This window comes from Nelumbo lutea, chromosome 1 (assembly GCF_056320005.1).
Source record: "Nelumbo lutea isolate HS-2025 chromosome 1, American lotus-T2T, whole genome shotgun sequence".
NCBI classification, from domain to species: Eukaryota; Viridiplantae; Streptophyta; class Magnoliopsida; order Proteales; family Nelumbonaceae; genus Nelumbo; species Nelumbo lutea.
This window is the reverse complement of record NC_142684.1, coordinates 192,086,501-192,200,031: the sequence shown is the minus strand read 5'-3', so window position 1 is coordinate 192,200,031 and position 113,531 is coordinate 192,086,501. Positions and strand designations below refer to the sequence as shown.

Here is a 113,531-nt window from a genome sequence, read left to right as displayed (position 1 = left end):
TTAATGTTGAACCAAAAGAATCCATGGAACAAATCTACATTAAATTAACAAAAAATAAAGAAAACCTAATAAGCCATAGAAAGCATAAAATGGTTTCTTTAAACTTATATATGAAGGGATAGGAAATCCATCACATGGACACCCAAGAATGCGGAATAAAGGGGGCGAATTTCAAAAATTTTTCTCTCCCTTTAATTGGAAATCGAATTCCCTATTTAGAAAATCATATTTTTCAATGATCATTCTTGAACCATAAACTGAACCAGATCTAAACCAAAATGAGGAGAGAGAGATACTATCTGATACAGAGAAACAATATCTCTCACTGTAGGTGTTCACGCCCAAGGTAGAAACCAAAATCTGCTCCCACTGAAGATGGCGCAGTGTAAGGTGGAGCAAAATCAACAGTGTCCTTCCTAAGAATCACCTGAACGGCTTGCGAATACAACTCCTACCAATCTTTTCTTCAAAAGATTGGAATCAAGATCCAATCTTGATTTCTCCCAAACAATGGAGATCGAAGTGCTATAGGCGGCGGCTGCAGGAAGGAGGCGGCTAGAGAGAATTTGCAGGGTGCAGAATTCTCTCCTCTGTGATCTCAGCTCTGAAGACAAGACTTGAGTCTATTGGGTGTTGTGTGTTGTTGGATGTCTAAAGGCTACCGCCCCCTCTTCCTTTTATAGACTTAAAGGGATCAGCTCCTAATCCCATTAGGAGTTGCTAACCCAAATCATATCTGGATTAGAAGTTCCTTTAAGATAAGGGATAATCCTTATCTTATCTGCAGATTAGATCAGCCAGCTCCTAATCTAATTAGGAACTTTCCAAATCTAAATCTCATTTAGATCTTGGACTCTCTGAGTGGATAGGGTGTGGGCCCAATCCTATCAGCTGATCTTATCTCAGAATTCGCCCCTTAAAGACTAATCAAATTAGCCCAGTTCGAAATGGGCTTAAGGCCCATTTAGGGTTATGTATTCATTAAGCCTTCCAAACTGCTGCCCAATTGGGCTTCCTTGTATGGCGTGGGACCAAAACATTGATCTACACACCAGCCACATGGGTTCAGCCCAGCCTTTGTTACAAGGCCTGGCCGAATACACTGTTATGGACACTACACCCCCTGAAACCCATCAGATGGGCTCTATGGGCCCAACACTTACCCTAAGTGGTCGCTGGGCCAAGCCACCTTGTAACACCCCGGGACTATGGGCAGATGCAAAATTAGCCCATCATGTATTATCCTCAATGGCCTTACACTTAACCTCTCAGCCCATAATGATCATACACTGCTCGACAAGAGAGGACCTCTCCCTCGGCTGCAAGGAACAGTGTTGCACTCTCTCAAGTATGGATCCCGGGAATTAAAACCTATTTGCAAACAATTTCGAAACCATAATATATATACTTTTATATCTCATATAAAATATATTTTGCAAAACAAATCTCAACGATTGAAATCGGCTGCCGGCAGTCTTGGTTTCCATCAGTGAGAGTGCATCCCCGATCATTACCTTTGTCCGACAAAGGGGCTGATCCTATCACTATGATCACCCACTCAAATGAATTCTCAGACTATCCCAACATACCCAGGTTTTGACCCCCGCTAAGGATCTCACTGATTAGTACATCAAAGACAGCCCAATCCGACACCCAGTGCAGTATCATAATCGAGTCTAGGGGTCGGGTGTAACTTTCCAGTTTTGCCCATCAATCCCCAAGGTCCAGGGCAATACTGAAAATCCGGTCCAGTTCAAAGATTCAATTAATCCTATACTGCATGCGCCTAGGGTCTCACCCTGGTAACTGAGACAAGCCACCCCAACCGACTTGGTGGCACCACAGTGTCAGCCTTGTCAGGATAGGTCTCCCCAGACCGACCCACTGGCTGTGAACATTCTAAACTAACACGAGTCTCATTAAGTGTCCAGTTTAAGGGTATCACACAGAAACATACCAAGGGAACATGAATCAAATATGCACTTTTATTCATTTACAATAAACTCATAAAGTACATCATTTTGATTGAAGCTAAGGGCATACAAAACTGTCTAACAATATATAAGAAGAAAATTAGTTTGCCCTATGTATTGATGAGTAAACTTGGATTTTGATATTAGTTTGGGTCAAAGGTAGGGTTCATATTTAGGTTGCCCTTTAACCCATCAGGGTTTTAATATTGCCTTGATATATTTTTAATGATTTCATTTAAATCATTTGAAAATAAATATGCACAAGTGCGAGAAATAAGAGTAAGAGGAGGCACGTGTTAACTCTATGGTAATCGGACTCCTCACCTCCTCTCTTTCCTTTTTCTATTATATAGTTATGTTGATTTTTTTTTAAAGTAGCAATGATATGGGTTGAGTTAGACCTAGTGTGGGTAGATTATGCCAAGGGTGGGCAATTAGTTGAAGGTGGATCCAACCCATATCCACATTCACCTGATTGCCGCACCCATATATTTATAAGGGAAAATTCCTAAACAGTACTCTAAAACTTGGGGGTTGTGTCAAGTTAGTCATCAAACTTCAAAACGTGCCATTGCAATGCCCTGAACTTTCAAATTGTGTCTAATAGGTCCCTATCGTTAGTTGACTATCAATCAATATTGTCACTTAACATCAAGTGCGCATTAAATAATTTAAAATGGCAAAATTACCCTTTATGATATTTTTGACCATTTTACCCATTTTGTCCGAGTGCTAAAAGAAGGAAAAGGGGAAGAAGGGTTATGAAACTAGACATGTGATCATCTGGTTGTAATTAATCATTGAATGGGAGAGCTTGAACAGGGGAGTGGGAGCTTCAATAGATATTGGTGTTCACTTTCATAACCCATTTTCTCCTTTCCTTCTTCTAACACTCAAACGAAATAGGTAAAATGGTCAAAAAAATATCATAAAGGGTAATTTTGTTATTTTGAAATTATTTAATATGCATTTGATGTCACATGAAGATATTGACTAATGATAGCAACCTATTAGACAAAATTTAAAAGTTCATAATACTGCAATGACACATTTTAAAGTCGAGAGACTAATTAACACAACCCTAAAGTTTAGGGTAATGTTCAAGATAAATTGGGTCAGCTTGATTCATTTGCAAGGAATGGAAAAAATTAAGCTATAACAATTAGGATGGAGTAATTGACTAGACTCTAGACCGAATATCGGCAGGCCCCACCGGTTATTGGCTACTTATATTTGATCAGGATTATTAGGAAAATAAAAACAAAAAAAGGAAACACCTCATGAATAAGGCAACCAGTGAATGGGAATATGGGATAAAATCATATAATCGATTCGATCAACACAGACCAAAATCTTGTTTAGACCTGTTCATGGGTCGGGTAGCCCGATGGCCTGGCCCGACCCGCACCCCGGTCGGGCTTGGTCATTTAATTAGGCCTGCAAGCCTGACCTCGGGCCTAACACAGTAAGCTTGACTGTGTTTCGGGCCGAGCTCGGGATTTGTCAAAAAAGCCCGGCCCGACCCGATTCAGCATTATATATTTTATAAAATATATAATATGTATTTATATATTATATAAAATATATAAATAATATAATATTTATTAAAATATATATTTTATAATTTAATATATATATATATATATATTATTCTTTTCTTTATAATCTCTCTCTCTCTATTCAACCACTAACAGTATGGGCTAAATTTTAGGCTTGGGCCTAGGCCCAGGCTTTGGGCTTTTTATTCAAGCCGGGCTCGGGCCCAAATTGTAGGCCCGATGGTCGGGTCGGGCTCGGGCTCGAGCCTTAAAAAATTCTGTTAATACAGAGTGAAAGCCTGGCCCGGCCCATGAACAGGTCTAATCTTGCTCGGTAAAAATACACAAACTTGAATATGGGTGATATCATGGGTTGAACCCGTTTTGCAAGTATATATAAGTATATATGTAGAAGAAAATAAATGGAATTAGAATTTTGCGTGGTGGTCTGGACGTGAAGCTGACCAAGGCAAGGCAAGGCAATGCAAGTATCGGCATTCTTATTTCCGGCGTTGCTCGGATCCGAACCAGTACTGATAATAGATCTATAGTTCGGACTTCCAAAACAACAATTGGAAATGGATTTGACCCGACCCATATGGTTAGAATCCTCATCCCAATTCCCAAATTCCAACCTTCCTTGTAAGTCGTAATCGTATGTGCTTCCACCCAAACAATCCCCAAAGGAAATGAAATATTAGGTCATGATATTTTGCCCTTTCGGACTATGACACGCAAGCACTGTTTTTGGAAAGTCAAATCAAGACGTATGAGAGTGAGAAAGAACGAAATCCGAAATCCAAAATCCAAATACAAGTCTACAGCTCCAACTTCTACTTCGTGCAACGTAGTTGAGTTGATCTCAACCACTTATTGCTTCAAATTCCTACTCCTACCGTAATTCGTAAATCTTTCACGGTTACAGTCTCTAAAGGGGTTATATATCAATAAAAGTAATACTTAAAAAAAAATTAACTTTTCAAAAATAATTTCAATTAAGAGTAAAAATACGTTCATCTTTTCCCTCTTGCAATGACTGGTGGAGCTTCTGATATAAAAAAACAGTGTCTGTGACTGTGAATCCATTCTTGTTATTAGCTTTCGTTTTCCCGCAATGAGGGGTCTGTCTCACCGTGACCGCCCATGGGCGTCAGATACGATTTCCGAGGAAACAACCAGTGGAGGATCATCTCCCCGGACGGATTATGACTCAGCGGAGGAGTTCCTCCAGGTGACGCTTGATCTCCAAGATGACGATACCATCATTCTCCGAAGCGTCGAACCCGCTACCGTCATTGATATCGATTTGGAAGTCTCCATCGGGAGTGAGACGGAGACGCCAGCATGATCGAGATCGCCCACGATTAGGCGTAGTTCTTCCAATCGGTTACGTCAGTTTTCTCAAGAGCCTGAGCTTAGGAGGTTCTCGTGGGGCCAACATGGCCGTGCGTCTCGGACGCCGTCTGCTTCTGCTTCGCCACCCTCTGCCTCCACCGCCCAGAATGGTGCCGGCACCTCCTCCGCTTTAGATTCGGTTTTGGCCGCTTGAGCTCTCCGGAAGCAACGAGTGCAGTTCGAACGATCTAAACCCGGTGCTGAAAGAGCTCTTCGAGGACTGAGATTCATTAGCAACAAAAGTAACCAAGGCGATGATAAGTGGAATGAAGCCGAGAACAACTTCAATGAACTTGCGCAGGACGGTCTACTCCACCTTCAGATTTTGCACAATATATGGGTCTTCTTCTTCTTCTTCTTCTTCTGTAATTCTGTTTTTCAAAAATTGTTTTCTCTTTTTGTGTTGTTTGAAAGAATGTGAGACTCTAGGGAATTTGCGTTGGAACTGTTCGATGCATTGAATAGGAGGAGACGGATTAAGACGGATAAGATCAGCAAAGAAGAACTTCACGAGTTCTGGTGTCAAATTACCGACGAGAGATTCGATTCTCGGCTCCAGATCTTTTCGACATGTGTGCATTCAAAAGAATTCAAATAGTTCTTTTATTATTTAGCCACGTGGAGGCAGAGGCGGCGGTGTTCGGCAGAGGAATGACCACTAGCGCCGCCGCCACCGCCTTCTTTTATTATTTAGCCACGTGGAGGAGATAGTCGGAGGCGTGGTCAAAGACGGCGGCGGGTGGCGGAATTGGTGAATAGATTGTAAGAGGGAGAAGATGAACAGTATTTTTTATTTTGATATTATTTTTGAGGAGGTAAATTTTTTTGAAAGTTTTTTAAAAATATTAGTTATATTGATATTAGGACCCTAAAATTGCCTTATCTCATATAACTGCTCTATATAATCCAAAACGTCTTCTTTTCTATCTAAGTCTTCATTCCAGAGTCTCCATTGATCAACCACAATATTATATCTTGTTGGCAGTTTTATCAATAAAATAATAATTTTTAATGTTAATTCTAGCAAAACACCAATGGTTGTCTTCTCCACTCTTTTTTTCATTTATTTAATTTTTTAATATTTTTATCAATTAAATAATATTTTTAAATATTTAAAATAATATATTTTTATTTTAAATTATTTTATTATCTTTTTTATTAAAATTAATATTTATTAGTTCATATTAATTTATTGATGCCTTTTTCAATTTATTTAACATATAAACTACAAAAATTAGACATTTACGATTGATTGTATATGTCATTCATAAAATGTATGTGAGATATATGAAATCAAAAAGTGTGGTGTGGATTGGTTCAGTCCACATAATCTATCCACAGTTGAGAACAACTATGAACTGTGGTGTGATGCAAATTGGTACTTGCCACAAGGTGTGGTGTGGACCAACCCACACCCTATAGAATACACCCTAATTTTCACACCTCGGAGAAAGTTACCAATGGTTGGATGGAACAAAATTGTCCTTTTTAATAATAGCTTTTTTTAGGCTAAAAGAGTCATTGTCTTATTTACCTGGAAAATAAAAGAACATAGGTAAGTGCATTTACTTGAGTAAATAACTTCCCGAAAAGCGGGGCCATACTATCTATAAAATTTAGCCTTAAAAACATAAAATATAACAAAAGTTAAAAAAAAGGAGACCTTTATAGATTACTAATTACAAATTTACACAATTCAGGTATTAATTGGTTCAGAATAGAAAAAAATGGTCCTAACCCAATTATAATGGGGAAAAAAATTCTCAACCAACCCAATATAATCATTTTATTTGAGGTTTTAATTGGTTTGGAATAGAAAAAGATGGTCTTGACCCAATAAAGGCTAAGGTGGCATTTAATAAATCTGAAATCTGAAAAGTTAAAAAGATAGTATTTGTCTCTAAAATTTGAAAATTAGCATAGATGCTTTTCTAATTTGTAGAGGTTTTGAATAGACAAGGTTGTCTGTGTTCAATCAACTCTTCAACATCTAAAATTGCTTGATTTTACTATTTACCCCCAGAACAAACTATTTGGTAATTTTAATTTCAATTAGCACTATTTCACACATTATCATCTAAGAAGTTGTTAAACAATAAATAATATTAAAAGAATTAAAATGTTGAAAATTTTAAAAATTAAAAATAAATTATTATAAATTAAACTAATATTGAAAATACTAATAAATTCCTTGAAGCAATTAAAAAGCATTTGATAATTAGCAAAATTATATAATATAAAGTAATAGTATTTAATAATTAATAAAAAATAAAATATTTAATAACTAACAAAATAACATAATAAAAAGTAATAACATATTTAATAATGAATAAAAATAAGATACTTAATCATTAATAAAATAAAATATTTAATCATTGTGTGGCTTGTGAGTTTGAAAGTGTTGACGTGGCTGAAGAGATAAGGTAGGACACGAATGCCGATTTGGTGTTGACGTGGCCAAGAAGATAGGGTGGCCACGTAAGTGCCACGTGGCGTCCAAAGCCAATTCAACCATAACCCAAGCAGATCTCATGTGAGAAACTTTGATAAAGTCATGTCCACTAGGGGAAGAAGTGGTACAGAGATTGTAAAATGAAAAGGTGAACATGAAGACAAAAACCTGAACAAAATGAACGTGAAGAAGAAAAACTATTGGAAAATAATAAAGAAGGCAGAATGGAACTTGTCGGTAATTGCTTTCCAAACCAGAACTTGCAGGAGTGTGATGTTGCAGAATTGTGAAACTAAGAAGTTGCAAAGAGAATGAGGGTTGAGTCGTGCCATTTGGTCACTCTCCTTAAAACCGCATTTTCCCCTACGGTGCAGCCGGGTGATTGCAAATCGGTCGCCAAGAAAAAACAACCCACAAGCCACTAGTAGACATGCACTCGCTTACTAGACCTCCGTGAACCATAGAGAATTGATGCTTAGATTGTTAGAGAAGATAGAGAAGAGAAGACTATCGAAAGTATTCTTGTGTGTAAATTAGGTCGACTAATACTCCTTTTATAGAATGTTCTCGATCACCCAAATGGACAATGCACCTGTTCGAAGAGACACAGAAAGGAAGAGACATGAAAAAGGAAAATAAAAAAATGTTCAAAGTTAAATTCAAAATTTAAAAATTGAATGATTAATTGATGCTTACACGTACATGTACATGCACCCACGTCCACGCCCACGCCTCAACCCAGCTCGGCTCGGCATGCGTGTGTGAAAAGCACCCCAACCCCCTCACATGCATGGGATATCTATAGTGCTTTCCTCCTATGGGTCCCTACCTATAGAGAGAGCAAAACTATAAATATACTCCACATCTACACCTTTCCCAAGCAATGTGGGACAAGGAGTCTTCCCATGCACTCAAGAGTGGGAAGAGGAAAAGACTGTTGAAATAATTTAGTTATTTGTGTTAGGGTCTGTTTGGATAGTTAAAGCATTTTTTATTTCTGTTATTTCTGTTATTATACTCATTTACAGTAGGGGCACAAGAGTCTTTTTCCTTCTTATTTCTGCCGCCCTATATAATATAATAAAAGCTGGTGCCGCCAACACTGTTCTATTGCTCTAAACTTTTTCTTCTTCCTTTCTTCCTTCTCCTTTCTCTCTTCTTTCCTTCTCTTCTCTACTTCATATTTCAATCGGATTTGTTGTCAAGATGATATTAGAGCAAGGCTGTTGAATCGGGGTGACCAATTTTTTCTCTTCAAGTTGTTGAATCTGGGCGGAACAGAGGACTGAATCTGGGCTGATCAAATCAGATCTGCAATTGGTACAACCCTAAAGTTTTTCATTCTTCTTTTATTTCTTTCCTTGGTCGTGTACCAAGTGGAGAGCAAATGAATCCAAACCACTGAATGTCGGCGGACTTTTGTGAGGATTATATCTTTTATTTGTTGGATCGTGTGATCCTATACCTATGAAAAGGTGACTGTAGGTTGTAGATGACCCGTTTTCTCTGCTCGTTAGCCTGATTTCATGTGTGTTAGGATCTCTCTTATTGATTAATGATGTGGTAGAACTTACACGTTATTGATTAATGTTGTGGTGAAAATCAGTCTCGTCATAGTTCTTCTTTGGAAGTTGGTGCTGTTTGTTTTTGTGCTCAGATTAAGTCCAAAACTGAATTATTGTGTGTGGAGCTTTTGTCGATATAAGGAGGGATCCTAAGTTGAGAGTTTAGATAAAAAAAAACTTATGCTTATCATGTCGTCTGAGAATTCTACTACTTTAGAGATTTCAGGGAGCCACAATGGAGTGAGTGGGGGAATGGATATGAGTTTCCCCATGGCTGTTATTCCCTTTGATGGTCTGAACTACTTTGAGTGGTTTAAGGGAATAAAACTCTACATCACTGGTAGGGGAAAATATGATACATCAATGGGAGAGTGAAGGAACCGAAGTATGGAAGTGTTGAATATGATAGGTGGAACTAAGAGAATAGTATGGTGATGTCATGGCTCTTGGTTTCCATGCTGCCACAGGTAAGGAATACTTTTATGTGGGCTAAAATTTTTTATGAGATATGGGAACAAGCAAATTCCACCTATTCAGAGCAGAGACATTATGCCAAGATATATCAACTGCAATTTGAATCCTCTATTTGCAAGCAGGGGGAGAGGAGTATCTCGATGTACTATTCTGATTTGACATCGACATGGAAAGAACTTGATCACTATCAGAATGTGAATTGGAAGTGTGATGAAGATGCAAAGGCGTATAAGTCACTTGCATCTCAACAATGGGTCTTTGCCTTCCTCCTAGGGCTGAATCCTTCATATGAGTTTATCAGGGTGTAGATCTTGGGTAGTAAAGAGTTGACATCAGTTCAGGAGGTGTATGCCTTAGTGCAGTCATAAAAGAGTAGAAGAAGTGTAATGAATTGTGTAGAGGGGGAGTCAGTTGCCCTAGTTGTCTAGGGAAATTCAGATACAAATGTTAGAGGTGCTTTTAAGAAAGGTGACTCTCAGAAAAGAACAGACGATAAGAGTAAACTCTGGTGCACTCACTGTCAGAAGACATGACACATGAGAGATACATGTTGGGATCTCCATGGAAAACCTAAATGGGTACAGGATTTGGGTAAGAAGTCAACACCTGATCAGGGCAAGTAACCAAGCCAGCAGAATTAGAAAAAGTATAACTCAGCTAATATGGCGTCGACAGAGACTAGTCCATTGGTAACTCAGGAGAGGCATCCCTGTTCTGACCCTAAGGAAGAAATTATCAACTCCTTTCGTGACCATTTGGTATTGTATGGTAGGACTCTCCGCCAGATGGATTCTAGTCCTACTCCCTCTACCTCTTTCGTGTCTACATCAGGTAACGCTGCCACTGCCTTCCATGTGTCATCTCATATCACTGATTCTCCTTGGGTTATTGACTCCAGAGCCTCAAACCACATGACCAGTGAGTCAAACTTATTTCAGACCTATAACCTTCTCTCTAGGAGAGATAAGGTGAGACTAGTTGATGGTTCTTTCTCAACCATAACTGGCCAAGGTACCATACATCTTCCACTCAGCCTTATCCTTTCTAATGTACTGCATGTTTCGAAATTACCTATAAATTTGCTGTCAATTAGTAGTATAACTCACTCCTTGAACTGTTCAGTCATTTTTTTTTCCATTTTCATGTGTGTTTCAGAATTTGGCCTCGGGGAAGACGATTGGTAGAGGGATCATGGTGGATGGTCTCTACGTGTTGGAGAATAAAGCTGGCCTTATGGCTATAGAGTTCATGAGTTTGTCAAGTGAGAGTCAAGCCTATTTATGGCATAGTCGTCTAGGTCATCTTTCTTTTGAGTCATTAAAAGTTATGTTCTCATAGTTGTTTGAGTCATTGTCAGTGAGTCAGTTACAGTGTCAGACATGTCGATTGATTAAACATTGTAGAAGTTCTTTACCTTGGAGAAATAAAAGATCTGAATTTCCATTTCATATTATTTATTCTGATGTTTGGGGCCCTGTTACTCTACCCCTTGAGGCTGGATATAAGTACTTCATTACATTGATTGATGATTATTCTAGATACATTTGGGTTTACCATATGCGATCTTGAGATGAAGTGCCAAAAATTGTGAAAGACTTTCAATGCATGGTATTCACTCAGTTCAAAACTGAAATCCATATCTTCCAGTTGGACAATGTGAAGGAATACTTCCATAGTAATCTCACGGAGTTTTTTGCTTCGAGTGGGTCATTTCAGCGAAGCTCTTGTGCCAGGACACCCCAACAAAATGGTGTTGCTGAACGAAAGAACCGTCACCTTCTCAAAGTAGCTCGTGGCTTATTAATTCATATGAATGTGCCAAAACGTTTTTGGATGGATGCAGTTTTGTGTGCTACATACATCATCAACTATATGCCATCTCGGTTACTAGAGTATAAGACCCCACATCAGCTTATGTTTCCTCGGGCTATTCCTTGTGTTTTCCTTGATTACCCTTTATCTCAAAAGGGGTATCATTAGTATGATCCTACCTCTCGCAAGTACTATGTCTCCATTGATGTATCCTTCTTTGAGAATCAACATTTCTTTTCGGTTTTTCCTTAGAGGGAGAGTAGGGTTGAGGAGAAACAGGCGGTTCAAACTCAACTACCTCCTTTACCCAATCCTCCTCCATTCTGGGTTTTTCATCGTCTTCATAAAAGCCAACAGAGTTCAAGAGCCGTGGAACCTGACACTATGCAACCAACATCATCGGATTTGCTAGAGGCAGATCCGTCTCATCAGCTAGGTACACTTGCTCCTATTGATATGCATGTTCCTCTCAATGTTGATTCACCTGTCATTAATGATCTTGATATTCCTATTGCTAAGAGAAAGTGTGCTAGATCTTGTACCACTAATCGTCCTATCTATAATTTTGTTTCCTATAATCACATTTCACCTTCATTCCGTGCATTCTTCTCTTCTATGGACAATATCCCCATTCCTAAGAATGTGGCAGAAGCTTTATCTAAACCTGAATGGACAGATACAATGCAGAAAGAAATTGATGCATTACACAAAAATGGCACTTGGGAGTTGGTGGACCTTCCTGAAGGGAAGGAACTAGTGGGTTGCAAGTGGGTGTTCACAATGAAACACAAGGCTGATGGAACTGTTGAAAGGTACAAGACTAGACTGGTAGCAAGAGGTTTTACACAAGTATATGGAGTGGACTATGCAAAGACTTTTGCTCCAGTAGCCAAGATGAAATCTATCAGGATCTTTCTTTCATTGGCAACAAATCTTGACTGGGAACTTTACCAATTGGACATCAAAAATGCTTTCTTGAATTGTGACTTGGAAGAGGAAATGTACATGACCCAACCTCTAGGTTTCTATGCCAAAGGCAGTGAACAAAAGGTGTGCAGGTTAAAAAAATCTTTATATGGGTTGAAACAATCACCTCAGGCTTGGTTTAATAAGTTCCATTTAGCAGTTCAACAGATGGGGTTCAAACAATGCCAGTTAGATCCCACTCTATTTGTGAAAAGAGGTGAAGGAAAAATTGCAACTCTTATTGTGTATGTGGATGACATAGTGATTACAGAAGATTGAGAGGCTGAAATACGGAGACTAAAAAAATTATTAGCCACTCAATTTGAGGTGAAAGATTTAGGCCCCTTACGTTATTTCTTTGGAATTGAAGTTGCCTGCTCTCACAATGGCATCTTTATTTCCCAACGGAAATATGTACTAAATCTACTAAAAGATACAAGCAAGTTGGGGGTAAAACCAATTGACTCACCAATTGAATCTAATCATTAGTTGGGAGACAATTAAAGAGAGTTTTTGAAATATGTGAAGAAGTTCCAAAGACTCGTAAGGAGACTCTTATATTTGTCTATGACCAGGCCTGATATTGCTTATGCAGTGGGTGTCCTTAGTCAGTTCATGCACAATCCTAGGACAACTCACTTTGAAGCTGCAGAGAGGATCCTTAGATACCTCAAGAAATTTCCTATAGCTGGTTTATTGTTCCATAAACATGGTCACGTAAAGGTGGAAGTATATACTGATGCTGATTGGGCCAGAGCAGTCAATGACCGAAAGTCTACCAGTGGGTATTATGCCTTTGTAGGAGGAAATCTGGTTACAAAACAAATTGTGGTGGTTAGATCTAGTGCTGAAGCAGAATATAGAGCGATGCCTCATGGGGTTGCTGAAATCACGTGGATAAGAAATCTATTAGGTGAACTAGGTTTTGTAGTAAGCAATCCTATGTCACTCTACTGTGATAATAAAGTTGCCATCAATATTGCTACTAATCCAGTCCTACATGATAGGACGAAACACATTGAAGTGGACAAGCATTTTATTAGAGAGAAACTTGTAAATGGAGAAGTTTGTACTCCATATGTCAGCTCAAAAGAACAACTTGCGGATATCTTCACCTCTTCATCATGTATGACACAACGATTTGTGTGACAAGTTGGGCATAATTGACATCTATGCTCCAACTTGAGGGGGAGTGTTGAAATAATTTAGTTATTTGTGTTAGGGTCTGTTTTGATAGTTAAAGCATTTATATTTCTATTTTTTTCCGTTATTTCTGTTTTTGTACTCACTTACAACAGGGGCACAAGAGTCTCTTCCCTTCTTATTTCTATTGCCCTATATAATATAATAAAAGTTGGCACCGCCAACACTATTCTATTGCTCCAAACTTTTTCTTCTTCCTTTATTCTTTCTCCTTTCTCTCTTCTTTCCTTTTCTACTCTACTTCCTCATTTTTCAATCGGATTTATTGTCAAGAAAGACAAAACTTAAAAACAAGAAAGGGAGGAAAGAGATTCTTGAAAATTTGAATCTCCCTCAAACAATCCCCCACAAAATTCAAAATTACAAGAAGATCGAACAATTTAAGCATCATGTGAGAAAAGTATTCATGGTGATGTCTTTTGGATTTTAATAAACACTTAGGTATGACAGGCTATGTTACAGAGTACGTGTGGAGTCAGACTCCTTTAACCTTTCCTCTTTGTCGTATCTAGCTAACCTACCAACAAATTCAACTCACTAATTCTTTAGTGGTTCTTTTGTTTTAGAACATTTTGGCATTGTTCCCCTCTAGGAATCAGGAGTGCTTTAGAGAGTAAGCCCTAGATCTCTCTTAGAAGTGGCCACACTTCACACTATTCTTAACTAATTAAGAGCCTCATGCTCAACCTTCTCAAATTACAATGAGCACTATCTTACCTCGACATCTAAAATGGAACACAAAATGATAGTGCTTTTCTAAGCCATCTAGCAATTCGTTTTTACCCATTCAACTCAATTCTATGGATCTCCTTTCATATAGGTTGGGTGTCCATCACTAATGACTTATGTAATGGGATTTAGCCCCATTCCTACCAATGCCTCATAAACCACCTTAGAAGTTTGTTGTTTGGTTAACAAATCTGCAAGGTTCTTTTCAGACCTTATAAAATCCAGAGCAATTGAATCTTCATTGATGTATTGTCTTACCAGGTTATGCTTTAAGCGGATGTGCCTTCTTTTACTGTTGTAAGTCTAGTTCTTGGCTCTGGCTATTGTTTCTTGGCTATCACAATGAAGAGATATAGACAAAACTGACCGTGGCCAAAGTGGTATATCTGCCAATAAATTCCTTAGCCACTCTGCCTCGAACCCCGCCAATTCTAGTGCAATAAATTCAGCCTCTATTATTGAACTTGTATTACATGACTGCGTTATCAATTTCCATGATACTACTACTCCACCTAGGGTAAGCACATATCCATTGGTGGAAGTACTATCCTTTGAATCTAAAATCCAATTTGCATCAATAAGGCCTTTTAAAATAGAAGGAAAACCTGAATAGTGTAAACCAAAATTTATAGTTCTTTTTAAGTTTATTAATAATCTTATTAGGGCTTCCCAATGTTCATTTTCGGGATTATGAGTATGCTGACTTAATTTTTCCACAACTATAGTTATGTTTGGTCTTATGCAGTTTATTAAATAAGACACAAATCCAATTATACTTGCATACTCCTTTTGTGAAACAAGCTCTCCTGCATGTTTCTTTAAGTGAATTCTATAGTCAAGAGGTGTTTTAACCGATTTATAGTCATAGTGTCCAAATTTTCTAATAATACTCTCTACATAGTGAAATTTTGTTTCCTTGTTGTTTATGGATTTTAATCCCTAAGATTACATTGGCCTCACACAAGTACTTGATATCAAATTTGGACATTAGAAATTGTTTTGTTTCTTTTTCCAACTCTAAACTTGTTCCCATTATTAGCATATCATCAACGTATAAACAAATCATAACTCCTTTATCATCTACAAACTTGTTATTATCCATTAGTTACTATATATTATCAAAATTTTTATGCCATTGTTTGGGAGCTTGTTTTAAGCTATATAGAAACTTAATTAATTTACAAACTTTATTTTCTTCTATTGGCATATAAAGCGTTCAGGTTGCTTAATGTATATTTATTCATCTAATTCCCCATTTAGAAAAACCGTTTTTACATTCATTTGATGAACTATTAGTTTGTAAATGGATGTTATAGCAAATAAGACTCTAATTATAGTTAACCTTGAAACCGAGGAGTAAGTGTCAAAGAAATCTACATCTTTCTTTTGTCTGAACCCTTTAGCATCTAGTCTGGCTTTGAATTTATCTATTGTACCGTTTGGCTTTAATTTTTTCTTAAAAATCCATTTGCAATCCAATGCCTTAGTTATAAGTGGGAGGTTTACAAGTTCCCAAGTGTGGTTAGTGATTAAAGAGTCTATTTCACTTTTTATGGATTCTTTTTAAAATACGACATCAGGTGAGGTTACGGTTTCCTAATAGGTTACTGGGTCCTTGTTTACTAGAAATGTGAACATTCTGTCACCCAAGTTTGTTTCTTTTCTTGGTCTTTTACTTCTCCTTAAGTCTGGTTCTTGATTCCTAGAATCGGTGTTATCTTGACTAAGTGAAGTACTAATTCCTTGAGCACTCAATTTTTCTTGGTTTCTGTTTTGGATTTGAGAGGGTTCCCTATTTATTGTTTCCTTTCTCCATGGAAAGATGTGTTTAAAGAACTCAGTATCTCAGGACTATTATTGTGTTGTTTTCTACAACATTATCAATTGTTTTAATTACAAGGAACTGATAAGATGCATTGTTTTGTGCATATCCAATGAATACACAATCACAGGTTTTCGGTCCTAATTTCTTTTTTTTATGTTTAGGTATTTCAACATTTTCTAAGCCCCAAACTTTTAGGTAGTTCAAACTAGGTTTTCTGTTATGCTAAAGTTCAAAAGGTATTTGTCCTTTCTTCTTGGGTGGTACTCTATTATATGGGTGACAAGTCGTTAGGATTGCTTCCCCCAAGTTCAAAGGTGCACCTGAATTAATTAGCATAGCATTCATAATTTCTTTTAATGTTCTGTTAAGTCTTTCTACTACTTCATTAGATTCAGGTTGATAAGGGGATGTAGTTTCATATATGATTCTGTTTTCTTCAAAGAATTTTCTAATGGTTTCTCCATCATATTCAATTCATCTATTTATTCTAAGTTTTTTATTTTTTTTCTTAATTGATTTTTTTCTATTTCAGTTTTATAGTTTATAAAAGCTTGATCAGTCTCATCTTTTGATCTAAGTAGAACTACTTTTGCATACCTAGAAAAGTCATTTGTAAATGTATATAGTATATTTTCCCTCCTCTAACTTCATGATATTTAAGGTCTCATAGAGTACTGTGTACAAGTTGTAATAATTCAGTTTCTCATTGTGCACTTTTATAAGATTTCTTAGTAAAATTTGCTTCTACACATACTTGGCATTCGCAAAATTAATAGGAGCATTCAAACTCCTAATTTACATAACCGTTTTAAATAAGGAGCACTACAATGTCTTAATCTAGCATGCCAAATATCAAAAGATTCAACAATATAAGCAGCAGAAGAAGCATTCTTATTCACAATAACATAAGAAATATTCAATACAAATAGCCCACCAGCATTGTATCTTTTTCCAATAAATACATTATCTTTTGTTAACACAACCTTGTCTGCTTCAAACGTGAGCTTCAGTTCCATTTTGTTGAGGAATGTTCTCGATACCAAGTTTTGTCGAATCTCTAGCACATGTAGCACATCATTCAGCATTAGAATTTTTCCTAAAATCAATTTCAGGAACACCTTTCCTTTTTCAATGACCTTCGAAGTTTGTGAGTTTCCTATGAAGACTTGCTCTCCCTCAAACTGAGTTGTATACTCACAGAAGGAGTTGCAGTCCCCACATATGTACTTACTAGCACTAGTGTCTAGTACCCACTCCTTCGGCTTATCAACTAAGTTTACTTCAATTACATTGGCTGCGATAACATCCTTAGTCAAGTTGACTTTTGGTTTCCTAGAGTCTTCTTGGTATCGACAATCCTTCTTGTAATTCTTGGGTTTTCCACATACATAGCAATTTCTTTTCTTTTGTTGCTTCTTTAATTTCTGATAAATTTTCACATTAAAATTCTTTTTGAATTTTGAAGTATTTTCCTCAACCAGATTAGTTTTGAAAAACTGATCCTCATGTTTCTTTCTATTCTTTTCTTATATTTTAATTTAGACCACTACTTAGTCCAAAGTAGTTCCTTCCTCTTATGCTTCATACTAGTCTTGAAATCATTTCATGTTTGTGAAAATTTCTCAATGAGAGAACCGACAATGAATTCATCTGGCAGTGTCATGCCTTCCTTTATTAATTCCCCCATAAGCACCTGAAACTCATCTATTTGGGCAGACACACCCAAGTATTTTTTTATGATGCAATGGAAGAAGCTGGCAATTACATATTTTTTATTTCCAACATTTTTCAGAGCATACTTATTGTCCAATGCATTTCAAATTTCATAAGCGAAGTTATAGGAGGAATAAACACTATACAGTTCATTGGACAGGCAGTTGAGGATATGGTTGGTGCAGAGGTGGTCGGTTGTAATCCAGTGTTCTGCAACAACAGAACGAGCTGGTTCCTCTATGTTTAATGGGCTCGGTTCAGTCAAAGCAAATGCTACCCCTAACTGTTCTAAGGAAAACAAAATGTGTTGTCTCCAATGCTTGTAGTTGGTTCCATTGAAAGGTTCAATCTTAGAGAAAGCGGGAACTATTGACAGTATCCGATTCCTCATGAAGGGGTTAACAGAGATAGGTTCCATAAATGCGGTTTTAAGATTGTTAGAAAATAATAAAAAAGGCGGAATGTAACTCATCAGTAATCACTTTCCAAACCGGAACTTGTAGGAGTGTGATGTTGTAGAATTGCGAAACTGAGAAGTTGCAGAGAGAAGGAGGGCTGAGTCTTGCCACTTGGTCACTCCTTAAAACTGCATTTCCCCTACGGTGCAGCTTGGTGATTACAAATTGGTTACCAAGATAAAACATCCAATAGGCCACTGGTAGATGTGCACTCGCTTAGTAGACCTCTGCGAACCACAGAGAATTGATGCTTAGATTGTTAGAGAAGACTGTCGAAAGTATTTTTGTGTGTAAACAAGGTCGACCAACACTCCTTTTATAGAGTGTTCTCAGTCACCCAAATGGACACAGAGGTGTCCTTTCGGACAAAGACCTCTTCAGAACAGTGCACCTGTTCGAAGAGACACAGAACGGAAGAGACACGAAAAATGAAAAGAAAAAATGTTCAAAGTTAAATTCAAAATTTAAAAGTCAAATGATTAATTGGTGCATACACACACCCACGTCCACACCTTAACCCGACCTGGCTCGACTCGGCACGCGCGTGTGAAAAGCACCCCAACCCCCCTCACATGCATGGAAAATCTATAGTGCTTTCCTCCTATGGGTCCCTACCTATAGAGAGAGCAAAACAATAGATATACTCCACCTCTACACCTTTCCCAAGCAATGTGGGTCAAGGAGTCTTCCCATGCACTCAAGAGTGGGAAGAGGAAAAGACAAAACTTAAAAACAAGAGAGGGAGGAGAGAGATTCTTGAAATTTTGAATCTCCCTCCAACAAAAACAATGAAGATAACTGTGAACATAGGAAAAATGCCCCCGACAGTTCACTTCATGGCCAAAAAGATGGAGCTGCCACCCATTAGAAATCAATAATGGGGAGTGGTGGGTCTCCCGAAATTGCGCTTCAGTAAAACATTTTGGAATTGGTAGTGACTCCATACCATCCGACCAAGATAAGGCTACTCTGGGTAAGTTGAGAGAGAGAGAGAGAAGGGGTTAGGCGCCCCTCTCTCTTGTTCGTGTGAATGTCAGTTTCCCTCTTTGTTTGGCATCTTGAATTGGAGTTGAGAACCCGTGTACTCTAGCAACTTGGAAGGATGTAAATACTTCTTTCTGCCTTCCCAAACCAGCCCCGTTTTGGACGTAGGGACCTAAACAAAAGGGTGAGAAACCCCACTCCTTTTCTATCAGGAACACTACTTTCGGACTCAGTTTGCCGATTTCAAAGGTTGAAAATTAAATCAATCCCCTCCAAATTTCCAAAACACATACTAGTTCTCAAACTCACAAAAACACGACTAGAAAGAAAAGACAAAACGAATGCAAGAAAAAAGAGAAACAAAACTAATAATAGAAGCTGAACTAAAACAAGAGCATCTAACAAATGTGTGAAACTCAAATCTAAACAACTAAGTATGAAGTAAGCATATTACCTCAATGTAGCCTCACATCAAACCGACGATGCTGCTCTCAGAACCAGTAGAGCTAGTGAACTTGAATGTAAGGGTTAGAAATGGTCTTTTGGTGCTATGGGAACCTCAACTCGGTAGTGATAGAGGGGTGAGTGGAAGACATCAATGGCAACTCTACAATCTGGTGGAGATTGAAGAAGGTCGAATGGAGAAAACCTTCTAGATAGCATCGTCTGCTTGAACCACCCTCTCTCTCTCTCTCTCTCTCTCTCTCTCTCTCTCTTTCTCTCTGTTATAGACCCTTTCTCAAATTTATTGTCATCTCTCTCAATCTCTCTTCTTTAAATCGAACCGGAGATCCCACCTTCCTTGAAGCTTCTTTAACCCGACCCTTTTCTCATTCGATAACCCTTTATGTTTTTCTTCTCTTACTCGAGCTCTCTCTCCAACCCTCAAAGCCCTCTCTCTCTCTCTTTCTCTTTTTCTATCAAAAAACCCCTCCCCTATTATGCCCAACCTCTCTCTCTTAAACTCTCAGTTCGACCTCTCTCTCTCTCTCTCTCTCTCTCTTTCTCTCTCTTTCTAACTCTCAGTTCGGTAGCTCCTCAAAAGGAAAACACCGAGAGAGCTCCCCCTTCCAAAATCCTCTCCTCCGACCCCTTTTTCCTCTCAAGACCCTTTTATAATGTGAAGGAGGGGTTTTTCGAAATTTCTCAAAATGAATGAGGGGTTCTAGTGGGTAAGTTAGGATTTGGAGGGGCATCCTCCCAGGTTAGGGTTTTAGGGGTAAAAAAGGGTAATTTGGGGAAAGAAGGGAAACATAGTAATCTTTGGGGTTTTATTGGGGTTGCTTTGGCAATATGGGATTTTTACGGGGTAGGCTTGGAGTGGTGTTTGGGCAATTCTGGTGATTTGGGTTTCGAGGGCAAAAATGGTAATTTGGGATCCAAAGGGGTAGAGGCTTAGAAGGGTATTTAGGAAATTTGAGGAATGAAGGGCATTTTGGTATTTTTGGAAACTTGGGGTAATTTGGGAATTAAGTCAAGGGATATTTTGGTTAAGGGTATTTTAGGAATTTGGTCAAGGGGTTATTTGGGGAATTTGGTGTGAGGGTAATTCTTGTAATTTGGTTAAGGGTATTTTGGGCATAAGGGGTATTTTGGGAATTAGGTTAGGGGTAAATTAAAAATTGGTCCAAGGGGTAATTCGGGTAACTTGGTCAAGGGTATTTGGTCATTTTGGAAGGAGGGGCATTTTGGGAATTAGGTCACGGGTAATTTGGGAATTGGTCAAAGGGGTAATTCAGGTAACCTGGTCAAGGGTATTTTGATCATTTTATAAGGAGGGGGTATTTTGGGAATTTAGGTAAGGGAATTTTGGTAACTTTTGGAAGAAGGGGTATTTTTGGGAATTTAGGGTATAAGGTGGGGTTCATAATGGTTTAATCGGTGTTCGAGGGTGAGTTGGGGATTCAGACAAAGGACTGAGCAAAAATCGGGTGCTAACAATAACCAAAACAAAAAACGGGTGGAAATCGTTTTGCAAGGATAGGAAGTTGATGGAGGGTGATTTGACCCGACCTCCTGAGAAGGTGACACGTGGACGTGACTCAACACAAGCGACAACTCAGCATAACAACCTGACTGCGACTAAGTAATGAGCTCGCAGGACAGCTCACTACATTACAACTCGCCACAGAATGAGCTCGCTACAGCGCGAGCTCGAGGACCCCCGATGTACTGAAAGGGAATACTCCAAGACAAGTCTATCCCAGCTTGCGATCTAGGATAACTGGCTCGCTCCAATAATTAGGCAGGAGAATTGTCCCAAAGGCAACCTCAGGTGGAATAACCTCGAAGTACCTCTAGGAGCTCGCTATAAGGCAGCTTGTAATAGGATAGCTCGCGCTACAAGGTAGCTCGCTACTAAGCGACGTGACATTTTCAGGAAGCTTCCATCTGACAAGACCGTACTCGTCAGACTGCTTCACGTCTCTTGACTGACAACGCAGTCCCTGCCAGCCCGGTAGAATGCACCCACGTCTCTCGACAGGTGGTGGCATGTCTATCTTTTCCGAGACGTGTCCATCCAATTGGGTAGTACTTTGCAATGGTTACCTGTGCAGCCCTGGCAAATAACGGTTGCGACAGAGGTCCAGTGGCGGTTACGCCTGATTTGACAAGAACACCCATACTTAAGAGCCCCATGATCGAAGGGAAAAAAGGGATCTTGAGTTAATCTCGAACTTTCATTGATCTAACACTACCTGCACTCTTAGCTCTCTTTGCATTTCTTACCGCTCTCTCAAGTGTTCTAAGTTAAGCATCGGAGTATTCCCACCGAGCAAGTACCCCGGGAATCCTTCACCATCTTCTTCTCAGGTACCGTCCATCGCCAGTTAGGAGCCAGTCGACTGCCAGCTAGGAGTGCCTGGATTGCGCTGTATCATTTGGTGTCGTCTGTGGGAACGCTTCAAAAAGCCTTCCTCTAATCTTTGCAACTCTCTCTAAGAGCTTAGCATTCATGGCTTCCTCTAGTAATGCCGGATGTGGTGCTGACCAGAACGCTTCAGGGGAGCAACCCCAGCTCCCAACTATCTGCATGAACAGTTCACCGTCCCCCTCTCTGTGGACGGAGTTCCTTGCTTGAACGTTCCTCACACAGTGGCACTTGTGAACGCTCCACTCCTTGTCGCGGTTGGAGCAACCTTCATTGAACCTTCTATTGTTCCCCTAGTGAACAACCAAAACCAATTGGAGGACCTAGTACAGTGCATGCGAGCTATGCAAGCTCAAATGCAATAGTTCTAGCAATTTTGACTCTACCAACAGCAAGTGCTGCCTCAAGTTTCTCAGTACCAGTACCAACAACAGTTTCCTTCATTGCCTCAGGCCTAGCATCCACTTCCCCCTCGGCATCCAGCCTCGAAGCAAGCCAAGCCCTCCCACTGGAGCGAACATCCTCGCCGGGGTGAGGCCTCTCAAACCCAGAATCCTTCCAAAAGCCAAGCCTCGTCCCATGGCAGGAAGGAAAGGCCAGTCACCCCCACCTTGCAACTTGCAGGCAGGTCGGGGGCCTCCTAGCTGGTCAGGTTCGCATCACCTCAACACTCTCAGTTTGAGCTCCCGCTCGCAGAAAACCAGTTCATGGTCCTAGCCGCAGATTACAAGCAGGGCCCTTCGGTTCATAGCTATCATCAGCAGTCTGAGCCCATCGAGATTGGTAATACTGAAGCAAGTAGCACCAACGCCGAGTTGACGGAGCAGTAGCGGAGGCGCCGACGAGCTCGCCGAACTACTACTCGTGTCTTGCCCGAGCTTAGGGGTAAGGAGGAGGTAAACTCAAATGAAGTAAAAGCTACTCCTCTCCTTTCAGTTCCTTCCCCTTTGTCGCCAAAACTTCTTGTTGTCCCCATGCCAAAGGACTTCAAGCTCCCTCCACTGGATAAGTATGGTGGATCCTTTGATCCGAATGATCATGTTGATGCCTTCCAGTCCCAGATGCACCTGGCAAGAGCCAGTGAATCCTGTGTGCGTGTGGCCTTCTCCACCACCTTCAAAGGAGTGACCCACACATGGTACCGAAATCTCGTGCAAGTCTTCACCTCCCATTTTGTCACCAGCAAGAGATGCTCAAGAACTCAAGAAAGCCTCCTTGGCATAGTTCCGAAGGAAGGGGAGTCCATCCGGAGTTACATCAAGCAGTTCAATGACGCTTGTTTACAAATACCCGATCTAGACCCTGAAGTTCATCTCACTGCGGCCAAGCGAGGCATTACCCATAAAGAATTCAAGTGGCACGTGGTTGTCAATCAACCCAAGATTGTGACCGAGTTCCTCAAACTCGCAGATCGGTTTATAGGGACGGAGGAAGAGATCAACCAGAAGGGCGAGCAGGCCCTCGAGAAAAGGAAAACAGAAACAAAGCCTCCAACTCAGGGCGATAGCAAGAAGAAGAAGGACCAAGCTTGGGGGGCAAGGCCGAATCAGTCTTTCTGAGCTCCAGCAGCAAAAAGGGCAGACTAAACGCCCCTGAACGCGAAGCGGGCCGAAATCCTTATGGCAATCAAGGATGCCCCGTATGTGAAGTGGCCACCTCAGCTGAAGGTCGATCCTAGTGTAAGGAATAAAAATTTGTATTGTAGTTTCCACAAAAACCACGATCATAGCACCGAAAATTGAAAAAACCTCTGTGATGAGATAGAGGAGCTCATCCGTCGCAGATACTTGAAAATTTTTGTACAAAATAATAATAAAGCATGTGGGCAGGGGGATCAGAATAGAGATGCTCCCAAATCTAGCAGGCAGGCTAAGAAACCGTAGAGGCAACCCCCGAAGGAGAGACCAGTTCAGGGGACCATCCACGTAATTGTCGGAGGTTCGATTGTCGCGGGCTGTACCACAACTGCAGCTCGGACATTAGCTCGCAAGGCTGCCAGGGAAGAACAAAACCCACCGAAGCGGCCAAGGATGGGAGACCCGATCTTCTTCACGGCGGACGACGTGCGCGGGGTCCCCTACACCGATGATGACGCGCTCGTTATAAAGATAAAGATCAATGACTTTGAAGTTAGGTGTGTCCTTGTCGACTTCGGTAGCTTGGCGGATATCCTCTTCAAAACAGCATTCGACCAGCTCCAACTCCAAGAAAGCGACCTGAAGCTCGTGAACACTCCCCTGGTAGGCTTCAACGGAGAGGAAGTCAGGCCCCTGGGAAGGATTACAGTACCTATGGAAGTCGGCACTTGGCCTAGCATTGTGAGGCTCAACCACGACTTCTTAGTGGTCGTAACCCCCTCCTCGTACAATGTCATAGTAGGTCGGCCGATCACCCATGCCTTACGAGCTGTGGCCTCCACTTACTATTTGGCCATGAAGTTCCCCATGGACTTCGGAATCGGGATTGCGCGAGGTGACCAGCTTGAGTCTCGTAAGTGCTACGTCACCGCCCTTAAAGGGAAAGCCAAGGTGGTCGACAACCTCAAGCTGGAGCGACCTACGGAGCAGTGCGAGGAGCGAGCTGCACCCACAGAACAGACTGTCTCAATTTCGGCATCGACGGAGGATCTAGCTCGGACACTTTAGATCGGTGCTTCCATAGAGGAGCCCCTGCGATCTCAATTGGTATGCTTCTTACTTGAAAGTTTAGATGTTTTTGCATGGTTTGTGACAGAGATGCCTGTCATAGACCCCAGCATCATAACTCATAAGCTTGATATTGATCCTGTAGTTAGGCCCGTTAGATAGAAGAAACACAACTTAGCCCCAGAACAATGGAGGGCAATCGATGAGGAGGTCGAGAAGCTCTTCACAGTCAATTTTATCAGGGAAGTCCATTACCTGAGCTAGGTGACCAACCTCGTTCTGGCTAATGGTAAATGGCGCATGTGCGTCGACTACACCGACCTGAACCGAGCTTGCCCAAAGGACTACTTCCCACTCCCCAGGATCGACCGTCTGGTGGACGCGACCTCAGGGCATGAGTTGCTGAGTTTTCTAGATGCCTATTCGGGTTACAACCAGATCAGGATGGACCCAGCCGATGAAGAAAAGACTGCCTTCATAACCGAGCTCAGCCTGTATTGTTACACGGTCATGCCCTTCGGGTTGAAAAATTCTAGGGCAACCTTTTTGAAACTTGTAAATAAATTATTTGAGCCATTGATTGGTAGAAAAATAGAATGCTATGTAGACGACATGATCGTCAAAACCCCATTTTCTCATGATTTAATACAAGACTTGCATTCAATTTTTGAAATTCTGCGTAGATTTAACATGAAATTGAACTCGAATAAGTGTGTCTTGGGTGTCACATCGGGGAAATATCTGGGGTACATCGTTAACCGGTGTGGCATTGAAGCAAACCCAGACAAAATAAAGGCCATCCTAGACATGAAACCACCCCAAAAACTGAAGGAGGTTCAGAGGCTGAATGGCCGAATAGCTTCTCAGAGCCGCATCATGTTCAAGTCGGTAGACCGCTGCCTGCCTTTCTTTAAAGCAATCAAAAGCAAAGGGTTTGAATGGACCGAAGATTGCCAGCTCGTGTTTGATGTGCTCAAAAAGTACCTCGCTAGTATACCGATCTTAACCTGGCCCGGGGAGGGCGATGTTTTAGAGTTGTACCTCTCGGCAAGTGACGAGGTGGTTAGCTTGGTACTAATAAAAGAGGAAGATCGGGTCCAACGACCTATCTACTATGTTAGTAAAGTATTGTAGGGAGCAGAGACGAGATATCCAGAGATAGAAAAGCTGGCCTATGCACTAGTCATTGTAGCCCGAAATCTCCGTCCATACTTCCAAGCTCACACTGTCATCGTCCTCACCAACAAACCTTTGAGTCAAGTTCTACTCAAGCCCGAAGTCTCCGGTAGACTAACGAAGTGGGCCGTTGATCTCAGCGAGTACGATCTCCAATACAAGCCACGAACTGCTATCAAGGCCCAAGCCTTAGTAGACTTCGTCGCAGAATGCACTTTCGGCTCCGAAGTCCCCAATTCGATCGAGCACGAGGCCCCCAGCTCGAGCGAGCCCGAAATTCCCAGGCCGGTTAAGCTCAAGCACCGTGAGCTAGCAACCAGTGCGACATCTCTCCCAATTAGGCCAAGCGCGAACTAGGATGAGGAGCCTTGAGTCCTTCACGTAGATGGCTCCTCAAAACTGGAGTATGCACTATGCTTCGAGTTTGCGGCATCCAACAATGAAGCGGAGTACGAGATGTTAATAGCTGGGCTAGCTTTAGCCAAAGAAGTGAAAGCCAAGCATATCGTTATCTGCAACGATTCCTAGCTCGTGGTCAATCAAGTCGCACGCGATTATGAAGCTCGCAAACCAACTATGATTGCCTACTTAGCCAAAGTAAGAGAGGCTCTACTCAACTTTCAGTCACACTTCATCAAGCAAATCCCGAGGTCAGAGAATGCTGAGGCCGACGCCCTGTCCCGGTTAGCCAGCACCAATGATAACACCATGAGAACCGTGTACATAGAGAACCTGCCTCGGCCTAGCATTCTCGGGGGGGGGGGGCAGAGGAAGTCGCTCCTGTCGTTCAAGCAAAGTTGAGCTGGATTGATCCGCTCGCGAGCTTCCTACTACACGGGACCCTCCCTACAGATCGCAATGCCGCTATAAGGGTAGAGCGTTAGGCGGTCAAATACGTCATGATAGATGAATGGCTGTACCGAAGATCTTACACGCTCCCCTACCTGCGCTGCTTGCGACCTTTCAAAGTCAAGCTAGTGCTCCGCGACACTCATGAGGGCCTATGCGGCAAACACTTGGGGGGCAGGGCCCTCACCCAAAAAGCACTACGACAGGGGTACTACTAGCCAACAATGAAAACAGATGGTATCGAGCTCGTCAGAAAGTGTGACAAGTGCCAGAAGCATGCCAATATCCACCATCAGCTCGGTGCCGACCTCAAGTATCTCACCAGTTCGTGGCCTTTTGCACAATGGGGGATCGATATACTTGGACCGTTTCCACCAGCGACAGGCCAGAGGAGGTTCTCAGTAGTAGCAGTTGAACCTCTTGTAAAAATCACAGCTCGAAACATACATAACTTCTTTTGGAAAAATATAGTGTGCCGCTTCGGGTTACCTCGAGTACTGATTTCTGATAACAGTAAGCAGTTCGAGGGCAGTAAATTCCAGAATTGGTGTTGAGACATGGGAATTTGACAAAACTTTACTTCAGTCGCACACCTCAAGCAAATGGTCAAGTGGAAATCACAAATAGAGCTATCCTCCGCGGACTGAAGGCACGGTTAGATCGAGCTAAAGGACTATGGGTAGACGAGCTACCCAGTGTTCTATGGGCTTATCGGACCACAATGAAGACCTCTACATGCGAGACTCCCTTCAACCTCACCTATGGTACTGAAGCAGTCATCCCAGCTGAGATCAAGGTTCCCTCGCTACGACTAGAAGCGTATGACGACAAGGCAAATGAAGACGAGCTACTCACCAACCTCGACCTGCTTGACGAAGTACGAGACCTCGCATATATTAGGACCGCAGCTTACCAACAGAGAGTAGCTCAGTACTATAACGCCAGGGTCAAGAAGCGGAACCTCCGCGTCGACGACCTGGTCCTTCGCAAAGTGATGGTGCTTGAGCCCGGTGTCGGTAAACTCGGGCCAAATTGGGAAGGACCCTACAGAGTAAAGTGAGTGCTTAGGGAAGAAACATACGAGCTCGAAACCCTAGAAGGGAAACAAGTACCTCGGGCATAGAATATTGTTAACTTAAGGCAATACTACCTGTGAACAACTGAGTAGACCATGAGTCACTCCCAAAGCCTAAGGGCCAAAATGCCAAGCTACTAAGTAGACCATGAGTCGCTCCCCTAGCCTAAGGGCTAAAATGCCGAGCTAACGAAGACCTTGGCACTGTATAAAACATACCCGTTTCATCGGAAAATGCCAAGTATTAGTACCGGAGGCGCAGTCAACTCGAGTGAGAATCCTATGAAGCGTAGCTCGTCTTGGTATACTAGTTAAACCCGATAAGGGAAGAACAGTTCGGGCATACATGGTAACCACTTCGGGGTATACTATAAAACTACCTCAAGTACCAAGGATCAGCTCGAGGTAACAACTACTGAAAGATCCTACTTCGGGTATGTAGCTCTAACAGCTCGAGTGATGAAGTCGCTTTGGCAAAAAGTAAAGAGCACACAATACTTAGCAAAAAAAAGATAAAACATTTCATTACTAATTTCTATAAACAAAAAACCGGGCTTAATAGCCTGAGAAAAGTTGAACAGAAAACAAATAAAAAGTAGGGCCCAACCGCCCAAGAGAGTTCATAAAAAAAAGAGATATTTAAAACCGGGTTCTAACACTCGGGAACCACCAGAATCCATTCAAAAAAAGAAAACAGAAGAGCAGCAACCGGCCTCAGGGATCCGCCGCCTCCATATCCTCATCATCCTTTGGAGAGTCGGGCTCCTCCTCTTGCGCTAGGTCCGTCGTCTCTGGATCCAGACCCTTCATTGTTATGCCGTCGAGGCTGAGCCCGGAGAACTTCTTTCGGACCAGCCAGCAGCAGAGTTTAAATCCAGAACAGTAGGAGCTCGAGCCGTACTCCGCCTGGAGGTCGTGGTACTCTTGGGAGTCCTTGAAGTCCCACACTGCCTTAGCTCGCTCAGCCTCCACCGTGGTGTCGAAGTTCTGAGTCCAATCCTGAAGCGTGGACTCTAAGTCCTGGATCTACTGGTGAAGAAGCTCCCTCTCCGCTGCCACCCTTGATGACTCCTCCCGGTAGCGAGCGCTCTCCTCAGATAGCCGGACGATCTGTGCTTCCTGGTCCTGGACGAACAATTCCTGGGCCTCGCTCCCCTTTCGAGCCTAAAGGACTTCACCCCGGGCCCGATCGAGCTCGCCCTAGAGCTTCTGCGCGGTTGACCTCTCAACGAGAGCATAGTCAGAGTGAATGTTGGTCTAGAGGGCCATGGTTTAGAGAGCTTCTGCACAGTTGACCTTTGGCGCATTTTTTGGCATTCGAAAAGTCCATAAATCCCCTGACTTCCACGTGTGTATTTAATGCAATCAATCAATCAAGTTTGAATTTCGGGTCAAATCCACCTGTCACACTCCATGAACTTCTCGCACTAGAGTAGAATCCTTAGCTCGAGGAGTGGGGGGTAATTGATGGAGGGTGATATGACCCGACCTCCTGAGAAGGTGACACGTGGACGTGACTCAACACAAGTGACAACTCAGCATAACAGCTTGGCTGCGACTAAGTAACGAGCTCGTAGGACATCTCGCTACATTATAGCTCGCCACAGGATGAGCTTGCTACAACGCGAGCTCGAGGACCCCCGATGTACTGAAAGGGAATACTCCAAGACAAGTCTATCCCAACTCGCGAGTCAGGATAACCAGCTCGCTCCAATACTTAGGCAGGAGAACTGCCCCAAAGGCAACCTCAGGCGGAATCACCTCGAAGTACCTTTAGGAGCTTGCTACAAGGCAGCTCGTAATAGGATAGCTCGCTACAAGGCAGCTCGTAATAGGATAGCTCGCTACAAGGCAGTTTGCTACTAAGCGACGTGACGTTTTCAGGAAGCTTCTATCTGACAAGACCGTACTTGTCAGACTGCACTAAGCAACGCGACGTTTTCAGGAAGCTTCTATCTGACAAGCTCGCTACGACGCAATCCCTACTAGCCTGACAGACTGCACCCATGTCTCTTGACAGTTGGTGGCATGTCCGTCTTTTCCGGGACGTGTCATTCATCCGATTGGGTAGTACTCTACAACGGTTACCTGCGCAGCCCTGGCAAATAATGACTGCGATAGAAGTCGTGTCATTCATCCGGGGCATGTCATTCATCGAAGGGAAAAAAGGGATCTTGAGTTAATCTCGAACTTTCATTGATCTAACGCTACCTGCACTCTTAGCTCTCTTTGCATTCCTTACCGCTCTCTCAAATGTTCTAAATTAAAGCATCGGAGTATTCCCACCAGGCAAATCCCCCGAGAATCCTTCACCACTTTTTCTCAGGTGCCGTCCATCGCTAGTTAGGAATTAGTCGACTGCCAAATAGGAGTGCCCGGATTACAATGCATCAGAAGTTTTTTCCAAGTTAAAAATTTCGTTTCATATCAGCCGATATATATAATATCGATGGGTCATCAATACGCGAAATGTAAGGAGTTTCAGGTTACGACCTGTTTCAGGGGGTAATTAGGCCTTTAACTAAACCCATGAACATATTTTGAAAAAGAAAAACTAAAGAAAATATAAAAGAGTGCTGATAGAATGTCCGATACACCCAATTTGGCATATCAGACTATATCGAAACTCTGAACCGACTTTATTTTCTTCTTCAAATTTCAATGAAGGGTGAAAGTCATTTTCAATAAAATAATTTGATTTCATCAAATGTTCTTCTTCTTCTTATCGCTTGGATCTTGATTTTTTACAAGTGATGCTACAACAAGAGTATTCTACAACATCAAGATGCACTTTGCATCGAGTTAAGCAACGAATTAGAATAGGTAGATGGAAACCACATTTAAACTACCCATGTGCTTATGTGGATTAGATTCGATGGTGATTCCTTAAGCCTCCGTTTGGTTTGCGGAAAGATTTGAGTGAAATGGGATGAGATTTGAAAGTCTACAAATTTAATTTTCTATTGTTCGGTTTTATTGGGATGGGAAAGTGTATAAGGGACTGAAGTATTAGAGAGAATCGACTGTTCATTCTCCTCGCTGTTCGAACCAGAGGAGCGGCGGCGACGATCTCTCTCCTCTCCGATCTCTCATTCTCTCTCCCTCTCTCCCTCTCTCCCTCCATTCTTTCTTTTATTTTCTATTTCTCCTTCCTCATCCGACTTCCTGCCACATTCGTTGTTGTTGCAACTCTTTATTTCCTGATCGCTGCCGCTGCAACTCTTAGCAGCGGTGGCCTTATCCCATTCATCGTTAGCCTCACCTGTACAGAGAAGATCGTTAGCCTCACCCATTGGCAAAGATCTCTCTGGTTATTACGAGTTGGAAGTAGGGAACCAAACAAAATGCTGGTCGGGGTCGTAGGTGCAGCAGCGTCACCACCAGCAATACCTTGCTTTGTTGCTTCTACCACCCTGAAAAAGAACCACAAGCTCATCAACTGGGGTGTCCTCGTGCCCACCAAGCAACAGCTGAGGATATGGCAAGGCTCTGCAGTCCATATTGGAGGTGTAGGCCAAGCAGCATTCACGTCTCTTGGTTGTCATGGTGGTCCATCATCATCGTTTGCAATTTTTGCTTCGGATTCAAGACGACCACCTCAAGAAGAAGAGAGGAGGAGCGTGGGAGGACATGGTAAAAGGGCTCCAAGTGGCTCAGATGTGTTGTTCGCTTTGCAGAGGGCTGCGATGGCTCAAAGTCAAAAAGGGGAAAGGGCTGCATTTTGTATTTGCTAATCGGAGCTTGAAGGAGGGAAGGAGAGTCAACAGAGGACGAGGCATGCGGGAGGGAGGAGGAAGACGAGGAAGACGAGGAAGACGACGAAGGAGATGGAAACTATATGCGACCCTGAATCCATGGTTTTGGAATCTCCATCCCACTTTTTTTTTCATCCCATTCCCCTCTTTCTCTCAAAACAAATTCTCATCCCCATCCCACAAACCAAACGGAGCCTAAATGATTTAGATTTATAAAATTTCAGGCACCTTTTTCCTAGTAATAATGGTTATGAGAAAAATGTCTCCTGGGTTCTATATTGTAAACCTATTTGAATGCCAAGAAATTTCACGAATAGAAATTTAATTGAATTCCACCCCTTGGTTGAAGAACACTCTATTCCTACAAAACATTTGTTAATGGTATATGCTCATAACTGATTTTTTTCTCTTAATAACAATTAACAGAAAAATCTCTTCTGTTTCGTCAACATTGAACCCTGAAGATTGCAACGACGTCCCTGAAAAGGTGACATGGTTGAATCTTATTAAAAATGCACCACGTCCCACACCAAACTGAGTGCAGGAAATCCAGGTTCTTTAGGCTGACATTCTACCTGATTACGTGTCGACCTTTGGAATGCTCAGAAACTTTCAACGATATTGGCTTGTCGATAATTGTCGAAAGTTATCGGGTCAGATCCAATAAGCTTGATTAATGATAGGGTCAGATCTTTGAACCAAGCCTGTAGCCTGTTTATTTTCTTGTTGGTTCAGGAATGGTCTATGCAATTTGACCAACACCCTACCCATTTTAAAGGTCAAGTGGAGATCTCATCGAAGTTCGTTTTGGACTTGAAAATGTTTCCCATGCAAGACAAAGTGAATATGATCATTGACAAGAACAATTGGATATTTTTCACCTTTTTTTCTTGGCATAGGACCTTAAAAATAAAATTTCATTAAAGCCATTAATTGAGTCTACCCACACAACTAATCTTATTCGCTTTTACCTTACCAGAAATTTGAGGGTGGGGACTAGGGAGTCGAGAGAAAGAAAGGGAAAAGAAAGTATAAACCATTTATTTAATTGGTTTTCATACAACAATGAGTCTAAATTGTCTTTACAATTCACAAATCCCATTGTGGCATTGTCCACAAGAGAAAGGGAAAGTGCAGCACTTACAAGTATCAGCCCACAATTAAGTATGCAAGAGCACATTGTAAATGCCTCCCAAGGTCATCAATTGAGTTTTGGGGTGCAATTGTGTATTATTTGTTAATTGTTCACCAACCAAATACACAATAAAGTTCTGATGAAACCCCCATGCACTTCATTCAGATACTGGCAGCATGAAAGTGATTTCATCCAATAAAAACTGCAATTATCCCTTCTGAAACCTCTATCCCGAGTCTTCTGCTCTCATAAATGGCAAGACTATCTCACAAGAAAAAGAAAACTCAAAACAGGGAGATCAGATTTGGGGTCAGTAGAGGATACAAAAAGGAGAAATTTGCACTTACAGTTCATTTCCATGCTGATTCGCCATCATGAGCATAAATTTATAATCTTCCTTCTGCTTCATTCAAATGCAAGCCTCTGGGCACCAACTAATGAAGCGTATTGACCTTTCCTAGACAACAATTCAAAATGGGTGCCTAGTTCTGCAATCTTCCCATCTGAACAAAGAGCAATTTGATGTGCATTCTGGACAGTGCTTAACCTATGAGCAATCACCAATGTGGTTCTTCCTTTCATCAGATGGGTAAGAGCCTCCTGAACCAGGCGCTCACTAACTGTGTCTAAAGCACTTGTTGCCTGCAGCAGAGTAACATAAAATTTAACAATTTCAGAGAACACATGTAGACAGAGGAGATGTCTGAAAGCATACCTCATCAAGAATCAGAATAGGAGCATTCTTGAGCAGAGCCCTGGCAATGGCAATTCTCTGCAAATAGGAAGAGTGGAATACCTTATACAATTATTTCAAATCTCTTTTCACTGTTGTCAGGCATCCCTGAAACTTAGCTCTATTACCTGCCTCTGTCCACCACTCAACAGGCTTCCGCGTTCACCAACAAGAGTGTCATAACCCTTCAAGCCAAGCAAAAAAAAATGAGAAATTTTCTAAAAGGTACAACTGTATGATCCACCTGAAACATATTTCAAGGGTATCAAACCTGTGGAAGAGAAATTATGAATTCATGAGCATTTGCAGCTTTGGCCGCCTTAATCACATCATCTTTTGAGACATTATCATCTGGCAGCCCATATGCAATATTTTCTCCAACAGACATAGAGAACAGAACAGGTTCCTGCATCCATTGTTTAGGAGAGACAGCAATAACATGATTTTTTTTTTTTAAGCAGGTATACTCTTAAGGAGTAACTTCTACTGTATGCTCAAACTAAAATGGTAGTTTCAGAAGTGCAAAGAAGACAAAAATGGTATGCCACATGTTTATATTACAACTGTTTGAAGATGTACATAAGTACCTGGTTCACTATGGAGACAACTCGGGCCCATTCACTCTTATCGAAAGTTCTTACATCCTCACCTGCAACTGTTATGCGACCTCTTGTTGGCTAAAAATTCCAGGTAGTACATATTAGAATTCTATCAACTCTCAAGTCACCTGATGAGGAAAAAAGTGGATTTATATGGAAAAAGAAACTACACCTCATAGAAACGTGCCAGTAGCTGCACAATTGTACTTTTTCCTGCACCACTAGGACCAACTAGAGCTGTTATAGTTCCACATTTTAGCTTTAAATTAAGACCATTTAATATTTCCACATCGGGCCTCAAAGGATAAGAGAAGTACACATCTGTGAAAGAAATTGAGAGGTATTAGTTGGAAAACTGTGAGTAAATTAAGATCCCTGTATATTATCACAACATCCTAGGGAATCCTGGACTGACCAAAGAAAATACAATTGTGGCACCAAAGGCAAAGCAGTGCTAATTAGATACAATATTCAAAATATTAAACCAACTTTCTCACCCATATACACCAGGACTACAGAAAGAATGGTTAGAAGTTGCAAGTAAAAAATGAACATCACTGAAGCAGGTCAGTTTCCAGTTGTATCAAGACAGAGGTCAGTTGAGCTAGTTTAAAAAATCCATGGCCAAGTCCTTTGTTGGGTGAATCATCAACCAACAATGACTCAGCCAAGCCATGGCACCTTCAGGGAAAGGAGTTTTTTTTTTCTTTTTTGATAATTGAGAATTAATTTTATTAACCAAGAAGAATAAAGCTTTACAAGCATCCCTTGAAGAGGCACAAGATGCAGCCTCCCCTAAGCATTACAAGTGATCAGAAATAAAGATTACAAAGCTGCCCAAAATAACTGATCCCTAGAGGACCCCTGTTAGCAAGAAAATCAGCCAAGGCATTTGCCTCCCTACCTACCCACTGGAATCTACACATCATGTGTGTTGTTAAGCATTTCACTTTTTTTTTATGAGATCCCTATAACTCTAAACAACTGAGTCTGGATTTGACAACCAGCCCAGTGCCCACTATCGCTTTAGAATCCCCTTCAATTAGCAAGTTCTCCACTCCTAATTGTTTGGCAATCTGAATCCTTGTACTGCGGCCAACATCTCAGCTCTGGTGGAATCCCCTATCCCAACCGGGCCTGAAAAAAAAAAAAAAGAGATGATGTTGCCATTCTCATTCCTCAGGATTCCTCCTATGCCAGACAGTCCCGGATTACCTTGACTACTTCCATCAAAATTCGATTTAATAACCCCTTCCGATGGAGTTACATAGCCTGTTGCAGTTCTGTTTTTCCTAACTGAAGTGTGTGCAATTTGCAGCCCAATTTCTCCAGATATCATCAAAGGAGAAAGAGTTGAAAGAAACCAGGGATTTCGGCCAATGATTAGCCCTAGTTAAAAATTACCCACATTCTTTTCCTTCATTTTCCAGGATTAACAACATGGCCAAATCTTGAGTAAAGGAGAAATGACGAAAAAGATACATCCAAAAGGCATTCTTTAATCGTAATGCACCCAAAATGACATCCACACACACACACACACAAAAAAAAAAAAAAGAACGATAACAAAAATGTCATTACCCAACTCTGGCCTCAGCTATCTGGTGCCTTGGGAGGGGTAGACTGGATACAGTCCTAACCTTTGCCTTAAAAAAAAATTTGCACAAAGTGGCCGCTTTCAGGCTTGAACCCCATTAGAACACTTTCTGGCCCAAGATTTTACCATTATACCAAGTAATGATCCCCATAACCAAAAGAAAAACATAATGAGTAAGGAAGATTTGTTTTTTATTTCCTTCCACAAAAATAAAAAAAGGAAATTCAAAATTGAAATCTCAGACATTTAAAACTAGGTTTTAATACCTTCAAGACAAATGTCGCCAGACCAAGCTAGAGTACACCCACTATTAATTGATTTTAAAGCTGTCATGTAATGAGTATTTAGAGCTTGATTGTTCTCAGTGGAACCATTGGCATAGAATAATCGGAGATTGTCATCATCCACTTCATTTTTGTTGAGTTCTCTTTCTAAACCATAAGCAAGGGATTCATCAATTTCAGTCCCAGATAAAACAGAATTAATCCTCTCAATAGCAGCAAGACTGCCGCGAAGATCACCAAGTGTGTTAACAAATCCTTGAACCTGGACCACTTATTAGATCAGATAGTACACCATAGGATGGAAATGGTATGACCAAAATGCAGAATAACTTACAGCAAAAGTCAATGTGAAAGTGTATCCAATAAATGAAGCCACAGTTCCAACAGAAAGTTCACCCTGCAAGCAGAGAAGTCAAACATTTTAAACAATTATAATAGATTAGGTATGAGTAGCAAATATTAATTTAGCAACAGCAAAACCTGGACTATATGATCACACGGAACCATTTAAAGCCTTATAATCCTGCCTCGGGGAATGGAAACATGTTCAATGAATAGGTAAGATATGGTATATCAATGAAAAGAAGATAAGGTTAAGATAAGAACTTATCAATTAGAAGTGCTTACTGCCTTTACTTTGCTCCCTCCAAGACAGTACAGAGCCATCAAAGAAATATAAACAACTACTCTAGTCAGAGACTCATTAGAAGATTTGAAAGTTCCAAGCTTCATGCCACTGCTCTGGTAAGCACGAATCTGCAAGCACAAAATGGAACTTAATGGTTCCCAAGAATATTTGTACATCCACGACCTCTATAAAGAAACAAACCTTACCTGCTTACCAAACATTGACATTTGACGCTTTTCACCACCAAAAGATCTCACCTGCAGCAAATATCATTACTAGAGTTAATCGTAAAAATGTAGAAAAATACAGCTTTATCACCCAAGCCCAATAAGATATTTTCTCTGGTCTGATGACATATGCAAGTAACAGATATTCCTTGACAAAGGGAAATCATAAATCCACCAAAAGTAGAAAAAAACATTTAATTATAGAATTTTGAGAACTTACAGTACGGATGGCTGAAAAAGTTTCAGTTGCACAATCAGATATGGATGCTTGGGCCATCCCATATGCTTTGAATACAGGTACAGTTGAGCGCTTGTATACAGCTTATGTGTTTAAGGTATAGTTAAAATCAGCAGAAATTAAACATGAATAGTTGAACCAAGAGCAATTAATGTATTTCCAAAATTAAATAGCTATAGTCAACTTCATTGTTGAAAGAGAACAGGATCAATAAAAGGAGCACATACATTTAGCAATAGCCAACCCCAAACTTTGTGAAATTTATCAAATGGAAAAATAAACCATGACTTGCCAAGTAATTTTCACCCGAAACTTGTCCCTTGGATGGAGTGTATTGATGGGAATGCATGTGGCCCTGTATCACATGGAAGATACCTAGGACATTTAGACTTCATCATTATACAGTTAAAGTGATGGGCAATCCTTTTTTCCCAATCACTATCCTCGTACCTCTTAATTTATTGGAGTTTTTATTGTTTGATATCAAGTTATTAACCATTGGGATCATAGTTTTCATCAATTTATATCAAGTTGTTAACCATTGAGATCCTTTCTTTTCAACAAACAATAGCCCAAGATAAATGATCTTGGTTTGGACATGTGGCAAGAGTTCTTGTCCTGAAATGTGCCCCATGGGTTTAAGGTGTTGAAAATGCATGTGACCTTTAGGCTCCCAAATGAAGTGCCGCATAGAGAATCCCCAAGTTAGAGTTATATAAACAATAAAATAGCAAGGTGTGTTATACTAATACATTTTTTTTTATCAATAAGTTATACTAATACATGTATACATGCTATATGTACATGTATACACCAACTTATTAACACTACATGAAGCAATAGACACTTTACAACAATAATTTCAAAGAGAAAGAATTACCAACTAAAACAGACACAGAAAGCATCAGTAGTCCCAGAATTGGAGCAAGCTGGGGAGATAGTGCAAACAGTATGCATATGGTTCCCACAACCTGAAAGAATGAATCAACGGTCACATTACAAAATTTTAAACTGATGAGATCAAAAGACCGTGATAGAACAAATCTGAAACTCCTATAGATGATACAGTAGATGTGTTTCAGAACTCCTAACAGAAGTTAGTTGTCAACTAGCAACATAATTACGCAATATAAACGATGAGGTTTAGAAGACGTGAAACTCAGAAGTTAATATGAGAATAGTCAAGTTATTGATGAAAGATTTTTGTTTGTTAGCAGTAAGAAATATAAGCAGCACGACTTCTAATGACTAAGTATACAGTATCAATGTTCTAGGTCACTGCCACAAAAAGTTCAACTCATGTAAAAGATGTGCTTAAAAAGGCCCTTTTTTAATTGCAAATGTTTCCTTTCATCTAAACATACACAATTACAAGTGGATATCTTAGATCTTTTTGTCAAACACAAGAATAATGAAATATCCATGTTCACCAACGCAAGCAAATATATGTTGGGATTGTGTCTTATTTTACAACCACTAGATTAATTTTAATCTAACGGTTGGTGTGGTCCCTCTTTAGGTTGAAGAGGTTTTACATATAAAAGCTTTCTTTTGTATATAGGGTTAAGGCTTTTTGGAGAGAATGTGTGAGAGAAAAATACAGAGTGCTATTGGTGTGAGAGTGAGTTTTTTCTCTTGTTTTTGTTTTTCGGGTTGAGAGAAATGGGAGAACGGGTGTACAAGGGTTAAGGGTTGGTTCGGGCTGCAAGCCACAAGGTACTTGTATTGTTTCTCAGTTTCTTTCATAGTGAAGAACAGGTTTCATCTTTCCCGTGGACGTATGTGGTAAGGCCGAACCACGTAAATCTTTGTGTTCTTTGTGGTGCTTGTTTTTATTTGTCTTTGCTTGGACTTCATCATTTTTGTTGCTATTAGATTTCTCATGGTTTCTATTTCAAATACCTTGTAATTTTATATTGTGGGTGGTTGTTGTGAGGCCCCAACAAAGTGGTATCAGAGCTCCTAGGTTAGTGTTTACGAGGTGCTTGTAAAATTGCTTCAGAGATAATGACAACAAAAGGTATAGGTTCTCAGTTCCAGATTGAAAGGTTTTGATGGCAAAGGCAGTTTTACCCTATTGCAAAGAAGGGTACAGGATGTCTTGGCTCAACAAGGCTTGGCTAGAGCGTTGAAGGGAAAGGATGGGAAGCCAGAAGACATGAAGGATGCTGATTGGGAGGACATTGAGTCAAGGTGTGTTAGTACGATTCGATTGCTCCTGGCTGATAACGTTATGTTTAACGTAATGGAGGAAAATTCTGCATTGGATTTGTGGGATAAGCTGGAGAAGCTTTATTTGGGAAAAATCTTAACTACAAAGCTATATCTGAAGTAGCAATTGTACAAGCTGAAGATGGAAGAAGGTGGGCATCTCCTGGAACACTTAAAATGTGTTCAACAATATCTTGGATCAACTAGTGAAAGTTGATGTCAAGGTGGAGGAAAAAGACAAGGCCCTTTTGTTTCTTACCTCACTTCCTGATTTGTATGAAAACTTGGTGACAACATTGTTGTACGGGAAAGATACAGTGAAGTTAGAAGAAGTTATTGCATCTTTTCTATCCAATGAGGTTAGGAGGAAATCCAAGTATAGAGCGGGCAAGACTCTACATTGGTTACGCTAGGAACGGATCAAAAAGGAAGGTCGTCTGATAGGGGGTCTTAGAGTTGCAAGTCTAGATCCAAGGCTAGGGAAAAGGACAAGATAAAATGTTATAGATGCAAATAATTTGGTCACATTAAGAGAGATTGTCCTACACTAAAAAGGAGTGGGGATGAATCCGGAAGCGTGGCAATTGCATCTTATGATGATGGAGACGTTCTCACAGTTTCCGAAGGTATGTGCAATTTTTCTCCAAATGAGTGGGTTTTTGATTATGGATGTTCTATGCATATTTGCACTAGGAAGGAATATTTTGACACGTTCCAAGAGAGGAAGACAAGTGGTCTCCTTGGGTGATGGATCTACGTTTAACATCATAGGTGTTGGAACAATGAAAATCAAAATGTTTGATGGAGTGGTTTGCACTTTGGGTGGTGTGGCGTATGTCCCAAAAATGTGTAGGAATCTAATATCACTTAGCCGGTTAGAATCCAAGAGATGCAAGGTTTTTGTTGTAGGTGGAGCCATGAAAATCACACATGGCAATATGGTCCTAATGAAGGGAGAAAAGTGCAAGGATTTGTATCATCTAGTTGGGAGTATAGTGTTTCCCAAGACCTCGATGGGATATTAGAAACAGAATGCGCAAGGTAGTGTGGCCACATGGAGGGTCTCTTTTGCAAATAGAGTGGAGACGACAAGTGCTGCAAGTTTCCAAGGTATAGATGATGGTGAGAGGAAGATTCTTGTTGGAAGAGAAGAAGGACCGAGGTCCCTCTCTGAAATTAACTAGGATTGTTAGCTTGGGTACAATTACACATGTACATTGGCTGTTTTGTTTGAATCAGGTGGAGTCAGGGCCGAGTGGTTCATGTTATGTGTAGTTGGTGGTATTTTACAAGGCCAATGGAGGCTTGCGATATTTGCAAATAGTATATCTCTAAGGTGGTTGGAAAATAAGTCAAGGTGGAGATTGTTGGGATTGTGTTTTATTTTACAACCGTTGGATTAATTTTAATCTAACAGTTGGTGTGGTCCCTCTTTAAGTTAAAGAGGTTTTACATATAAAAGCTTTCTTTTGTATGTAGGGTTAAGGCTTTTTGGAGAGAAGATGTGAAAGAAAAATACAGAGTGCTCTTGATATGAAAGTGGGTTTTTTCTCTTGATTTTGTTCTTTGGATTGAGAGAAAAGGGAGAACGGGTGTACAAGGGATAAGGGTTGCTTCGAGCTGCAAGCCACAAGGTACTTGTATTGTTTCTCAATTTCTTTCATAGTGAATAACAGGTTTCGTCTCTCCCGTGGACGTAGGCAGTAAGACTGAACCACGTAAATCTTTGTGTTCTTTGTGGTGCTTGTTTTTATTTATCTTTGCTTGGATTTCATCATTTTTGCTGCTATTAGATTTTTCATGGTTGCTATTTCAAATACCTTGTGATTTTATACTGTGGGTGGTTGTTGTGAGACCCCAACAATATCAAGCAGAGGCAGCTGTAGGTAGGGGTGCAATCTAGTCAAGATGATCCAAACTTGTATATGTCTTGGCTCGGTTTGATTAAAACACTATTAAACTTTGAGTTTGATTAAATATTCAATGAGCTCAAGTTTGGCTCAAAAGCTCAAAAATGAATATATTTTTATATATTATACATATTATAATATAAAGTATATTATTATATGTATAGAATATAAAAATATAGTTTACATAAAAATTATTTTCGTAATATATTATAAAATATGTTTTATATTCTATAATATATGTATGTAAATGCTAATTGAGCTAGGCTCATGAGCTTTTGAGCTGAACCTTTTATTAGTCGAGCTTGAGTTCAAAACTAATTGAGCTTAGCTCAAGATTCGAACTCGAGCCTGCACTATTCGATTAGAGCTCAATTCGAATGCAACCCTAGCTGCAGCTTAGTCCTGTGACTTTTTTTTTTTAGAAAAAGAAGGTAAGGTATTGTATTCATTACTTCAAAACATATACCTGCCCTGCATAACAAGACATTGCACAGACCATCATCCTTTCTGTACATTTTCTATTCTGTATGCATAGATACAAATGGTGTATTGAAATAAAAAAAAAGGCTATACGCCCCGTTTCTGAAATAATTGTGAGCCCCTACCCATGAATACAATCTTCCCTATAAACCTTTCAATTTATTTTCTTCTGTGCTGTATTCATTTTCAAAAAGCTTTCTATTTCTCTGTCCATGATGTCCCGACCACTTGTGACAAGAACTAGGGTGAGAATCAATCAACAATCGAGGAAAATGGAGTATAACTCTACTGATAAAAACTAGTTTGAGAAACTCTTATTTTTCTTAAAACTATACTTATGATAGAACATCCGTACCCAAAGATTAGGCAAAACTGTTTTGAGAAGTTGCACTCTGTTGAAGTCCACAACCAGGCAGCATTTGTACGCATTTTTTTATAAGTAAAATAAAAATTTAATTAAAGATAAAGAAGTTACAAAATAGGGTGACAAATCATCACCCGAATACATAGACCAACTTCCAGAATAAAGAACAAGCTCCACTTACAAATCTGATAATCCAGGAACTCTCCTAAACTATTTCCAGAATCCTCCTTTCCTAGCTGACCGAATTCCGGAAGACTCAGCAACCATTCTAACACTGATCTGCCCTCAGCCGCGACCATCTTGTCCAGGCTGCAGGCTTTGTCTTCAAAAGTCCTACTGCTACTCTCCTTCCAAATGTTCCAGAAAATTGCAGATGGGATACAGTTCCATACCTCCTAACAAAATAAACTGCACCAGCTCGGCCCACTCTCCTCTATTTGACCCCCAAATCTCATTCTCTAACCTTAGATCGAAAGACTCCAACTTTGTATCTTGCAGTAGTACAACATCTGGGCTGTATTTTCTCAAAAGATTTTTAACCACTTCTCTCCTCTTCCTATCTCTCAATCCCGTCACACTCCATGATAAAAGATTCACTTTCCTCACCTCCCCTGCCCCCTCTAACAGCCCTTCTATTCCTCTTCCACCAAACCTACTAATCTCCTATCCCCCTCTTCCCCTCCTTCAGAAATTCCCCAGGCAACCATTTTCTCTAGCTCCTCCCTTTTAGACCTTTTGTACTGATCAATAGCCTTTTTCACCACATAAGTCAGCCATCTCTTATGCAATGACTTACTCCTTGGACCTAATTATAAATTTACAAAGTAGATCATTTTATCACATTATCTCAATACGTGAAGTTATTTTACTTTGGTTACTGATATGGGAATATCTATTTTTAACAAATGAGGCACATTCCTGGTGAAAAGTTAAAAGATACCCTTGTTTGTGGTGACAAATATTATAAGAGTACTTTTTGTTTTTAAAGCAAGTATTGCTTGACTAATGATTAGAGGTTTGCCACCTTTATCAAAATTGGAAAATGCCCAAATATCACATCTTTACTTGTAGTTGGCTCCAAAATAGCTTAAAAGAACACAAGGAAATGCAGATATTAAGTTCATACCTTGTATCGATCAAAAAACTCCACCTGCGGTAAGGGATAAAAAAGTCACATTTCAGAGCAACCAACTAAAATACTAGCATAAGAAAATGATTTTTTTATCAATCACAAGAAAATGATTTCTAGTTGCAGAAATGAAAGAAGTTTTTGATTGCCAGTAGCCAAGAATTTACTTAAGAAAGTAATGTTGTGGACCTATTATGCATGAAGTTTAGGCATCTTCTTTCTTCACCAAGTAAATAAGAATTGCTAAAAGAAGGAAAAGAAGTGTTTTTCTGCAGTAATTTTACTCAACAAAGGTATTTTAATACAATTCCTTGCTCCACAGGAAATCCAAGAAACTTGTAGCTGATTAAAGAAACAAAGGTTCTATTTCAACATCAAAATGGCTTCATAAAAATATCTAAACATAACAATATCATGATCTATGTTATACCTGTTATAGTGCAATAGGATGCTACTATGAATGTGCAATGTCTAAAACACTGTCCTTTAAGCAGAATTCTGCCTCCTCTGGATCAAGTCCAGTGCAGTACAGGAAAACTAGCATTCTGCTCTAGGATTCAACAGCCTTGGAAGGCGCTCAGTGACCATGCACTCGGAATACTGAGTTACACGAACAACAACAATCTTCAACTTGGCAATAAAAGCAGGTGTGTGATAAGAGAATGATGTGTGTGCAGTGACTGACTCGAGCATTGGTATAAACAGAAGCATTTCTACAAGTGAGAAAGGAGGTGACTCTTCTAAGAGAAACCATGGAAAGAAGAGATGCGAATTTTAGTTTGAAGTGGAAATGAAAAGTCGTTTGTTTTAAATTCAAAAAGTCATTTGGTTTGAAGTAAAAAGGAAAAGTCATAAATGGTTGAAATTTAAAATGACATGTCATAAAAGATATGTGGGCAAATAATCCACACCCACACCCGACCAGAAACAGCCCGGTTCGGAACATGTGTGTCATAAAGGATTCCCAATCATGAACCACCACCCAAGCCAAGAGAAGGCAAAGGCCAACTCCTAGTAAAAAGTTCAAAACTTTCCTGTAATTATCCCATGTGGGATTTAAGCAGAACACTAGGAAAGAAAAGTGCCTCAAAAGTGGAGGAAATTTTGAAATTTGGCTAAAACTCAAAATAGAGTTTGTGTTGGCATGAAAATACAAGAGTGGGTGTGTGCAATTAAGTGCAAAAGACAAAATTACCCTTACTAAACTTTTGAATCACACCTATTGTTGATTAACAAAACTACCGCAATACCTACTAGTGTATGTACATTGCACTTTTCATTTTAGTCTACTTTTATGTATAAACCTCAGGTTTGGAGACAAATTCAACCCCCCATGACTTGCCAATTGCCACCTATCCCTTGTTTTGAGCATCAGGACCTACTATTATATCATTCTTGCCTGGAGATTTGTCATACTAGATATAGAAGAGTGAAGAGTATAATTATCTCATGTTTACTGCATTTAATTAAAGGGTATAGAAATTCACCCACCTACCCACACACAAGCCATTTAGAAACGAAACATTTTTTTCATGATGACAAGTGGATAAGATTGTTCAAGTAATTATCTCATGTTTAGAAGAGTGAAGAGTATAATTATCTCATGTTTACTGCATTTAATTAAAGGGTATAGAAATTCACCCACCCACCCACCCACCCACAAGCCATTTAGAAAGGAAACATTTTTTTCATGATGACAAGTGGATAAGATTGTTCAAGTAATTTTAGGGCAAGTTGTGATTTCAATACACCCAAAATATTCAGATGTCTTTAGAAGTTTAGCTGTAGAGGATGATCCTCAAATGTTTCAAAAACCTGGATCATACGGTATTACTACCTTTGTTTTATTTTTGGTGGAAGTATCACTACTCACTACCAGGACACATAAATGCTTATCATTGTTGTTTTATAGTTTAATCTAGCCCGAGAACAAGTTTCTTTGAACCCCATTGTAAAATAGTATTACAATGAATAGTATGTGCTCATGCTATGTTTATTTAACCAAGTCTCAAAAACTTGTTTTTGTAAACCCCATTAGACAATATTACTACCATGAATGCCATGGGCCCATTCTTCTAACCTAGCATCTGGCATATGCATTTGCAAATGTTTAGTTACACTCTACTTTATCTAGCCGCAGAAGTTAGTATGTTACTAAATGTTATCAACGTCAACCAGTAGAAGTGATAAAGACCATTATCAAAACATTGACTAGCCAACAATTAGTCAATTGACTAATCAGTTAAGGGCTATATGCATGACTAACTAGTCAACCAATGCAAATGGTATGGTTTCCTAGGGCAACTAAGGATCAACTAGGTTGACTAACAACTACTTTGCCTGGTTGACTATAAATTTACTATTTTAAACTTTTAGTTGTGTGTGTTTATCTTTAGCTTTAAAATAGTATTGCAGAGCTCTTTAAATTGTTATGCACTTGAATTGCTTAAAGCATTTCTAATTGATAAGCAGGACCTACAAGGAAAGAGAAATGGCGGTGGGTTTCTTTTAAGTCTTTTTTCCTACCCGTAGTGTGCTAAGAGTTGCTATAACAAGGGGAGACATCAGATGCTTTTTTTTTCTTGAGAAAAGGTAATGTAATTTTATTAAACTCTAGAATGAGCAGAAGTACAATACCCCCGCCCTCTTCGCCCGCCCCCCCCCCCCCCCCCCCCCCAAGGCCCAAGGGCAGGAATCAGTCCCCCACAACCCGCCCCCCCATACAAAGTTACAATTCAAATAAGCTCCTTGCCCCTAGGCCAGAGGATTGAAGCCCTTTTGCAACCGAAACCCAAGATACCAGGCTGCCAAAAGAAAAAGCAATTAAAACATCCAAATCATTGGAGGCATTCTGGAACAACCGCCTATTTCTTTCAGACCAATGGGTGCTTATCACTGCAGCCATATACTAAATGTTCTATGCAATATCCTTTTTTATTATTATTATTTTTTGTTTTTATTTATTATTATTATTTTTTTTGGGGGGGGGGGGGTGAAAGACTTGCAGACTTCATTAACTAATATACAAGATTGCATCTTTATATTAAATTCGTACATATTATTGCCTATGAAGGCCAAAACGACTAGTCATTAACTCATCGAACTAACAAGACTGGAAAAAGATATATAGAAATTAGGATATCATCTGCACGGAGTGGAAGAGAGAATCGGTGGCAAGGCAACATGGCGAAGGAAAAAAATTCTTTTACAATTCTTCACAAAATAGAGAATTGGTTAAATACCTTCTGAATCAATATCCTTCTAAAAACCTGGGCTCTTAGGGCTGCCATCACCTTCTCCCAGATCATATTCATGTTTATAACGAAAATAATCGTGAAAATTGGCTCCATTATGTACAAAATTCCAACCTTGCTGAGCAATTCCCATAAGGGCTCTGGTCTTGCCCCTATAAGTACTTCAAAAAATCGCCCTGCAATACGTGGAGTACTAAAAATAAATAAAAGAAGCGTCATATAATCAGTGATTAGGGAAATATTTATATCACGTTTATGTAATTATCAAGATGAGATGCTGTTCTCTTTTGCAGATTTGTTACTTCCATGATTTGAGAATTTCTAGTGAATTGCTTTAACTGGAAAACAGGGAAACCGCACCGATAAGTATTTAATTCTCAACATCAAACCATGTCTTACCTGAAAATATAGGCATGGAAAGAGTGCAGGTCGTGCAACCCACGAGTGTAACAACTGAAACAAAAAGTCTTAACTTGTGCCGAAGCAATAGGCTCCAAATGACACCCCAGTTTATCGAGGTTGGTGATTGAGCAGTAATTACTGGATTCGAATCCTCAACCTTGGGATTTTCACCGCTAATATTCGGATCAAAAGCTGGAGCAGATACGTATGCAGCAGAGAGAATGCCGTTTAATCTTCTCTGGGTCCCAGAAAAATGTGGCGGGAAGAGCTTCAACGATTGTTGGGAAATGCTTAGAGGCCAGGGAAACAGTTCGGTTCTGGTGTTCCTCCGTGAATGGTATTTTGGGAGGTTGAAGCGACTGAGAGTAGGGAAATGAAGAGCTGCTGCAGACGCCATGGCTGCTTTTTTATGAACTTCTGGTAAGAGAAGCGGCTCCCGGCCTGAGTACAGTTACTGAGTTCATTTGTTTTGTTTCTTCCGAGCTTTTGGATGGGCTGAAAAGAGCGTGTTTTCCACTCCATCTTGTCGGAACGCCCTTCATAGCCACTAATAAGTCCGTTATCTGATTAAACAAAGGCAACTTGTATGATGCTGGAAGGTATGATACCGGAAAAAGTCTGACCAATCATAACCCTCCGTCAATCTTGATGATACCGGTTGATGGGCTATCAGTTTGTAAAGATATCGTGCTTTTTTGGTATCTTAGCCGTCCAATTCATAGAGTTATTGGAATTGGATCTACCATTTTTTGACCCACTAGGGAGTTGGGATCTCTTCCAACAAAGTTACCATGACATGGGAAAGGAAACCGGATCTGCTCCTCACACATCCTACCATGTATTGGGAACATCTCTGGTACTTATTAGTTATTATCACGGGAGATGTTCCCAATGCATGGTAGATGTGCCTGTGAGGTGCCCATTTGTGAGGAATAGATCCCACTTCATGGGAAAGATAGATATCTCGGAAAATCATAAATATGATAACCAATCAGGTGTTATTTATCAAAATTTATGAATGAATTTTGATTGATCAAAACTTTTTTCATATTATATCTTGTATCATAGATTTTTTTTGTCTATATATAATACTGAGTTCAGGTTTTCATTCATAGATTTTTTTTCGCCTTTCGGGATTTTATTCATATCTATTAAAGATTTTCCAGATATTCAATTTTTTCTTTCTATTTTTTATTTCTAAGATCCTAAATCGCTGGTTGTACTAGAGTTGGGGGTTTTATGGGTTTGCCCCATGAAGGAAACAATTTTAAGCCTTATGATTTGACCTCTTAAAAAAAAACCCTTGACATGTTTCAAATTATCAATTAATAAAATTAATTAATTATTGTAATTTTTTCATGCATTGCACGGGCCCTACTAGTTATATATAAGAGTGAGTTTGAATTTATTCCTCACATAATAATCCTTCGACATGAGTCCCGATGTACTGCAAGGAAAAGCTTTGCTTTCATAGCATTTATCTACACATCGGGAATATCTTCTATGCATTTATGTTAAATTCATCGGGAAATTAATGTTCTCAATATGTGGTGGGATTCTCATGGTTTAATGGTGTTTGTAGAATTTTTGCTTGTGGAGAATCCCAATGTCTCACACCCACCTCACAGCATGATGAAATTGCACATCAAATAATATTTTCCAAATTTGGATTTGCTCATCACAAAATCACTCCTCACAACATGCAGGTATGGGAAGTGTTACTAATGTAGACGTTGATGTGCTATGAGGTTGGTGTGAGGAGGGCGAGCAGATCTGAATTAATACCCCCATACTTATATATTTTCATTCATGGAAAGATGTTCCAAATGCACAGCTACAAAGTGATGTGAAGTGGGTGTGAGGCCCTTATATGAGAAGGAAATTTAGACTAAGACTGGGACCACCATACATGAGATATGCAACATTTTTTTGGTAGGGGATATGAATTCACCATAAACCATACCCTTAAGCAAGTTGGGATCTCCTGCCAACACAACACGTTCCACACATAATCTGACATAACACATCTCACCATGAGACTGGACCCACCATAAAACTAAGTCCTGCCATGTATCATGTATGAGATGTGTGGTGTTGAATAATGTTGGAAGGGTGTTGGAATATATTTTGTTGGAGAGGGCACTCAAGGTAAACACATAAAAACTCTTGAATTGAATGATGTCTTCTTTAGGGTCTATTTGGTTGATGTGAAAAATAATACAAATAAAATAAAATGAATTAAAAAAACAGTAAAAAAATCACAAATGGACTTCCACTCGATACTCAACTTTATTACAATTTATAAGGTTGGATTCAAGCCAATAATTGAACTATATAATTAAATTAGCTTGGCTCAACTTGGTCCAAACTTGATTAAACTCATTAGCTTCCCCGAACCAAGGTTTATTGAGCTCGAGCTTGATTTAGGCTGAACCAAATTGTGCTTTTTATAAGTAGAACTCAAATAACTCATACAAAGCTTAATTCATGTCCACCCAAATTACAAGTTCCACATAGTTTCCCCCCTTTTTGGACAACCAAATATAAAGTCAGGACAGTGGGCTACCATTTGAAATTAGAGAAATTTTTAATGATTAATTTTGCTTGATTTTTCTTGTAGGATGGAACAAGACCAGCTAAGAACAATCATCCGGTGTTAGGAAACATTGGCATTAAATTTGCTTATTTGGTTTACTAAGGAAAAAACATTTTGAGTGTATTTTATTAAGCTTTCTCTTAAAAAAAGCCATTTAATTTGGCCGATAGTAGTGAGCTTTTAACTTGTTTGGTGAATAGATTATCTACAAAATAAGTTAAATGAACTATATAATTAAATTAGGCATAATCAGAATTTTATAAATAACAAATACGGAAAAGTACGGATTTTCCCAATGCAGATTTCTAATTTACACTGTAGGGCTATAAACATTCAAATGGACCGATACCCACACTCTATGCACCCACGCCCGCTCGTGAATTGGCATCAATTCCGAGCTGACACCTATCCCGACCATACATTGAACCTATAAATTCTGACACTAGGGGTATTGGTCATTCTCCCTAATAAATATATGAAAAGGATTAATTTGTCTAATGCTTGGATTAAGAAAAAAACATTTTAGCAACATTAAACACAAAGCAAATCAGCAAAAAAAGGTCTTCCCCCTAAGCTATATCCCATACTTTATTAACTGGTTTCAAGGGAAAAAAAGAGTACTGAAAAAGTGTTGTGAGCTATGAGATCAATTCAATATCTCCACAAGTTTCCCCCCTTTTAGTGATCAAATGACTCAAGTTTTTTTCTTTTTTTAACACAATTAGGAAAATAGAACCTAAGGCTGCATTTGGAAATGATGTAAATGGAGTGTAAATCCTTGTTCAAGGTAAATTTGTACTTTCGTTCACTTTTGCCTGGGTTTGGCAATACTACATTTATGCATTGACAAATGACAGAAAACACATTTTCCAATGCATATTTACATTGATAACAAAATTTAAAAGTACATCTACAAAAAAAGCAAATTTGCATTCAAGTGGGCTTTTTGATAAAAAAAGGCATATGCTTTATTGGAATTCATGTTTGCATCCATTACAACTAAAAGTCTGTTTAGTAAGAAGGTAAATTTGTCGGTGCAAAACTAACTCAACTTTGCAATTTATATGAACCACTTTATACTCTACATATTTGCATTTACACTTATTTGCATAGTTTCAAAACGCAAACTAACGAATAAAGGCCCTACCCAAGAAACTCATAGTACAAATATAGAACAATGCCCAAGGAAAATGTGAACAACAATTTGATTGTAATGATTATCAATATGGGCTTTGAGAGGGAATTGGGCAATATGGTTGGTTTTGTTTTTGAAAATAAAAACATTTGCCACATCAACAAAATTATATTGTTTTTTATGTTGTACTAGTTTTTCTAAACAAAATAAACCATATATTTTGTTGAATACCCCTTTAGTGGGCCTTAAAAATAAAATCAACCCCTACATCAACAAAATTGTATTGGTTTTTGAATATCCCTTTGGGGCTGTTCAATAATATGGTTGGTTTTACTTTGAAAAACAAAAGTAACTGTTATAATTGAGAAACAATAACTTGCAAAATAGTTATTGAAAATGTTCATAATATTCTTATAAACTTTCTATGGATTTTCCCTTTTCCATGATTTCTTGAGAGTGTAACAACCTTACCCTTTATATTGAACAAGACTTTGTGTCCCTTCTGTCTCAATTTCTATTGGCATGGATCTCACCACCCCTAATTTTCTTGATGGATGGCCATTCCCAACCTTTTATAAACCATGTTAAGATTCACAAACTAGATTGATGTATTGACTTTATGTAAACATTATAATGTGTAACAAAATTTTATGAGTATCTTTTGTGTAGTATTGATTATAAAAATATATTTAAACTTTAAATTAAAAAAATGTTAATTTCATTAACTTATGCCAAATCCAGATGACTAGCCCAACCCACATAGAACTGGGATTATATCCATTCATGGGCCAAGTAGCCAAACAAACTTACTCACATATTTGAGCTCAAGCATATATATATATATTTTAAGGCCCACAAACTAGTTTGTGACAAATAGTGGTGTTGCTCTTTCATAAACAATGATAAAAATTAGGCATTGCAAATCATGCAAAATAATCCACTCTCTTCATGATTTCAAATGCACGAATCAAATAGAAACAAAACACTTATACCATGATACAAACACCCTGTTGGCATTTTGAACGATAACACACATAGATAGTATTTTATGGCCTATGAAGTGGTTATATTTTAAACAATGCAAATCCAAATAGTGTGTCATTTGACTTGTAGAAAAATATTGAGGCCTACTTTAAAATAATGATTGTCTTACAATAATACCTTATAAAATTTTGGAATGGTTGTGGTATTGATGTAATATATGCTAATGCCAAAGCAAATATTGGCATTACAGGTCAAATATAGGTCAACCGATGGTGTCATAATTAAATAATAAAAACTAAAAAGATAAATTCATAAAAATACATAATTTTTGTAGAAAACATTTGGACACATCTATACTATTATATGTTCATCATATTAAATGTAAAATAAGTATAATAAATAAGAAGTATTTTTATATGCATTGAAATATAAAAAGAGTTGTAACACATTATTACTATCACTATCGTATTTGTCTAAAATTGCCACATAAAAAAGCACATGAACATTTACTAGAAACTTAAACATACTACCACATTTCCGAGGTCAAATGTCTTTGTAGATCTCACCTTTGTGGTAGATGTCTCCTCCTTTTTTCCTAGTTCTCATTTTATTCAAAGTATTCTCATGATGGTTTTCACTTTACTCTAGATGGCCCTTTCCATGATTTGAACTAATATTTTATAACTTGAGATAGGAATGGAATTACTTTTACATTTGGGTGATATGCCAATGGTTCAACCATCTAGTCAATATGAATCAACATGATTTAACACCACACATCTCATACAATGTGGGTCCCACCTTTATGGTGAGTCTCATGGTGAGATGTATGGTGTTATATCATGTTGATAGGGTGTTGGAATGTGTTTTATTAGCATGAGATTCCAACTAGATTTGAATGTCAATTTTTATTTATTTCATCTAACCAATCCACAAAAAGTATGCTTATTTATTTATTTATTTTTTAATTTTCCTTTGATCAGTTTGATCCACCTTTGTGTTTATTGGAGGGTGGCAATAAGTTGATCTAAATGTAGGAGATGCGATTTCATGTTTGGTGCATTTAATTCGTAGAACTATATCTTTGGAACACTATTTTAAAGTGCTCCAAATTTAGGTGTGAAGCAGAGGTGTAAAAGGGCGTCACTCTTAAGAATCAATGACATTTCAAAGAGACAATACTTAATATAAAAAATATACTTTTTATATTTTTACAATTCAAAATATTGATGGTAAGCCATATAAAAAGAGTAAAAATGAAAAGACAATAGGGAAAACCAAGTTCTCTTAGTTTCTTTTGATTAGCTCAAGTGAGCCTATTCTTCTTCTTATAAATCCAAGATCCCAAGTTTGCTTATCTTTCTCATTCATCTTCTTAATGGATTTATTTTTTTATTGATTACATTTTTGCATAAATCAAATCAATTAAGTCATTACCTTTCTTTTAAATTGTTGGGTGACCATACAATTATATAAATGATTCATCATATATATGGTCGCATTTGTGATAACAATTTTGGCTATAAATAATTTTTAATAATCTTTTTTAGTTATAATTCATTCACCAAGCAATTGGATTACATCCCGTTTTTGAGTTATGCCTAATGGCGTATTGAGAGAGCCCGTGGGCCACTTGATTACAACAATGGGATGTATGAGCTATGATGAAATTCAACAATAGGGAACTATGTGAATAAACTCCTACAATCTTGAATCATTGAGTGGATTCTATATGGGGGCTTGAGGTCAGAAGAAAGAATTTGCATCACCTCTTAGCATCATTTTCAAATTGACCAACACTATCATGTTTCCTGCCTTCCATATAAATCATATAACAATGACACCTCTCACTAGCATTGGTAATGGGAAATCAATCCCACTTAAATCATCAATACATACTAATTTCGCTTCTTCATGGCAAAGTGCACAAACTGGATCAACCCGACTAGACCACTTGGATAATTCCATATAGAGAGGTAAAGCTCCCATATAGCACCTCCATAAGAACAATTTCACATGAGGGATGAATAGCTTAATTATCCAAAACTACTTCCATGATAAACTATTATACACCCAAAAAGAAGATTTGGACTCAACTTTGTTGAGACAGTATTTTGTACACAAAATTACATGTGTATTGGCCATGACCATGAGGGGTCAATGTCCAAGTCAACCTATCATCAGCTTGCAGTGGAAATCTAGTACTCTTAATGGAATTGAGGATCTTCAAGTCAACAAAATGTTCAAGTAAAGAAAGGTTCCAACAGTGGGAATCATGGTTAATTAATAAACTCATTCTACAACAATAAAGTAACCAATTTATGGGGTTTTTAATGAGCTGTCCAACTACCCAAGGATCTTTGAAGATATCAATATTCATTAGATACCAGCCATATTTACAATCAAGAAGACATGTCTAGAGAGGAGAATGAATGGGTTTATGTTGTTGGCACCAAAAAGATCTTTTTTTGTTCCAATAGTGGGAATCATGGTTAATTAATAAACTTATTCTACAACAATGAAGTAACCAATTTATGGGGTTTTCAATGAGCTGTCCAACTATCAAAGGATCTTTGAAGATATCAATATTCATTGGATACCAGCCATATTTGCAATCAAGAAGACATGTCTAGAAAGGAGAATGAGTGGGTTTATATTGTTGGCACCAAAAAGTTCTTAACTTTGAATTTTGAAACTTCTAATTTAAAAGGTTTATAATTGTTAGCTGAATAGTTATTATTTTATTTAGGGAGAATTGCAAATAGTACCTTGTACTTTGGACCTAGCCTCACTTTGGTCCTCAAACGTCAAAATGTGCAAATCTAGTACCTAAACTTAAAAAATGCGCCAGTTTAGTCCCTACTGCTAGCAATGTGCGAGTTATCTCTATCATGTGATGACATGTGTGACTTAAAACTTATGAAAATGTCAAAATTACCCTTTGACATTGTTCATCATCTTCCTCATTAGGAATCAAGATTGAACCAAAACAATAGATTGATTTTTGACAAATTACTTTTCTCTATTGGCTATTTGGGCATTTGGATGGTTGGTAAAGAAAATTAGATGACACCCAAAGGACATTTGTTTATTTTCACATGTCACTTAACAACAAGTAACACTTTTGTACTAAATTGGCATGCTTTGGAAGTTTAGGTATTGAATTGACATGTTTTGAAGTTTGGGGGCCAAAGTGAGATTAAACCCAAAGTACTTGGTACTAAAATGTAATTTTCCCTTTTATTTAATACTCAAAATAAAAAATCTAAAATTACCATTAATAAATTTCTATTTTATGCACATTTGAACTTTTATTATTTTAATATTTTAATTTAGTATATGATCGTTCAACTTATATTCTTATCATTTATGAAACTTAACTATTTTTTGTTAGGAAAAATGTATGATGCTCGAAGTATAATATCTAATTTTATCTCCTAAAATACATTCCAACACCCTTTTAATTTCTCTCTCTCTCTCTCTCAATATATATATATATATTATGGAATGGGTGCTTTCCCTATTCAGAAAATGGAATCTACTTATGCGAATAGATTTCACATCTTACGTGCAGATGTTTTGTACGTGTAAAACAGAGCATATAGAGAGACTTTCGGCCCTAACTTTCGTCCAAGGGCAAGGGTTAAGGAGCAGCCTTTGAGTCTGGGAAACGACCTTCGAGTTCGAGAAGAATGGCAACTTTCAAGGGAAGAATGGGAAAATGCCGACCTTCAAGGAAGGTGTCTTTTGCCCTCCAAGAGAGTCCAATGACCTTCAAGGGAGAAAGGGAGAATAGGAGAACGACAAGCTTCAAGTTTCCTTGTTGTTTCCGACGACCTTCAAGGAAGAAGGTCTCTTTATCCATGTTTTGCCATTCAAGGATGGCTCTGTTTTGCCATCCGAGGAAGAAATCCGATGACTCGAAGGAAAGCTACCTTGCATGATAAAATGAACGACGAAATCCGACAACCCAAGTAATGCATGCTGCCTCGTAGATCTCCCGTCACTTGTGCTGCCTTGTAGATCTCCCGTCATTGCTCGACTGGGGTTAATCCATCACTTGCCTACTACTGGGATTAATCTGTCTCTTTGTCAATGTTTCTAATAGCACTCGATTGTGTTTGATTGTTCCTCTTTGTCACTTGAATGCTCGATTGTGGCTAGATAGCACTCGACTGTGTTTGATTGTATCTCTTCATCACTTGCATGCTACCGTCACCTTGCATGCTCGATTGTGGCTAGATATAACAATAATTTCTAGCCATAATCATTTCTTCTCTTCGACATCCATAATCACTTCTTCTCTTGGGCAGATGTATTGTCATGTTGATCTTTATATATATATTGCTTCTTGTCACTTGGGTGTTCTTCTCGTTCTATTTTCTTTTGTTTTTTGTTCTTGCCTGGTGTTTGTATGTTTGTTCTTTTGCTTTATTTACTTCAAACCAAGTTTTTTTTTTGTACTGATATTGAACTATGTGTTGACTTGTTTATTTTTTTGTGCCAGGTTCTTTTTGTTGTTGCCTGGGTTCTTCTACCTTTTACTCCTGGTTCTTCTTGTTATTGCATCATTTTTATTTTCTACATTTTCATAGTTTTTAGAAAAGGGCTAGCTAGGGAGAATCCCCCAATCCATTTACTTTCTTCATTGGTGATTTGTGTTCACTAGTGGAAGATATTAATGTATATCTTCCATGTTATGTATATATGATAAAACTTGGCTACTAATTGTGAGGAGAAAAACAACTTGCACCATGACTTCAAGTCAATACGGGTGTGGAAAAATATCAAGGTAAGGTAGCTAAACAAAGAAATGCTGGGTTTGATAGAAAATGAAAGAGAAACCTTTAACAACTTTCTCTCCTCAATTTTCTACTACTCTATTATTTTAACCAAATAGAGCCTAAATGGCATATTTGGATTCTCATGCTCATCAACAACCTCAAACTAATAATTTTATCCCTGATTAACTGTGTAAACAGTATAAATCTAAGTGATAATAAAGTTTCCCTTTGGCCTTCTGTTACATATACTAATTTTTGTTTTATATTTTCCCTCATCCTCGTATCTTTTTTCTTTGATGAAATGCTTGATGAAAAAATTGATGATTATTGTATTTTCGCCAAAAGTCCTTAAAACTGCTGCTAGAGACTTTATCGACAGTCGACAAATTGCCACTAAAGCAACTGTTGCTAAAGCATTCTAGCAGCAGTTTTCGTGGCTGCCAGTATAAATTTTAAGCTGTTGCTAGAAGTCTTTTTAGCGGTAGTCGCGACTGCCACGAAAAGTATATATATATATATATATATATATATATATATATATATATATTTTTTTTTTCAAATAACCTTTTTTTCTAATTTTCTTCAAATTTCCTATTCTTTTCTCTGTATTCATTTAAATAGAAATAAAATACAAAAATAAATAAACATCAATTACAAATAAAATTTTAAAAAAAATCTCTATTCAAAATATTTGAATCACAAATACATAATCAGACTTGAATATTTCAATTACAAATAATGAACTACTCCACAAAACAACATCTTCATCTTCAGATTCCCAAAAGGCCCTTATAGAGTCTTCCAAACACCCACACCTTGAGTACATGTTAATCAATGAACTGAAGATGGATACTACCAAAGCATCTCCAGACTTAATAGCTTTAGCATGAATCTACTGCCCTTGTCTAAGTGTTGCCAATTCTGAACATGAACTGATAACACTGACAAAGATAATTTTGTCTGGCCTGAATCTTGCAATTTTCATAAGATTATATTGATCCATGGCTTCCTCGGAGCACCCATTTTGTGCCTTGCCAGCTATGAGGGTATTGTAGGCGACAACATTATGAACATGCATTCTCTTTATTACTCTTTCCCCTTCTTCCACAAATCCACATTTCATGTACATATGAGCCAGAGAACTCCCAACAACCAAATTGCCATCAAACCCAGACTTCATTATGTAGCAATGGATCTGCTTTCTAGGAATAAGTGCTTTCAGATCAGTGCAACCTCTAAGATTACTACCTAGAGTAAACTCATCAAGTCGAAATCCAATCTCATGCATTTGAGATAACAAACCCAATGCCTCTTTGTTGAATTCAAACTATGTAAGTCCAGTAATCATTGCATTCCATGTCGCGAGGTTTCTCTCAGGCATTTCTTCAAACAACTTCCAAGCAGTCTCCAAATCACCACTTTGTATAAACCCACTAATCAAAATGTTTGATGTCATGATGTTCTTCCTGGGCATCACATTGAATTTTTCAAATACTCCTTCAACATTCCATTGCAAGTAAGGTCTATGAATTCATCTCTAGACTTGGCAATACTTTTAGAAGTGTCTATGGACAAAAGTGACAAATTGTGATGCATGGACCTTTATTATGTTGGGAAAATAAGCAGAGGAATCTTAGTAAAGGCTTGCTCACGCACTTTATGAGCCTTCCCTGGTAGTCAAATATATTCAAGAGAATGTTGCAATTAAGGACCCTTCATCAAAATACTAAATTAAAACAAGGTTCACATCAAAAAGAAGAAGAAGAAGAAGAAGAGGATTCTTTCTTACTCACTCACATCCTTCATAAATAAAATTGGTCTTCCATCTATATAATCTACAAATCAATGGGGAAAATCGTAGATTAGAAATGTATATCATAAAATATTTTAAGTAAAATGATATATATTAACAGATTGATAGCATAAAAATTACCTAAACAAAATTATCAAGTGAGGTTTCATTCATGAGGTGGTAATGGAGTGTGTTTCAAAAGAATCAGGGGAAAAAAACTATGCAACATCTAAACATTATATAAATCAAAAAAAAAAAAAACAAAAGAGCAGTGATTATACAATATAATAATCACTTTTTTAGTAGATACTTGACCAAATTGATAGCTCCTAGAAACAGAAACATGACTATTATTGAGATAGAAATCACTCTATGCAATGCCATTTGTGAGATATATCAGTGCACTCTGTTGTCCAATGAACCATAATCAATGTTATCAATAAAAACAATAAAATAACACACTTACTAGTTTCATTAAATAATAGGTTGGAAGCATTGCAGATGCCCATGTCAACTCAACATCATTTTCTCAGAGGTTAGATCTTTGGCTTCCAAAGAGAGTATCTTATACCAATGGACCACTCAATAAGCCATTTCTGTATAGATAAGATGGCTAGGAAAGGAGTAGAGAAGGATGGGTTCCTCTAGGGGCAACACCCAAGGGGAAGGAAGATTATTTTGATCACCATGCTTTATTATTGACAATTCCATGTTTTTGCTAACCTCTAGTTTTAAGTTTCCAGTCTAGATTTGCCTCTGAGAATCTAGATAAACCTAGGTACATTCCCTATAATAATGAACTCCTTCAGTTTTGTTATTGATAAGAAACACTAATTAACATTGAAAAGAAGCACAACTTCTTCTTTAGGAGAGTAGACTAACATGAATTCAATTTCGAGATTCAGATTATTAATGTGGTAATTTAATACTATTTATGTCAAGTTTGAATACTAGGGTGGCATATATCACATTATTGATAATTCCATATTTTCAAAATTCAAAAGAGTTGACAAGTGGCAATATAAGCAGTGAGTTTCAAGTGAGTGGATATTCTGAGGATTTTCATCCTCAGCTCTGAAAGAACCTACTTGAGTTATCAGTAATCATAGACGACAACAACCCTCTGCTTTTAATTCCACCCCTTCTTCAAAATCATATTTTAATATAGACAGTGAAAGATCTTAAAAAATTCATCTCTTGACATGCTCAATGTTGTTTGAAAAGATTTCCATGCTTAAACATCTCTCCACCACCAATTATTTGTACTATAGTCTCATGAAAGGTTTCATATCCTAAAAAGAAAAATTCTTCTCTTTCTCTATATTATTCTTCTCAGCTTTGCTAATGTTAACAACGAACCTTATCCATATACAAATGGTTGCTCTGTTAGTGATGAAAAAAATAACATTAACAAAGTCATACCAACTCTGTAGTTACTAACAAATTTGACTACAGTCCAATTTCTAATCATAAATGACTTTCGGTAACCATACCAATAATTCTAAAGTCTTCACTCACATGGAAGTGATTGACTTTTGAGACATTTTGACACATGTAAGATGGGCATGATTATGTATCCTAATGTTTCTCTAGTGGTTCTCTTTTGTCAAATAAATAAATAAATAACGAGTTTAATAGTGAATTAATGGTCCATAATCACTTTCAAATGCCTATGGCCCACAATCAGACTCTTTAATTTTTAACCCTATCCTAGCCATCAAGTGGACATGATCCACAACCACTACTCAATCTTTCAGTTTGCATTTATGGTTGATGTAGGCCAGATATTTTTTTATAACAATCTCTTGCGCAGATAGAGTTGTGCTTACCACTAAACCTAGTTCTATCTAAAAGGGGATTATTTGCAATAGTCAATCAGCAACTTAATAAGACTAGAAAGCTTGAAAATGCATCTAGCAAACAAGGGAGCATGACTAGTTCCAAACCCACCCAAAGTCGAGGACGATAAAAAATTTTACAAGGAAAATGGCTGATATATGATTCCTAGATACTAAAACCGACATAGAAATGAGAAATAGGGAAATGACTCTTCATTTCCTAAAATCCAGATACCCATTTTATATGATTCTCAAACCAAAAAGGAGATTTTTGTACTGATTAACTATTAGACTATGTTTGAAACTTTGAATCATAGTAATCAACTATTATTTGACTTAAACTTCCTCAATAAACAAAAAAATAACATTAATGCTTTTTGCTTTCTATCTGCTTTCTAATCTAGTGACTAAGTTTCAGCCTATTGTTACCACACAAAAACTTCAATCATATTTGGATTTAACCACCTAGGTTCCCTATTACCACCAATCCAAATACCACAAACTTCAGTCTCATGAAGCTTGTGTCAAAATCAATGTTGCATGTACTCTCTTAAATGAATGAAGTGTCCATAGAGGACATGTGTCAAACTCAGACACTCCATGGATTATTGGAGAAAATTTCTATGACATTTTCTTTTTCTCCTTATTTGACATAGGTTAATAGTTAATTTATACAATGAATGTCATTTTTCCTACAATAATGTTAGAAAGTCCTTGTTTCTCTATCTTGGCTTGTCAGATTGTCGAGCATGCATTGTCTTGTTTCTTTTCCATATTTTTTTTATTAAACCTTCAACTTTATATTAGAAACACTAAACGCCTAACTATAGAGTTTAAGAATCCAGAAATGCATGTCACCTTAACTTGCCCTACACAAAAAGCACATTGAAACCTATGGTGCTTAGATACAAATGTGGATACAGGAAATAGGGATACAATTCTCCATTTCCAAAAAGTTCTAGACACAAAAATGAGTATATGTATCCCACATTATATGCTTATATCTTGTGTTTATATTTAGTTTTTGAAGCTAATTGTCTCTAACACTTATGTCTTGTCATATTTAATTAAATTTTTACCATGTGCATATATTTTTATAGAGGTATATATATCCAGGTGTCATATACATCAAGATATTTCTTTCCAATAAGAAATGCTAACATTTTGGATCCCTACACAAAAAACAATTGGATCATAATAAGAAATCTCTGGAACTAAATGTCTCTAACACTTATGTCTTGTCATATTTAATTAAATTTCTACCATATGCATATATTTTTATAGAGGTATATATATCCAAGTGTCATACACATCAAGATATTTCTTTCCAATAAGAAATGCTAACATTTTGGATCCCTACACAAAAAACAATTGGATCCCAATAAGAAATTTCTGGAACTAATGGGAAAGTAACAATGCTAACATAGTAAATCTCAAATGAATCATATCAGCCTAATTAGACTCCACCTACATACTTCTTGTGTTTGTAAATGTAGACTTTTAGGCAATGATCAAAGCAAAGTTAAGCTACCATATTCATTTTGGAGTTTGTGAGGCACTAGTATATAGGACTATTTGTTATGGCCAACAAGGTTATGTTACTCAGATTCGGTGAGGACATGGATGTATATGGTATTGGATACAAATATCATTTAAAGTTCAAGTATCTAATACGATGTGGCTCCCTTGTACAGATATCCAAGTATCATAGCAACAAATGCAAATTTTGCTTTAGAGCTTTTTTCTTTTACTTACAAAATGAAGGTATCTACAACTTAAGGAAAATTAAGAGTTGTTGTCTTGTAACCAATTTTAAGATCCAACTTAACCAATAACTATTCTATCAAGTTAGATTTTTTAGTTTTCACAGATCACTAAGATAGTATCAAGCTAAATTCAAAATTGTAGTTTAATGGTGGTCAAAACAAGCTATTTATGATTAGGTTCTATTGATCTCTAAATGATCTAGCTTCTAATTTATATTTCAAAAATAATCAAGTTTGATTAATAATAACTATTTTAAGGGCCTGATGAAGGCACATCTCTAGTCAGAGGGCAAAAGAAAACTATTTTTTTAATGGGTCTCAGCATGTCTTTGGGAACTCAATTCAGTGTGTGTTGCACTGTGACATTCATTGCTACCATTCATCAAAAACATAGAAGCAACAAAAGATCAAGTATTCAAGACAAGAACTTTCTAATTTCTTAGAAAGATAAAAAATGTTATATGAATGAGCATTGGTTTTTGCTTTTATACCCAAATTTTCACCTCTAAGAGAATCAAATTATGCTGAATTCATATTTTTTTCACCCCCAAACATATAAATTAGGGCTCTAAAAATAAAATAAAGATTGTCTTGATATATTATTTTTCTAGTCTAACAAACAAGGGGAAAATGGAACCAGACACCTAATTGGCACATGAGCAAAGCAAGCATGGTTGCATTAAATCTGTAGAAATAATCACCCAAGCAATATTGAATTAATTAAGTTGAAATTTTTGTTGGATAAGCAATTCAAAGTTTCAAACAATGACCAGTAAAAGAAATATAATGCGGCAATAAAAATAATGTCTTAAGAGATGAAGAAATTTGCAAAATAAAGTATATACCAGGGCAAAGACCAAGATAGAGCCAATAAGTAGAAGTTGATTTGTCCCTCCTTATAAAGCACTAAATGGGCGAGTCATGGGGCTCAGGCTATTCAAAGTTGAAGCAATGACAACAAAAAAGAAGAAGAAAAGTAGTAGAGAAAATAGAGAACAAAAGAATATTATCTGGAGAGAGAGAGAGGCGTAAAAACCTACTTTAATGAGATAGGGAAGATAATCTTTCCACATTGCTCAAGAGTCTTGAAATCTTTTTTACAATCTCTCTCCATGAACTACAAACAAACGCACAAACAATGACACTTCTCCTTGCAGGCCACAATGTCTAGTTATCCTCCACTCTCTGGATCACATCCATAAGTAACTCCGGAGGTAGGTTAGCCCATGGGCCCTGTTCAATCAAATCCGTTTGGAACTTGACACATTAGGGCTAATATGCAATATCTTGTGGCTACCCACATCCTTTCCTTCTCTTCCTCTCCTCGACTTGCATGAAATCCTTTCCCTCATCTCCTTTAGCTCCCGAACAAAGCTTTTGAACAACAGTATAACCAAATAGATTCTTCTTTCATTAATTATAAGATAATCTGACAAACAAAATGGAGAAAATAGAGGATTAGTGAGGTTAATCTGGGATGAAGAAAACAACCTTGTTTAGTTCCCAAAATAGGATAAACTAAACAGTTGGTGTTTTTTCATTTCGACTTACTTGGAGTATATGGTAAAAATGTTTTTATGTCTCAATCAAAATTTGATGGGCTCGAACTAAGCGGAGAAATCTAACTTCCCAGAAGAATCATTAAACCTATTACCATACTAAGAGAGAGGGAGAGAGAAAAGGAGAGAGACGAGAGAGAGAGAGAGAGAGAGGGTAGGAGAGGCATGGATATTTTTAGCGGGCGAGAGAGAGTGGGCTGCTGCTTAAAATCCATCTTTCTAGTGGCAATCACCATACAATCGGGTCGAAAACTACCACTAGAACTCTATTTTCTTGTAGTGCTTCTGTTTGCAAATAAGGACATAGACAACATGCATGGTTGTGGACTGTAAAACAAAAAAGTCTCCAACCTATTAATGACACTTGAATGGATTCCTCTTTGTATTTTCATATTTTTGTGTCCCATGCCATTTGTACAATCCAATTTTCCTATTAGTGTTATACCCCATTTTCTTTTTTTACTGGAACATTATTGAGGCCCATTGTAGTTATGGATGGTATTAAGAGTTTTTCTCATCTGTCAATAAAACATTAACTTGATGTTTGTTCCTAATGTAGCAATAGATTATTCCTTTGTATGATAGTTAATTAGATGTAGAAATAATATTGGTAACTTATCAATGGCTATATGAAAACTTCCCTGCGACTACTGAAGTAGATATAAGTTTTTAAAAGTAACAGTTGAAAAGCATTCTTTAATTGTTGATTAAAAAGGTTTTTTTTTTTTTTTTTATAATTTAAGGTACTTCTGATAGTTGTTAATATTAAATAGTAATAGCACCTCTGTTGAAGAGTTCATAGGTAAATATATTCGTTCAAATCTGTTATATGTCTTATGAAGCCATATAAGTACAACTAACTTTACAACATTGTGATATTGCTATAACTCTCTCCCATGCATGCGACAAGCTATAATTTGCTAATTTCCTATTTATGTAAAGGTATAGTGTCCATTCTCACTAATTGGAGTAAAGATACGATGTTTATTATCTCTACTTGGAATTGACACTTCTGTGCACATTAACATGGTTTTTCATTGAAGAGTCTCTAGAGTAAGAGTAATAAAACAGGCTACTAGTGTTTTTCATGTGTGGAACTTACTTTCAGAAGAATTATGTAATTTTCTTTTATATAAAGATAACTTTAGTAGCAACAATTTTCATACCTGACCAATAGAATAATTTTCTTGAAGAGAATCTTAGGAATACAAGCTTCAAGAAGTTTCATTGTCGAATAAGGATAACATGTGATAAGAAAAAGAGAAGAGGCCAATGTTTTGGAAGAAACCAAAAATAAGTAAATAGAACTCTTATCATAATGAATTTATGTGCTTGCATGTAATTTATATTAAATCTACTTATATATAAGTTGAGCCATTTTTGGTGAAAATACGAGCAATAATTTTCCAATTTAGTTCAAACATCATTTTCATTACTTCTCTATTGCATTTTTAGTGCCATATTGTGAACTTGATTGTAGGATTTTAGTTGTCTTAGATATTCTGTCTGTTGATGTTTTTCTATTGGGCATAAGCTTTGGAGATGTGTAAGAATTAGTTTTTGGGAGTTTCTATTTTCCATGAAATTGCTTTTCCACTTGGGACTTCGATGTAGTGTGCCCCACTGCCTGATAGTATCTGGTTATGATCAGACATGATCTGTCACTATGAGGCATTCATAAAATTCCTCTAAATTATGTTCAAGTAATGCCCATATAATAAAAAATTCTTGTAGTGGTCTATGTCTTGTATGCATAATCATTACACGAACAATGAGTCTAAAGCTAAATCATAAATTGGTACAAAATGGTTCCTGTGAATTGAATAAGATGGGTTCCAATTATCTTCTAAAATGAGTGAAATTCAGGCTTGTAAATTTTGCTAGATGAACAGAATATAAACAGATGACTATGAGACCAAAGAAACAATGTTGCAAGCGTCCGACTATTGAATAAGTTATAGGTGACCATCCAATAAAGGAGAGAAATAAAGAATATAAGCAGATGGATATAAAAAAAAAGAGAATAAACACATCAAACAGTTTACTATCCAATAAAGCAGAGAAACAAAGAATATAAGCAGATGAATATAAAGAAAGGTAATGAACACATCAAACAATTTATATCATTCCTTTCCCAACTTAGAGAAGTTACAAGTTCATCCCCATCTTAGGTAATCCCTAGACAAGACTTTCCCTTATAGCCCCACTTAGATCAGCTATTCAACTACTACCTAGGATTTGTGCCTGTCTCACTAAGATCCTGAAACTCCATGAGATTTCCCTGTTTCCCTCATCCAAGAGATTACTATTTGGCAATTCCAAAATGAGCCTAAGAAGTAAATAATGATCTACCAATTTATATAAAAGAGTATGGAGGTGGGAGGAAGTAGGGGAGGAACTAGGGGTTGGCCCCCCTATGGTTTGACAAAAATGTTAATGTGTGTTGTGGATAAGGTAGCTAAACAAAGAAATGTTGGGTTTGATAGAAAATGAAAGAGAAACCTTTTAACAACTTTCTCTCCTCAATTTCTTGCTACTCTCTATTATTTTAACCAAACAAAGCCTAAATGGCATATTTAGATTCTCATGCTCATCAACAACCTCAAACTACTAATTTTACCCATGATTAACTAACTGTGTAAACAATATAAATCAAAATGCTAATAAAGTTTCCCTTTGGCCTTCTGTTACATATACTATTTTTTTTTTATATTTTTCCTCATCCTTGTATCTTTTTTCTTTGATGAAATGCTTGATGGAAAAAAATGATGATTATTGTATTTTCTATTAGTAAATAAGGACATAGGAAACATTCATGGTTGTGGCCTGTAAAACAAAAAAGTCTCTAGCCTATTAATGACACTTGAATGGATTCCTCTTTGTATTTTCATATTTTTGTGTCCCATGCCATTTGTACAATCCAATTTTCCTATTACTATTATATCTCATTTTCTTTTTTACTAAAATATTATTGAATCATTTTTATTTTCTGCATCATACACCAAGCATGCAAAAAGACAAGAAATTAGTGCTTGCAAGTGTGTTATCAACATGCTAAAAACATGAAACAACACTATCATTAGTGTTCTCAGTGTTTCCACCATTAAAATATTGTTTGTTCAACAATTATAATAGGAGTTTCAAGGTCTAATAATGCATTGCTGCAGATTTCACTCCCTTCAGTAAATGAAACCCATTGTTTCTAGATTTGTGTTGTAAATTTCCCTTTGTTGAACAGGTCACAGATGAATATGAGAACAAAGAAACAATGCGGCAAGTGTCCTACTATTGTTATAGGTGATTATCCAATAAAGGAGAGAAACAAAGAATATAAGTAGATGGGTATAAAGAAAGAGAATAAGCACATCAAACAGTTTACTATCCAATAAAGGAGATAAACAAATAATATAAGCAGATGGATGTAAAGAAAGAGAATAAACACATCAAATAGTTTATACCATTTCTTTCCCAACTTAGAGAAGTTCCAAGTTCATCCCCTACTTTCACTAAGGTGTCAGCCAAAACATTTGTATTATTCCTAGGCACCCACTTGGATCAGCTATTCAACTATTGCCTAGGATTTGTGCCTGTCTTCACTAAGATCCTAAAACTCCATGAGATTTCCCTGTTTCCCTCATCCAAGAGATTACTATTTGGCAATTCCAAATTAAGCCTAAAGTGTGCGTGCGAGGTCAATCATTGTTTACACACGTGATACCCTATCCCAATGTATGACTTTACCCTTCTTTCTCTCTCGGCCTGGATTCTTTTCCTACCTCTCTCACCCTGTCTCTCTTCTAGAAACTCCCCTCTCTCTCTCTACTTAACTTATCGCAAGGGAACTCTAACACTAACCTCTTCCATCCCTCTCACCAGACTCCTAATGGCCCCAGCTTACCGTTAACCTTTCTTTCTCTCCATCTCTTTCTTTGCTTTGCCACCCTATCTTCTCCTCTTTTCCATTGGTTTTAATCATATGGGTTTCGATCTCAGATAGGGTTTCAACCTTTAATCCCTTTTTTTTTCCTGTTTTTGATTTTCAAATAGGTTGTCTCTGATAGGATTTCTATTTTCATTTTTTATTATATGAGTTTCTTCTCGATTTATCTCTGATATTTTGCTTGACTTTTCTCTCATTTATTGATTTCCTTCCACTTCCAATGGTTCACTCTCGCATAGCAAGATTGAATATGTATGGAGCCAAATCTATCGCTATGTATGGGGCCAAGGAATGAGCGGGATTGAGAGAGCTCAATCCACGACTAATTTGTTTAGTCAATTTGTTTTTCTTTTTTCGTTTTGGTGGCGCTTTGTGTTTCTTTGTGCTACTTGCTACCAGAATTATTCTAAAAGAATGTATTTCTTTACTTACTTTTTGAGATTGAATCATTTATGTCTTTTTGGGTTTGGTTGAAAGTTTTCATTTTTAATTCAAACAAGAATTGATCAGGTAATATATTTCTGTCCCTATTGTGCATCTTGTTACATTTATTTATTGTGTTCCCTTGGTTTTGTGCATGTAGGTTCCGTTTTGTTTGTGTGTTTATACGTTTTAAGATTCCTACTATTGGTGTACTATACAAAACAAAAATTGATGAGGTATCACCTTTTCTATCCAACTGACTCAATCAGCCATCTTTATGATGCACATGGATTTAAAACAGTAATGACCAAGAATTAAGAGAATAGAATTGTCCCTCCCAAGGCCACAGATAGGTGTGATCAACATTGGGTGATGACCTTTTTATTGAGTGGACCAAAAGAGGTTGGGTGGTATCATCACAATCAAGAGTAGAGAGGATTTGATAGCAGTTTTTGGGAGAATGCCAAGTTATGGTACCAAAAGAGACATGTTTATATTTGGCCAGGACATGGTTTTTTCAGAAGGATTAAAGAAAGAATAGAATCTTAACCAGAATAAATGAAAAGGTAAGTGAGTGACCTTGATGGAAGATTTGTTTGGAAGGATAGGTGATGATGGTTTTTCATTGCTTGGATTTAGGTTTGGAGAATTTGTTGACAGAGTTTGTTATTTATGCTACCTTCTCCTTCCTTGCCCGCTGCTAGAATCCTTTATATTCTTCACCAATTTTGACCTTTTTTGGTCCTAACTAATACATCATTAAGTAGATTCTTAAATCTTCAATAGCTGAATGTTGCTATGTTGATTTCTACGCTTGGGAGTATCATGTCTGTTTATGAATGCTAACTTTGTTTTTCTTTTTCTTGAAATTGGTTGGTTTATTCATTAGATCTAACCAATGATTTGATTTGGTTTCGCATTTTGCACATGCACAAAATTAAACATGGAGATCGTATACCTAGTACAATTACTTAATATTTTTAGCTTTCTTTTTTGTTAATTTACAACCTTTTTTTCTTAATATTTTGGCCTTAATTAGCAATTTCCTATCATTGGTGGTATTTTCATTTAATTCTTACATAGTGAATTGTCTTAGGGTAGATTTATACTACTTTGTGTTAAATTGATTGATTTTGTTCATACCACTTATGTGGGAACACATGGTATGATTAAGGATCATCATGGGGCCATGGTGAGCTCCTCTTGATTATATGCTAATTTTCAAATATTTTCTCCCTTCTACAGTGATGCTGCTACTACTCTATTTATTTTTGTAGCCAATTGATAACTGATACTAGAATTTAGCAACTTGATAAACTTTAGTTTTATTTATTTTTTTGATAGGTTTGTCTTTGGTTTTATTGCTTTATATGTTTGCAATGAAACCATAGTAAGTCCTTTTTTTTGAACTCTAGGTTTTATTTTCTAATTTACCATTTTTTTTTTCATTTCTTAAACTCACTGTATGGACCATTTTTGTGCAAGAGGGGCAGTGGCTTCTGGTAGAAGATATTCTCACCTGCAACCATGACCGGTGGTTCATAATTTCATAAATGGATAAGAATGTGGTTATCTTGTTAAAGATTGCCTCTTTTCATTAACAATTAAACTAAGTGGTCTATTTTATGGTTCCACTTAGCATGTCCACTTGATCTTTCCTCTTTGGGTGCACATTTTCGGTTTCTTGATAAACTTATCATCATATTTCTGATTTTGAGTTTGATACAATCAAGTAAGAAGTAATGGGGGATAGAGATAATAATTGGAATCCTTATTTATATTGAAAAGTTTCTACTAATGGAGAGTTTTGCTCTCCTTCGGTTTTGTGCTTTTACTAATTCAGCTAATTTTGTGATGGCTGCAGGTGGCATGGTTTGAAAAGTATAGTTATGAAACAAAAATGGGTTCAATTCTACAAGCCAGACTTAAAATTATACAAACATTTTAGGCTGGTTGTAATGGAAGGGAATACAGTATTCCTTCATTCAATTATTATAGGACAAACACCAACACATTTTCATTTTGATTTCTTACATCTCTTGCCTTATTTGACTATAAACTCCTTGACAAAACTAATTCTAAGTATTTATTTTGAATATAAAGCATATTCAGGAGATCATTATCCTCTCATTAGCCCTTGTGAAGTAGGGGTCCCCCGCTAGTCTGATATAACACTATACATCTCACATGACTCGAAACGAAAAAAAAAAAAAAAAAAGGATTCCACTAGATAGAGTGTTGGAATGTATTTTGTTGGTAGGAGATTTAGATATTTTATTTTATTTTTGTTTTTTTTGGGTAAATTGCAAAAACCCCTTAAAGTTTTTGATTATTGCTGAAATCTTTTTAAAGTTTAATAATTACAATAACCTCTCTTAAATTTTATGACATAGTTGCAATTAAACCCTTGTGATAAAATCTTCTAAAAAATGCATGAAAATATTCAAAATATTCATATAATTACTACTAAGGCTGGTTTAAGAAACAATACAAACTTTATAAATAACAAAAACAAATAAAAAGGGCAAACTTGAAAAATAAATTAATTTTTTCAGTAGAGAAAAAAGAATCAATTAAAAAAAAAGAGATTGAAAGGGTTTGGATATTGATTCATATGAATAGATAAACAGAAAATTTCTTAAATTACCCTTAAGATTTAAAAAATTGACTAACTCTACCCCTATTTTCTAACAATCGACTAAATCCACCATTTTACCCTTACAATCTCTTCCCAGTGGCAACGGCAAACGGAGTCAGCTTGGTCCTTAACTAGCTGCGGGGATGGCCTCCTCCACCTCAGCTTGTAAGGGATAGCCCCTTACAATCTCTTCCCTTTCGTTCTCTCTCCCTCTCTCCCTCTCTCCTCGCTTTTCCCTGCCAACTTCTTGCTAACCTCTGAATATGCCTCTTGAGGGGAAGAGTTAGGGAAGAAAACAAAAACGAAAATCGATCAGGTGTATGCCGGAGTTGAGTGGGAACAGTGAGAGACTACCACCACTGTGAGTTCCCTGTTCTCCGATCGTAGGTGATGAGCGAACTTCCAGTGACACCTTCTAACTCTCCAATGACTACTAGTGCTACCAAAACACAACCTGATACAATCAACAGATCCTCATCTATAATCGATTCTCTCAACAAAACAAACCCATCAAAATTTATTTAATTACTCACCCTTCACCTGACTGCAGCTCTCAAGCACGAGGGAGTAAAACCGAATATTTCAATCTAATGGCCACTTCAAAAATAAAAAAAATGTCGAGAGTTTGAGATATGATTGGGGGTCTGATTTTTTTTGCTTTTAAACTTTGTGGGGAGAGAGAAAGTACAAGCCGATAGAGAGGGAGGCAGTATGCACCAGCGGCACAACCGTCGCTGGTGGATGGTGGAACAGGGGAGAGCGGAGGCGGGGAGAGAATGAGAGAGAGGAGGAAATCTCTTCGACGTCGGTCATAGAAGAGAAAAGGAGCTCGATTTTTATTTTCTTTATTCTTCTTCGTCAGATTTGTCCCTCTTTTTGCAGAAAGGAAGCTTCGTCAGATTTATCCCTCTTCTTCTCCATCAATCCCTTCCCCTAGTTCTTTCGCCGGTGTAGCAGAGGTAACTGCAGTAGCTATCATTTGCGACTTTGTCAATATGCACCCGACAAGTATCCCGTCGAAGGTCGATCGCCAGGGTGCTGCAAGCAGAAGCTCGATTGCAGCATTGTCCTACACGGATGATACGCCGTAACACTGTAAATCGGTTAACAACCTGCAAATCCCAACTTCACAACCCACAACCCCTTCAAGAAACCCTAGATAAATTTTCACAGCAAACGCTACAAATCCAACCACCAGATGCAAAGATCTGCAGCTCCAACAAACTAGAAATCTCGAAAAACCGTTCATCGGGCGAAATGACACATAATTAAAAAGATGCATTTATCTAAAAATGTGCGAAAATATTTTTGACGGTGCACGATCTACAAGGCCAGTGATTAAATAATCGTGCATATTTGTAACATTGGGGTGCACTTATACAGTTGATTTGTCATAAGTCTTACAAAATACCTTAATCCTTCAGTCCTCTTAAGAATTTGTTTCACAATTGAGGACGAGATTTGCAGACGTACGATATTAGTTTTTAGAAGTTACCTATCTATCACTTCAACAGGTCGTATCATCTTCGGCCTTGAACGAGGTTATCCAGGTACCCAAGCTGCAGGTCGTATCATCTTCGGCCTTGAACGAGGTTATCCAGGTACCCAAGCTGACCTGGCCTGTTGTTGAGGTGGCAGGAAATACTGAATTATCATAGGTCACCAGATCGCTTTCACGTGTTCGATTGTTGATGGGTCTGCCCAGATTAACCTTCACCAATTTTAAAATAATAAAAAAAAATGAAATCAAACTTGTTCCACTTACAAATTAGAGATGTCTAATCGATCGAATAACTTTTCACGGGTTTTCTCTATGACGAGTTTGGATTCAACCTTTTCGCCTTGCAGAAATCTCATCTAATCATTGACGTCCTCAATTCTGGGTTGGTTGCACTGCACTTCCTCAATTTCAACAGAAAATTAAGCAGAAAATCGCAGTCAGCCTATGGAGATATGGCTCATCATCCTCGCTTTTCTCTGCATCACTGCAGCCCTGAAATCCCTCTTGTAAGAGAAAAGCTGGAAGAGTTAGCCGCTAACGACCGCTACCCGTCTCCACGAAGAGATGGCCACCGATCTATTTCAAGTCAATTCAGGGGCACTCCCAGCGGCGCTCTGGATCCTACCCGTGTTCTCTTGATTTGCTCCGGCGCTCTGTACCCTCCCAATCTCGACGCAGTGAGGAACTTTTAATTTGACTTAAAGGTTAAACGGACATTTTAATCCTTATAAAACAGTAAGGGCAGAATAAATTAATTTCTTAAACGTTAAGGGTAGTTTAAGAAATTCGCCTCAGAGAATAAATATTTTTTTTTTCGGCCTTTCAAAACCTTCTTTGGTTCTCTGGAACGAACTCGCATCGAGGATTTTCTGTACCATCAAGACTTGTAATCAAGTATCATCTTCTCCATTTCCAAATTTCACATGTTGAGCAAGTCCTGGTCCCGTAGACTTCTGTCGATCCATGGTTAAAGATACAACCCTATCTACACCTCCAAGGTTTTCTGCATCAACGAGTTCTAGGATGACAGACTACTCTTGGCAGAATGTTCTGTGTATTGGGAGCGCGGCCATAGGTAGAAGCCATTCCATTCACGCTGTTTCGTCGAGTATTATCAGAGTGTTTTCGCATTAGAAGCAGCACATCCATCCCCATTGGGTTAAATATAGAAAGGCTTCTCATGCCGACCGACTTCCAGAGTCAGAGTCCATGAATGAAAGTGTTCACTCCAAGGTGAAGGAACATTACAAGTTGTCGCCGCTTCCATTTCTACTGGGATGCTCTTGGGAGTTGGGAGTGAAAGAATTGGCAATGATGGTCTTCTCGACTCTACGAAATCGAATACCTGAATTAATGTAAGAATACAATCACGAACCGAGAAAACCAGATCATTGCCATATTATCTAAAAGAGAAGAGAAGGGAAGAGAGATAATGAATTAACAGGGATTGAGAAGAGAAAGTGTTTGACAGAGAGAGTTGCCGGCAGGATAAGGGTTTCGGCGGTTGCAGGCAATGGAGAGAGGGGGAGAGAGAGAAGGGTGGGTCTTGAATTTATTTATGTTTTTTTAAATGTTGAAAATGGAGACGGAGGTGGAATCTTCGCACGCTTACACGGGATCGGGGGCTCGTGCTTAGGGACGGATGTTTCTCTCTCGCACTCAGGGAAAATATTAAGGCGGTACAGAGAGGGAAAAGAGGCGATTGCATCCCGTCATCTCCACCGTTAGAAGGGATGAAGTACGAGGGCTGAGCTTGAGAATCATCCGTTCATGTTGATCGTTGAATATTTGGTCTTGACTCTTGACGGTAAATCCAGCAATAAAGAAGACCAATCAACTTGTTCATTTCTACCTGGCCCACGGGAAAGAAAACTTTAAGGATCTCCACGAGTCGGATTGTCTTGCTTTCAGAGTTCATTTCTGAAACCCAGAACTCTGTCGAACTTGCGATTCGCCAAAGGAAAAAGATATTAATAAGACAATCTTGTACTTGGTTCAGGCTTCCTTCTCCGAGACTGTGTTTTAGGGTTTCGAATAGCTTCTTATTCTTCCAGAGTTCTACAGTTATTCCTTTTCATTTCATAAATAAGTTGTGCTTATATAGAAGAATCAGGGACGATTTGAGCTGACTCAAAGTCTCAAACCTACTGCAAATAGAAGACAATCAGTCTTCATCTAATAGAATATCTTCTTGCTGTTGATATGGTTTTGGAGATCTCCGGAGCTTTATTTTTTATTTCGAGGCAACTGTTTTGAACTAGATGGCAGATCGTTGTTGGATTGCTTTTTTGGCGGCACTTTCGTGTCTGTTTGGAGTTCTCAACGCCAGTGCTGGGGACTCCGATCCACTTTACAAGTATGTTTACTGATCTTCTCCCTTAATTGTTGTTTTACTTTATTTAATCTCTTTATGAACTCAATATGTCTATTTTTTTTTTTTCGTTTTTGGTTTAACTGAAATTATTAGTTATTCGTTCAATTGAACGAGTTCGAGTATGCATTGGATAAATGTGTTTCATTTTCTTTTAAAGAAATGGATTGAAATTCAGATGTGTAAACTGGATCCAACTAAGAAAAAAAAGGAAAAGAAACGAAATACTCAACATTTTGGAAGAGAGGGAGATAACCCAGCAAACTTGATGACCTTTCTCATTTCTAGGCGGCCTTGAGCGAGAAGGAAGAACACTAGGTACATGGGTTGGAAAGCACAGTAACAATTCTTCTCGATGTTTGACAAATGGCCATTCAGTAGGGAGAGTGGACAAGGATAAGAATCGTGAAGCTTCTTTAATCCGTGCCATCATATCGTTCTTTATTCCCCATAAACAAGCACGTTCAAGCTGATTTTCCCTGGTCTAAAAGATCATCTATTTCTAGAAAAATTTATAACCTTTTTTTTTTTTTTTTTCTAGGGAGTTGTAGTTGAAGCTCGAAGTCAATCCATTTTTCAGATAAACAACCATCACCCAGGCTTAAATCAGTATTGCTTGTATTATGCTCAAACTGAGATATTTGTCCTGTATAGCTCGATTGATTAAACAGTTCAGCCTATAGTGATTTCCATGAAGATTTTTGAGGTGGCTAATCAGAATTTCTTTTTGTAGACATATAATCCATTACATCTATTTAGTTAGTTTTCCTGTTTCAATCTTTGCCTTGCTATTTAAAACTTGGTAAGGATCCGAGTTAGATTGTAACTTTGAGATATTTTCTGATAAGTACTGTGATGTTGAGATTGCTTCTGCTTTCTGAGATGCATATGTCTGGCTACAGTGTTGCATCTATTTCATAGCTCCATAAAGTTTCTATAGAGGTACATTTGGATGCAACACTGCCATCTTATTACTCTGTAGTCTGTACAGTTAGATGGATCAAGGAATTTCATAAGAATGGGTTATTAAAACAAAGGTTGAATGTCCATGTTGCATACAAAGAGGTCAATTCATGGATTTCACTTTGGTTTTATTCATTTTGGATTTGTCTTTTTAATATACAAAGAGGTCAATTCATAGTTTTCACTTCTCTATTTCTCTGACGCCACTCAAAAAAATGATTCCCTTTTTGGTTTATATGACAATGCCATGATTTCTGTGTGAACATCATAAAATAATTGGTCATCTTCGTAATAAATTCTTGCTGCCCCCTGGTACTAGGAGTGACAATTAAGATGATATTTGGAACCAATGTGTTTCACAGTTGTTCTTTTCCACCAACTTGCCATACCAAGGGAAAAAAACAGAAATGCCACAAAACCATATTTGGTGGACAATTTTTTGGAGAAATGCTGCGCTGATATTTGTGCTTTGAGTTTTGTTGGGGAGGGGGGTGATATTGAATGTTGTAAGTAATTAAGTTAAATGCTCTAGGCCATGTTTGGCGAATAAGTGGTTTAAGCAATAAGTACTTATTGGTGTTTTTTTTTTTTGATGAATTAAGTACTTATTGGTGTTTGGAAGGTCCTTATACTTATTGGAAGTGTTTGGGAGGTCCCAAACCACTTGCATTTATTTTAAGTACTTATTTGGGTTACAGTGTTTGGTGAGCCGCTTAACCAATAAGTACTTATACTTATTGAAAATGACAATTATAGTCATGAAGAGTTGCCCAAAATGGAGTAAAAGAGAGGAAATGACGTACTTGGAATGATTTCTCAGCCTGGAGTCACCTGTTGCCACCACTGGTTCATGGTGGAGCTCAAAATAAGCAGCCCTTGGGTTTTGAAAAAATGATGGGGACAGTTTTGTCCTAAAAATTGGAATAAGTTCTTAAAATAAGCAGCCCCTAGGTTGCCTTTTTTTTCTTTTTATTTTTAAGTACTTATTTTGAAAATAAGCACTTATTTGCTCCTTTTTCACTAAACGTGAATAAGTGCTTATTTGCCACTTATTTTGTGGTCCCACCACTTCTTTTAAGTACTCATTCAAATAAGTACTTAAAATAAGTGATACCGAACAGGGGCTTAAACACCTAGTCAGCATGTGCCTATATCAAACAGGTTGTTCAAAAGAAAGATGCATGATCAGGACTGTTGTGTTCCTGATTAATGTGAAACTGAATGCCCATGAAACACAATTGTTCAAACATCCTCTAAATGATCTACCAGTTCCAGCTCATGTGACTGATGACCTGCAGACATCTAATGAATTAATACAGTGGAAATGGATTTGAGGAATTCCTTTTGCTAGTGACATTTTTGTGTGGTTCAACTAACATCTAGATCAATTTTAATGGGGATCTGCTATCTACTCTATTACTTTATGGTTCACAGTAACTGATTCTGGTGCTTTTTTTGGTTAAGTAATTAGAAGAATCCTAATATTGATAAAAAAGGAATCCTAAAAGGGGAATGAAAACCTTTAAAGCCAAATACCTTGGCTCATATGTCTGTAACAGGCAGGTTCGGCATTTCCATGACTTAGGAACAAGTTGTTTTAAAATAAGAACTAAAACAGATTATATGATATGCCGATTTAATAATAATAGGAGTGTAATGCAAATGAGGATACACTTACGATTGGAGATTAGAAGATAACACAATGTGACCTTTACCAGTACCTTGGTTTGATAATTTATGACAAGGGAGAGATTGAGGAGGATGTCGTCCTGTCGTTCATAGAATTAGAGTGGGATGGGCAAAATGGAGGGGCACATCCGGAGTCTTATGTGATAGACGAATACCACTTATATTGGAAGGAAAATTCTATATAACAGTTGCCTGCTATGTTGTATGGAGCAGAATGTTGGGCAGGCAAGAAACATGTTTGAGTGTGGTAGAAATGTGTATGCTTAGATGGGTTAATAGGAAAACTAAAAAGGATAGGGTCAGAAATAAAGTCATTCAAAAGAACCTAGGAGTATCTCTACTAGGTGATGAAATGAGAGAAAACAGACTAACATGGTTTGGTTACGTGCATGGAAGACCGCCAACAGCACTTGTAAGAAATATCAATTTGTTGTAAGTTAAAGGGGATAGAAGGGTTAGGGGTAAACCAAAATGGATATGGGTCGAAGTAGTTAGAAATGATTTAAGTGCCCATAATTTTACTGTGTATATGGCTTTAAATAGACCAGAATGGCGAAACAGGATTCATGTAGTGGCCCATATAGTTGGGATAAGTCTTGGATGATGATGATATGGTTTCTTATTTTGTCTCATGTAGTCATGTTGTACTGTTCAATCGTAAATATACAGGAAATTGGACTGTGCAAGACAAGCAAGAGTGGTTTTCTCTCCAAACATAAGCAAAATAACTCAAGCTAATATAAAATTTGGCCTTCATCTTGTGCTTTTTAGCCTTTTTATTTGTTTTAGTTTTTCCAAGGAAATAATGGTTTTGTTTACTGAAAAGATGCCTATACAGTGTGCTTGTACATGCAGAAATGTATTTAAAAAAATAGGTTTTCAAAGAAAAATTATATGTAGACTTGACTTGTGTATCCATTGTATCAAAAATGCCTTTGGAATTCATGACATGTCTTGATACCACAATCCTGTCTTCTTTGTTTTATCACAATGAAGTAGCCCCCCAACACTCCCTTCCAATAAAAATACACAAAAGAAGAGCCACATACGATGTGGGCTGCAAAGTAAATAAAAGAGGGCTCACTGGGCTGCAAAGAGAGACCTACCCCTCAGGCTCTCGCACTGTAGGAACCAAAATAGACTATATGCCAACAAGGTAATTTCTAACCCACAACAATTGAAACAGAACTCTTAACTACAAATCTAAAAGCAGAGACCACACAACTGTGCTCAGTGCATGGGACCCTTCCAGGCACCTAGTATAAATGCCGTGTACTTAATTATACAAATGACATGAATGCCATATCGTTTTCATAATCTTAAACCTGTTTCTTTCTGATAATAGATCCCCTATAATTCTTACAACATTGTCAATTGCAGCTTGTACCTGCTTGCCTCTCCGCTTTGTTGATCTTTCACTACATTTAGAAGGATTATTCTCTAGTGCATCTAGTCTATTCAAAAGCTATTGAATTTTTTTCTAGTAAAGAGGGCATTTGTGATGCTATCTGATGCAAATGTTTTACCAAGTTGGCATGCACTACACATGAAAATTTTTATTAGATTTTCATACCATTTGCCACATTTTGGTTAAAAGGAACTCTTAATGGATTTCTTTGGGATGGAAAAGAGGATGAAAAGAAGTTTTGCCTAGTTGCATGGAAGTGTGCCAATTGAAACAGAATGGTGGAGTAGGTGTCTGACCCCTAAAGCTAATGAATCAACGCTAATGAATCAACTTCTTTGATGTAAATGACTATGGTGCTTTGGTTTTGAAAAAGAGGGGCTTTAGTGCAAGGTTATTTTCTGTAAATAGGGGGATGCTGGCCTTGGCTGGGAATTAAATCATATCAACGAGCTGTATAGTGTAGTTCTATGGAGAGGCATAATGAAGTTTAGGGACCAGTTCTTTCAATTCATCTCGTCATAACCAGAAAGTGGTTATAATACCTATTTCTGGAAGTACCCATTGTGTGGTGGATCCCCTCTTTGTGCATCTTATCCTAGTATATTTGCAACGGCAGTAGACAAATTTGCTAGAGTGAGTGACTGCTATGAGACTGGGGGTGGTCAGATTGCTTGGAATACCCCCGCCTGAGAAGAATGGTTTGGATGTGGCTCTCTTGGCCAGTTATTAAAAAGGCAAGCCTAGGCGTACAGGCAAGGTGAATTTCATGGCCTGCACCTCACCTAGGACCAAGCACAACCCCTTTATAAAGGTGCATGCCTTGCACCTCAGCCCAGGCATGCACTCTTTTAATTTTTGTGCTTTTTGTGTTTTTTTAAGCATGGTGGCTGGGGAATTTGTCCCCAGACCCCCAACAAGCCCCTCGAGGCAGGCCTGAACAAGCTCTTGTTAGGGTCTTAAATTCTTAACCTATATAAAACCATTTTTTATATTTAAGTTAAGGCCTTTCTTGGCAAGACTTTTTGAAAGTATAAAAGTTACAAGAAACACCACTTTGCATTTGTTTGACGTGTTTTTTACTTTTAAAAAACATGAAATAAAAGAACAGCATGAAGTCAGTTTTCAATGCTACATCTTTTTGGCCCGTTCATGTATTTTATACTTTATAAAATGTGTGCACCAACCACACCTGTGATACTTATACATTCTACAACATGGCAACATATATGGATGCCATGTGGAAGCATAGGTACATCAATGTATTCAATGACGTGTATAGAATTTGAACACATTCAATGACATGTCTATGCCATATGGTGGCATTTTTGGATGATATGTGGCATTTGAAGGTAATCAGTGACATGTGCATGCTACACGCGGCAGCATATATGGATTTCATGTGACATTTGGATATAATCAATAACAAGTTTGTGCCATGTGGCAATATATATGGATGCCATATGACATTTGAATGTGGTTAATGACATGTTTGTGCCATTTGGCAGCATATATAGATTCTGCATGGCAGCATAAATGGATGCCATGTGGCATTCACTCGTGTACAACATCTTGTTGTATCCAAATGCCTTTATTTACTTTTACTTTGAAAAGTATGTTTCCGAAAAATTTTCATCCAAATGGTTTTCAAAGTAAAAGTATGAAAGTAGAAGTGTTACATGTGCTTTGTACTTCATACTATCAAAAGTACAAAGCACAAAGTATTGCTGAACAAGGCCTAAGAATTTAAGACCCTAACATGGGCTTGTCCGGGCTTGCCTCAAGGGCATCGATATAAAGTGGCTTGTAGAACTAGAGTAATGCAATTAGGAAACAAATAAAGAGATTGGAAGTTTCACCTTTCACATGCTTGCATTTTTAATTAATATTATTTTTGCAAAATTTCTGATTTTTTTTTGCATTTTTATACTTTCTTTTAGAAATTTTTGAAAAATTTGCGTCTCGCTTCAAAAAGGCACATGTCTGAGGCGTGCCCTTTTAAATCACTGGGTTTGGCAAACTGCCACTCCTTGCATTCACCGAGCCACCAACCTTTTTTTTTTCTAATTTTTTGATAAATAACAGAATTGTATTGGAAGCTGAAATCTTCATTACCTTTTGTCAAAAAAAGGGAAAAGGACCAAAAATTGTCTATGGTAGGCAGCAGTGAAAATACAAAAACAGCTAAAAGCTGACCACACAATTACAAATAGGACAGAACTAACCATGAAAGAAGCATTGTTCACAATGCATGAGCCAAAACTTTGGAACTAAATTGTCAGAGACTGTTAGTCTGATTTTATAATTTGTCATGTAAAATGAGATTAAATAATTGTATTTTTGCAATCTCTTGGTTTTTTAATCTGTTGGAGTATATATATATCGAGAGAGAGAGAGAGAGAGAGAGAGAGAGAGAGAGAGAGATGGATAGATAGATAGATAAGTAATCCAGAAAATAAGAGTTACAGGTGATCCAAGGAAAGGCACGAGATGCGACCTTTCCTTTAAGATTGATTACAGCATTACAAGATCAGATGAACATGATTACAACCTAGCCCAAAATAAAGAGTCCCGATTCAGACATAGAGTTTGCTGATCTGCCTACCCACTGGACTCTGACTGTCATATTTCTTGTTAGCCATTTGATTTTTTTTTAAAGAGGTCTCTATAGCCCCAAATCACAGAGTCCGGATTCAGCAGCCATCCCACCACCACCTGAGAGTCCCCTTCAATAAGCAAGTGTTCTATCCCTAACTGGTTTGATAAGTAAAAGAAAGCCATATATATCGATTCTTGAGAAATTTCACATAGTTGAAAGTTTAGTTATTAACTTAATAAAATTAAAAAGCTAGCATTTTTACACTCTTCCTCTAGTTTTACAAACCAGCCTGAAATATAGCTGCAATGTGTGGATTTTTTTTCAGGATTATAATGTGATGTTATAACAATTCTTTTGATTCCAGGGCTTGTTTAGAGCAGTGTGAGAAGACTGGTTGTGTTAGGGACTTGTGTTTTCAGCACTGCAGATTCTCATCTGATGGTGTCCCTATTGATGGTCCATGGTACATGCAGGAACCACTTTATTTGAGGTGGAAACAGTGGGATTGTCAGAGTGACTGTCGGTACCACTGCATGCTTGACAGAGAGAGGGAAAGAGAGAAACTGGGGAATAGGCCTGTCAAATATCATGGAAAGTGGCCTTTCCAGCATGTCTTTGGAATTCAGGTTTGTTGTCCTAATACTTGTTTATTATGATGCTACTTTGTTTGGAATTGATATTTTCGTAATTGATTATCTGCTTTACCTGCCTCAAAGGAAATGAGAAAAGCAAAGTAAAAGTAAAAGAAAAATTATTATTCATGTTTCAGGAGCCTGTTTCTGTGGCGCTTTCTGCATTAAACCTTGCAATACAGTTCCATGGATGGCTGTCTTTTTTCATTTTGCTGTACTACAAATTGCCTCTGAGGCCAAATAAAAAAACATTTTATGAGTACACTGGCTTGTTTCATATCTATGGGCTCTTATCAATGAATTCCTGGTTCTGGAGTGCTGTTTTTCACACACGGTAAGCTTTTGTTTCTTTCCTTCTCTTTTGTCTGGCCTGCTCCTCCTTTCAGGATAACATTGGCATTTTTCTTAAAGATGGCAGAGGCAGTGGGTTAGAGTTCTCTACAATTATATCTACACTTTGATCCAAAATATGCATAGTTCATTGTCAATGTGGAGTCTGTAAGTGAGTGAAAAGTTTTGATTACAATGTTTTGAAAATGTTCCCTATCCTTTTAGATGTCTATAATGCTTCATTGAATTGCGGTGTGCATGTATGCATGTGTTGGTGTGTGTGTGTGTTTATTTAGATTACTGGCAACTTCTTCTGTTAAGTTATTTGAGAAGTTGGTTAGGGCTAAGAACATTTCCTAATTTTTCTTTGTTTAATTTTGTTTTGTTGAATTATCCTCAGAGATGTGGGTCTAACAGAGAAGCTACACTACTCTTCAGCTGTGGCATTCCTTGTTTATACCCTTATTCTGGCCATACTAAGAACGTTTAATGTGAGGGATGAAGCTGCTAGAGTCCTGGTTGCGGCACCATTGATTGCATTTGTGACAACCCATATCTTATATCTCAACTTCTATAAACTTGACTATGGTAAGCCTTCATCAATCCACATAATGTTTCTTCCCATTCAACTTAGAGACCACTGCACTACTTTTGGCATGTTTATCATGTGGTGCCCAGTACAGGTGTCAATTGGACTGGATTTGGTCCAATCCGGTCCAGTCCAATGTGAATCCATTACAAATGGACCTGGTCCAATCCAGTTCAATGAATATTTTGGACCATTTTGGACCGGTCCAGAGACTGTCCAATCTGTTCAAATTCCTGTTAATTTAGATTGGTTTCAACTTAAACCTGGTCCATTGACACCTATGTTCTTATCTTCTATCAATGGATCAGATATTGGCTCAATCCAATATAAATTCATTATGGATGGACCAGGTCCAATCCAATATGTCATATTGGTCTGTCCAATCCGTCCAAATTCAATGTCTTATTGGTCCGTCCAAATAGATTTTGATTTGGACGGAGTCCAACCCAAAACCGGTCCATTGACACCCCTAGTGCCCAGAGTCTACTTGGACCAATCAAGGTTTTAGGAGACAAGAACATTGCATCAATCGGACATCTCTAACTCTGGTCTAATCTGTGTCTCTATGTTTGTCTTTAAAAAAGGAAATGACATAATAGTCACATTGTGCTTTTATTGGTCATCATGCTGTTAGGTGTATGTGTTGATGATAAAGTATCTGCATTCATCATGGAATGGAATTTCCTGGGCATGTGTTGCAGTGGGTGGGGCTGCTGGAAAAGATTGCACCTTTCTCTTATATCTATATAAACAATTCTGACTGTTTTTGGAATTATGTAGGTTTGAACATGAAAGTGTGTCTTATCATTGGAATAGCTCAGCTTCTCCTGTGGGCTGTCTGGGCTGTTCTGGCTCACCATCCTTCACGGTTGAAATTGTGGATAGTTGTCATGGGTGGAGGCCTTGCTATGCTCTTGGGGGTATATGATTTCCCTCCACACCGGGGATTTGTGGATGTTCATGCTCTCCAACATGCTGCCACCATTCCTTTAAGCTACCTCTCGTGGAGCTTCATCAAAGATGATGCAGAGTTCAGGACTTTGAATCTTGTTAAGAAGGTAAAGTAGGTCATATTGATCCTTTTGATGCAATCATCATATTATGCTAACTATTATCCACCCACTGTTGTATTAATTGAAAATGTATTGTTCCTTTCTTTCCTCCAAAAAGGCTTGTATAAAATTTCATTTGTGTCAAAGGATTACTAATGAGGGTTTTATGATTGATTTTTTTTTCCTTAATCGAAAATAGATCCCATTTCATCATTGTTTCTGCGTTTTCCTTTTAATGGGAATGATTTCAAAAAATTTTACCATCAAATGTGGCATCTGTATCGAAAAGATAGCCTAAATGGTTGGAATTCAGAGAGTAGTCTTAAAACATTGCCACATCGGTGCCTCCACACTTACTTTTCAAATAAACACTCCCAAACTCCACCTTAATAGAGCACAATTACATAGCAGAATTCGTGTTGACAACTTCATATATTTGAGATTAAGGCTAAATTGAGTTGCTAAAATCACATTTATATGTATAATCTTTACTGTGAATGCCAATACTTGCCTTTGGCCTCACGTCTCAAAATTTTAGTGCATTTCTTCTGCTCTCCCCACTATATTTGTCTGTTTCTTTTATGCGCATTTACATGTGCAAGTCAACTAGTATATATCCACCTGTTTCTGCCATATAGAAAAATTTATGCGTGATTTAGACTGTCCTTTAATATATGGGACCTACTTGGTTGGCTACATGTTCAATGAACTCCAGAACCTATATCAGCCATATGAACATCTTGTATTGGCTATAATGTTTTAGTCATTTAAAATTTCAGTTTAGGGGCTGTTTGGTAAGTCTTTTTATGTAGATCTTTTGATAATAAGCTGACTAAAAGGCATGTCGAGCTTTTTGATGTTTGTTTTCAAGTCCAAGACTGTTAGAGAAGTACCCTGTTCAATCAGGCTGTTAAAAACGGAGTAGAAGGATATCTTAGGTTTTGAAAGACCAAAGTTTCATTTGAAGCTTTTCGATGTTCTGCTGTTTTGGGCTTGTGCGATTTTTTAAGGAAGTGGGCCTTCTTGGCTTTTCGTCTTTTATTGCCAAAATGGGAAAGACTAAAATTTGGTCTTCCAAGTTTTGAATATCACAAAAGAACCCAAGGGAAGACTTCCAAAATACCCTCTTGATAAAAGGAGCTTATTTTAAATTCATGGCAAGGCTTTTTTGAGTTGAATGTGGGGACGGGAATTTGGAGTCGTTTTGAGTTCGAAATGGTTTTGCAATGTGTACAAGAAAAAAAAAATAGATGTTAAAAGATCGATATCACCTAACTGTACATTTTGGGTTTCCGTTTTTGAGAACCATGGTAAATTTTGAATTTTTTTTTATCATGTTAAAAGATATGACATGGTTTATTTTCATTAGTTTATATTTCACAAGGTATATTAATCATTAAATAATTTAACAACATTAAATGTTATTGTGACAAATTGCTTATCATCGTTTGTTTGAATTATATTGCTACAATTTCTATAGAATGCATTATAGATTTTGTCAAACATTTATAGTAATGGAGAGATGTCATCATTAAGAATTGGTCACTTGATGCAAAGTAGAACCATAGAAACATTAGTTATCGTGTTGAAAGCTCAGCAATTGGTGTGGTTATTCGGGACTCTGATGGATGACTTTAAGGTATGCTATAACAAAGAAGATCCTGTCGTGCTATCCCTTGTAAGATGAAGCGATGGCCTTTGTTGAAGGATTGAGAGCAGCTGTAAAGTTAAAATTTCAAAGTATTATTCTCGAAGGAGATTTGCAGATTTTGGTGCATTCTCTATTAAAGTATGTTCATTCTTCTCATTGGTGCCTGCAGGAATCTCCTTCGATTTTTCTCAAGTGCTGAAGTTACTTTCATTGGTAGGGGTGGGAATAGGGTAGCTCACGTTCTTTCTAATGGTATGATGATCCACCAACTTGTATTTCTGGATTGGTGTTGGAGTCTTATTTGTAACCCTCTTTGTCTATAATGAATTACGGCCTGAGGGCCTTCACCTTAAAAAAACCTGGCTTATCTAACTGCATAATCGATGACCATAAATTGCAAATGTCATGCTCATGCATTACAGGGATGTTAATGGACCAGTTTTGGGTTGAACCCCATCCAATTCAAAATCAAGTTGGATGAATTAGATGGACCGATAAGACATATTGAATTGGATCAGCCCAGACTTGATGGTTCAAAGTATTTACTGTATTAGATTGGACCTACTGGTCCATCTGTAATGTATTTATATTGGATTGGGTCAGATTGAACCAATATCCAGTCCATTGATAAAAGATAAGAGTACAAGTGTCAATGGGCCAGGTTTGGATTAGAACCAATTTAAACAGATTGGGCTGTTTAGACTTGAATTGGACTGGTCCAAAATGATTTAAAGTATTTATTGGATTGGTTTGGGCTCATATTGATCCAGATCGGATTGGAAAAAATTCGGTCTAATTAGCACATGGAATATGAGAGAAGAAGAGGTTGAGAGCTTCGAAAGGAAAGTACATGGTTGGTTAGTTGGACTCTCAATCCATTTGGAAATTGGAACAGAGGGCCAGAGGGGTTACTTAGTGGAGTAGTCCATCCATGTGCCGTCTCCATCACGGAGGAGGTCGAGCAGGATCCTCCGTCTTCTTCCCTTAGTTTTCGGATCTTTGTTTTCTTTTCCCTATTGATCGAATTTTTTATTTAGAATAGACTTCGTCCCCTTGAAACTGATGAAATTGAGGAGAATAAGGCTTGGCTTAGCAACTCGGCAGCAAAGGCATGCCTCCAAATGTCAATTTACAAAGTTTGAATTTGGAGCGTAGATCATATGGGAACCAGGTTTGTAAAGGTTTTCCTAAACCTTTCTAATTCTTTCCCTACTTTTTCCTTCAAACCAAACATATCGAAAAAGAAGGAAACTGTGATAGCTTTTACTTTAGAGCTGGAAAGGATGAATGGATCCTCCATGCATATATTTTCCACCCTTGGGTGTAAAATTAGCAGAGTGGCAGGTTCCATGTGTGTGTCCACTTGAAGACAAGTCTCTAGTTGTTTCACAGGACACAAGGCCATGCAGCAATGCCACACGGCAGGTTCCATATGTGTAGTTGAGCCAGATTTAGTTTTGGTGGGAGCTGCAACTCCGTCTCCACCGCTTTGAGACCGGCCTTACAGTTCATAATTTTATGTGTACGCGACACTGCACCAGTCTCCATGCCGTGGCCTGTGGCTGTGGGGCTCCCTAAAACTACGGACTGTATGCCTCTTAATGCACATGCCATGGCCTCTCGCCTTTACACTTGCTGGTTATTGTTTTGTTACATTAAAAGCAGTTTTTATTTTTATCCCAGAAAAACAAGTTCGGTTTCCAAGGTCGAATTGAGAATCCTAATTCACCAAGTGGACAGACATTTCCATGGTTTTTCTTTTCTCTGCTACTGGTAATGGTAAAACATTAACATACTATGAGATGGTAGTGAAGTGTATTTCCCGGCCGGTACATTCTCGGAGAAACATGTATCATCATCACAACTTTGACTTTCCAACATCGGTCGCTCTTTTCTCCAAAATGTGGTCCGACTCCCAAGTCCCACCCACAGCCCTGAATTTCTTCCAGTCTGGTGCAATGTTGCAGGACTCGATCGTGACATATTGCTCAACTACCCAAACATGGAACATTCCGTCTCTTTTCTTATTTTTCTTGCATAATCAAACTATTATTAGCAAGTGGAGTGGTAATGAAATACCAACAAGCATAGATAACAGGAAATTACAATAACAACACGCTTCTTCTTCTTCTTCTATTAGATTATTTAATTTGCATTCATATCAAATTCCTCTTTTCTTCGTCATCTTGGGCATTTTCTGATTGATGAATAGTAGTCGTAGTAGTAGTGGGAGTCTTGCCATGTTTAAAAGAGGATTTTGCTTTGGCATTCCTGGCAACGGCAGAGGAGGTAGTGGCCCTGGTGGGGTTGCTTTCGGGCAAAAGCTTCAGTATGATGCCCATGGCTATGAGCAAGAGTCCTGTCCCATGCTGTTCCGTTAAGGGCTTCGTGAATATCAAGTAAGACAGCAGTAATGTCACTGCCTTTCTAGCTGTTGTCACCTGCATGCATTCATTATTCGTCAACAAAGTTTTCAAAACTAGACCGGACTGAACGATCGGACCGGAAAAAATTGGGAATCGGTCGTGACTGGTTTCGTTTTCCCTAAAAATCAGATTTCTCTCAAAATCGTTGATTTTGGTCAATGAACTTTTAAACCGGGCAATTAACCGTTCAACTGATTTTAACCATTTTTTATTTTTTTAAAATTTTTTATTTTTTTGTCAAAATGAGCCAAATATTCGGTTTGAACGATTAAACCATTCGACCCGATAACTGAACCCCTGACCGATTAGGCCACCAGGTCGATTTTAAAAATCATGTACAAAACTATGAGAGAGAGCCAGAGAGAGAGAGAGTGGAGAGATGTCCATATGCAACATTAGATCTACATACCATGGCCGTGGTAGCAGCCCCAAAAATGGCGATGAGAGACAGAACGGAGACTTGTCCTACAAAAGTGGCCATTGCTTCGAACACTAAGACGCCGTAGACGTAAAGATGCTGCACTCAAATCAAAACCCAATTTAACATATATCAACCAAATCCCAACATAGTCTCATGTACTAACAAATACAGAGCAGAGCAACCAGTTATCAGTGAAACTGACGTCGTTGAGACCATAAATGGGTTGGGGTTGTGGGTCCTACTTCGCCAGCAAACCAGCTCGCTAGTTGGCACCTTCGGGCTGTAACGTTCTCACAATTGGGCGCCTCACATGCACATCTATCATCGTGCATTAAACATTTTCCGGAAATAATAATAAATAGGTACGAAAGAGGTTAGGATGTGCGTGTGAGTCGCCGGGTGCAGATCCGATCTCCTTAGGGCCTGGTGACTTAGGGCCCACCTTATATTATATTTTTTTCTCTACCTACCCGGTGACTTATATATATCCGATCTCCTTAGGGCCTGGTCTTATATATATACTGAGCACAGGCTACAGGCTACAGGCTACAACACATTTATCATTGATTAATTAATTGATTACTTTTGTGGTGTCCCCTCCACAGTATAGTGATATGACAGAATATACAGATCTCGGATCGGATTTCTTTCTTTCACCCATTTAGCCCAACGTTATATTTGCTCACATCTAATTTATTTGATTATTTCTCCACTTAATATGGCATAAAAATCTCCCAAGAATTTGTTCACTAAATTTAGAAAATTCTGTTGCAGAGACCAAATGGACACCTGAGAGCATGAATTCCAAGCCTTGAACAGCTCCCCCGTTAAGAGCATGGGCGGGATCAAGAATGGCAGCCCGACTACTGTTGAGCAAAACAGCATCTCCATCTGCATCAAAAGGATTACTAGATCAAAACCAGACAACAAGTGTTTAACAATAAACCTGAGACGAGATGAAATCATGAAATGGAGATGATCATACCTGCGTGGTCTCGGGATTCATGGCGAAGATTGCCTCTTGCAGATTACCCAGGAAGGAGTCCATGACAAGAGCACCTGTTACCATCACGACGCCGATAACGCTGAAATTGGGAGATGTCTGAGCATCCGCCAAGGTAAAAAGGATGAGACCCACTACGAGAAGCAAAGCTGAAACGTATTCATGGACTGGATATTTCCGTCTCAGGCCTGGAATGAAGGCACCCATTACCATCACCGGCAGTACCTGAACTCCAGAATCATTAAAACATAAGAATCAAAAGTAGATAGAGAGATTTTCTTACCTAAACTTCTCAAATTTTAATTGGGCAGTTCTTAAAACTTCAGTTAACTTCAATGAAGATGACATTAAGCAATAAACACTACCCGTTTTCTGCTCTAGGAGTAAAGCTTTACCAACAATAAAGCTAAGCGTGTGATCAAAATAAATAAACAAAATGCAGGAAATACCTTAGTGGATTTGAACATGAGTTGAGCAGGGTAGTTAAGAAAAGCTAAAGACCCTTTGGTTAGTCCATGAGATCCCATCAGAACTGCAGAGAGCTTGACGTAGGTCTTCCATGGGTTCACCGTCTGCTTAGTGGTGAAGCCTTGGAAATATATGAGCGCCAAATATACAAACCCTTGAACAAAGGTGAAGTACCAACCATAGCTGGAAGAACAACAAACCTCAATATCACTTATCCTAATTTGGAATTTAAAGCAAACAAACATGGTTTAATTAAAAAAAAAAAAGGAGAAACAACATAGAATTCAATATTTAGATAGAGAAGAATATAAAAAGACCTGAAGTGGAGGCGATTGTACACATACTCCTGAAACAAGACAAGAAATCAGTAAAAACAAAATGGCAGCCCCTGATGTAAGAGCATCATTCAGAAAGCGAAAATTCTCTCTCTCGCTCTCTCTCTCTCTCTCTCTCTCTCTCTCTCTCTCTCTGATATATGACATTCTTGCAAAATGCATCCTACTGCAAAATCTAATTTGGAGATATCCTTCCAAACAGCAAAAAAAAAAAAAACACTCACCCACCAAAAAAGCATAAGTGATCTTATGAATGTGGCTTCATAAAAAAGAAAAAAACTGGTCTTATGGATGAAGAAAACAGAGCAGTAAAAACGAAAAGGAAAAAAAAAATCAATGATCCCTATCCCAAAATTCTTTCGACTAGTTTATTTAAAAAGTATGAAGAGTGATTACTCCAAATAGGACAGAGAGGAATAAAAATGTGAATCCGCATGAACAAGAAACACGAGAAAAAACTATTTTCCTGCATAGCTTTAAATGAAAACAGAGTAAAAAGAGTCAGAACAAAAAAAAAAATCTCAGGACTGCGATTCCGAAAATTTTGTAAGGAAGAAAATAAGGACCTCGCAGATGCCATTGACGAGGTAACCGAAAAAGAAACCAGAAGAGCAAATTAGAAGTTGTTGCCACTTGGGTCGGTCGGATAGGGAAATCCCAAACAGGGAGCGAGCTTGTTCTTCGTTCTTCATCTCTTCTCCACACTCGTCGCCACAGAGTGTCCGGTTAAGCCAGACACCGAAGAAGCGGAACTTTGATCAACGATATCGAAGATTCAGATGTTACAAACATTGAAATGAAGATTGAAGGTGCATGGCGTTACTTCTGCTGCCACTGCATGTTGATCAAACAACAAAAGGGACCGTTTGGTTCCAGGAGGCAGGCGCAAGGAAAGTATCCCACACAGAACAATGAAAAAGAAAACTTCACCTTTACAGACTAGTGAATTGCTTCGGTTAGCTTGGATTAGACTGAGACAGATATTTATACAGAGACTAGACACTAGAGAGAGAGAGAGGGCGCAGATTCTGGTTCTGTTTCCTTTGCTGGGGTCGAGAAAAGGAAAGATTAAAGAAGTGAAATTCGAAGGAAACAGGAATTAAGGAAAGAGATGTCGGTTCTCGGCTCTCGGGGGCGTGTTTCAGCCTCAGCGGCTAGAACTTAGAGCTTTGGGAAGGAGGGTCACGATTTTATTGCCTTTCCCACCAGATATTCCCTCCTTGTTTTTTGACACATCATCCTGCTTATACGTCGTACCCCACCAGAGTCTTCTGTCTTCATCTGGAACTGTTGAAGATGTAGGTCCCATCATTTGTGTGTAGAGACCATGTACGAATTATTCCAATCGGATGGTACTCAGGTGCCTCAGTTAGGCCAAATTATTTCCAATCGCAATTCAACGCACTCTTTACGAGATATCTCTTGTGATTATAATTGAATCATAGGCCACGATCGTGAGTTGGTTCGTTTGAGAGCCATGTGTCCTGGCCGCACTTTGCATGGCGACTGGTGAGGTCGCAGCTTTCTGATTACTGTGACGTGTAAGTGGGGCAGACCATTTATTTAACGGATGCTCGTGTTACATGGGCCGGGTTGCCCGAACACAACCAGGCTTTATATTTCCCATTCCATCCCTATTCCCTATTATTGAATTTGAACCCAGTACCGTCTAAATTCTAGCAAGATTGCGCACGGATCGGACATATCTAAATCCAAATCCAAATTTAATTCATTAATATACGAGTTAAATCTTATCCATCGGATTTAAAATGAATTTGCTATTGTATATAAATAATTTATGAAAATTCTATTTATTTATCTATTTATGCATCTATGTATTTATATCTGTTTATCTATCTATATATATGCATTAATAGTGAAGAAATTTTCTCATTTTTTTAAATTTTATATTTTTTAATCCACGTTATTTTGATTCCAACGAATCACCTTCCTCAACTTAATTTGTTTTGATCACGTCCCATCGCGTTCTTAGACTCATGTTTGATTACCATTTGAAGATCTTCATCACGTCAAACCTACTGAATCGTGTGCAACTAGAACTTCCACTATTCTTTATTGATTTTGGAATGCCATATCCTCAATTTTTCACCATCTTCGCAACTCAAATATTTTTGGCAGCATTTTGGACCAACTATCTATTTGGTTTCATTTATGTTTATTGAATAAATGTTTGTATTTTATTTATTGGTAAAATCGAGAAGTGTAATAATTACAACCGTTTATGATAATTAGACACCACTAGGTGCCACCGGATTCCACATTAGCGTAACAATGAAAAAACGCCTGATTGTTTGTGAAAGTTTTAAAAAATAACTTCCACAAATGGCTAGCATGCACAAAAACCAAAGCTGACTTTTTTCATTTTTGATGCATGTAAAAGAGCAAAAGAGAGAAAATGCTGAAGTGGCACCTATGTGGCACCGTCAATAAACATTTACTGAATTAACATAAATGGAACCAAACACCCTTTAAAAAAGGAGAGGTGGTAGATTTCACATATCTTTCATGAAAAACAGAGGCATTTTGGACCAAGAGGAGGTGGAACTACATTGTAAGAAAGTAATAGGGGTAGAACTCTTGTTTCATCGCCCAAAGAGGTTAAGTCCTCTTTCCCATCTCCATTGTTCTTTCTCTATTACTAATTAATGTTAAATATATTTCCCTTTTTCCCTAAAATTAGGAGTAGAAACACATTATTTTAGTGGAGAAAAATATGTTTTTAGGCGTGAATAGTAGCTTTTACTCTTGGATATAGATACTTTTTCTCCATCTTTTTAAGTTCATTGTATAGTGCGAAGACTATATGTGTATTTATAAAGAAAAAATTAGGCAAAAAATCCAAAAAAAAAAGGAAGAAAATCTTTTAGAAACCCGTTCTTTACAGTCAGGTGAGGAAGACGATGAAAATCAATTCGTTTTTGAAAATTGTATAGCGGGTCGACTTTGACCCAGCTTAGATAATTGCTCGACATCGACCCGTTTGCAACCTAGTTGTTTACCGTGTCATACATGGTGCAAGTAGATTAGTGGAAAGAATGACTAATTAGTACATTAGTAGATTAGTAAATTAGCAGATCAATAGATTAGTAGATTAGCAGAAATAATTACTGATGGTGTGCGATCTAGAAGCTCCTAGCTGGAGAAGTGCCTGGACATACTTGCATGGCGAGTTGGATCAATCTGCAAAATAGGGCTCAGAGATACTGAGGTGGAAGACCCAACGAGGTTGCTTCTATGCTTAAGTCAGTACTCTGTTGTATTTGTGAGCTAAGTATGAATGCTAGAGAGCTTGAGTGCAAGTAATCGTGCATACCTTTGCCTTGAGGATCAATGCCCTTATATATTTGGGTAGTTGTGAATCCTACGAAAAATGCTCCAGGATCTCCGGGCTGCATAGATAAGATCCGTTCTGTTTCCGAAGGAGAGCAATGCTCCAGTTGATAAGGTTTATCACTTCCCTCCTATTCGGGCAGAGTGAAGATGAGCCCTGTTATTAGACATCGTGATCCCGAGAGATTCAGAGTCCGTTAAGGAAGCTTCTAGAGTTGATTATGTGGCACTTCGGTTCTTTGGCCCCAAACTGAATTGGGTATCAAGGTGCCTTTATGCCGAGGTGCTCAAGTTCCCGAGCTCCCGAGCTCCTAACAAGGCTCCCCTTGCTAAGTTGTCATCCTTTTGGCTGATCGCATCAACATGTACCTCGGTCGCTAGGTTGGGCCAAATGCCCCCCACTCCCTGTGCCAGGGGTCATAATCCTAGTGCAGGGAGTTCATGGTTAGTGCAAGCAAGTTGGCCCGATTTCTTCTTGGTTCACCTCTCGGTTTTATGGTCGGGCCAATGTAACCCATGTGGCTCAATTGGAAAAACCAGATCGCATGTCGGGTTGCGTGGACTCGATGCGGGTTATTAACTCTGTGAATGCCAAAAATCACACTCAACCGAAATCTTCCTCGAGGGCAGTGCAGCCTGTTTTCACAAAAGCCGTAGGATCGCGTCGATTTGAACTATCAACCCCCGGGTATAGTGGCTATAAATAGGGGGGACCTAGGTCTCCTTTCCTTCATCCTTCAAAGTACATTCGAGAGATGAGGTCGCACATCCGTTCTTCAGCTCGCGTCTTGTATCCGGGGTAGTTTGCTTCCTCTTTTGTTTTTCGGTGAGTTTGCCTTGTCCCACCCCCCCTTTTTACTTCGTTTTTGTTTGTTCCCTTTTAATTCATTATGTCTAGCCTTAGTTTAGATAGCCTTTTGGACAGGGGTGGTGAGTTAGCTGGGGCTGAAGTGGGCACCTCGGCTCGGGCCATGGAGTTTCATCCTACCGAGGTGGGTACCTTGGGGCAGGAGGTGGTCTCCAACCCATCCAAGCCAGAGTCACCTCGGTAAGAGTGTGTGGTTTCTGGTAGGTCAGCATCCACTCCACGCTGAGGTCATCACCCAGATAGCTTCGATCCATCCTTGATGATACCGGATAGGCTCTTATCGTTGGTAGCTCGGTATAGGTTACTTGACATCCTAGTGTATAGTATCCCCTTAGGCAACTTTCCTTGGGAGCACGGTCTTAACAAGATCGTGGTCTTTGAGGAGCAACTCATAGACGGGCTGTGCTTCCCACTTCATCCCTTCATAGTCGAGATCGTCAAATTCTTTTGCGTCGCCATAGACTAGCTCCACCCGAACTCCATCCGCAACATTGTTGGTACCATCTCCCTTTTCCATAACTATAACCGACCTCTTGACCTCACCATTTTTTCCACGATCCTTTCTATCAAAAAGAATTCGGCTTGTGTTCTACTTGAGCACAGACGAAGCTATTACATGTCTCCTTGCCCCGGGTACATGTTGTTACACGAGCTCCCCAACAAAGTCCCAACTTGGAAGAGATGTTACTTCGTGGTTTGTATTGCGGAGGGGTGGCCTTTTCCAACTCACTAGAGGCCTGCCATCCAGAACCCGAACGTTAGGCTGGATAAACACGTGTGGGAGGAAGTCCAGGCTTGCTTGAAATTTGAGGACTTCATGACCGAGGAGAATCTCATGCCAGCTGGCCTAAGCCCTCTTGGTAGGTCACCATCCATCTTACTTTTTCCTTGTTTTATTTTACTTTGATGTTGCATTTGACTCAATCCATTGCTTTTTTGCAGTTACCATGGCTGACTTCTCTGTCGATTAGCTCTTTAAAGGCATGCATAAGGGAAATAAGAATAATAGGGCCTCCAAGAAGGCCTGCATTCATTAGGAGGTTCCTACCTTGAACGTCGGTGCCACCACCTCCAAGCTCCTAGCCGACGATGAACAACCACTAGTAATTGACTTGGTCGAGGAGGACCAGGATAGGGCCTCTCCACTTGATTTGCCTAAGGAAACTACATCTTTCGATGCCTAGTGAGCTCAGGCAGCTACCCCATCGGGCGGCGACACCCCAGCTCAAAGCGTCTTGAGTCTGAAGCTTGCTCTCCTCAAGAGCAAAGATACAGTCTTTGTCGAAGAGGTTACTCGGTGGGCCGAACTACCAGCCGCTCAGTTTGAGGGAAGAGCAGCGAAGCATTGCATGGTGGTACGTACTCAATCTTCGATCACTCTAATATTTTTCCCCAATACTTATGTTTCATTTCTTCTTTTGTCAAGTGAACTCTTCGATCCATGCCTTGGTCTACCAGTCTGAGACAAACTTGAAGCGAGCTCTTGAGGCCAAGGAGTCCTCCCCTAGAGCTCATGCCAAATTGAACTTGGCTCGCAATGAAAACAATAAACTGTTGAAGGATGTGCGAGCTCATAATGAATTGTTGACTGTTCTTATGGTGGAGAAGAAGGAACTGAAGCAGCGCGAGATGACCCTTGAGAGAGAAGTCCAGAGCCTTGAGGAGCTAGTGAAGGAGGGGACTGACATCCTTCTTCATTTGATGGAGGAGGCAAAGATCAAGGTCGTCGAGGAGTACAAGTCTTTGGTGGAACAACATGAATTGCTTTTTGAGACTGGGATTGCGGGCTACCGCAAAGGCTTCAAGCTCAGTAGGTGGTTGATCCAGCATGAGTTTCTTCACCTCGACCTTAGCGCTATCACGACATCAAGGATCACCGAGGAGATGACCATCGAGGTAGCCAAGGACCCCAACTTCGAGGAGGAGAGTGACGATCTCCTCGGCGAAGAGACCGCGGAAGGGGAAGAGGGAGGTGATGCTGCCGATGCTGCCATCGACCACATGGAGACCGATCAACATACTGACACCGCTGCTGGGGACGAGGTGCCCCAAACTGATTGGTATCGCTTGCCTCTTTTCTTGGACCTTTCGTATATGTACCCATCTTTCCAAGCTTTCGTGCTCGGCTATGTAGTTCTCTTATATATATATATATATATATTTTGCTATGTACTCTGAACTTAGTTAATGAAGCATAGTGATTCAAGAAATCTTATATGTGCAAAATTTTTTCTAAGTGTTGGTTATCCCGAAGTGCCGAGCTAACGAGATAGGCTCCAAGTACGAATAACTCAGTTGTTGTACGTCGAAGTGGACAAACATTGTAGGGTATATACTCGACCTGTCTATGCACGATTTACTCACTTACCCATGTCGAAGTGATTGTTTCTTTTTACCTATGTCGAAGTGACTAGGACTTAATGAGTATGCCTATGCTGAAGAGGCAACTAGGACTTATTGAGTATGCCTATGCCGAAGAGGCAACTAGGACTTATTGCACCTATGTTGAAGAGATGACTAGGACTCGTCATAGTACCGAGGTCTTCTGTCAACTTGGCACCGTGGCCCTTAGGCTCTGGGAGTGACTCATAGTCCTTTCTCCATCTCGAAGTCCTTTTGACCAGTTCGGTGGTTCCATGGACTTGGAAAAATTTTACATCATGGACTCATAAACAGTACCTTCTTAGGTTGTTGACATTCTAGGCTCGAGGCACCTACTTCCCTTCCATGGTCTCGAGCTCATACGTGCTTTCCTCGAACACCCATTTTACATGGTATGGACCTTTCCAATTTGGTTCTAGCTTACCCACGCCGGGCTCAGGTACCATAACCTTCCAGAGAACCAGGTCGCCGCCATGAAACTGCCATTTCTTGACCCGAACATTATAGTACCGAGCTACTCTCTGCTCGTATGCTGTTGTCCGAATATAGGCTAAGTCTTGCACCTCTTCTACTAGGTTCAGGTTGATGTAGATTTCGTCATCGTTTGCTTTCTCATCATAGGCCTCAAGTTGCAATATGAGTACCTAGATCTCTGCTGGGATCACCACCTCTGTACCATATGTGAGGTTGAAGGGAGTTTCACCCATCGCGGTCTTGATAGTAGTTTGGTAGGCCCAAAGGACACTGGATAGCTCATCTACCCACAATCCCTTAGCTTGGGTCATGTGAGCTTTTAGTCTGCGAAGAATCGCCCTAATGGTTACTTCTGCCTATTTGTTCACTTGAGGGTGTGCCATCGAGGTGAAGTTTTGCTGAATTCCCATCTCGGCGCACCAATTTTGAAACTTGATATCTTCGAACTGCTTCCCATTATCGGATATCAATACCCTGGGTAGCCTGAAGCGGCGTACTATGCTCCTCTAGAAGAAATTTTGTATGCTATGAGCTGTGATGGTTACTCTAGGCTCGACTTCCACCCACTTTGTAAAGTAATCTACTGCCACAACCAGGAACCTCCTATGCCCGGTTGCCAGCGGGAAAGGACCGAGGATGTCAATTCCCCACCACGCAAAGGGCCATGGGCTGGTAAGGTATTTCAAATCGGCAGCAGGTTGATGGTGGATATTGGCATGCCTCTGACATTTGTCGCACTTCATGACGAGTTTGAGTGCATCTGCCTTCATTGTGGACCAATAGTAGCCTTGCCTTAACACCTTCTGTGTGAGGGCTCTGCCCCCTAAGTGTCCTCTGCACAGGCCTTCATGGGTGTCGTGAAGTACGAGCTTAGCTTCTAAGGGTCATAGGCAACGCAGGTAGGGGAGCGTGAAGGATCTCTTGTACAGCCGTCCATCTTTGAGGATGTACCTGGCTGATTGATGCTCTACCCTCCAAGCTGCATTGCGTTCTATAGGAAGGGTCCTGTGGAGAAAATAATCAACTAGCGGGTTGATCAAGCTCGGTTCTGCTTGCAACACGGGAATGACCTCTTCAGCCCCCCGAGAATGCTGGGCTGAGGTAGGTCCTCTATGTACAAAGTTCGCATAGTGTTGTCACTCGTACTCGCTAAATGTGATAAGTTGTCAGCCTTAGCCTTCTTGGACCTTAGAATTTGCTTGATGAAATAGGAGTTGAAGCTAGGTAGGATCTCTCTGACTTTGGCTAGGTAAGTTGCCATAGTTGGGCAGTGGGCTTCATAGTCGTCAGTGACTTGGTTGACCACTAGTTGTGAATCGCTACATATGATAAGGTCCTTCACTCGCATTTCCTTTGTTAAGTTCAGCCCGGCAATCCGTGCTTCATACTCTACCTCGAATCCAAATCGAAGAGCATACTCTAGCTTCGCCTCGCTTGGGCCGTACAGTATCAGTCTCGCACCACTTCCTCATTGGTTGGACAAGCCATCAACGTGGAGGATCCAGGGCTCCTCATCCCAGGTTGGTACTAGTTTGACCGGGTCCAGTGCTGCATTGGTTGACGCCTCCGATGTGTGAGCGAGCTCAATTAGTTCAGGGGCCAGCATGCTAAACGTGCACTCTACTACGAAGTCTGCCAAGACTTGGGCTTTGATTGGTGATAGTGGCTCGAACCAAATGTCGTACTTGCTCAGCTCGATGAACCACTTCGCTAATCTTCCAGACACCTCAAACTTGAGTAGAATTTGCCTCAGGGGTCTGTTGATGAGGACAACGATAGTGTGGACCTGGAAGTACAGGCATAGTTTCTGGGTTGCTGTGACTAGCGCGTATGCTAGTTTCTCGATCTCTGGATACCTAGTCTCTGCATCCTGCAAAACTTTACTAACATAGTAGATGGGTCGTTGGACCTGGTCTACTTCCTTGATTAGTACCAAACTAACTACTTCGTCACTCGCGGAGAGGTATAGTTTTAATTCGTCCCCCTCTTTGGGTCGAGTTAAAACCGGTGCGGTACTTAGGTACCTTTCCAACTCATCAAAGTTGAGCTGACACTTTTCAGTCCATTCAAAATTCTTGCTCTTTTTCATTGCTTTGAAAAAGGGTAGGCATTGGCCCGTTGACTTAGACATGAAATGGCTTAGGGCAGCTACCCGGCCAGTCAGCCTTTGGAATTCCTCTATTTTCCGAGGTGGTCTCATATCTAGGATTGCCTTTATCTTTTTTGGGTTGGCTTCGATGCCACGTCAGTTGACTATGTAGCCTATGAATTTATACGATGTGACTTTAAAGACACACTTATTTGGATTTAATTTCATATTATCTCCTTAAAATTTGAAAAATGTCATTTAAATCATTTAACAAAGAGTTCAAAAACTAGGTCTTCACGATCATGTCATCAACATAACATTCTACTTTATTTCTGATCAACGACTCAAAAACTTTATTTACTAGGCGCTGAAATGTTGCCCCAACAATTTTCAAACCAAAGGGCATAACTTTTTAACATTATAGCCTGAGCTCAGTTACAAATGAAGTCTTGTCCTAATCAGCAGGGTCCATCCCAATCTGGTCATAGCCGGAGTAGGCATCTAGAAAAGTCAACAACTCATGCTCCGAGGTCGCATCTAATAGGCGATTAATTTTGGGCAGTGGGAAGCAATCTTTCAAGTAGACTCTGTTCAGGTCAGTGTAGTCATTGCACATGCACCACTTGCCATTGACCTTCTTTACCAACACTGGGTTGGCGACCTAGCTTGGGTAATGGACTTCCCTGATAAAGTCTGCGGCGAGTAGCTTTCGACCTCCTCATCGACCACCTGCCACCGCTTTGGGGTGAGGTTGCATTTTCTTTGTCTTACTGGCCTAACTAATGGGTCCACATTAAGTTTGTGAATTATTATTGCAGGGTCGATTTCGGGCATCTCCGCCGTGGACCAAGCAAAAATATCTAAGTCTTCAAGCAAAAATATCAGAGTGGTTCGCTGACTAAGGCACTGATCTGAGGAGTTTTGGTCGGCTTGGTCTCGGAAACTAGTATGTGGATAATTTCTTCTGTCGGGGCAGCTCGCTTCTTGGTGTACTCCACTGGTTGCTCGAACTCGACATCATCCGCCAGCTTCACCTTTCCTTTTAGGGCAGCCACGTGGCATTTTCGTGATTTGAACTGGTCACCTTGCATGACCCCCACACTGTACTAAGTTTGAAATTTCATCGCCAGCTAGAAGGTGGACACTATCGCACGTAAAACGTGTGTGATAGGTCGACCTACTACCGCATTGTAGGGGGATGGAGTCATGACTACCAGAAGTGTGTGCTCAAACCGTGCAATGTTCGGCCACGTTTCTACCTCCACAGGTATTGTGACTCGACCAAGAGGCCTGACCTCTTCACCGCTGAACCCTACCAAGGGTGTATCTGCTGGCTTCAGGTTGCTCTGCTGCAACTGCAATTTGCCAAAGGCCTCCTTGAAGAGTGTCTGCTGAGCTGCTTGAGTCCACTAAGATCCATCTCACCTTGAAGTCGTTGATCCTTAGCTTCACTAATAAAGCATCATCATGTGGGTAATGGATCCCACATGCATCTTCTTCAGTGAAATAAATAGGTTCTTTGAACTGAGGTCGCTTTAGCGGATTCTCTTCCTCGTGTTTCAACTCACAGATTGAGGTTCTCTCGACTGCTGATGTACATCCTGTTATGATGGATTTGCAGGTGATCATATTGATCACTCCACGAATTGGCCTCTCCTATGGTAGTTGCCGAGGTGGCTATTCATTTTGCCTACTAGTCTTGGGGACAGATGTACATTCTACAATGATGGACCCACTGGTGATCATATTGATCATCCGCGAACTGGCCTCTCCTTTGGTAGTTGTCAAGGTGGCTGCTCGTTCTATTTGCTAATCTTGGGGGCATTCCTCTTTTGATCCCCCTGATGATCCCCTTGTCGGGTCTCCCCTTAGCCTGGGCAACCATTTGACAAAGGAGGAGTCCTTTATGGCCATTAAGATCTCTCATCGCTTAGCATTCAGAGGGGTATAGTTCGTTCTCTCTACTAGTGGGTTCCTGGAATGTCGGCCTAGCTTGTGGCCGCGCGAGGGGTATCTGCTTATTGACTTGCTTCTTCTCCTGCTTGGGGACTTACTTTTCTTTCTTTTTTGCCCACTGTTGCTCGTCCCTTCATCCTCTCTCTTCCTCTTTTTAGTCGGTGGATTATCATTCTTTTGGTTAATCTCCTCCTCGGTACCGATGAACTGGCCGACCAACTTAAGGAACTCGGTGATATTTTTTGGTTTGTTGGCTACCACATGCCACTTGAATTCTCTATGGGTGATTGCCTTCTTTGCTATAGTGAGACATACAACTAGATTGAAGTCCAGTATCTACAGACAAGTGTCATTGAAGTGCCTGATGTAGCTTCTAATTGATTCTCCCTCCTTCTGGACCACATTCAGAAGGTTCTCCTATGACTTCGGGCATTTCTTGCTGGCGATGAAGTCCGTAGTGAACAGGTCAGAAAACTGCGCCCAACTCTTGATGGAGCACGGTGTGAGGTTTCTATAATAGGTCCGAACTACTCCCCTAAATGTGGTGGAGAAGGTCACACACATGCAGGTTTCGTCAACCCATTTGAGATTGAAAGGAATCCACGTGATCGTTGGGATCAAACGACCCATCATACTTATCTAGAGGTGGGATCTTGAAGTCTTTTGGCATTGGGTCAGCTAGGAGCTTAGGGCACAGAGGGGATGACCGGCTAAGCAAGAGAGGCACAGTCTTCGTTGCTCCGAGGTTACTTCTTCTCTTTCTTTAACTCGTTCTGCTTGTTGGCTAGGCTTTACTGGTGAGCTGTTTCTGGCTGAAGAGCGACGAGCCTTGTGACATCGCCACTATTGCTTCTTCCCTGGGTCAGTGTTGGTGCTGCTAACCTCAGTCTGATCCAGTACCTCAAGCCTAATTCTTTCGTGCTCCTGGACATTGTTGCAAGGTGGGTTTGGGTTCCTTCTTGCCGAGTTCTCTTGGTTGTGGAGTTTGCACTAGCTACAATGGAGCACTGAAGGGGTTGGCCTTGAGCTCGCACCTCTGGCCCCGAGCTTGTTATTATCTCTCCGTGACCCATCGTTCTCTTGCTGGTTGACCCTGTTGAGCTAGCTGACCTTGAGCCTATTTCTCAGGTTTCCTTGTGATTCTGTAAGAATGTGTTAACTGTCCCTCCTCCCATGAGCTGGAGTCTGGCCCTTGGGAGGGACTGGCACCTGCGAGGTCCCCTCACCCTGATAGGGGGATCGACAGACGTTTTGGTTGGTTCTGGTCTTGCTCCTAGTGCAACCCTGTGTGCCAAGGTGGAATCAATTACTTGTTCAACTGTAGCGGTGGAAACTGCTGTTGATATTGCTGGTACAGATAGCACTGTTGAAACTGCTGGCATTGTTGGACCTGTTGCATCTGGATCTGTATTGCCCGAACACACTGGACGAGGTCATGGAATTGGGAGTACTTGACTCCAGGGAGGATCACATATGGCTTTGAGAGGGTCGTGCCCATCGGGGGGAGTGGGACACTCACTTGTAGGGTGGCCTGTGGTATAGACAGTGATGAGACCCCTGAAGTTGTGAGGGGAATAATAAACTGGCCGATACATACCGTTGGGCCTTGAGGAAAGGTTGATTGCTGATCTTGCCCCCAGGTGACGTTCATTTCGATGCTTTTCCCGGTGTTGCTGGAAGAGTCCATTGAAGTTGGGGTAGAGACTAAAGCTGCAACTAAGATTGGGATGACCTTTCGATCATTTCACATAGATGGCGACAATTGATAGTGTGCGATCTGAAAGCTCCTAACTAGAGAATTGCCTGCACGTACTCGCATGGCGAGCTGGACCAATCTACAAAGCATGGCTCAGAGAGACTGTAAATCAATATAAATAGCAAAAACAATCATCAATACATTACCATTAATTAGTAGAGATTATCATTACTTCCATAAATTATTTAATAATGATAAATAAAATTAGTATAATAATGATTAATATGATTAATATATACTATATTATATAGAGTGACTCAGTCCACGTGGCATCTTCCTCTTCCAATTTTGCTCCAAAATCCCCATTCCCGTTTTTACAAAATTTTGAAATTTTTTATTATTTTAAAGCCAAGAAATTGAGCTATTAGACCAATCAGATCTCAAGTCTCAACACTTTCTCACCCCAACAAACAAATTTAAAGTGGAGTCATAATTTATTGTGAATACGATTATTGTTCTCACGCTAACTAACCCACGATTCCTCTCAAAATAGAACCTACGGTTGTGTTCATTATCTTTCAAACCAAACCTGACAGCTTCACCATGGACAACATCAAAACAGGGGAGAGAGCAAGAATAGAGAGCAGCAGGAACATAACGAGAACCAGTTGTTGTTTGGGCTTACACTTTCTAAAAGAGTTCTCTCTCATGGATGCACCAGTCCCATGGCCTCGGACTTGTTGACGTTAAAAGATGGAGGAGAGCATGAACAAACAGAGAACAATAGCTTGCATTGCTGCAGCAGTCATTTTTTGGAAAATAATAGTTTGAGATTTGTGGAGAGGCATACGAACGATCAACATCAAACACAGTCCAATCAGCGGTTGTTCATTCTTACATGTATGCCTTTCACATAAATTTTTTTTTTTTTAAACCTATTAGCTGTTTACGAGGTTTTAATCGCCAACGAATTCGTTGGACGGCATTTGGGAGGGAAAGAAGGGTGGATATCTCACCCCTGTTTTGATTTGTTCACTTGCGTCAAACTATGTTGTTGGGTTAGAAAGATGAATTTAATGGGATGGATTTTGGGCAGCCGCTCCAGATCCGATTCCAAACCCACTATTTAAATTTAAAACATAAAAGTTAGTTCACCTTTGGTCTAATCACACCGGTCCATCTCTTTTTCAACGAGCCGGTCCATTTTGGTTTTATTAATACACTCTTTAATTCATTTTAAATAATACACTAGTTTATTGATTATTTAACCAATATACAATTCTTGAAAATTAATAATTGATTAAGCATATGGCTGACATTCAATATATCCTTTTGATCATTTTTACCAGCAAATTAGGCATTGGGTTTTATTAGCATCGCATGGGCCCCTGCTAGTTAATCATTACAACATTCAAGCCAACGAAATTAATAAATGCATATTAACTTTATGACGTCGTTGTCATTGTCTCATTGATACTTTTCCAATGTTATTTTTTTCAGATTCATATAAGGTATTCATGAAAAAAAATTACTTTCCTTAGCTATTATTTATTTGAATAAGTGATACCTATCTTCTAGATAGATAATTAAATTTTCTTTATTCTAACAATGACTTCTTATAGCTAAAAAAATCATTGTATAATTTACCTAGAAATCAAAAGAATATAGGTAATCTTATCCTGAATCCCGAATGAATAACTTTTTCTTTTTGAAAACGGGGTCATATGTGGATACAAACATAAATATAAATGCCTAAATATATATTATTAGATTGGAAAAGATAAGGGTATATCCATACTTCATTCAATTATAAAAATTGGAGTTATTAGGGCCTTAACCATGTTTTCTTTTTACTCATCCAAAATTAAATACTATTATGAAGGCCAACATGACATGGGTTCATTAAGTTGCATGTAAAATGAAGCAATATGAATTCTTTTTTCTAAAAATAGCTATTTTATGATGTTTGTTTCACATAAATGGTCATTGAAAAATTAATATTTTCCAAAAAGCGAGCTTCTACGAAAAAAAAAAAAAAAAGTAGGAGTAGGTTAGGTCTATTCTGTAAGCCCTTGGCTTAGACCAGCGTCTAATTTTGAGGCCCATTTTAAATAGGGCTTTCCAGGCCCAACAGGCGTTGATAGTATAGGTATACATGAGATAGGTTGGTGTGCCACAACAAAACTCAATACCATTAATTCATAAAATATATGCATAATATATAAATAATAAATATTAACAAAATCTCATTTTAGTGGTAGTATCAAATATTAGTTTAACTTTGATTTCTTTTTTTCCTTTCCTCTTTTATATTATACTTTTGGTGTCAATTGTTTCTCAAAGTTACCCGCATTAGGCCCAGTCAGGCCAGATCCATTTAAAGTTTAACAAATTCTAAGCCCGTAACTGTCCTAGTTTTACAGGCTCAGATCTACTACCCACAAGCTATTCGCAGAAGGGGAACTTAATGCAAGGAAACCACCAAAGTACATGATTATAACATTTTAAGGGTTCTTAACAGTGCCCTACGTAATCATCAATCTTACATTCTTGAATCTTCTGCTATTTTCAATTTCATTTCATTTTATAGAGTATGATGTTTTACATTTAATTAAACACGTAACCAATCAACCGGCATCATAAAATCGGTAATCAATAGGTTTTATCAAAATTCACAGAGAGAGAGAGATGAATCATAAAAAGCCCAATATGTGTAATGGGCCCAATAGTAATAAGAGATCCGGACTCCTGTTTGTGGATAGTTTTTATCGTGAATGGATAAGTACAAGAAAAAGAAGTGCTATTTGGGTTTTGTAATTGGAGAAATAATTCAGACATTTTAAAAGGCTAATAATCATTCAAAATATAAGTTTGAGGGCATTATTGGCATTTAAAAGGGAATCTTAAGTGGATTTATTGATGTAAACACCAAAATATAGAAACTAATAGTCAATAAAAAATGGGTTCTTCCGATAAAATGACTGAAAATTATCAAGGAGAATCTAAACCCAATATACCAAGCGGTTTCAACCTGACTTTTCTTAACCTCTTAAACATGATGTAATTATCAATTGGGCTAATTACATCTAATATGATAAGACCACGATTATATTTGAGATTTAGATGATTTGCAGTTACAGGTGTGTGCTTCTTGTCATCATTCTACATTTTAAAAATGGGTATTTGGTGGCATCATTGTGTTTTACAAGTATTCCATTTTCCTTGTTTTTTAAAACAGCACACACCCACGCACAAAGAAAAAAAAAAGGAGTTATAGCAGATAAAGACAATTTTTAAACTCTGCTATCAATAAAAGTAATAAATTTAATAAAATTTTAAAGATAAATTAATTTTTTTAAAATAATATATAAAAGAGATAAAATTACTATTTGATGTAGCGCGATCCGGGCACTCCTAGCTGACTGCTGACTGGCTCCTTGTTGGCAACGAGCGGGACCTCAGAAGATGAAAGGAAGGATTCCCGGGGGTTTACCCAGTGGGAATACTCCGATGCTTAAGTTAGTACTGTGTATGGAAAGTGAAAGGAAGAACAAAGGCTAAGAGTAGAGGTCGCACAGTTTTCCTATACTCAAGAGATGTTTTGGTCCTCTTTTTTAAGAAGAAGTTTCTCCTCTGTCCTGAGGGCTTTTATAGGGGTGCTCCTTGGGAGATCAGACATAACCGCCACTGGGCTCCCTGCTATAGCCGTTACCTGCCAGGGCTACGCAGGTGACCGTTGTGAAGTACTCCTTACCTGGGCGAGTGACACGTCTCCAAAGTGACAGGCACGCCTCCACCTACTGAGAGATGTGGGTGCAGACTGCCCAAAGGACAGGGACTGTGCCGTTAGTAGGGGATATGGCGCAGTTTGACTAGTACGGCCTGTCAAATAGAAGCTTCCTGCGGAATGCTCGTGCGACCCATTCACGAGCTACTTTGTAGCGAGCTAGGAATACTTCAGGTGTACCCTTAGTAGAATTAGTCTTCGGGATGACTTGTCTGCTTGGGAGTTCAGGCGAGCTGGTTTTCTTAGCTTGCGAGCTGAAGTTGCCTCGGAACATCCCTTGGGGGGTAGCTCGGGGAACTCGGAGCTTGCGTCATGGCGAGCTACTTTAGGGGCCTGTTAGTTGTACCGGACCACAATATTGAGTTGTCACTTACGTTGAGTCAGTGTCCACGTATCGCTATTTCATAGATCAGGTCAAATCACCCTTCATCAATTGCCCCCCACTCCTCGGGCTAAGGGTATCGCCTTAGCGTGGGGAGTTTATGAAGCGCGATGGGCTGATTTGGCCAAAATTCAAACTTGATTGACTACCCTCATTAAATGTGTTCGCGAGAATCAAGAGATCTTCTGTCTTCCCTGACTTTTCAGATTCCGAAAAAGTGATGAGGTGGCCTTTAATTCTGAATGTCGTGCGGCTGCGACTACCTCAATTGTGGAAGATGTGCTGCCAACTGCCTTCGGTTTTTAGAAGGCGTGCGGTCAGGAAATCTGCGGACCGTTGGATCTGCTTTGATTCGGGCCATTAGTTTGAAAGGGCGAGGGCTATAAATAGGGCCCCCCTCAGGCCCTACCTTCCTCCACGCCATCCTTTGGATTCTGAGGTCGCATACTTCGCCTGGCTTACTCGAGTTCTTCAGTCTACTTCATTTCGTCTTACTCTGCTGAGTCCCAATCGCCGTTAGCCATGTCTGGGTACCCACGTCATGCCAGGATGATGATGCTCCCTCGAGCTTGGGGGGAGCCTGGGAGCGTATCCGGAGGCCCAGGAAGCCTCTGGCGATACGGCATCTACTTCTATGGGAAGGGAGCTTGATACCTTTGGCCCTTCCTTAATGACAACAGAGAGACTCAGGTCTCTGATCTGCTACTTTCGTCTCCCTAGGGACTTGGTTTATAGCCTCCCTACTGGCAACTTCCCTTGGGAGCACGGTCCCAATGATATAGTAATCTTTCAGGAACAGCTCGAGGCTGGCTTGCGTCTCCCCCTGCACCCCTTGATAGTGGAGGTGCTAAATCATTTTAACATCACCATTGACCAACTTCATCCCAACGCCATTCGAAACATGGTTGGGACTATATCTTTGTGTTACGAGTATTGTCTCCCTTTAAATCTTGATATTTTTGCTTCTATCCTTTGTATAAAGAATGCTGCTCTTGGGGTTCCACCGAAGAGGCACTTTTATTACCTCTCACCCCGTCGCGGCTATAAGCTCTTATATGAGCTGCCGAATAAGATTCTCACCTCGAAGCGGGACTACTTTGTGGTCCGTAACCCTGAGAGGTGGCCCTTTCCTACTACTTGAAGGGGCGCTATCCAGGACCCCGGGGCCGAGCTGGACCCTGAGACTCAGAAAATGATGCTGTCCTGGGCGTTGGTAGGCTTCCGTTGCTTAGACTACTTAGCCGAGGAGAAGCTCGTGCAGGTAGGCTTGAGCCCGGGTAGGTCGGTCTTTTAGGTCGCATAGTGCTTTGCGACTTGTGTACACATGCATTTTGTTTATTATCAGACTAATACCTTGTGGTCTTGTAGCAGCCATCATGTCTAGTGCTGATTTACGCTGCCTTCTCTCGGGCAGTCAGAGACGCCAAGCGAAGAGGACGTGCCCCGACCGAACCCCACCTTCGGGAAGCACTGAGTTCAGGTCTGCCGAGTTAGTCCTTACCTCTCTTTCGCTCGAGGTTCCGATGCCCCCCTGAGGGGACTAGTGGGACTAACCCTAGGGGAAGTGAACTCCCTCAATCAGGGGAGGTATCCTTCAACCCCCTTCAGCCCCGTCCTTACCCCCGATTCCCAGTGGGAAATTGGGAAGGGGTAAATGATTATCTGGTAGCCCGTTGGAGGAGTCGGAAAGCAATTACCAATGATGAAATCGCTCAGTGGGGAAACATGGAGCCCAGGGATTTATCCGCGTTCGCCTCTGCTCACTGTATGGTGGTAAGTGACCTTTTTCCCTCTTCTCTTGTTTTGCCCTTTCCTGCTATCTTTTGATATTTCTTTCTTGCCAACAGGTAAATTCTGCCATTCATGCCATGGCTCTCCAAACGCACATCCATCGCATCGACGCTCTCGACTAGTGTGCTACCAACCAGAAGCTCCAGGTTGAGCTTGACCGGATCCAGGGCGAGCTCCAGTACACCCGCAAGGGGAGCAAGTCTCGGGAGCTGCTCGTCCATGACCAGGAAGCTCAAATCGCTCGGCTTATTGAAGAGAGCGCACGCTACAGGGAGGAGTCGTCGAGGATGGCGGGGGAGAGGGAGATTCTCAGGCAGTAGATGCGGGACTTGGAGTCCACTCTTCTGAACCGGACCATTGAGCGAGAGAAAGTGGTCTGTGATTTTAAAGACTCCTAGGAATTTCATGACCTCCAGGCGGAGTATGGTTCGGGTTCATACCGCTCAGGGATTAAGCTCTGCCGGTGGCTGGTTCAAAAGAAGTTCTCCGGGCTCAACCTCGACAGCATTACTATGAAGAGTCTGTCTCCTGAGACAGCGGACCAAGCGGATGAAGAGGAGCCCGATTCTCCAGAGGATGAGGAGGCAGATTCTTGAGGTGGCGTTTCTCTGGGCTTCTGCAGCTTCTGGGTGCCGTAAACCCGGTCTTTCACAAGTTTTCAGTTGGGCGGTTGTGCCCTATGATGATGGAACCTTTCCCGAGCTGTTTAGCTCGGTTATTGCACTTTGTCATTCATTTTTTTTTTGAATAAATGAAAGTTTCTTCCTTCTTCTGAGTATGATGGACTTCCTTTATTTTTACTAAAGCAATCTCATCACTTGAGCTGTTAAAGTTACATACTTGAAGTAGGGCTCTTTGGTAGGCATTATCCCAATTTGTCAAGTTTAAGGCCCGTGTTATATCACGGAGTGATTACAACGTATGCCCGAGCTAAGCATTGGTTGGCTATTTCTTGGTTCGGCCAACGTATCAGGACAAACTATGCTTCGCAGGGCTTAAACCCGAGCTACTTACGCTTTTAATATTTCATACCTTGCCTTTGCCACTAAAGTGTCTTTTCTTCACGCCGAGGTCTTTGTTAGTTTGGTGTTTTGGCCCTTAGGCTTTGGGAGGGACCCGCAGTCCGCTCTTGGATTTTTCCCAGGCAGAAGTAGCAACTGGGGTCTTCTTGTGCCGAGGTCATGTTAGCTCGGTATTATGGCCCTTAGGCTTTGGGAGGGACCCGTAGTTCGCTCCTAGACTTTTTATTTTTTTTTCAGGCCGGAGTGGCAACTGGGGTCTTCTTGTGCTGAGGTCATGTTAGCTTGGTATTCTGGCCCTTAGTCTTTGGGAGGGACCCATAGTCCGCTCCTGGATTTTTTATAGGTAATATTGCCTCAAGTTACAATATTCCATGCTCGAGGTACTTGTTTCCCTTCGAGGGTCTCAAGCTCATATGTTCCTTCCCCGAGCACTCGTTTCACTCGGTAAGGACCTTCCCAGTTGGATCTGAGCTTGCCAGTACCAGGCTCAGGCACCATAGCTTTACGAAGGGCCAGGTCGCCAACACGGAGGTTTTGCCTCTTGACCCTGGCGTTATAGTATCGAGCTACTCTCTACTAGTAGGCTACGGTCCTAATGTATGCGAGGTCCCTCACTTCATCGAGTAGGTCGAGGTTGGTACATAGCTCATCTTCGTTTGTTTGATCGCTGTATGCTTCCAGGCGCAATGTAGGTACTTCAATCTCTGCGGGAATCACTACTTCAGTGTCGTAGGTGAGATTGAAGGGTGTTTCTCCCATAGTAGTCTTCTCCGTGGTTCGATAGGCCCATAAGACACTAGGTAGTTCATCTGCCCACGATCCTTTAGCTCGGCTAGGAGAGGTGCCACACTGGCTACTACTTCACGGGGTTTGGACTCGACCGATCTGGGAGCTCCGGGCTCACCCGAGGTGGGAGCCTCGCGCTCAACCGGAATAGGAACTTCGGAGTTGAATGTGCATTCGACTATGAAATTTGCTAAGGCTTGGGCCTTAATGGCAGTTTGTGGCTTGTAATAGAGGTCGTACTCACTGAGCTCAATGGCCCACTTCATCAACCGACCAGAGACCTCGGGCTTAAGCAAGACTTGTCTCAGAGGTTTGTCGGTAAGGATGATAACAGTATGAGCTTGGAAGTACGGCCGGAGCTTCCGAGCTGTAATTATCAATGCGTATGCTAGCTTCTCCATCTCCGGGTATCTCGTATCTGCTCCCTACAATACTTTACTAATATAATAGATGGATTGTTGGACCCGATCTACTTCCTTTATTAGTACCGAACTGACCACTTTGTCGCTCGCCGAGAGGTACAGTTCTAAAACATCGCCCTCCTCGGGCCGGGTTAAGATCGGCACACTAGAGAGGTAATTCTTGAGCTCGTCAAATGCGAACTGACAGTCTCAGGTCCACTCGAACCCTTTGCTCTTGATTTCCTTAAAGAACGACAGACAATGGTCTGCCGATTTGGACATGAAGCGACTCAGGGCGGCTATGCGGCCATTCAACCTCTGAACCTCCTCTAACTTACGGGGTGGTCTCATGTCTAAGATGGTCTTAACCTTATCCGGGTTGGCTTCAATGCCACGCTGGTTAACGATGTATCCTAAGAATTTACCTGAGGTCACGCCGAACACACACTTGTTTGGATTTAATCTCATGTTAAACTTATGCAAAATTTCAAAAACAGAATGCAAGTCTTGTACTAATTCATATGAGAATTGAGTTTTGACGACCATGCCGTCTACATAGTATTCTACTTTTCTACCAATTAACGGCGCAAACAATTTATTTACAAGTCTCTGAAAGGTTGCCCCTGCGTTTTTCAACCCGAAGGGCATAACCTTGTAACAGTAGAGGCCGAACTCTGTGATGAAAGCAGTCTTTTCTTCGTCTGCCGGGTCCATCTTGATCTGGTTATAGCCCAAATAGGCGTCCAAGAAACTGAGCAACTCATGCCCTAAGGTTGCGTCCACCAGATGGTTGATTCAAGGGAGTGGGAAGCAGTCATTCGGACAAGCCCGGTTCAGGTTGATGTAGTCGACGCACATGCACCACTTGCCATTGGGCTTCTTTATTGGGATGGGGTTGGCTACCCAGCTCGGGTATTGTTCTCTTATGAAGTCCGCCACGAGGAGCTTCTTGACTTCCTCGTCGACCGCTTTCCACCGTTTTGGGGCTAGGTTGCGTTTCTTCTGTCTAACGGGGCTAACTACAGGATCAATGTTCAGCTTGTGAGTTATGAGTCTGGGGTCTATACTGGGCATTTCTGCCGCGGACCATGCCAAAATATCTAAATTTTGAAGTAAAAAGCTTACCAGTTCGGATCGTAGGGGCTCCTGGACGGAAGCGCCAATCTGAAATGTCCGAGTTGGGTCTGTTGTTGAGGTCGGGACCATGAATGTTTCTTCCATGGGCGCGGCCCGCTCTTCGCCTTGCTTCGTGGGTTGTTCCAGTTCGAGGTAATCGGCCACCATGGTTTTTCCCTTTAGGGTGGCAATGTAGCACTTGCGGGACTCAAGCTGGTCGCCCCGCGCTACTCCCACACCGAAATCTATTGGGAATTTCATAGCCAAGTGGTAAGTGGAGACCACCGCTCGTAGGACATGGGTGATCGATCGGCCTATTATGACATTGTAGGGAGAGGGGGTCGCTACCACCAGGAAGTTGTGTTTGAATCTGACCACACAAGGCCATGTGCCAATCTCTACAGGTACTGTTATCTTCCCAAGGGGGCGGACTTCCTCTCCGCTGAAGCCTACTAAAGGGGTGTCCGTAGGCCTCGGATCGCTTCTCTGCAACTGAAGCTGGTCGAACGTAGCTTTAAAGAGGATGTCGGCCGAGCTACCTGAGTCCACGAGTACGCGCCTGACCTCGAAGTCGTTGATCCTTAGCTTTATCACGCGTGCGTCATCATGGGGGTAGTGGACCCCTCGTACATCGTCTTCTGTGAAGAAAATTGGATCTCCCGTCTTCGGCCGCTTTGGGGGGTTTTGCTCTTCCTGGGCGGCCTCACGAACTGACGTCCGAGCTGCTACTGAGGTGCAACTCACGACGATCGAACCTCTCACTATCATGTGGATGGTTCCTCGAATTGGCCTCTCCTCCGGAGGCTGCTTCTGCCGTTGTTCGGCCAGCCCTCGAACTGACGTTCGCTTTGGGGGGTTCTGCTCTTCTTGGGCGGCCTCACGAACTGATGTCCGAGCTGCTGCTGAGGTGCAACTCGTGATGACCGAACCTCCCACTATCATGTGGATGGTTCCTCGAATTGGCCTCTCCTCCGGAGGCTGCTTCTGCGGTTGTTCGGCCAGCCTACTGCTGGACTCCGGAGCGTCTCTACCATGCTCCCCTTGCCGACCTACTCTATTACTATTACTATTATTATTATTACTATTATTATTATTATTATTATTATTATTATTATTATTATTATTATTTTGTACAAAGTTTCTCAAATATCCGCAACGGATGAACTCCTCTATCTCGTCGCGGAGGTTTTTACGGCTTTCAGTTCTATGACCGTGGTCTTTGTGAAAACTACAATACAAACTCTTATTTCTTTCATTGGGATTCCCCCTCAGACGGGGTGACCACTTCATGTACGGGGCATCCTTGATTGCTATTAGGATTTCGGCCCGCTTTGCGTTCAGTGAGGTGTAATCAGCTCGGTCTGGTGTAGGAGCTCGGAACAATTGACCCAGCTTTGCACTCCGAACTGTTTCCTTTTTTCTTCGGGTGTCTACTTGACTGGAAGGCTCTTCTCTTTTTTTTTTTTCTGATGCGCCCTCCCCCTTCTGGTTGATCTCTTCGGTGGCTATGAACTTATCCGCAAGCTTTAGAAACTCGGTTATGGTCGCGGGTTGGTTGAGGACCATGTGCCACTTGAACTCTTTGTGCTTCACGCCCTTCTTGGCCGCTGCTAGGCATACGGCGGGATCCAGGCGCGGTATCTGGATACAAGCGTCATTAAACCGCTTGATATAATTCCTGATGGACTCTCCCTCCCTTTGTGCTATGTCGAAGATGCTTTCTTCAGTTCGTGGGCACCGCTTGCTGGTGACGAAGTGCGACGTGAAGGCTTGTGCAAACTGCGCCCAACTTCTTATTGACCCGGGCGCTCAGTACCACGTGCGGATTGCTCCCCTAAAAGTAGTGGAGAAGGCCATGCACATGCATGACTCGCTGGCTCACGCTAGGTG

The 113,531-nt window shown here is 39.5% G+C and overlaps 3 protein-coding genes, 1 long non-coding RNA gene and 1 pseudogene across 6 annotated transcripts; 1 reads left to right on the top strand and 4 right to left on the bottom strand.

The window, feature by feature from the left end:
- Positions 1–32,478: 32,478 nt before the first annotated feature.
- ABCB28 (non-intrinsic ABC protein 8) lies at positions 32,479–47,177 on the bottom strand. The gene is made up of 18 exons (XM_088961886.1): positions 46,648–47,177; positions 46,237–46,424; positions 42,992–43,015; positions 42,442–42,471; positions 42,067–42,089; positions 37,781–37,911; positions 36,883–36,983; positions 36,642–36,692; positions 36,435–36,563; positions 36,142–36,204; positions 35,790–36,069; positions 34,099–34,247; positions 33,915–34,004; positions 33,599–33,733; positions 33,456–33,512; positions 33,310–33,366; positions 32,942–33,236; positions 32,479–32,855 (listed from the first exon to the last, which is right to left on the bottom strand). Exons 1-17 carry the CDS (start codon positions 47,045–47,047, stop codon positions 33,000–33,002), a joined length of 2,145 nt encoding a protein of 714 aa, XP_088818012.1. The 5' UTR covers positions 47,048–47,177; the 3' UTR covers positions 32,479–32,855; positions 32,942–32,999.
- Positions 47,178–56,831: 9,654 nt separating this feature from the next.
- Positions 56,832–68,996, bottom strand: LOC148880068 (pentatricopeptide repeat-containing protein At2g41080 pseudogene; annotated as a pseudogene).
- A 2,374-nt stretch (positions 68,997–71,370) lies between these two features.
- On the bottom strand, positions 71,371–72,306 carry LOC148880067 (uncharacterized). 3 transcript variants are annotated; one of them, XR_016104460.1, is made up of 2 exons: positions 71,871–72,306; positions 71,371–71,816 (listed from the first exon to the last, which is right to left on the bottom strand). It is a non-coding gene; the product is annotated as an uncharacterized LOC148880067 (long non-coding RNA). The 3 variants fall into 3 exon arrangements; XR_016104459.1 differs by having other exon boundaries at positions 71,939–72,306; XR_016104461.1 differs by having other exon boundaries at positions 71,371–71,802; positions 71,871–72,266.
- Positions 72,307–72,321: 15 nt separating this feature from the next.
- On the top strand, positions 72,322–83,449 carry LOC148880066 (uncharacterized). Its single transcript, XM_088961884.1, has 5 exons — positions 72,322–73,962; positions 80,998–81,259; positions 81,403–81,599; positions 81,996–82,183; positions 82,965–83,449. The coding sequence occupies exons 1-5, from the start codon at positions 73,868–73,870 to the stop codon at positions 83,249–83,251; spliced, it is 1,029 nt and encodes a 342-aa protein (XP_088818010.1). The 5' UTR covers positions 72,322–73,867; the 3' UTR covers positions 83,252–83,449.
- Positions 83,450–86,906: 3,457 nt separating this feature from the next.
- Positions 86,907–90,724, bottom strand: LOC148880065 (UDP-galactose/UDP-glucose transporter 2-like). Its single transcript, XM_088961885.1, has 8 exons — positions 90,471–90,724; positions 90,107–90,374; positions 89,523–89,551; positions 89,187–89,388; positions 88,720–88,962; positions 88,524–88,625; positions 87,723–87,830; positions 86,907–87,328 (listed from the first exon to the last, which is right to left on the bottom strand). The coding sequence occupies exons 2-8, from the start codon at positions 90,230–90,232 to the stop codon at positions 87,044–87,046; spliced, it is 1,095 nt and encodes a 364-aa protein (XP_088818011.1). The 5' UTR covers positions 90,233–90,374; positions 90,471–90,724; the 3' UTR covers positions 86,907–87,043.
- Between the last annotated feature and the right edge of the window lie 22,807 nt (positions 90,725–113,531).

Coding starts and splice junctions, on each gene's coding strand:
- ABCB28 (XM_088961886.1), bottom strand. CDS start 47,047: ATGGCGTCTGCAGCAGCTCTTCATTTCCCTACTCTCAGTCGCTTCAAC. Junction 36,205..36,434: donor GAGGGAGCAAAGTAAAGGCA/GTAAGCACTTCT, acceptor CTCTGCTTGCAG/GGTGAACTTTCTGTTGGAAC. Junction 33,237..33,309: donor CTATTCTGATTCTTGATGAG/GTATGCTTTCAG, acceptor ACTCTGCTGCAG/GCAACAAGTGCTTTAGACAC.
- LOC148880066 (XM_088961884.1), top strand. CDS start 73,868: ATGGCAGATCGTTGTTGGATTGCTTTTTTGGCGGCACTTTCGTGTCTG. Junction 73,963..80,997: donor GACTCCGATCCACTTTACAA/GTATGTTTACTG, acceptor TTTTGATTCCAG/GGCTTGTTTAGAGCAGTGTG. Junction 81,600..81,995: donor AGTGCTGTTTTTCACACACG/GTAAGCTTTTGT, acceptor AATTATCCTCAG/AGATGTGGGTCTAACAGAGA.
- LOC148880065 (XM_088961885.1), bottom strand. CDS start 90,232: ATGAAGAACGAAGAACAAGCTCGCTCCCTGTTTGGGATTTCCCTATCC. Junction 89,552..90,106: donor TCGTCAATGGCATCTGCGAG/GTCCTTATTTTC, acceptor GTCTTGTTTCAG/GAGTATGTGTACAATCGCCT. Junction 87,329..87,722: donor GGGCTGCTACCACGGCCATG/GTATGTAGATCT, acceptor GAATGCATGCAG/GTGACAACAGCTAGAAAGGC.